Genomic DNA, 144,179 nt, shown 5'->3' on the forward strand with positions numbered 1-144,179 from the left:
CACTGCAACATGGTGTTGGGTGCCAGCACAGCCCGCACAGGGATATATAGAGCACAGCCCGCACAGTGGTATATCCAGCACAGCCCGCACAGTGGTATATCCAGCACAGCCCGCACAGTGGTATATACAGCACAGCCCGCACAGGGGTATATACAGCACAGCCCGCACAGGGGTATATACAGCACAGCCCGCACAGGGGTATATACAGCACAGCCCGCACAGGGGTATATACAGCAGAGCCCGCACAGGGGTATATACAGCAGAGCCCGCACAGGGGTATATAGAGCACAGCCCGCACAGGGGTATATACAGCAGAGCCCGCACAGGGGTATATACAGCAGAGCCCGCACAGGGGTATATACAGCACAGCCAGCACAGGGGTATATAGAGCACAGCCCGCACAGGGGTATATAGAGCACAGCCCGCACAGGGGTATATACAGCAGAGCCCGCACAGGGGTATATAGAGCACAGCCCGCACAGGGGTATATACAGCACAGCCCGCACAGGGGTATATACAGCAGAGCCCGCATCTCATCTCCCCCCCCCCCCGATAATGGCCCCACAGTCCGGTGAAAAAGAAAAAAAAAAACTCTCCTCACCTTTCCTTTTGCCCGCGCTGCTCCTGGCGGCTGCAGTCTGCCCAGGACACTGCAGGTGCGCGATGATATGACGTCATCGCGCACCCGCAGTGTACTGTCAGAGGCAGAGCGGGGAATGATGGGAGAGGGAGTGTCAGGTGACGCTCTCCTCCATCATTGCATTGAACTATACCGGTGTCATAGACGCCGGTATAGTTAAATGCGGCGGCGGCGGGGGGAGGAACAGTGCAGCGGCCCACTACTGGCATCGGCTCTTCTGGCATTTGCCAGAAGTGCCCGATGTCCAGCCCGGCCCTGCCCTGACCTGCCGGCCCGGGGCCCCTGACCTGCGGGGCCCGGTCGCAATGGCGACCGCTGCGACCGCGGTCGTTACGCCCCTGGGCAAGATCATTCACAAAGTGACTTGGAAAACCTTGAATACTGACACCACCTCTGATTCCTCTTTTACAGCAGTCTAGTAAGCTGTAAATAAGCCTCCAACCCCCTTTTCATAGCCCAAAAATACCTTTTATAATCCCCTCATACGGTGCAGTCCTTTCTGATGTTCGCTGATGGTCTTGCTTTGGCGCGTTCTACGTCATCCACACAGTGTCTCTCAGTTGCGATCGTTCACAGGCGCACTTTTCTCTGCTCTGCCGAGGTCAAAGCACAGTATTGTAATAAAAAAAAACAAAATCCAGCTCACCATATCGACATTCCCGGAGGCTCGGAGCACGGAACCGCTGTGTCAGGGCGTAGGCAAACATAAAAGGGAAAGAATCCAGCTCAACGATGCAGTGAAAATCCGTAGCTTTATTTCACTTCAAAAATAGCGTGTAAGGACAACACATCAGCACATTAAAACCAAGATCAACGCGTTTCCGGTGACTAAGCACCCTTAATCATGATTAAGGGTGCTTAGTCACCGGAAACGCGTTGATCTTGGTTTTAATGTGCTGATGTGTTGTCCTTACACGCTATTTTTGAAGTGAAATAAAGCTACGGATTTTCACTGCATCGTTGAGCTGGATTCTTTCCCTTTTACAGTATTGTAATGCACATGCATTGTAGTGCACATGTGTGTAGTGCAGGATTGAAAAATAGCGCCACACCTGTCTACAGTGTCACATCTTCTGGACCTGCTCCTGTGTCTTCTGCTTCTGTCCCCAGGCACCACTGTATTCATTCTGCAGGTGGCACTGGGGATGGAGGAGGCATCGGAACCAGAAGCTCTTGCAGCACAGGCTGGGACCTGCAAGAGGCTGTTTCCTATTTTGACATTGGCCTGTTCACAGACTACTCTTGCGTCTTCTGATTTTTGGCCTTCTGTGCCCTCCTGGTTCTGACTCAGTTACCTGACAACTGCTGCACCACCACCCAGCAGCTAACTTCGCGGCAAAAGTCCAGGGGTCTCTGTGACAGTCCAGAACATTTTTCAGGGTTTTACAACACATGGGATCAGGTAAACAGAGTGGATAGCACTAAGCCTGTCCTCAGTAGCCATTTTTAGATAAGCCAGTCAACCACTGACAGAGCTACACTACATTATATCTTGCCAAAAGCAAATTATAGATATCCTCTAAGCGGTGGTGGATCAAATGCAAGACCTGGTCAAAAATGTCCACGTGCAACTTGCGCTCCATCAATTTCAATATATTTTTTTATTTTTTTCTAGGACCATATAATAATGCACAACAAGTAAGAATGGTGGAACTAAATAGTCATACCTAAACGAGACACATTAGTTTCAAATAGGGAAATTAAGTAAACCATTTAAGTCTATTAATAGTGATGAGCGAATATACTCGTTGCTCGGGTTTTCCCGAGCACGCTCGGGTGGTCTCACTCAATTCACTTTGTATTAAGTGAGACCGAGCAAGTCTAGTCAATGTCGCTGGAAGTATGAAAATCTCATACTCCGTCACAAAACCGCTGGCTCACACCAGCAGTACCAGAGAATCCTAACTACATGCGAATGTGCATGCAGTAAGAATTTAGAAGTCTGCAGTCAAATAGAGTGACTGCAGACCAGAGGTGTATCTAGCCTTTCCTGTACCCAGGGCATAGGATCAGTTTGGTGCCCCCCCCCCAAAAAAAAAAAAAACCTCCCCCCCCAAACCTCCCCCATTTGAACCTTAACTCTATGGAAACTGTATGACCAAGCCAAGGTACATTCCTGAATCCCTAAATTGTTAAAATAGATACCAATAAAAGTAAAATTAATTGAGACATCAGTAGGTTAAGTGTCTTTGAATATCCATATTGAATCAAGAGTCCCATATAATGCTCCATAAAGGTTAATAATGGCCCCATAAGATGCTCCATAAAGATATTTGCGCCATATAGTGCTGCAGAAACGTTAATTATGGCCCCATAAGATGCTCCATACAGACACTTGCCCCATATAGTGCTGCACAAACGTTATAGCCCCATAAGATGCTCCATACTGACTCTTGCCCCATATAGTGCTGCACAAATGTTATGGCCCCATAAGATGCTCCATACAGACACTTGCCCCATATAGTACTGCACAAACGTTATGGCCCCATAAGATGCTCTATACAGACACTTTCCCCATTATAGTGCTGCACAAACGTTATGGTGCCATAAGATGCTCTATACAGACACTTTCCCCATTATAGTGCTGCACAAATGTTATGGTGCCATAAGATGCTCTATACAGACACTTTCCCCATTATAGTGCTGCACAAACGTTATGGCCCCATAAGATGCTCTATACAGACACTTGCCCCATATAGTGCTGCACAAATGTTATGGCCCCATAAGATGCTCCATACAGACACTTGCCCCATATAGTGCTGCACAAACGTTATGGCCCCATAAGATGCTCCATACAGACACTTGCCCCATATAGTACTGCACAAACGTTATGGCCCCATAAGATGCTCTATACAGACACTTTCCCCATTATAGTGCTGCACAAATGTTATGGTGCCATAAGATGCTCTATACAGACACTTTCCCCATTATAGAGCTGCACAAACGTTATGGCCCCATAAGATGCTCCATACAGACACTTTCCCCATTATAGTGCTGCACAAATGTTATGGCCCCATAAGATGCTCTATACAGACATTTGCCCCATATAGTACTGCACAAATGTTATGGTGCCATAAGATGCTCTATACAGACATTTGCCCCATATAGTGCTGCACAAACGTTATGGCCCCATAAGATGCTCTATACAGACACTTGCCACATATAGAACTGCACAAACATTATGGCCCCATAAGATGCTCTATACAGACACTTGCCCCATTATAGTGCTGCACAAATGATATGGCCCCATAAGATGCTCTATACAGACACTTGCCCCATATAATGCTGCACAAACGTTATGGCCCCATAAGATGCTCTATACAGACACTTGCCCCATTATAGTGCTGCACAAATGATATGGCCCCATAAGATGCTCCATACAGACATTTGCCCCATATAGTGCTGCACAAATGTTATGGCCCCATAAGGTGCTCCATACAGACACTTGCCCCATTATAGTGCTGCACAAATGTTATGGCCCCATGAGATGCTCTCTACAGACATTTGCCCCATATAGTGCTGCAAAAATGTTACGGCCCCATAAGATGCTCTATACAGACACTTGCCCCATATAGTGCTGCAGAAATGTTATGGCCCCAGAAGATGCTCTATACTGACACTTGCCCCATTATAGTGCTGCACAAACGTTATGGCCCCATAAGATGCTCTATACAGACATTTGCCCCATTATAGTGCTGCACAAATGTTATGGCCCATAAGATGCTCTATACAGACAGTTGCCCCATTATAGTGCTGCACAAATGTTATGGCCCCATAAGATGCTCTATACAGACACTTGCCCCATTATAATGCTGCACAAACGTTATGGCTCCATAAGATGCTCCATACAGACACTTGCCCCATTATAGTGCTGCACAAATGTTATGGCCCCATAAGATGCTCTATACAGACATTTGCCCCATTATAGTGCTGCACAAATGTTATGGCCCCATAAGATGCTCTATACAGACACTTGCCCCTTTATAGTGCTGCACAAATGTTATGGCCCCATAAGATGCTCCATACAGTCATTTGCCCCATATAGTGCTGCACAAATGTTATGGCCCCATAAGATGCTCCATACAGACACTTGCCCTATATAGTGCTGCACAAACGTTATGGCCCCATAATATGCCCCATACAGACACTTGCCCCATTTGCTATTGCTGCGATAAATAAAAAATATCACATACTCACCTCTCCGTCGCTCAGGCCCCCGGCACATTCAATATTCACCTGCTCCTCATTCCAGCCACCGCTCCATCTTCAGCACTGACGTTCAGGCAGAGGGCGCGCACTAACTACGTCACCGCACCCTCTGACCTCAGCGTCACTGCTGAAGAGGGAGAGGCGCCAGAACGAGGAGCAGGTGAATATCGCGCAGCGCTCCCCTCCCCGTTATACTCACCTGCTCCTGGCGCAGTGCAGTCCCTGCTTCCCCGGCGCCGGCAGCTTCTTCCTGTACTGAGCGGTCACCGTTACCGCTCATTACAGTAATGAATATGCTGCTCCACCCCTATGGGAGGTGGAGCCGCATATTCATTACTGTAATGAGCGGTACCATGTGACCGCTCAGTACAGGACGAGGAGCCTCCTTGGACCGCCGCATCATCAGGCGGCCCGCTGGCGCCCCCCTGTCGGCTGCGCCCGGGGCACATGCCCCGGCTGCCCCCCCCCCCCCCCTGGATACGCCACTGCTGCAGACTTTTATTTAGACTACCTATTTAACTGTTTATAGGAGTAATATTTCAATTAACGGTGCAGTGGTCACACATTCTTCATTCACTTGATTAATGGATGCCTCAATACCCGGATCCCCGGAAATTATGCACTCAGAATCTATCCTATATATAGGGTATAAATGTTGTTTATGGGACAACCCCTTCAAAAGGTTAAAGTAAGGTTTGAAATATGAAAATAATAGGTCAAAAAAGTAAAATAAGAAAAACTAAAACAATAGATGGAGATAAAGATTCAATCACTTGTCTCTAGTACCAAAGCTGCAACTTTTCTTTGCATTTTTGCATACGAGATACATTTACAATGGGGAAAATAAGTATTTTCTGACAAAGACATGAACAGTCTATAATTTATATGGGTAGGTTAAATAGAACATTGAGAGATGGAATATGACAAATAAAATCCAGAAAATCACATTTTATAAATTATATAATTATATTTGCATTTTGCAGTGAGAGATAAGTATTTGATCCCCTACCAACCATTAAGAGTTGTGGCTCCTACAGACCAGTTAATGCTCCTAATCAACTCATTACGTGCATTAAAGACAGCTGCCTTACATAGTCACCTTTATAAAAGACTCCTGCCCACAAACTTAATTAATCAGTTAGACTCTAACCTCTACAACATGGGCAAGATCAAAGAGCTTTATAAGGATGTGATGAACAAGATCATAGACCTGCACAAAGCTGGAATGGGCTACAAAACCATAAGCAAGATGCTGGGTGAGAAGGAGACAACTGTTGGTGCAATACTAAGAAAATGGAAGATATACAAAATGACTGTCGATCGACATCGATCTGGAGCACCATGCAAAATCTCACCTCGTGGGGTATCCTTGATCATGAGGAAGGTAAGAGATCAGCCTAAAACTACACGGGGGGAACTTGTTAATGATCTCAAGGCAGCTGGTACCACAGTCACCATGAAAACCATTGGTAACACATTATGCCATAAAATCCTGCAGTGCCCGCAAGGTCCCCCTGCTCAAGAAGGCCCATGTGCAGGCCCATCTGAAGTTTGCCAATGAACACCTGGATAATTCTGTGAGTGATTGGGAGAAGGTGCTGTGGTAAGATGATCCAAAAATTGAGGTCTTTAGCATTAACTCAACTCACCGTGTTTGGAGGAAGAGAAATGCTGCCTATGACCCAAATAACACCGTCCCCACTGTCAAGCATGGAGGTGGAAGCATTATGTTTTGGGGGTGTTTCTCTGCTAAGGGCACGGGACTGTTTCACCGCATCAATGGGAGAAAGGATGAGTGACAACCTCCTTACCTCCGCCAGGACATTAAAAATGGGCCATGGCTGGGTGTTCCAGCACAATAAAGACCCAAAACATACAGCCAAGGCAACAAAGAAGAGGCTCATAAAGAAGCACATTAAGGTGATGGAGTGGCCTAGCCAGTCCAGACCTTAATCCCATAGAAAACTTATGGAGGGAGTTGAAGCTCCAAGTTGCCAAGCAACAGCCTCAAAATCTTAATGATTTAGAGATGATCTACAAAGAGGAGTGGACCAAAATTCCTTCTGACTTTTGCGCAAACCACATCATCAAATACAAAAAAAGTCTGACTGCTGTGCTTGCCAACAAGGATTTTGCCACCAAGTATTAAGTCTTGTTTGCCAGAGGGATCAAATACTTATTTCTCACTGCAAAATGCAAATAAATTTATATAATTTATACAATGTGATTTTCTGTATTCTATTTTTGATATTCTATCTCTCAATGGTAAAATTAACCTATCCTTAAAATTATAGACTGCTCATGTCTATGTCAGTGGGCAAACTTACAAAATCAGCAAAGGATCAAATACTTATTTCCCCCACTTTATATACTGCATATGTATATTGTTAGTATAATTCTTAATATTATTATTATAAAATTTGCAAATATTCTTGTTACAATTTTTAGAATAAGAAGATTTCTATCCTGTTTAATGTTATATTGCTTTACTTATACAATTTAAATACACAGAGACAAGGAGCCCATTTATCAAGCAATTTATGCCAACTTTGTGGCATAAAAATTGGCAAAATGTCACAACATTTTTGAACAACTTGCAATTTCATCCAACTCAGGCAATGTTTTGATCGTGAACATAATTTGGCTGATAGGAGGAGAGGCTGATCAGGTCCGACAAATTCAACACAATTTATGCCACAAAGCTGGGGTAAATTTTGACAAAAATGTCTATCAGACTGGCAACCGTTTCTCATAGTGATGCATGGCAATTGAAAGATGCGCCAAATTAATTGATGAATTTGTCACAACTCACTCCAGCAACCACTTTATTAGGACTTGAGTGCAAACCCCGGTATAAATGAATCAGCACCAAAATTATTTGTTTTCTATGTATTTTTTAGCAAAAAGGAGGCAGGCGTAGAAAGAAAGTACTTGAGATCACAATCCTTTCTTTTTTATTTGCCTTCTATAAAACCCTATAAATTTGAGAACAGTGAAAATGAAGCATTTAAATGTAATAAAATATGTATTTTTATCGTTAAGATACTGTACCTATGCATAAATTATTTCTTGTAATAATTAATTTCTCTGTTCAGAGTTATACATAGAAAAGTCTGATAAAATAAATTAAAAGTGACGCTATTAAAACATTTGTGTTCTAAAAATATCATATATGACAGCATTAAAACAGTTATTAATTATATGTATATACGTGTATATATATACTGTATATATATATGTGTATGTATATACTATATAATTGTCTAAGGGTCACTTACGTCTTTCTGTCTGTCCTTCTGTCTGTCACGGAAATCCCAAGTCGCTGATTGGTCGCGGTAAAACAGCCACGACCAATCAGCGACGGGCACAGTCCGGCAGCAAAATGGCCGCTCCTTACTCCCCCCAGCCAGTGCCCACTCCATACTCCCCTCCAGTCAGCGCTCACACAGGGTTAATGGCTGCGTTACACCGCGTTATGCCGCGGTGTAACACACTCTGTTAACGCTGCTATTAACCCTGTGTGACCAACTTTTTACTATTGATGCTGCCTATGCAGCATCAATAGTAAAAACATCTAATGTTAAAAATAATAAAAAAAATAAAAAATCATTATACACTCACCGTCCGTCGGCCCCTCTGATCCAGAACAGGCCTTTCACGCTCCTCGCGACGCTCCGGTGACCGCTCCATGCATTGTGGTCTTGTGAGATGATGACATAGTGGTCTCGCGAGACCGCTACGTCATCACCTCGCGAGACCTCAATGCACTCTTGGGACCAGAGCACGCAAGGAGCATCGGTAAACGCTTCGCCTGGATCCGGGGGCCAATGGAAGGTGAGTATGTAACTTTTTTATTTTAATTCTTCATTTAACAGGGATATGATGCCCACATTGCTATATACTACGTGGGCTGTGCTATATACTATGTGGGCTGTGTTATATACTACATCTCTGTGCTATACACTATATGGGCTGTGCTATATACTACGTGGACTGTGCAATATACTATGTGGGCTGTGTTATATACTACATCTCTGTGCTATATACTATATGGGCTGTGCTATATACTACGTGGGCTGTGCAATATACTACGTGGGCTGTGCAATATATTACATGGGCTGTGCTATATACTACATCGGCTGTGCAATATACTATGTGGGCTGTGCAATATACTATGTAGGCTGTGCTATATACTACATGAGCTGTGCAATATACTACGTGGGCTGTGCTATATACTACGTGGGCTGTGCTATATACTACGTGGGCTGTGCAATATACTATGTGGCTGTGCAATATACTACGTGGCTGTGCTATATACTACGTGGGCTGTTGTGAATTCTGCTCTTGGGTTCCCTCCGGTGGTTGTTGGTGGTAATACAGTTGTCCCTGGGTTGCAATCTTGGGCAGGTGTCCCTGCTGATTGCAGTGCTGACTGGCCTTCTTGCCAGTTGTCCATTGTTCTTGGAAGGTTTGGATCTCAGTCTGGTTCCTCCTGCCCTGCTGCCAATTCAGCAAAGATAAGTGTCTGGTTTTCTTTTCTGTGGCACACATGCTGTGTGCTTTAAAGATCAGTGCTTTTCATTGTTTTTTCTTGTCCAGCTTAGACTGTGCCAGGATTTTTCCAGTCAAGTTGGATTCTCAGGAGATGCAGATATACGTTCCATGTCTTTAGTTAGATGGTGGAATTTTTGTATTATCTGCTGTGGATATTTTCAGGGTTTTATTACTGACCGCTTAGCATTCTGTCCTATCCTTTCCTGTTTAGCTAGAGTGGCCTCTTTTGCTAAACCTTGTTTTCTGCCTGCGTATGTCTTTCCTCTAATACTCACAGTCAATATTTGTGGGGGGCTGTCTATCCTTTGGGGTTCTGCTCTGAGGCAAGATAGGATTCCCATTTCCATCTATAGGGGTATTTAGTCCTCCGGCTGTGTCGAGGTGTCTAGGATTGTTAGGTACATCCCACGGCTACTTCTAGTTGCGGTGTCAGTTTAGGGATTGTGGTCAGTATAGGTTCCACATACTCCTGAGAAAGTCTCATGCGGCTCCACGGCCACCGGATCATAAGAGTACAACTGGCCAACAATGAGTTAAATGCATCTCAGAAGAAGGGAAGAAAGGTGTTGAGCCAATTTTTTTTTCTGTAGCCTGCTTTGTCTTTTCTTCCCTCTTTTTCTCTGGGTGGCTGAGGAGTCTGGTGCTAGCATGGATATTCAGGGATTAGCTTCTCGTGTAGACCAGCTTGCTGCTAGGGTACAGGGTATTTCTGATTATATAGTTCAGACTCCGGTTTTAGAGCCTAAGATTCCTATTCCTGATTTGTTTTTTGGTGACAGGTTCAAATTTCTGAGTTTTAAAAATAACTGTAAACTGTTTTTTGCTCTGAGACCTCAATCCTCTGGCGATTCCATTCAGCAGGTTAAAATTGTCATCTCCCTGCTGCGTGGCGATCCTCAGGATTGGGCATTTTCCCTGGAATCTGGGAATCCGGCCTTGCTTAATGTAGATTCCTTTTTTCAGGCTTTAGGATTAATATATGATGAACCGAATTCTGTGGATCAAGCAGAGAAAACCTTGTTGGCCCTGTCTCAGGGTCAAGAGGCGGCAGAATTGTATTGTCAGAAATTTAGAAAATGGTCTGTGTTGACTAAATGGAATGATGATGCTTTTCAGAAAGGGTCTTTCTGAATCCGTTAAAGATGTTATGGTGGGGTTTCCCATGCCTTCCGGTCTGAGTGATTCTATGTCTCTGGCCATTCAGATTGATCGGCGTTTGCGAGAGCGCAGAACTGTGCGTGCTGTGGCGTTGTCCTCAGAGCAGATGCCTGAGCCAATGCAATGTGATAGGATTCTGTCTAGAACGGAACAACGGGGATTCAGACGTCAGAATAGGTTGTGTTTTTATTGTGGCGATGCTTCTCATGTCATTTCAGTCTGCCCTAAGCGTACAAAGAGGATCGCTAGTTCATTTACCATCAGTACTGTACAATCTAAATTTCTGTTATCTGTGTCCTTGATCTGCTCATTGTCTTCATTTTCTGTCATGGCGTTTGTGGATTCAGGCGCCGCCTTGAGCTTAATGGACTTTGAGTTTGCCAGGCGTTGTGGTTTTCCCTTGCAGCCCTTGCAGAATCCTATTCCTTTAAGGGGGATTGATGCTACACCTTTGGCTAAAAATAAGCCTCAGTTTTGGATACAGGTGACCATGCACATGGTGCCAGCCCACCAGGAAGATTGTCAATTCCTGGTGTTGCATAATCTGCATGATGTTATCGTGCTGGGTTTTCCGTGGTTGCAGGTACATAATCCTGTGTTGGATTGGAAGTCTATGTCTGTGACTAGTTGGGGTTGTCAGGGGGTTCACAATGACGTTCCTTTGATGTCAATCTCCTCTTCATCCTCTTCGGAAATTCCAGAGTTTTTGTCTGATTTTCAGGATGTATTCGATGAGCCCAAGTCCAGTTCCCTTCCACCGCACAGGGACTGTGATTGTGCTATTGACTTGATTCCAGGCTGTAAGTTTCCGAAGGGCCGACTTTTCAACCTGTCTGTGCCTGAACATACCGCTATGCGGAATTATGTTAAGGAGTCTTTGGAGAAAGGGCACATTCGGCCATCTTCTTCACCGTTGGGAGCGGGATTTTTTTTTTGTTGCTAAGAAGGATGGCTCCTTGAGACCCTGTATTGATTATCGCCTCTTGAATAAGATCACGGTCAAGTTTCAATACCCTTTACCCCTGCTTTCTGATTTTTTTGCTAGGATTAGGGGGGCTAGTTGGTTTACTAAAATTGACCTTCGGGGGGCATATAATCTTGTTCGTATTAAGCAGGGTGATGAATGGAAAATCGCGTTTAATACGCCCGAAGGCCATTTTGAATACCTTGTGATGCCATTTGGGCTCTCTAATGCTCCATCTGTTTTTCAGTCCTTCATGCATGATATCTTCCGGACTTATCTTGATAAATTCTTGATTATATATTTGGATGACATTTTAATCTTTTCCGATGATTGGGAGTCTCATGTGAAGCAGGTCAGGATGGTATTTCAGATCCTTCGTGATAATGCTTTGTTTGTGAAGGGGTCTAAGTGTCTCTTTGGAGTGCAGAAGGTTTCTTTTTTGGGCTTCATTTTTTCTCCCTCATCTATCGAGATGGATCCGGTTAAGGTTCAGGCCATTCATGATTGGATTCAACCCACATCCATGAAGAGCCTTCAGAAATTTTTGGGCTTTGCTAATTTTTATCGCCGGTTCATTGCTAACTTCTCCAGCGTGGTTAAACCCTTGACCGATTTGACGAAGAAAGGCGCTGATGTGGCGAATTGGTCCTCTGCAGCTGTCTCTGCCTTTCAGGAGCTTAAACGCCGATTTACTTCTGCCCCGGTGTTGCGTCAACCGGATGTTTCTCTTCCATTTCAGGTTAAGGTTGACGCTTCTGAGATTGGCGCAGGGGCCGTTTTGTCTCAGAGGGATCCTGTTGGTTCCTTGATGAAACCATGTGCCTTCTTTTCCTGTAAGTTTTCGCCTGCCGAACGCAATTATGATGTCGGCAATCGGGAATTGTTGGCTATGAAGTGGGCGTTTGAGGAGTGGCGACATTGGCTTGAGGGAGCTAAGCACCGTATTGTGGTCTTGACCGATCATAAGAATCTGATTTACCTCGAGTCTGCCAGACGGCTGAATCCTAGAATCCTGTTTTTTTCCCGTTTTGATTTCGTGGTCTCGTATCTTCCGGGTTCTCAGAATATTAAGGCTGATGCCCTCTCTAGGAGTTTTTTGCCTGATTCTCCTGAGGTCCTTGAACCAGTCGGTATTCTGAAAGAAGGGGTGGTCCTCTCTGCCATTTCCCCTGATTTACGACGGGTTCTTCAGGAATTTCAGGCTGACAAACCTGACCGCTGTCCGGTAGGGAAACTGTTTGTTCCTGACAGATGGACTAGTAGAGTGATTTCTGAGGTTCATTGTTCTGTGTTGGCTGGCCATCCTGGTATTTTTGGTACCAGAGATTTGGTTGGTAGGTCATTTTGGTGGCCTTCTTTGTCATGTGATGTGCGTTCTTTTGTGCAGTCCTGTGGGACGTGTGCGCGGGCCAAGCCTTGTTGTTCCCGTGCTAGTGGGTTGCTTTTGCCATTGCCGGTCCCTGAGAGACCCTGGACGCATATTTCTATGGATTTTATTTCTGATCTTCCGTTTCCCAGAGGATGTCGGTTATTTGGGTGGTTTGTGACCGGTTCTCTAAGATGGTTCATTTGGTGCCTTTGCCTAAATTGCCTTCCTCTTCAGACTTGGTTCCGTTGTTTTTTCAGCATGTAGTTCATTTGCATGGTATTCTGGAGAATATTGTGTCCGACAGAGGTTTCCAGTTTGTTTCTAGGTTTTGGCGGGCCTTTTGTGCTAGGCTGGGCATTGATTTGCCTTTTTCTTCCGCATTTCATCCTCAGACAAATGGCCAAACCGAGCGAACTAATCAGACCCTGGAGACTTATTTGAGATGCTTTGTGTCTGCTTATCAGGATGATTGGGTGGCTTTCTTGCCATTGGCCGAGTTTGCCCTTAATAATCGGGCTAGTTCGGCTACTTTGGTTTCGCCCTTCTTTTGTAATTTTGGTTTTCATCCTCGTTTTTCTTCAGGGCAGGTTGAGCCTTCCGATTGTCCCGATGTGGATTCTGTGGTTGACAGGTTGCATCAGATTTGGGCTCATGTGGTGGACAATTTGGTGTTGTCTCAGGAGGAGGCTCAACGATTTGCTAACCGTCGTCGGTGTGTTGGTTCCCGGCTTCGGGTTGGGGATCTGGTTGGGTTGTCTTCCCGTCATGTTCCTATGAAGGTTTCTTCCCCTAAGTTTAAGCCTCAGTTTATTGGTCCTTATAGGATTTCTGAGATTATTAATCCGGTGTCTTTTCGATTGGCGCTTCCTGCCTCCTTTGCTATCCATAATGTCTTCCATAGATCTTTATTGCGGAAATATGTGGTGCCCGTTGTTCCCTCTGTTGATCCTCCGGCCCCTGTGTTGGTTGATGGGGAGTTGGAGTATGTGGTTGAGAAGATTTTGGATTCTCGCTTTTTGAGGCAGAGGCTTCAGTACCTTGTTAAATGGAAGGGTTATGGCCAGGAGGATAATTCTTGGGTTTTTGCCTCTGATGTCCATGCTGCTGATTTGGTTCGTGCCTTTCATCTGGCTCGTCCTGATCGGCCTGGGGGCTCTGGTGAGGGTTCGGTGACCCCTCCTCAAGGGGGGGGGTACTGTTGTGAATTCTGCTCTTGGGTTCCCTCCGGTGATTGTTGGTGGTAATACAGTTGTCCCTGGGTTGCAATCTTGGGCAGGTGTCCCTGCTGATTGCAGTGCTGACTGGGGTATTTAAGGTTGCAGGATTCATTAGTCCTTGCCAGTTGTCCATTGTTCTTGGAAGGTTTGGATCTCAGTCTGGTTCCTCCTGCCCTGCTGCCAATTCAGCAAAGATAAGTGTCTGGATTTCTTTTCTGCAGCACACATGCTGTGTGCTTTAAAGATCAGTGCTTTTCATTGTTTTTTCTTGTCCAGCTTAGACTGTGCCAGGATTTTTCCAGTCAAGTTGGATTCTCAGGAGATGCAGATATACGTTCCATGTCTTTAGTTAGATGGTGGAATTTTTGTATTACCTGCTGTGGATATTTTCAGGGTTTTATTACTGACCGCTTAGCATTCTGTCCTATCCTTTCCTGTTTAGCTAGAGTGGCCTCTTTTGCTAAACCTTGTTTTCTGCCTGCGTATGTCTTTCCTCTAATACTCACAGTCAATATTTGTGGGGGGCTGTCTATCCTTTGGGGTTCTGCTCTGAGGCAAGATAGGATTCCCATTTCCATCTATAGGGGTATTTAGTCCTCCGGCTGTGTCGAGGTGTCTAGGATTGTTAGATACATCCCACGGCTACTTCTAGTTGCGGTGTCAGTTTAGGGATTGCAGTCAGTATAGGTTCCACATACTCCTGAGAAAGTCTCATGCGGCTCCACGGCCACCGGATCATAACAGTGGGCTGTGCTATATACTACGTGGGTGAGTTATACACTATGTGGCTATAATATACTGCGTGGGCTGTGCTATATACTATGTGTGCTGTGCTATACATGATGTGGGCTGTGCTATATACTACGTGTGCTGTGTTATACACTACTTGGCCTGTGTTATACACTACGTGGGCTGTGTTATACACTACGTGGGCTGTGCTATATACTATGTGGGCTGTGTTATACACTATGTGGGCTGTTATACACTACGTGGGTGGTGTTATACACTGCGTGCGTCGGCTGTTATATACCAGGCGAGCTGTGTTATATGCTGCGTGGGCTGTTATAAACTACGTGGCTGTGTTATATGCTATGTGGGCTGTTATGCACTCCGTGGGCTGTGCTATATACTATCTGTCAGGACTCTGAACATTTTTTACCTTTTGTGCATTACTGCCCTTTTCCAAGATGGCGTCTTTGGTCTCATGTGCACTGTGTCTTCCTGCTATAAAACTCCACCCCAGCCTTCAGTCTGTGTTAGAGTATTCTGCCTTGCATCCAGCTCCTGACCTCTGATTACTCCCTGGCTATATACCTGCTTCTGTGAACCTGTGTGGTGATCCTGCTACTCTGCTCTGAGTTCCTGCTGCATACACCAGTTTCCAGTAATCCTTCATCTGCTGCTCGTGTTTACTTCCATCTGCATTTGCTGGACATGTAAGCTGTTTCTGCTCTGCAAAGACCTGAGACTGTTAACCAGGCCTCCCTGGTTGAGCTAAGATATGATTTGAACTGCCTTATAAGCTTATCTATCTGTGTTTGGACTAAGACAAGGATTTATTCGTGTCAAGTATCCTCAAGAATAACTGTGCTTCATAGACTTTCTGCTTGAGTGCATTTTCCTCTGAAGTTTCCTATAGACTGCTAAGCTGCATTTAATATTTACACCAAGTGTTGTGGACTTGAGTTTCTCTCTGCACCTGTTTGAATCACCATGTGATAATATAGACTTTACCACTTATAAAACTGTGTCCTGTAGTTGTCTTGTTCCACGCAAAGAGTCTCCTGAGTTATCCCCTATAATTATTACACTACGTGGCTGTGCTATATACTCCATGGGCTGTGTTATATACTACGTAGCTGTGCTATATACTCCGTGGGCTGTGCTATATACTACGTGGCTGTGCTATATACTACGTGGCTGTGCAATATACTACATGGCTGTGCTATGTACTATGTGGCTGTGCTATTTACCACGTGGGCTGTTATATACTACGTGGCTGTGCTATATATTACGTGGCTGGCCGCGAACAATCAGCGACTGGCGCAGTCTGGCCGTGAATTGGCACGGGATTTGAACCACGCTTTGCTAATTGGTCGCGGCCGGCCGAATCCTGTGTATTCAATGTATTATTCTAAAATCTTCATAAATAAACTACATACATACTGTATTCTAGAATACCCGATGCGTTAGAATTGGGCTACCATCTAGTATACATATTTATATATTACACTGCTCAAAAAAATAAAGGGAACACTAAAATACCACATCCTAGATATCTCTGAATAAAATACACCAGTTGCAAATTTTTATTCATTGCATAGTGGAATGTGTTCTGAACAATAAAACATAACAATTATCAATGTAAATCAAAATGAATATCCCATGGAGGTCTGGATTTGGAATGATACTAAAATCAGAGTGGAAAATCAAATTACAGGCTGATCCAACTTCAGTGGAAATGCCTCATGACAAGGAAAAGATGCCCAGTATTGTGTGTGGCCTCCACGTCCCTGTATGACCTCCCTACTGTACAACACCTGGGCATGCTCCTGATGAGGGGGCGGATGGTCTCCTGAGGGATTTCCTCCCAGACCAGGACTAAAGCATCCGCCAACTCCTGAACAGTCTGTGTTCCAACGTGACGTTGTTGGATAGAACGAGACATGATGTCTCAGACTTGCTCAATCGGATTCAGGTCTGGAGAATGGGCTTGCCAGTCCATAGCTTCAATGCCTTTATCTTGCAGGAACTGCTGACACACTCCAGCCACATGAGGTCAGGCATTGTCCTGCATTAGGAGAAACCCAGGGCCAACCGCACCAGCATATGGTCTCACAAGGGGTCTGAGGATCTCATCTCGGTACCTAATGGCAGTCAGGCTACCTCTGGCGAGCACATGGAGGGCTGTGCGGCCCTCCAAAGAAATGCCACCCAACACCATTACTGACCCACTGCCAAACCGGTCATGCTGAAGGATGTTGCAGGCAGCAGATCGCTGTCCACAGCATTTCCAGACTCTGTCACGTCTGTCACATGTGCTCAGTGTGAACCTGCTTTCATCTGTGAAGAGCACAGGGCGCCTGTGGCAAATTTGCCAATCCTGGTGTTCTGTGGCAAATTCCAAGCGTCCTGCATGGTGTTGGGTGGTGAGCACAACCCCATCTGTGGACGTCGAGCCCTCAGACCATCCTCATGGAGTCAGTTTCTAACCGTTTGTGCAGACACATGCACATTTGTGGCCTGCTGGAGGTCATTTTGCAGGGCTCTGGCAGTGCTCCTCCTGTTCTTCCTTGCACAAAGGCGGAGGTAGCGGTCATGCTGCTGGGTTGTTGCCCTCCTACGGCCCCCTCCATGTCTCCTGGTGTACTGGGCTGTCTCCTGGTAGTGCCTCCAGCCTCTGGACACCAAGCTGACAGACACAGCAAGCCTTCTTGCCACAGCTCGCATTGATGTGCCATCCTGGATGAGCTGCACTACCTGTGCCACTTGTGTGGGTTGTAGAGTCCGTCTCATGCTACCATGAGTGTGAAGGCACAACCAACATTCAAAAGTGACCAAAGCATCAGCCAGAAAGCATTTGTACTGAGATGTGGTGTGTGGACCCCACCTGCAGAATCACTCCTTTATTGAGTGTGTCTTGATAATTGCCAATAATTTCCATCTGTTGTCTATTCCATTTGCACAACGATATATATACTTTATATATATACATATATATATATATATATATATATATATATATATATATATATATATATATATATATATATAGTATATACACCAATACACCAATACATAAGAAGCTGTCTGTAGAGAAAAGAGAATGATACATGATTTTCATTTTAGGATAATTCTAGTTGGCCCGTGCAAACTTTTCACACATTGGTTGTTGAGGACACAGGCAATTTCAGGAAAATCAAGCTGGTCAAATGGAAATGTATTTAATGAGATGATGAACACAGAGAGGTATGTGTCTCAATGACGTATATATATATATATGTTTTCACGAATATTTGAGCCCATGGATCCATTATATGTCCATTTTGCAAGCCGGCGAGAAAATCTCGCCATACGGATGTCATACGGATGTTACACGGATGCTTACATGCGGAAAATCGCATCCTCGCACTGCACACGGATGACATACGGATCACTCTTCAGGGAACATTTCTGCGATTGTCGTCCGTGTAAAACGGACCGATTTTTTATACATTGTGTGTGACTCCAGCCTAAAGGAGATCCCCCAACATTAAACATAATAGTATTTTACTTACTGATCAGAAGGGGTCTGATTGTTAGGACCTTGCAAAAGAACAGGGGCAGCAGCATTTTCTTCCCCTCCTCAGAAGCACTGCCATCTATCTGCAGTGTAGGGAAGTGCAACACAGCCCTATGTATGTGAACGGAGCAGCTCCCTGTACAGCAGTGCCACTTTGACAGTAAAAATGATGAAGGAAAATTGACCCCATAACTGAGCGTATTTACATCATTGTATAATAATTGGGAATATCCCTTTAAAAAGTAATATCTGCAGATTATTTTACCTTTTTTCCCTACGGTTGGATTATTTTTTTTCAATTTTTGCAAGGTTGTTTCCACCAATCTCTCCCATCGGGAAACAATGTACAGTCTGAGTTATGTCAACGCTGCAGTTTTTTACTTGTAATCAGAAGTGACTCCAGATCACCAATAAGCTGCAACCTTAGAAGGAAGATAGACTTTTCAATGACTGTCTAATAATACAGAAAATCTGATGGTTCAGAACCTGTTCAGTCCCTTTTAGGCTGCATTCATTTATATCTTCAGTTTTAAAGCTGAAGTCTTAAACAAGTAAAGTTTTACTTTTATTCTACTTCCACATATGTAGCAAATATTTTATATGTACCTGCCTGAAATCGGCTGGGCAAGGAGTTCGGCAAGCTGGAAAGCCCCCAAGGCAAATATTAGGATTTGTTTCAGCTTTGTAATATTGTGCTTTGAGGTAGTGTGGTGCCACCTACAGGTCATTTTTCCTTGCTGCGGTTTTATGAAAATTAATGTTTAAAATGTATTTTGTGATCACATCGTGGATGTGTGGTTTGTTTGGCTATTTTCTTGCTGAAGGGGGCAAGTTTACCTTCCAAATGGTGTATCATTTGTGTGTGTGGGTGCAGTATGAACGGAGATACAAAGTAATCACCGAAAAACAGTGTTTTGAAATAATATAGAAGGATTTTATTATTATCATTCTAATTATTTTAAATTATGCTTTCACTAACTGATACGCGTAGGAAACCCCCGTCTTCAAAAAGTCACTAATTCCATGGTAAACTAAAGTACAATCCTTTATATAAAATTAAGTTATCTACAGGGGCAGACATACCATTGGTGCAACTTGTGCATCTGCAGGGGGCCCAAGAGGTAAGGGGGCTCTACTTCCATCTCCAAAGCAGCTTCTGCCACAGACACATAAAAGGGGGGCATTATTAGATTACAAAGGGCCCATATACTGGAACCCAATTCTGTGTGTGTGTTCACAACGGTTATTTAAATAGTATAGTTATATCTCAAAGGGAACCTGACAGTAGGTTAATGGTGTCCATACCAGGGGCAGCATGAATTAGACATTGGCTCTGTTATTCTCAGACATAGTTTTAGAAGCCATTCGGGACTATATGTCTTGGGTAACTAGTCCAAGAAGCCAGTGCTCTTGGCTTGGACCTACCATGATATGGCATCTGATGGAACACAAAACAATATTTTTTCATTTAGTAAATCCATAAAAACTCTGTCTTTTTAGTAAACCACAAGTACAGTATGAGTTTACAGATTTCTATTTGGCCATTAAAAGGCCATATACATAAAGTGTTTTCCAATACGGATCATCCCATTATGACATCTTTTGGACAATCTTCTTCATGGCTTCTTTCACCTCTTGATTCCTTAGAGTGTAGATAATAGGATTGAGAAGAGGAGTTACTATGGACGGGATGATAGATATGATTTTATTCATGTGCAGTAGGTCACCAGCGGTTGGTCGGATAAACATGAACATAGTTGTACCATAAAAAAGAATAACCACTACAAAGTGTGAGGCACACGTAGAGAATGCCTTACGTCTTCCGAAAGAAGTTGGAAATGTCATCGTTGTCTGAATAATGCAAATATAGGACATGGAAATGATCAGAAAACTACTAAAAATGATAAAACAGGCAAAGGCAAAAAATAACTTTTCAGCATTTGCTGTATCAGAGCAGGATAACTTGATCAAAGGAGCAAAATCACAGTAATAATGGTCAATTTTATTTTTAGAACAAAATGAAAGGTTTGAGACCTGTAAACATGGAACAAATACTATAGTGAAGCCCAAGAACCAACATCCTAAAAGAAGTTTGATGCACGTGTCAGGACTCATGATAACTGTATACCTTAAAGGTCTACAGATGGCTATGTACCGATCAACAGCCATGATGGCCAGAAGAAAATTCTCTACTACACCGAAAGAAAAATGGAAATAAAATTGGGTTATGCAACCGGCTGGAGATATGGATTGTTTCCATCTCATTAGAGCCCACAATAGTCTAGGAACAGTGACGGAAGGGTACCAGATCTCTAAGAAAGAGAGGCTGCCAATAAAGAAGTACATGGGTTTATGAAGACGTTGATCAATCCTTACTATGACAATGATGAACATATTGGTACTAATGGTAACAATATAAATAGTCAATATAACAGGGAAGAGGTAACGTCCCATTGCATTGAAGTTGGAAAAACCTGACAGAAGAAATTCTATAATTGTAGTTTTGTTGTATTGGAATATGTGCATGATAACAAAGTTCTGCAGCCAAATCGAATCAGAGATGAAAACAGCTGAACTTATAATAATAATAATATTTTTTATTTATATAGCGCCAACATATTCCGCAGCGCTTTAGATCTAGAGGAGGTTGTAATTACTTATTACACCTCTCATGCAGGCTTATAGAAATGTCTTTATTGTTTTATCATCATTATTGCATTGTTAGTCTATTGCATGATCTATTTAGTCTATTGAGCCCTTAGTATTCTATTATGTTAGGGTGAACAATTAAAAATCGCTAACTCAGCCCCGTAATCCTAATTACAAGTAATACTATTTACAGTTGCATCACCTACTTTATAAATCATCTCTGTGTAAGGTATACAGTTTTAGGATTTCTTAGCATATTGACATGTTTCTATATGTTTTTTCAGATTACCTCATTCTTGCATTAACAAAGCAGATAGTTTTTGCTACATATGTGAAGTCACTTTTGCATCACAAAAACGAAACTTGACTATCATGAGAAGGAAAGCCTACAACCTGTATATTAGCTGCAGAATAGGAAATCAGGACAAGAGTTGGGCTGCACACATATACTGCGATAGATGTACATCACACCTTACCCAGTGGTTGCATGGGAAGTGGCAATCTATGCCTTTTGCATTCCCAATAATCTAGAAAGAGACAATTGATCACACTACCAGTTGTTATTTCAGCATGATACCCCCTCATTAGATAAGGAGTTTCAAGGAAGAAGAAGTGGACTCTACACTTTCAAACATTCCATCTACAATTCGCCCAGTACCACATACAGAAGAGCTGCTGGTTCAAAAAGCACAAGAAACATTTTCGGAGCTTTGTGTCATCAAGCATCTTCCTCTCATGTCCCAAACTTTCTCTGTCAGCAACCTCAACTGAACTACACCTTATAACAGACAGTGAACTGAATGATCTTGATAGAGACTTGGATCTGCCGAAGAGTAAGGCTGAGCTCTTAGGTTCCAGGCAACAGCAGTGGAATCTCCTAGCGGGCGATGTTTGGATTTCTTTGTTCCGCAACCTTGATAAAGATCTTGTACAATACTTCTTCATGAAGGGCGACCTTGTGGCATGCAACAACATTAACAGTTTAGTGGAAGCTCTGAAGATAAATCATAATCCAGTGGAATGAGGCTCTTCATTGATTTGACCAAAACAAGCCTAAAAGCCGTCTTTCTGCATAATGGCAATGGACTACCTTGAATTCCAGTTGGTTATGCAGTCCTCATGAAAGAAACCTATGACAACATGAAACAGCTGTTGAGGTGCCTGAACTATGACCAACATTTGTGACCCCTCTGTGGTGACGTAAAGGTGGTTGCCCTCTTACTTGGTCTCCATGGTGGATACCAAAAGTACTGCTGCTTTGTGTGTGAGTGGGAAAGTCGTGTAAGAGAATATCACTGCAATAAAAGAGACTGGCCTCTCTGACATTCAATCCAGGGAGTAAAAATGTCTTGCATCCATTTCTGTAACTGTTTATAATTCACAATAGTGTTTAGACATGCTTTAGTTATTTGAATTTTTGCTAAGCTTTCTCTAAAAAAAAAAATCAGAAAATTGTCATAACAAAATATCCTGCATCTTTATATTTGCAAAAATAATAATGTTTTAAAATACTAAAACTTTTATTTATTAAAGGGGTTGTGTCACCATAAAGAATACATTTACCTAAGCAGAAAATAAGTGGAAATAAATGGTTTTGTAATTTACAGTTATTAAAAATTATGCTCCATGCAAAAAATAACAACCTTTCATTTGCTGAAGTTTTCTACCTGGCGTTGTTGCGTCTGCAAGCTTTATCCATTCTCTAAGTGGCCGATCAGCTGGCTGAACTTGTGCAGTTCCTGCCATCATAAGTGTCACCCCCAACTCCCCACCCTCAGAGTGTACAACGTATGCTCCCTGAGCTCACCTCACATGGGTCTGACAGCGAGCGCAGGGAGCATATGTTGTGCATTCTGGGGGTGGGGAGTTGGGGGGACGCTTATGATGACAAGAACTGCGCATGCTCGGCCAGCTGACCGGCCACTCAGAGGACGGATAAAGTTGGCAGACAGAATAATGCCAAGTGGCGCCAGGTGGCAAACTTCAGAAGATGCAAGGTTGTTATTTTTTGAATGGAGCATACTTTTTAATAATTGTAAATGCATCTATGTGTATACTTTGAATGATGTCTTTGAATCATGTAGTTCTTTTATTTATCATACATTAAAGGTGTTGTGCATTACTTGGACAATATTTCCCCACAGCTTGTACTCACTTCCGGTGGAAACCAAGGTCTCCTCAAGGGTTTGCGTGATGTTATGGCACATGAGCCCTGGAGCCAACCAGTGGCAACCAGTGGGAAGCTTCACTCTCACTTCCATTGGATGAAACTGACATCCAGAAGAAGAGCGCTCCCCTCTGTCTACCTCCGGATGTCTGCTACATCTGAAGGAGGTAAGAGTGAAGAAGCCCATTAGCGGCCGCTGATTGACTGCAGGGCTCATGTGATATGACATCATGCAAATCCTTGGATACCCGGAGCTGATGTCTCTCGAATGGCACCGACACTGGAGGAGAATACAGACTGTTTTTCTTATGCGGGGAAATATGGTAATTGAGAAGGGATTGTCAGAGTAGTGGACAACTTCCTTTAATATAAATACACTTGAGATTCCAGCGGACAACCCCTTACAGATTCTAAGTTTTATTGACCTTGTGAAAACATCTTCCTCATAAGTAAATGTTAAAAATAATCTTGTATACCTGGCCTTGTTCTTAGGATTGATGGGGGTCTCAGGAATAAGGATGCTATCCTATTAATAGGAGATAACTTCTAAACTTTGCACAAATCATTTAAAAGTATCCTGTTAGTTACCAAAGATCAGTCAAATCACCATAGAGTTAGATTGGCTTATCCATGAATTACTACACAGAGCTTGATGTCACACAAATGCTTCTGTACTGTACAAAACAACAACTTTTTTTGCTCCCTTAGTTATATGCTAATGAGCCAGAACTAGTCTGGCGGTGTATTGCTTTTCCCAGATTGTCTTTATTGTTTCTAATCACACCCGGGAAAAGGTGTGATTGGGATCCTTTATTGTAGCGACTGAGTGGAGTGGTGAGCAGTGATGCTTTGGTTAACACCGCTCTCCCAGGTTGTTCATCCTGGAGGACAATGGTAATAAGCAGATAGATTAGGATAGCTTTTTGGTCAGCACACAGAGAGCTGTAGACATTAGTGATGAGCGAGTGTACTCGTTGCTCGGGTTTTCCTGCACATGCTCGGGTGATCTCCGAGTATTTGCTAGTGTTTGGAGATTTAGTTTGCATTGCGGCAGCTGAATGATTTACAGCTACTACCCAGCCTGAGTACATGTGGGGGTTGCCTGGTTGCTGTAAATCATTCAGCTGAGGCGATGAAAACTAAATCTCCGAGCAGTCATAAATACTTGGAGACCACCTGAGCGTGCTAGGGAAAACCCGAGCAACGAGTACACTCGCTCATCACTAGTAGACATCTGATTACAGGACTTGAGGTAGGACTAAGGATATAACTAAACATTTCCAAACTTCAAAATTGGACTGATGTCTTCATCACCACGCAGCATATATGACTTTCTGATAATCAGTCTATTCGGACTAATGAAACATTGAATCTATTATAGAAAGGAGCATGTTACTGTATGTACAGTAGATCTCTTTGGGACCTGACAAATTTTAGAAAAGGAAAAAAGCAAAATTAATGTTAAATATGAAAAAAATGAATAGTAAAAATCACAAATACTAAGAAAACAGGTTTGAAGCTGAATGGAGTCAAAGAGCATAGAAGGGAAATGGGGCACAATATTTGGTGTAATATAGTGTGTACATATAGAGTTTTCATTACTAACAAGACATTTACAAAATCCGTGGAATGTTAGATTAAAAAAAGAAACGAAAAAAAAAGACAAAAATGTAAACACTTCCCAGAAATACTATTATATTGTATTTTCTCGATGGTCTACAACGTAAGTATGAACTTACCCTAATTTAACTTTCTGGCCGCCCACAGTAACACACATGGATTCTAAATTCTTGTCTTCTTTTATTTAAAAAATAACACCTTGCTTTAGCTTTAATTACTTGTTTCTTTGATCCTTTGATAGTTCCTGAGATTCACTTAAAGATAATTAATCCCTATGTGTTTGTCTGACTGAAAAGCATTTGGGAATTAACAAAAAAAGAGTTTGCATTATCTTATTTAGGAAATCTGTTTTTAAGATCATCTACGGCAAATTTATTTATCTAAAAAGAGGTATAGATAGAAACAAAGTACCTTTGTAATATTGGGACCTTCATTGTTTTGAAGTCTTATATAAAAAACTAAGTAATGGTTTAATTGAATTTAACTGTCATCTAAAAAACGTTTGATTTGTCAGAAGTAGAGATGAGCCAATAAATTCAATTGGAATCCAATTACCGTATACTGGAATCTTACAAAAATCCCAACTAAATACTAAAATGCAAAAAAAATGTTTATACTGTAATTCCCCATTTTTCTGAACAGTAAAGGGCCATCAAAAGGTTGCAAAACAAAAAAAATCCATAAACTCACATCACCGCTCACGTCTCCAGCCCCTCCACTCTTCGTCACCCATCCAGTCTTCCCCACATCTTCTGATTACCATTGCTCATGCTCTGTGCTGCGCATAATGTCACGGCTCAAATCGTGACATCAGAACGTCATGACCTCACATGCGTTTACGCAGAACCCTCCCAAGACTTATCAGCGCCAGAAGTCCTGCTCTAGCGTGAAAGGCCAGGTGATTTCAGCAGTGATCAAAAAATGCAACGAGGGCTGGATAGGTGACAATGGCGGGGAGCGGAAGGGCCAGAGCGGTGAACAGTGAGGTGAAACCAAGGTCTCCTCAAGGGTTTGCGTGATGTTATGGCACATGAGCCCTGGAGCCAACCAGTGGCAACCAGTGGGAAGCTTCACTCTCACTTCCATTGGATGAAACTGACATCCAGAAGAAGAGCGCTCCCCTCTGTCTACCTCCGGATGTCTGCTACATCTGAAGGAGGTAAGAGTGAAGAAGCCCATTAGCGGCCGCTGATTGACTGCAGGGCTCATGTGATATGACATCATGCAAATCCTTGGATACCCGGAGCTGATGTCTCTCGAATGGCACCGACACTGGAGGAGAATACAGACTGTTTTTCTTATGCGGGGAAATATGGTAATTGAGAAGGGATTGTCAGAGTAGTGGACAACTTCCTTTAATATAAATACACTTGAGATTCCAGCGGACAACCCCTTACAGATTCTAAGTTTTATTGACCTTGTGAAAACATCTTCCTCATAAGTAAATGTTAAAAATAATCTTGTATACCTGGCCTTGTTCTTAGGATTGATGGGGGTCTCAGGAATAAGGATGCTATCCTATTAATAGGAGATAACTTCTAAACTTTGCACAAATCATTTAAAAGTATCCTGTTAGTTACCAAAGATCAGTCAAATCACCATAGAGTTAGGTTGGCTTATCCATGAATTACTACACAGAGCTTGATGTCACACAAATGCTTCTGTACTGTACAAAACAACAACTTTTTTTGCTCCCTTAGTTATATGCTAATGAGCCAGAACTAGTCTGGCGGTGTATTGCTTTTCCCAGATTGTCTTTATTGTTTCTAATCACACCCGGGAAAAGGTGTGATTGGGATCCTTTATTGTAGCGACTGAGTGGAGTGGTGAGCAGTGATGCTTTGGTTAACACCGCTCTCCCAGGTTGTTCATCCTGGAGGACAATGGTAATAAGCAGATAGATTAGGATAGCTTTTTGGTCAGCACACAGAGAGCTGTAGACATTAGTGATGAGCGAGTGTACTCGTTGCTCGGGTTTTCCCGCACATGCTCGGGTGATCTCCGAGTATTTGCTAGTGTTTGGAGATTTAGTTTGCATTGCGGCAGCTGAATGATTTACAGCTACTACCCAGCCTGAGTACATGTGGGGGTTGCCTGGTTGCTGTAAATCATTCAGCTGAGGCGATGAAAACTAAATCTCCGAACAGTCATAAATACTTGGAGACCACCTGAGCGTGCTAGGGAAAACCCGAGCAACGAGTACACTCGCTCATCACTAGTAGACATCTGATTACAGGACTTGAGGTAGGACTAAGGATATAACTAAACATTTCCAAACTTCAAAATTGGACTGATGTCTTCATCACCACGCAGCATATATGACTTTCTGATAATCAGTCTATTCGGACTAATGAAACATTGAATCTATTATAGAAAGGAGCATGTTACTGTATGTACAGTAGATCTCTTTGGGACCTGACAAATTTTAGAAAAGGAAAAAAGCAAAATTAATGTTAAATATGAAAAAAATGAATAGTAAAAATCACAAATACTAAGAAAACAGGTTTGAAGCTGAATGGAGTCAAAGAGCATAGAAGGGAAATGGGGCACAATATTTGGTGTAATATAGTGTGTACATATAGAGTTTTCATTACTAACAAGACATTTACAAAATCCGTGGAATGTTAGATTAAAAAAAGAAACGAAAAAAAAAGACAAAAATGTAAACACTTCCCAGAAATACTATTATATTGTATTTTCTCGATGGTCTACAACGTAAGTATGAACTTACCCTAATTTAACTTTCTGGCCGCCCACAGTAACACACATGGATTCTAAATTCTTGTCTTCTTTTATTTAAAAAATAACACCTTGCTTTAGCTTTAATTACTTGTTTCTTTGATCCTTTGATAGTTCCTGAGATTCACTTAAAGATAATTAATCCCTATGTGTTTGTCTGACTGAAAAGCATTTGGGAATTAACAAAAAAAGAGTTTGCATTATCTTATTTAGGAAATCTGTTTTTAAGATCATCTACGGCAAATTTATTTATCTAAAAAGAGGTATAGATAGAAACAAAGTACCTTTGTAATATTGGGACCTTCATTGTTTTGAAGTCTTATATAAAAAACTAAGTAATGGTTTAATTGAATTTAACTGTCATCTAAAAAACGTTTGATTTGTCAGAAGTAGAGATGAGCCAATAAATTCAATTGGAATCCAATTACCGTATACTGGAATCTTACAAAAATCCCAACTAAATACTAAAATGCAAAAAAAATGTTTATACTGTAATTCCCCATTTTTCTGAACAGTAAAGGGCCATCAAAAGGTTGCAAAACAAAAAAAATCCATAAACTCACATCACCGCTCACGTCTCCAGCCCCTCCACTCTTCGTCACCCATCCAGTCTTCCCCACATCTTCTGATTACCATTGCTCATGCTCTGTGCTGCGCATAATGTCACGGCTCAAATCGTGACATCAGAACGTCATGACCTCACATGCGTTTACGCAGAACCCTCCCAAGACTTATCAGCGCCAGAAGTCCTGCTCTAGCGTGAAAGGCCAGGTGATTTCAGCAGTGATCAAAAAATGCAACGAGGGCTGGATAGGTGACAATGGCGGGGAGCGGAAGGGCCAGAGCGGTGAACAGTGAGGTGAGTATGTATTTTTATTTTTTTACATCTTATGTTTAATATGCTTTGGGGTCTGGAGATACCCCAGAGCATAATAAGGGACACTCAATTTTCAGACAATAACTTCTCTGTGACTCGAATTTCTTGAGAAAATCTGCATGAACAATTTAGAAGTTTGAATCAGTTGGAGACCTGAGACCTCACCCCATTGACAAAGCAAAAGCGGAGAAATGTTGGTTCAAGCACTGATCTCCTCAAACACTAAAGATAGGCTAAAAGAAAAAGATTGTCTTCAGTATCAAAGAAGAATAGCACTTTCCTTAATTTTACAATCGATGGAGGTCTCGTCATCACCCAATCTCTCACCAATTGAAACTTAAGACAAAGTTTATTTAATACATTGACAATCTTATTCTATTCAGCCCCTTAGAGTGACCTGATTAACGACATCCCTATCCAAAGTAACATGGCACAGTTGGAAAGCCTTCCCACAGCAAAGAAAATTCATAATTTTCTGTATCATTTGAGGAGGAGTAGTAGAGACACATCAAGCATCTTTAGTAAATAGTTATCATAAAATTATAAATAAATGCTATCATTACAAGTATTTGTCTTGTATTATTATTTTTTTTATTATTATACATTTTTATAACGCCATTTATTCCATAGCGCTTTACATGTGAAAAAGGGGGCAAATATAGACAAATACGTTAAATATGAGCAAAAAACAAGGCACACAGGTACATAAGGAGGGAGGACCCTGCCCGTAAGGGCTCACAGTCTGCAGATGGTGGGTGAGGATACACTAGGAGAGGGTAGAGTTGGTTGTGTGGCGGCTCAGTAGGTTGAGGATCACTGTAGGCTTGTCGGAGGAGGTGAGTCTTCAGGTTCTTTTTGAAGGTTTCTATGGTAGGCTAGAGTCTGATGTGTTAGGGTAGAGAGTTCCAGAGTATGGGGGAAGCACGGGAGAAGTCTTGGATGCGGTTGTGGGAAGAAGAGATGAGAGGGGAGTAGAGAAGGAGGTCTTGAGAGGATCGGAGGTTGCATGTAGGTAAGTACCGGGAGACCATGTCACAGATGTAAGGAGGAGACTGGTTGTGGATGGCTTTGTATGTCATAGTAAGGGTTTTGAACTGGAGTCTCTGGGCGATAGGAAGCCAGTGAAGGGCTTGGCATAGGAGAGAGGCTGGGGATTAGCGGGGAGACAGGTAGATTAGTTGGGCAGCAGAGTGTAGGATGGATTGGAGTGGTGCCAGAGTGCTACAGGGGAGGCCAGAGAATAGGAGGATGCAGTAGTCAAGGCGGGAGATGATAAGGGCATGCACTAGTGTTTTTGTGGTGTCGCAGTCAAGAAATGCGTGGATCGGGGAAATATTTTTGAGTTTGAGATGGTAGGAGGAGGCCATTGACATTGATGGATAGGTATGGTGGAGGGGTAGAGTGAGATGGGGGAAAGATGATAAAAATCTGTTTTGTCCATATTCAGTTTTAGAAAGCGAGTAGAAAAGAAAGCCAAGATAGCAGACAGACAGTGTGGGATTTTGGTAAGTAAGGAGGTCAGGTCAGGTTCGGATAGGTAGATAACTCCTTTATTGGCTTGAATACTGGTTACTTCATTATTACATACTACACTGCTCAAAAAAGGGAACACTTAAACAACAAAATATAACTCCAAGTAAATCAAACTTCTGTGAAATCAAACTGTCCACTTAGGAAGCAACACTGATTGACAATCAATTTCACATGCTGCTGTGAAAATGGAATAGACAACAGATGGAAATTATTGGCAATTATCAAAACACACTCAATTAAAGGAGTGGTTCTGCAGGGGGGACCACAGACCACAGCACATCTCAGTACCAATGCTTTCTGTCTGATGTTTTGGTCACTTTTGAATGTTGGTTGTGCTCTAACACTCATGGTAGCATGAGACAGACTCTACAACCCACACAAGTGGCTCAGGTAGTGCAGCTTATCCAGGATGGCACATCAATGCGAGCTGTGGCAAGAAGCTTTGCTCTGTCTGTCAGCGTAGTGTCCAGAGGCTGGAGGCGCTACCAGGAGAAAGGCCAGTACACCAGGAGACGTGGAGGGGGCCGTAGGAGCCTCTGACAGAGACAGACATAGCAAACCTTCTTGCCACAGCTCGCATTGATGTGCCATCCTGGATGAGCTGCACTACCTGAGCCATTTGTGTGGGTTGTAGAGTCCGTCTCGTGCTACCACGAGTGTGAAAGCACAACCAACATTCAAAAGTGACCAAAACATCAGCCAGAAAGCATTGGTACTGAGAGGTGGTCTGTGGTCCCCCCTGCAGAACCACTCCTTTATTGAGTGTGTCTTGATAATTGCCAATAATTTCCATCTGTTGTCTATATTCCATTTGCACAACAGCATGTGAAATTGATTGTCAAACAGTGTTGCTTCCTAAGTGGACAGATTTCACAGAAGTTTGATTTACTTGGAGTTATATTCTGTTGTTTAAGTGTTCCCTTTATTTTTTTGAGCAGTGTTTATATGCACATGTAAATAAAAACAAATGAACATATTTGGAACCACTGCATCCACAATTATTAAAAAAAATATCAGAATATTTATCTCCAACAGTGTATGCCGAAAAGAAAAAAGAAATGAAAGGGCACTTTGCCTTGCAAAGAAAGAAATAAAAAGAGATCCAAGAGTTGTGCATATCCCCAAATGTTACCAATAAAAGCTACAGCTTGACCCAAACAAGCAAACAAACAAACAAACAAACCCTCAAACAACTCTTTAGGAGAAAATAAAAAAGTCATCATTCTCAAAATGAACAAAAAGAGAGATGAGACATGACATAAATGTGTGCACACCTATATATATATATAATAAATCAAAACTTTATTGTAAGACAAAAACGTACAAAATGTAAAAACATTAAAAACATATCCCATAAGGATCAAACGACGAACACACCATTCTACTAAATACGTGACCGACAACAGCCTGAGATGATGAGGCAAAATATTAATACAATCCCATGCATAAATATATAAACAATATAAATATATTAAGGTTGGGCACTTATGGCTGGTATAGTTATAGCACCACAGATACCAATAACCAGTGGGCGTCCCCACTCATTATCACACCATAAACAAGGTCCCCTATATGCAATGCACACTGTATGAATGAAACCCTGTGACTAAAATGTACCCTATATACCTGGAAGAAATAATGGAACACAAGATGTGCAAATATAATCAGCAGTGGGGTACCTAAGGGCAACGAAATGATAATATGGACAAGAATCACCGTTGTAAATACAAGGTGCTGCAGATGTAGCTGAGCAATAGTACAACCAAAAGGTTTTGGTTGTACTATTGCTCAGCTACATCTGCAGCACCTTGTATTTACAACGGTGATTCTTGTCCATATTATCATTTCGTTGCCCTTAGGTACCCCACTGCTGATTATATTTGCACATCTTGTGTTCCATTATTTCTTCCAGGTATATAGGGTACATTTTAGTCACAGGGTTTCATTCATACAGTGTGCATTGCATATAGGGGACCTTGTTTATGGTGTGATAATGAGTGGGGACGCCCACTGGTTATTGGTATCTGTGGTGCTATAACTATACCAGCCATAAGTGCCCAACCTTAATATATTTATATTGTTTATATATTTATGCATGGGATTGTATTAATATTTTGCCTCATCATCTCAGGCTGTTGTCGGTCACGTATTTAGTAGAATGGTGTGTTCGTCGTTTGATCCTTATGGGATATGTTTTTAATGTTTTTACATTTTGTACGTTTTTGTCTTACAATAAAGTTGTGATTTATTATATATATATATAGGTGTGCACACATTTATGTCATGTCTCTTCTCTCTTTTTGTTCAACATTGCATTTTTCATGCTTTGTGTAGCACCCTAGTGTTTATAGTCATACAATTGTTGTGCTCCGGACACATTTCTTTATCTCATTCTCAAAATGAGGCAACCGACTCCGTTTTTTAAATTATTTGTTTGTTTAAAAAAACACATAAACTAATGTAATAAATTTGCTATTACAGCCATGTGGACTCATAGAACAAAGTTAACAAGGTTGTCCAGGCTTGGAACTCAAGTCTGTAGTCGCTCTATGTGACTGTAGACTCATGAATTCTCACAGCGCGCAGTGTGTTTGCTGTCATGATTCACCTTTGCTAGGAACGGCCAGTCCTATGGCCCCAAGTGTGTCATCTGCATACTCCCAGCCAAATTCCGACAGTGTCCAACCTCACTCAATTCACTTGTATTGAGCAAGATCGCGGCATGTGATCATAAATATGTAAATTGCATACTTGCAGTTTCCGGAACCATAGGAATCCTGACAGCGTGCACACTTTGCGCTGTGCGGATTCACAAGTGTGCAGTCACATAGAGTGAGTGCAGTCTTGTACCCCAAGCCTGTGCAACCCTTTTAACATATCATTTTTACTGAAAAGAAAACTCTGTCAAAAGAAGTAAAAAAACTAGAATGGTGACATGTAGGGTTTTTTCCATTCCATCTTGTTTGAAAACTATTATATTGGAAAATATATAGGGTCATTCTAAACTATGACTCGTAAAAAAAAAAAGTTATGGTTCTTGTCTTTCTACCCAGATAATTCTCTTTTTTCTGCTCTATGCAGAAACTGAAAGTCTCTTTTTCCTGCATGAGTCATCCCTCTTTTCAACTTCTGACCCAGCTGCTCCCTTCTCCCCCTGCCAGGGACTTTTGCAGTGACATGTTTCACACACTAAGGCCCCCTACACACGTTCAGGAATTCATGCAGAAAATGACTATGAAAATCCGGACATTTCTGCCAGATTTCCGCATGAAAACCGCATGCGTTTTTTAGCGCGTTTTTTGCGCGGTTTTGACGCGTTTTTGACGCGGTTTTCCCAGGCATTTCCCAATGCATTAGACAGTGGGAAAACCGCAAAAAACCCACAAAATTAATGAGCATGTTCATTATTTTTCCGCAATGCGTTTTTCATGCGGAAAAACGCACATCATGTGCACAGAAATTGCGGATTTCATAAAAAATGATGGGATGCTTAATGTATGCAGCTTATTTGCGGTTTTATAGCGTTTTTATATCGCAAAAACGCTAAAAAACCGCAAATAATGTGCAACGTGTGCACATAGCCTTAAACTGACCTCCTGTTTCTACATAGAGTTTAGGGTATGTGCACACGTTGCAGATTTCCTGTGGATCCGCAGCGTTTTTTGCGGTGTAGAAACGCTGCAGATCCGCAAGTGATTTACAGTACAATGTAAATCAATGATTAAAAAAAAAAAAAAAACCGCTGTGCAGATGGTGCGGAAAATTTTCTGCGGAAACGCTGCGGATTAAAAGAAGTAGCATGTCACTTCTTTTTTGCGGATCTGCGTTGTTTTTGTACCCATTCCATTATAGAAATCCGCAGGGGTAAAAAACGCAGTAAATCCGCAAAAAAACTCACAAAAAACGCGACAAATCCGCACCTGCGTTTTCTGCCAAGAGATGCAGAATCCACACCAGAAATTCCTAAGCTCAATCCACAATGTTTGTGGAGCGCCCCCAGACGCAGGGCCGCGGGGTACTCGGTACCGGGCCTCTCTGTCTCGGTCCTGGGGTTGTCACGGTGGCTAGACCCGGTCCGTGGCCCTGCTAAGGGGCTTCCAATGAAAGATGTGATGGTGATGCATGGTGCAAGTCGCGATGAATAACGAGGACACAGGGTTGCAGTCTCTTTACCTCTTTACTGAAGGCTTCGGGATCCGCAATCCAGAGTACTGCTAACAGGGCTGGCTGAGACCGGCCGGTCCGAAGGCACATCCAGAGTTTCCTTTGCAGGTGGAAATCTGTGCCTACCTTCTAGCGCCTGTGTGTTGTAGTACCTCCCTGCTGAGCACCACGGGATAGTCCTCACAACTGTTGTGTCTGTTTCTGATGTTCTTCTCTCACAACTCGTATCTATTCTGATGTTCTTTCTCCGTCCCCCAGATGATATGGATAGAACGCACCCGTATGACGGCTAGGCCTGGAGTTCTTCCGGGACCCTAACGTCGCCCCTCTCCCACAATCGCCCCCTATGTCTGCTTATGAGATTTAGGTGAGACAGCCAACCTAAAATTAACTGTCCTGCCGCTGTTTGAAGTAATGCTTGGAGCCTAATACTTCCTCGGCGTTCCGGCCACCGGCTACGCGCCTCAGTAGGATGTTGCCTCGATCTTACGGCACGACTCCTACTGGCTTTATCTCCTTTTTGCTGCGATCTCGTTTCTCACTTCTCCACAATAAACTTCTCTTCGTTTCCTTTCTTAGGATGCCGCCGCAACGGGTGCAGGCGCGGCTCCGTAACGTTCTGTTCTGTTCTCTAGGTCACTGTCAGGATCCCACCCCTGACAGAGACCCCCCGGAATCTTCCCCTGCAAAACCCTCTGCCACAGGATGTTGCCTGGATCCAACCCAGTCAGCTTCTGACTAACTTCCTATCCAGCCCCCAGTTTTACCAGATTGTGAGGAGTGGCCTAATACATAGAACCCTTTGCTCCCCATGGTGGCCAGAGTGTGAAATGTAGTGTGTGACTGTGATACCTGGTCAGGTGAACTCCTTAAGTGCCATCACTCCCCTTAGTGGCTGAGCGTCAGTACTGCAACGACCAGGACTCTGGGGCGCTGCATTTGCACATAGCCTTAGAAGGATTCAGCTAGTCAGTTTTTAATAATGTGATGTCATAGACCTAATAGAGAGGAGTGCAGGGTCCAGGAGATAGAGGGGTGCAGGGTGCAGGAGATAGAGGGGTGCAGGGTGCAGGAGAGAGAGTGGTGCAGGGTGCAGGAGATAGAGGGGTGCAGGAGATAAAGGGGTGCAGGGTGCAGGAGATAGAAGGGTGCAGGGTGCAGGAGAGAGAGGGATGCAGGAGATAGAGGGGTGCAGGGTGCAGGAGATAGAGGGGTGCAGGGTGCAGGAGAGAGTGGTGCAGGGCGCAGGAGAGAGAGTGGTGCAGGAGAGAGAGGGGTGCAGGGCGCAGGAGAGAGAGGGGCGCAGGGTGCAGGAGAGAGAGAGGTGCAGGAAAGAGAGGGGTGCAGGAGATAGAGGGGTGCAGGAGATAGAGGGGTGCAGGGTGTGTGCAGTTCCAGCCACCAACGACAGTTGATTGATGGGAGTGGCAGAAGTTGCACCGCCACCAATTAGACATTGATGACCTATGCTAAGGATAGGTCATCCCCTTAGGACAGGGGCTGTCCTGAGTTTAGGTCATCAATGTTAAAGTAGTGACCTCTTTAAACAATCTTATCACTTATTTCACTCAATGGACAAACATTTTGCTCGTGCGTTGTGTGAGTGACCGTCTATTCTGTGTAAATGCATTCGGTGGCTCTCTCGGGCTTAGATTTGAACCTCCACAAAACAGCGTTCAGTGATATGCGCTGCTGGGGTCATTGATGCAGAGTCAGCACGTGCTCTGTCATCATTTTTGGCTGTACACGCCTAGTTCACGCAGGTGGCAAGGAGGCATCTGGCTCCAAATTTAGCAGCAGGGCAACGAACCCAAACATATAGCCAATACCATTTAAAGGGGCAGTCCAGACTTAGAAAAAGAATCTGTATTCACACCATTATGATTCCCTGATGCAAGCAAGCGATCCCGTGACCTTATGCATGTGATTTGCATACCTGGGGTCACATGCCAATTTGATGTATTCGGCTTCTCTCAATAAAAGTGAATTGATTGCATTTGTTTCTTAGTGATAAACTTGAATAAAAACGTGACCTTCCAAGGGTTTTGTATTGGCTGGAAGTGAGCGCCTCTTCAGTGAAACAAAATGGGTGAAAAAAATTTAAGCAACCTAAATGACCACTGAGAAAAAAATCATTCAGCGTCTCTCAGAATGTAACACACGGATGTGTTAATCTAGGATCAGATTGTCGGCCGAGCACATTGATATCTGCGTGTTTGGCTGACCTTAATCTAATGTGTGTGAGTACATTAACTACTATTTAATGGTAATGGGCACTATTCAGCATCTTTCACTCGTCTGTGTTTACACACGTACGTGTAAAATGGTTCCGGTGTCATTAGTGTACGGTCCATGTGTCATCAGTGTACGGTCCGAGCGTCATCAGTGAACAGTCCGTGCATCATCAGTGTATGGTCTGTGTCAGGACTCTGAACATTTTTATTACCTTTTTTGCATTCCTGCCCTTTTCCAAGATGGCGTCTTTGGTCTCATGTGCACTGTGTCTTCCTGCTATATAACTCCACCCCAGCCTTTAGTCTGTGCTAGAGTATTCTGCCTTGCATCCAGCTCCTGATGACTCCCTGGCTATATACCTGCTCCTGCACCTTCTCCTGTGAACCTGTGTGGCGATCCTGCTACTCAGCTCTGAATTTCTGCTGCATACATCGGTTTCCAGTAATCCTCCATCTGGCTGCTTGTGTTTGTGTAGCGCCCCCACTACCGCAGGGCCGAGGGGTACCCGGTACCGGGCCTCTGAGTCTCTGCTCTGGGGTTGTCACGGTGGCTAGACCCGGGCCGTGACCCTGCTGAGGGGCCAACAAAGCAAGAAAAAGGAGCAAAGACATCCATAACATCATAATTTAAGAAATGTATATAACGTTTATTTGGAAGTTTAAATCAGTACAAAATATCCACACCATAAATAGGTGCTGTATGCATAGTGCACAACAAGGAGGGCAATAAAGAGAGGATATGACAGTAACCAGGTTAACAGCGGTGAAACACAAGGTAAATCACATCAGTTACATAGGTTTGTAAGCAGGTGATCCCTATATACTATGGTCCAACTGGTATCCAAGCATTAATTATCATCAACAGCGTACACTATATATGCCATGACACAGGTCACGCTTACCCATTACTGTGTATTCAAAAGGAGTGTTCCCGGCTGGCCTGGTTGCCCCTGGACGCGCGTTTCGCGTGATCGCTTCCTCAACAGGGTTAATCATTAATCAGTCTCATGCCATTTTATATACTTTAAAAACCGGAAATGGCGCCGAGACCGCGGCGCATGCGCAGTGGCGCCCGGGGCGCGTCACCGCTACAGCCGTCATAGTGGACTATGCTGAGGGGCGTACAATGAAGGTGAAGGGATGGTGACGATGTTATGATGTGGTGACGGTCGCAGTAAATAGCAAGGACACCAGGTTGCAGTCTCTTTACCTTTTTACTGAAGGTTTGGAGGTACCCAATCCAGAGCACTGTTAACAGGGCTGGCTGAGACCGGCCGGTCCAACGGCACATCCAGAGTTCCCTTTTCAGGTGGGAATCAGTGTCTACCTTCTAGCGCCTGTGTGTTGTAGTCCTTCCCTGCTGTGCTTACGGGATAGTCCTCACAACTTATTCTGTCTGTCTCTGATGTTCGTTCTCTCCGTCCCCCAGATGATATGGCTAGGACGCACCCGTATGACGGGGTAGGCCTGGAGTTCTTCCGGGACTCTAGAGTCGCCCCTCTCCCACAGCTGCCTCCGTTGTCTGCTTAGGTGTTTGAGTGAGACAGCCAACCTATAATTGGCTGTCCTGCCGTGGTTTGAAGTAATACTTAAAGTCTCTTACTTTCTCGGCGTTCCGGCCACCGACTGTTTGCGCCTCAGAAGGATGTTGCCTCGATCTTACAGCGCGACTCCTTCTGGTCCTATCGCCTCTTTGCTGTATTCCCCTTTTCTCACTTTTTGTCCTTTCTTAGGAATCTGTCAGGATCCCATCCCTGACAGGTCCTCTCTCTAGCTCTTCCCAGTTACTTCTCCCTGTCTTCCTGTCCAACCCCCAGTTTTACCAGAGTGTGAGGAGTGGCCTACTAAATAGAACCACTCCCCCTGGTGGCCGGAGTGTGAAGTGTAGTGTGAGTGTTATCTGGTCAGGTGAACTCCTTTAGTGCAGTCAGACGTAACATCACTCCCCTTGGGGGCAGAGCGACATTACTGCAACAACCAGGACTCTGGGGCGCTGCACTCCCCCCCGGTTAAATCCAGTACTCCCGGACTGGGAAAACAAGGACAACAATACATGTTAACAGGAAACACACAAAATTTTGAAATATCATAAACAATTAAACATAACAGTGCTTCCCTTTATGGGAGGTGAGGACTCTTGAACGTTGCGAAAGTTAGGTCATGCACAGTTAATGATTCTCAGTTCAGTGGTTGAAACAGCGGGGACCCCGGGTAAACAAAGGGTTCCCCTTTTAGAAGTTTTTGGAGCAATTCACTGTCCATTACTCCGTTGTCCATTTTTAAAACCTGTAACAAAAGATATGCACACAAACATTTTCAACTAAATAGCAGCCCTCATTAATACCTCCAAGTTTTGTAGCGGAGTGGAGTTTGATTCTTGGTGCTGCGTGTCGATCTCCGCAGCACAGGGGTTGCTATTGGTCTAACAGGGCCCGCTATGCTTGCTACCGCTGGTGTAGTGCACTGTCTTCTGGATACACTTCTAGTGAGTCTGGGTAGCGCTGGCAGGCTAGAGCTCTCAGGGCTGCTGCTACCAACAGTGGGTACGACAGATTCGCCGATAGCAGAGGGAGGACTTGCCGGTTCAACGGTTGGCATGGCATCTTCAGGTAGGATCTGCTGAGCTTGCGGACCGGGATGATCCGGCACCACAATTAGTTCTGGTGGGTTCGGTTGACAGAACGTTAGGACAGGTACCACGATGGCCTGATTTATCTGAGTCCAGGACTGGGGAAAATCACCAAGAACAGTGTGTATCATCTTCTCCTCTTCTGCAGGCGGGGAGATTCCTGGAGCCGTTTCCCTCTCTCTCAACTTATCAGGGCAGACCTTAAGGTGATCCTAGGATATCGCCATCGAGGTCTCCCCTCCGTCCTTGCTGATGAGACAGACCTTCGTGTTGTCGAAATCGGATGGCAGGATGGTATACGGTTCCGCTTCCCATTGGTCATCGAGCTTGTGTAGTCTCCTCTTTCGTTTGAGTACTTGCTCACCAGGTGACAGGGGAATCGCAGGAGCGTGCTGGTTGTAGTCCCTTTCTTGTTTTTGCCTAGCCTGGGCGAGACTTCTTTCCACGCACTCCTGTACTTTGCGGTACCTTCGCTGCCTTTCTGCATCCCAATCTGCATCCGGCGAGGTATCTTCGGGGACTAGGACCCCCATGTCCAGATCAACGGGTAACTGGCTAGACCTTCCTCGCATCAGGTGCGCTGGAGTGCAGTTGGTGGAATTTACTGGGATGTGATTGTACATATCCACCAAGTCGGGCAACTTTGTCGGCCACAGGTTCCGTTGCTCTACGGGCAAGGTCTTCAATAAGTCGATCACCACTTGGTTCATCTTTTCGCACATCCCATTGGTTTGAGGATGGTACGGTGTGGTTCTGATCTTCTTACAATTGTACAGTTGGCAGAACTCTTGGAACACTTCTGCTTCGAATGCTGGTCCCTGATCGGTCAGTACCTTCTCTGGGTAGCCATGGGGCCTACAAAAGTACTGCTGGAAGGCCTTGGGGATGGAATGCAGGCAACTCTACCTCTTCAAGTGCCTCCAGGTCCTCCCCCGTTTCTGGCAAATTGGGCATTCGAGACAAGGCATCGGGAATTGAATGTGGGCACTGACTCCACCCCATCCCATCAGAAACAGGGGCCTACAGGGTGGTTCACGAGTACGAGCGGGTATTTAGCAAACACCCCTTAGATTTTGGACAGGTGAAGGGGATTCAACATCATATCCCCACGGGAGATCACCGGCCCATAAAAGAGAGATACCGCCCTGTACCCCCAGCTCATTACCAGTGTGCCAAGAACATGTTGCGAGAAATGAAGGAGGCTGGGGTGGTGAGAGACAGTTGTAGCCCCTGGGCAGCTCCATTAGTCCTTGTTAAAAAGAAAGATGGCACAATGAGGATGTGCGTTGATTACAGGCAGTTGAATCGCATTACACATAAGGATGCATACCCACTGCCCAGGATAGAGGAGTCTCTGGCTGCTTTAAAATCTGCTAACTACTTCTCTACCTTAGATCTCACCAGTGGGTACTGGCAGGTTCCCGTGGCGGAGGCGGACAAAGAGAAGACGGCCTTCACGACACTGATGGGTCTCTGCGAATTCAACTACATGCCCTTAGGATTGTGCAATGCCCCGGGGACGTTCCAGAGGATGATGGAGTGCTGTCTGGGGCACAAGAACTTTGAAACCGTACAGCTGTATTTGGATGATGTCATTGTCTTCTCTAAGACCTACGAAGACCATCTGAAACACCTGGCTGAGGTGTTTGAAGCCCTGTCCAACTTTGGCTTAAAAGTGAAACCGTCCAAATGTCATCTGCTGAAACCCAAAGTGCAGTACCTGGGCCATGTGGTGAGCGCTGAAGGAGTGGCCCCAGACCCCGAGAAGGTCACGGTGATCCAGGACTGGCCGAAGCCCAGCAACCTCCACGAAGTCCGGCAGTTCCTCGGGCTGGTAGGCTACTACCGGAGGTTCATTAAGGACTTCACCAAGAAGGCAGCGCCCTTGCAAGACCTGTTGGTGGGCCAATCAAAGAAGACCAAGGGGAAGAACACCCCATTTGATTGGAACAAGGGGCTGGAAGGATCCTTCACTTGCTTGAAGTCGGCACTGACGGGAGAAGAGGTACTGGCCTACCCTAAATACGACCAACCGTTTGTGCTGTATACAGATGCCAGCAATGTAGGATTGGGGGCCGTGCTGTCCCAGGTCCAGAAAGGCAAGGAGAGGGTAATCGCTTATGCCAGCAGGAAGCTCCGTCCCACGGAAAGGAACCCTGACAACTACAGTTCCTTTAAGCTGGAATTCCTTGCCATCGTCTGGGCAGTGACAGAGAGGTTCAAACACTACCTGGCCTCGGCGAAATTCACCGTTTTCACGGATAACAATCCGCTGACGCACTTGGATACCGCCAAACTCGGGGCCTTGGAACAGCGGTGGATGGCCCGGCTGTCCAACTACGACTTCACCATCAAGTACCGGGCAGGACACAAGAATGCGAATGCCGATGCCTTGTCTCGAATGAGGCCCTGGCGGAAAGGGGCGGTCCTGCAACAGAACGAGAGGCAGTAGGCCTGGGGCAGATAGACAGGCGGTCCTGCAGATGTAAAGATGGAAAATGAAGGAAAAGTTGATTAGCCTTATAGTGTTTTATAAGAAGGTCTTTAGTGGATTCAGTGTGTATGTCCTTAAAGGCAACGTTAAATTATTGTTCAAAAATTTGCACTTAGTAGAATACCCGGTTGGGTAAGAAAAAGTTATTTATAGTATGTTATTTAAAGTATTTAACCATGTTTGTAACGTTCAAGTGTCCTCACCTCCCATAAAGGGAAGCTGTGTTCAAATTTGCTTATTGTTATTGCATTTCAAAATTGTATGTCTTTTTGCTGACATGTATTGTTGTTTTCTTCCCAGGCCAGGAGTACTGGATTTAACCGGGGGGGGAGTGCAGCGCCACAGAGTCCTGGTCATTGCAGTACTGATGCTCCGCCGCTAAGGGGTGCTATGGTACGTCTGATGGCACTGAAGGAGTTCACCTGACCAGGTATCACAGACACCAATACACTTTACAGTCTGGCCTCCAGGGGGAGCTAAGGGTACTATGTATTAGGCCACTCCTCACAGTCTGGTAAAACTGGGGGTTAGATAGGAAGTTAGTGAGAAGCTGACTGGGTTGGAACCAGGCAACATCCTGTGGCAGAGGGTGTTGCAGGGGAAGATTCAGGGGGGTCCCTGTCAGGGGTGGGATCCTGACAGAGGCCTAGCGAACTGAGAGACCGTGCCTGCACCTGATCGCGGCGGTGCCCTAAGAAAGGACAAGAAGCGAGGTTTATTGTGCTGAGTGAGAAATGAGATCAACGCAACAAGGAGAAACACCAGTAGGAGTCGTGCTGTAAGATGAGGCAACATCCTACTGAGGCGCGCAGCCGGTGGCCGGAACGCCGAGGAAGTATAGAGCTCCAGGCCTAACTTCAAACCTACAGCAGGACAGTCAGTTATAGGCGAGCTGTCTCACTCAAATCACCTAAGCAGACATAGGGGCGACACTAGGGTCCAGGAAGAGCTCCGAGCCTACCCGTCATACGGGTGCGTCCTAGCCATATCATCTGGGGGACGAAGAAGAACATCATAATCGAGTTGTGAGGGAACTTCAGAAACAGACACAACAGTTGTGGGGACTATCCCGTAAGCACAGCAGGGGAGGACCACAACACACAAGCGCTAGAAGGTAGGCACAGATTTCCACCTGCAAAGGGAACTCTGGAGGTGCCATCGGACCGGCCGGACTTGCGCAGCCTGGTTAACCGTATTCCGGACTGAGGATCCTGAAGCCTTCAGTAAAGAGGTAAAGAGACTGCAACCTGGTGTCCTCGTTATTTACTGCGGCCTGCACCACATCATAACATCGTCACCATACCTCCACCTTCATTATACGCCCCTCAGCAGGGTCACGGACCGGGTCTAGCCACCGTGACAACCCCAGAGCAGAGACTCAGAGGCCCGGTACTGGGAACCCCTCGGTCCTGCGGCAGTGGGGGCGCTACAACTTGCCAGGACTCTGGGGCACTGCACTCCCCCTGGTTAAATCCAGTACTCCCGGACTGGGAAAACAAGAACAACAATACATGTTAACAGGAAACACACAAAATTTTGAAATATCATAAACAACTAAACATAACAGCAACGCTCTTGGTCAGCTCCTGCATCTGGAGGCGGAGTCCTGCAGGGGAGTCATCCTCTAGGCTCTGGGCGTCGGCCTCGGCGGCGACTGGGATACCGACGCCACCTCCTGGTGGTATGTGAGAGCGGGACGCCTGGGTGGTATTGTGCGGCTGGGTTGTCGCTCCTGCAGCGCCTGGATAGCTTTATCCTTGAATTGCGCAAAAGTCAAGTCTGGATTCTGCATGGCCAGGAAGTGTAATTGGCCCCTTTGGTGACTGCACAGGAGCCCCTCAATGAACCGCTCTTTCAGGAGTTTATCCTCATCTTGCATGCTGCCGGGGTCACTCTGCTTAATGGCCCGCAGCGCCTCCTGGAGATTAAGGGCTGTTGTGAATTCCGCTCTTGGGCTCCCTCCGGTGGTTGTAAGTAGCACTTTTGTGAATTCTGCTCTTGGGCTTCCTCCTGTGGTTTTGAGTGGTATAGCTGCTTCTTGGATTTAGCATCAGCAGCTGCTTCCACTGATCGTCTTTCTGGCTCGGCTATTTTAGTCTGGCCTTATTCCTCAATCAATGCCAGTTGTCAATTGTTCCTGCTTGGAGCCACTGCTCTTTTGGATGTCCCTGACACTCTGTCCAGTTCAGCAAAGATAAGTCCTTGCTTGTCCTTTTGCAGTCCACTTGTTGTGGACTTATTTGTTCAGCACATTCTATGTTTTGCTCATTTGTCCAGCTTATCAGTATGGATCTATTCAGCTAAGCTGGAAGCTCTGGGCTGCAGATTTTGCCCTCCACACCTTTAGTCAGGTGTGGAGATTTTTGCATATCTCTGCGGTGGACTTTTTCTAGTTTTTATTACTGACCGCACAGTGTTCTTTCCTGTACTATCTATCTAGCTAGAAGTGGCCTCCTTTGCTAAATCTTGTTTTATACTACGTATGTCATTTCCTTCTCCTCTCACAGTCAATATTTGTGGGGGGCTGTCCTATCCTTTGGGGATCTTCTCTGAGGCAAGATAGCTTTCCTATTCCTACCTTTAGGGGTAGCTAGTTCTCCGGCTGTGACGAGGTGTCCAGGGAGTGACAGGAACATCCCACGGCTACTACTAGTGTTGTGTTAAGATCAGGAACTGCGGTCTGTATAGTTACCACCTGCTCCGAGCTAGTCGCATGTCGCTCCTAAATTACCAGTCCATAACAGTACAACTGGCCAAAAATGAGTTGAATGCATCTCAAAAGAAGGAATAGAAAAAGAGTCTTTTTTTTTTTCTTTAGTCTGTTTTGTCTTTTTCCTTCCTCTTAATCTCTGGGTGGATTTGGGCATGGACATGGATGTTCAGGGTTTGTTTTCTCGTGTGGATCAGCTTGCTGCAAGAGTTCAGAGTATCCAAGATTATGTTGTTCAGACTCCAGCCTTAGAGCCTAGAATTCCTACTCCAGATTTGTTTTACGGGGATAGATCTAAGTTTTTGAACTTTAAAAATAACTTCAAATTGTTTTTTGCTCTGAAACCCCGTTCCTCTGGTGACCCCACTCAGCAAGTTAAAATAGTTATTTCTCTGCTGCGTGGTGACCCTCAGGACTGGGCATTCTCCCTTGAGTCAGGGGATTCGGCATTGCTTAATGTAGATGCATTTTTTCAATTGCTCGGATTATTGTATGACGAACCTAACTCTGTGGATCATGCGGAAAAAACCTTGTTGGCCCTGTGCCAGGGTTAGGAAGCGGCAGAATTATACTGCCAGAAATTTAGAAAATGGTCTGTGCTCACTAAATGAAATGAGGATGCTCTGGCAGCAATTTTCAGAAAGGGTCTTTCTGAAGCCCTTAAAGATGTTATGGTGGGGTTCCCCACGCCTGTTGGTCTGAGCGAATCTATGTCTCTAGCCATTCAGATTGATCGGCGCCTGCGCGAGCGCAAAGTATATGGCAGCATCCTCTGAACAGAGTCCTGAGCCTATGCAATGTGATAGGATTCTGACCAGAGCGGAACAGAGGGCATACAGACGTCAGAATGGGCTGTGTTTTTACTGTGGTGATTCAGCTCATACTATCTCTGATTGCCCTAAGCGTATTAAGAGGGTTGCTAGATCTGTTACCATTAGTACTGCACAGCCTAAGTTTCTCCTGTCTGTGACCCTGATTTGTTCATTGTCATCTTTCTCTGTCATGGCATTTGTGGATTCAGGCGCTGCCCTGAACTTAATGGACTTAGAATTCGCCAGGTGCTGTGATTTTTCTTTGCAGCCTTTGCAGAGCCCTATTCCTTTGAGGGGTATTGATGCTACACCGTTGGCCAAGAATAAACCTCAGTATTGGACTCAGCTGACTATGTGCATGGCTCCAGCACATCAGGAAGATTGTCGTTTTCTGGTGTTGCATAATTTACATGATGTTGTTGTACTGGGTTTTCCATGGTTACAAGTACACAATCCAGTGTTGGATTGGAAATCTATGTCTGTGACTAGTTGGGGTTGTCAAGGGGTACATAGTGACGTTCCTTTAATGTCAATTTCCTCTTCCCCCTCTTCTGATGTTCCTGAATTTTTGTCAGATTTTCAGGATGTATTCGATGAGCCCAAGTCCAGTTCCCTTCCTCCACATAGGGACTGTGATTGTGCTATTGACTTGATTCCAGGCTCTAAGTTCCGTAAGGGCCGACTTTTCAACCTGTCTGTGCCAGAACATACCGCTATGCGGAGCTATGTTAAGGAGTCCTTGGAGAAGGGGCATATTCGGCCGTCTTCGTCACCATTGGGAGCGGGATTTTTTTTTGTTGCCAAGAAGGATGGCTCCTTGAGACCCTGTATTGATTATCGCCTTCTTAATAAGATCACGGTCAAATTCCAATACCCTTTACCTTTGCTCTCTGATTTGTTTGCTCGGATTAAGGGGGCTAGTTGGTTTACCAAGATTGACCTTCGAGGGGCATATAATCTTGTTCGTATTAAACAGGGTGATGAATGGAAAACTGCATTTAATACGCCCGAAGGCCATTTTGAATACCTGGTGATGCCTTTCGGGCTTTCTAATACTCCTTCTGTATTTCAGTCCTTCATGCATGACATTTTTCGCAATTATCTTGATAAATTCTTGATTGTGTATTTGGATGATATTTTGATTTTTTCCAATGATTGGGAGTCTCATGTGAAGCAGGTCAGGATGGTATTCCAGATCCTTCGTGATAATGCTCTATTTGTGAAGGGGTCTAAGTGCCTATTTGGAGTTCAGAAGGTCTCTTTTTGGGGGTTTATTTTTTCTCCTTCGTCTATAGAAATGGATCCTGTTAAGGTCCAAGCCATTCATGACTGGATTCAACCCACATCTGTGAAGAGCCTTCAGAAATTTTTGGGCTTTGCGAATTTTTATCGCCGTTTCATTGCCAACTTCTCTAGTGTGGTTAAGCCCCTGACCGATTTGACGAAGAAAGGCGCTGATGTGACAAATTGGTCCTCTGAGGCTGTTGAGGCCTTTCAGGAACTTAAGCGCCGATTTACTTCTGCCCCTGTCTTGCGTCAGCCGGATGTGTCTCTTCCTTTTCAGGTTGAGGTTGACGCTTCTGAGATTGGGGCAGGGGCCGTTTTGTCACAGAGGAATTCTGATGGTTCCTTGATGAAACCATGTGCCTTCTTTTCCCGAAAGTTTTCACCTGCGGAACGCAATTATGATGTCGGCAATCGGGAGTTGTTGGCTATGAAGTGGGCATTTGAGGAGTGGTGACATTGGCTTGAGGGAGCCAAGCACCGCGTTGTGGTCTTGACCGATCATAAGAATTTGATTTACCTCGAGTCGGCCAAGCGGCTGAACCCTAGACAGGCTCGATGGTCCCTGTTTTTCTCCCGTTTCGATTTTGTGGTTTCATATCTTCCGGGATCTAAGAATGTTAAAGCGGATGCCTTCTCTAGGAGTTTTTTGCCTGATTCTCCTAGAGTTCTTGAGCCGGTTGGCATTCTTAGGGAAGGGGTGGTTCTTTCTGCCATCTCCCCTGATTTACGGCGGGTGCTTCAGGAATTTCAGGCTGATAAACCTGACCGCTGTCCTGTGGGGAAGCTTTTTGTTCCTGATAGATGGACAAGTAAGGTAATTTCTGAGGTCCATTGTTCGATGTTGGCCGGTCATCCTGGGATTTTTGGTACCAGAGATTTGGTGGCTAGGTCCTTTTGGTGGCCTTCCTTGTTGTGGGATGTGCGTTCTTTTGTGCAGTCCTGTGGGACTTGTGCCCGGGCTAAGCCTTGCTGTTCCCGCGCTAGTGGGTTGCTTTTGCCTTTGCCTGTCCCTGAGAGGCCCTGGACGCATATTTCCATGGATTTTATTTCGGATCTTCCTGTTTCCCAGAGGATGTCTGTTATCTGGGTGGTTTGTGACCGGTTCTCTAAAATGGTCCATTTGGTACCTTTGCCTAAATTGCCTTCCTCCTCTGATTTGGTTCCATTGTTTTTTCAGCATGTGGTTCGTTTGCATGGCATTCCGGAAAATATTGTGTCTGACAGAGGTTCCCAGTTTGTTTCCAGGTTTTGGTGGGCCTTTTGTGCTAGGATGGGCATTAATTTGTCTTTTTCTTCGGCGTTCCATCCTCAGACAAATGGCCAAACTAAGCGAACTAATCAAACCTTGGAAACCTATTTGAGATGCTTTGTGTCTGCTGATCAGGATGATTGGGTGGCTTTCTTGCCGTTGGCCGAGTTTGCCCTTAATAATCGGGCCAGTTCGGCTACTTTGGTTTCGCCTTTTTTTTGTAATTTTGGTTTCCATCCTCGTTTTTCTTTAGGGCAGGTTGAGCCTTCTGATTGTCCTGGTGTAGATTCTGTGATGGACAGGTTACAGCAGATTTGGACTCATGTGGTAGATAATTTGACGTTGTCTCAGGAAAATGCTCAGCGTTTTGCTAACCGCCGTCTGTGTGTTGGTCCTCGGCTTCGTGTGGGGGATTTAGTCTGGTTATCTTCTCGTCATGTTCCTATGAAGGTGTCTTCCCCTAAGTTCAAGCCTCGGTTTATTGGTCCTTATAAGATTTCTGAGATTTTCAATCCAGTGTCTTTTCGTTTGGCCCTTCCAGCCTCTTTTGCCATCCACAATGTTTTCCATAGATCTTTGTTGCGGAGATATGTGGTACCCGTTGTTCCCTCTGTTGATCCTCCTGCCCCGGTGTTGGTTGAGGGGGAGTTGGAATATGTAGTTGAGAAAATTTTGGATTCTCGTCTTTCGAGGCGGAGGCTTCAGTATCTTGTTAAGTGGAAGGGTTATGGCCAGGAGGATAATTCTTGGGTGGTTGCCTCCGATGTCCATGCTGCCGATTTGGTTCGTGCTTTTCTCTTGGCTCGTCCTGATCGGCCTGGGGGCTCTGGTGAGGGTTCGGTGACCCCTCCTCAAGGGGGGGGTACTGTTGTGAATTCCGCTCTTGGGCTCCCTCCGGTGGTTGTAAGTAGCACTTTTGTGAATTCTGCTCTTGGGCTCCCTCCTGTGGTTTTGAGTGGTATAGCTGCTTCTTGGATTTAGCATCAGCAGCTGCTTCCACTGATCGTCTTTCTGGCTCGGCTATTTTAGTCTGGCCTTATTCCTCAATCAATGCCAGTTGTCAATTGTTCCTGCTTGGAGCCACTGCTCTTTTGGATGTCCCTGACACTCTGTCCAGTTCAGCAAAGATAAGTCCTTGCTTGTCCTTTTGCAGTCCACTTGTTGTGGACTTATTTGTTCAGCACATTCTATGTTTTGCTCATTTGTCCAGCTTATCAGTATGGATCTATTCAGCTAAGCTGGAAGCTCTGGGCTGCAGATTTTGCCCTCCACACTTTTAGTCAGGTGTGGAGATTTTTGCATATCTCTGTGGTGGACTTTTTCTAGTTTTTATTACTGACCGCACAGTGTTCTTTCCTGTACTATCTATCTAGCTAGAAGTGGCCTCCTTTGCTAAATCTTGTTTCATACTACGTATGTCATTTCCTTCTCCTCTCACAGTCAATATTTGTGGGGGCTGTCCTATCCTTTGGGGATCTTCTCTGAGGCAAGATAGCTTTCCTATTCCTACCTTTAGGGGTAGCTAGTTCTCCGGCTGTGACGAGGTGTCCAGGGAGTGACAGGAACATCCCACGGCTACTGCTAGTGTTGGGTTAAGATCAGGAACTGCGGTCTGTATAGTTACCACCTGCTCAGAGCTAGTCGCATGTCGCTCCTAAATTACCAGTCCATAACAAAGGGCATAGTCCCGTAAGCTATCCTGCGGTCTCTGTTTGCATCCATAGAAAGTCAATTTAATTTCTGTAGCAGTACGGGTATCGAAGGTGGCTTTAAGCTTTGCAAAAACCTGCTGTGCCGTTCCCTTATCCGTGGCGGGCCAGGACTTCACTTCTCTCAGAGCCACCCCAAAGAGTTGGCCGATTATCATATGAACCTTTTGAGGCTCTGTCAGGGGATAGAACTCGAGCAAGCTGCAGATCCCTTCTTTAAAGTCAGTGAATGTATGCGACTCCACGGAGTATCGTGGGAGCTAGGCCGCTCCGGGCAGGTATGGCATAGAGAAGGGCATTATGGCCTTTGTGGTAGCGGCAGCATCCGAATGGCTGAGGGGGGCAGCGGGTTCTGCGGCAACTGGTGGTGGTATTAGGGCCGCGGCTTCGCCCGCTGCGGGGACCGGAGCTGCCCCTGCGTCCACGGCTGCGACCGCCGCCTCCGCTCCTCCCGACTCGGACATGGCTGTCCCTTCCTCCCACTAACCTGCTGGAGGTTGAAGTTTCTCTTCCGGGGTTGGCACTTTACCGCGCTTTCTCGTTCCGCGCTTCTTTTGACCGGTTCCGCCCACGAAGCTAAGGCTTCTCCCTCCGTGCGCGGCAATGGAGAATTGTGGCGGGAACTCTTGGCGGTAATTGGCAATACACAGTCTTTGCAATAAGTCACAGTCCAAGCACAAGAAATCACAGTTCCAAGGCACACATGACCTGATTCTTCAGGCTTAAGTAGATCCTGTTCGTGACGCCAAGTTGTAGCGCCCCTACTACCGCAGGGCCGAGGGGTACCCGGTACTGGGCCTCTGAGTCTCTGCTCTGGGGTTGTCATGGTGGCTAGACCCGGGCCGTGACCCTGCTGAGGGGCGTACAATGAAGGTGGAGGGATGGTGACGATGTTATGATGTGGTGACGGTCGCAGTAAATAGCAAGGACACCAGGTTGCAGTCTCTTTACCTTTTTACTGAAGGTTTGGAGGTACCCAATCCAGAGCACTGTTAACAGGGCTGGCTGAGACCGGCCGGTCCAACGGCACATCCAGAGTTCCCTTTTCAGGTGGGAATCAGTGTCTACCTTCTAGCGCCTGTGTGTTGTAGTCCTTCCCTGCTGTGCTTACGGGATAGTCCTCACAACTTATTCTGTCTGTCTCTGATGTTCGTTCTCTCCGTCCCCCAGATGATATGGCTAGGACGCACCCGTATGACGGGGTAGGCCTGGAGTTCTTCCGGGACTCGAGTCGCCCCTCTCCCACAGCTGCCTCCGTTGTCTGCTTAGGTGTTTGAGTGAGACAGCCAACCTATAATTGGCTGTCCTGCCGTGGTTTGAAGTAATGCTTAAAGTCTCTTACTTTCTCGGCGTTCCGGCCACCGACTGTTTGCGCCTCAGAAGGATGTTGCCTCGATCTTACAGCGCGACTCCTTCTGGTCCTATCGCCTCTTTGCTGTATTCCCCTTTTCTCACTTTTTGTCCTTTCTTAGGAATCTGTCAGGATCCCATCCTTGACAGGTCCTCTCTCTAGCTCTTCCCAGTTACTTCTCCCTGTCTTCCTGTCCAACCCCCAGTTTTACCAGAGTGTGAGGAGTGGCCTACTAAATAGAACCACTCCCCCTGGTGGCCGGAGTGTGAAGTGTAGTGTGAGTGTTACCTGGTCAGGTGAACTCCTTTAGTGCAGTCAGACGTAACATCACTCCCCTTGGTGGCAGAGCGACATTACTGCAACGACCAGGACTCTGGGGCGCTGCATTTGTTTCCATCTGCATTTGCTGGATATGTAAGCTGTTGCTGCTCTGCTTTATCCTGAGACTTTTACCCAGGCCTCCCTGGTTGTGCTAAGATATTATTTGAACTGCCTTATAAGCATATCTTTCAGTGTTTGGACTACTTATTCGTGTCAAGTATCCTCAAGAATAATTGTGCTTCATAGACTTTCTGTGTGATTGCATTTTCCTCTGAAGTTTCCTATAGACTGCTAAGCTGCGTTTAATATTTACTCCAAGTGTTGTGGACTTGAGTTTCTCTCTGCACCTGTTTGAATCACCGTGTGATAATATAGACTTTACCACTTATAAAACTGTCCTGTAGTTGTCTTGTTCCACGCAAAGAGTCTCCTGAGTTAACCCCTATAATTATTACAGGATACTATAGCCTCAAAAGAAGAGACTTCTGGAACAATGACTGCAGAAAGCAGACTAGAGCAGGTGTTCTCCATAATTAGTTCACTGCAGAAAGATGTGGAAGGCCTGCAAAAGAAGTTTGGAAACTTTGAACACAATCATCAAGTGTTTGGACAAACTTTGCAGGACTTAAGCACCCGCATGGCAGCCCAGGAAAACAAACTTGCTGGCATAGAGTCCCAGTATGGACGGGCTTTTCAGGACATAAGCACGCAAATGGCTGCACAAGCGACTTTACCATCTGGGCAACCGCCACCAGCTAGCCCACCTAAGTTGCCCCCATTCAGATTTAATGGTGATCGAGACAAATTTTGTGGCTTTGTTAATCAATGTATGCTATATTTTGATGTGCATGCTGACCGATTTCCTAATGATAGATCCAAAGTATTGTGTGTAATAATGCTGCTGACCGCACGAGCGCTCGCCTGGGCGAATCCGATGATTGAGTATCGTGACCCACAGTTAAATAATTTGGACGATTTTTTGGCCGCTATGGCATTAATGTTTGATGACCCTAATCGCCGTGCAACCGCTGAATCTGCTTTATTGTCTTTACGCCAGGCTAAACGTTCTGTTATTGAGTATGCTACTGAATTCAGGAGATTAGCGGTAGATACTAATTGGGACAGTTATGCACAATTACCTATTTTTAAAAGTGGTCTGTCTAGCATTGTAAAGGATGAATTAGCTCGCTCTGAATCACCACAAGAAATAGAAACATTTATACAGCATTGTGTGCGCATTGACATTCGCCTTACTGAGCGTAGGCAAGAGAAGTTTGCTGCATATAACCGTATTTCTAACTTTTCCCTTCCTTCCAAAGAGCCTGCAGGTAAAACATCTCGAGAGGTAGAGGTGCCCATGCAAATTGATTCTGTTCAGAGGCACGAGAGTAATGAGCGCCGGTAGCATCGCCTTCGAGAAAGTCTATGTTTCTACTGCGGCCAGTCTGACCACTTTCTAATCAACTGTCCCAAGTGTCCCAAGCAGCCTAACAAGGTGCTAGCAGCAGCAGGGGAGTATGACAACTATGATGATGAATATGACAACTATGATGATGAATCTGACATCTCTGAATGTAGCCTGCCTTTAAACGCTGTATTCCATTCACTTTCTATGACTTCACCAGCCAATGAGCTAAATGAAAAGAACTCTCACTGTTCTCTCCCAATTAAGATCCTGTGTACAGGACAGTGGATTTCCAGTGCAGCTATGATTGACTCTGGTGCAGGTGGCAATTTTATGGATATCGCATTTGCCAAGGAACATGGTATTGAAATTCATCAAAGAGCCTCTCCAATTACCATGGAAACAGTGGATGGGTCACCTTTAATCTCCGGGCCTGTGGATCAGGAGACCGCACCCCTTGAGATTTTGTTGGAGACTAATCATCAAGAGCAACTCTCTTTCTTGTTAATTTCTTTTCCTCATTTTCCTGTGATTTTAGGCATCCCTTGGCTGCGTTCTCAGAATCCAACTATCAACTGGGAGACCAAGGAGATTATCTTTCCAACAAGGAGCAACTCAGCATTAACTGAAGCTGTCCCCGAGTCCACAGCTACGGAACCACCGGTACAGGTATTTACTTTACCTTCAGCATATAAAGAGTTCTCTGACATCTGTGACAAGAAGAATGCAGATCAGCTTCCTCCACACAGGCATTATGACTGTCCCATTGAGTTGCTTCCTGGGGCAGCTATTCCTTTTGGTAACGTATATCCTTTGGCGGCACCTGAGCTTCAAGCCTTAAAGGAGTATATTGATGAAAATCTGGCCAAAGGCTTCATACGTCCTTCTTCTTCACCAGCAGGGGCACCTATATTTTTGTAAAGAAGAAGGATGGGTCTCTGAGGCCCTGTGTGGACTATCGAGAGCTCAATAAGGTAACCATACGGAATCGTTACCCTTTGCCTCTGATTCTCGAATTACTGGAAAGAGTCCGCCATGCTAAGGTGTTCTCTAAACTGGGTCTTCGTGGGGCTTATAATTTGGTGCGTATTTGTCCAGGGGATGAGTGGAAGACAGCATTCCGATGCCGATATGGACACTTTGAATATCTTGTGATGCCCTTCGGGCTTTGTAATGCCCCTGCAACGTTTCAACACCTTGCTAATGACATTTTCAGAGATTTGTTGGACCAGTTTGTGGTGATCTATTTGGACGATATTCTAATCTTTTCTGACTCTCTGCAGGAACATGAAGAACATGTCAAAGCTGTTTTAAGACGTCTGAAAGAGAACCATCTGTATATCAAGCTGGAGAAATGCGAGTTCCATCGTTCTGAGATACAGTTCTTAGGTTATATCATCTCTCCCCAGGGGCTGAACATGGAATCTGGTAAGATTCAGGCTACCCTTGACTGGCCGGTACCCAAGAACGTTAAGGAGGTCCAACGTTTTATTGGTTTTGCAAATTTCTACAGACGCTTCATTCGAAAATTTTCTGATATTGTCCATCCCATTACTTCATTGACAAAGAAGGAAAAGCCCTTTAAGTGGTCATCACAGGCTCAAGAAGCTTTTGATCAGCGTAAGATCTGTTTCACCTCAGCACCGCTGTTGATACACCCAGATCCAACACTTTCTTTAATTGCGGAGGTGGACGCTTCTGATAATGCCTTGGGGGCTATTCTCTCCCAAAGAACTGGAGAGAAGGGTCTGCTACATCCTTGTGCTTTCTTTTCCCGTAGTCTAACCTCAGCAGAGAAGAATTACGATGTGGGAGACAAGGAATTGCTGGCTATTATTGTGGCTTTCAAGGAATGGAGGTGCAGCGCCCCAGAGTCCTGGTCGTTGCAGTACTGTGGCTCCGCCGCTAAGGGGGGCTATGGTACGTCTGATGGCACTGAAGGAGTTCATCTGACCAGGTATCACATACACCAATACATTTCACAGTCGGGCCTCCAGGGGGAGCTAAGGGTACTATTCATTAGGCCACTCCTCACATACTGGTAAAACTGGGGGTCAGGCAGGAAGTTAGAGAGAATGCTGACTGGGTTGGAACCAGGCAACACCTTGTGGCAGAGGGTGTTGTAGGGGAAGATTCGGTAGGGTCCCTGTCAGGGGTGGGATCCTGACAGAGGCCTGGCAAACAGAGAGAAAGCTACAGGACCGCGCCTGCACTTCATAGCGGCGGTGCCCTAAGAAAGGACAAGAAGCGAGATTTATTGTGCTGAGTGAGAAACGAGATCAAAGCAAGAAGGAGAATACCAGTAGGAGTCGTGCTGTAAGATCGAGGCAACATCCTACTGAGGCGTAAACAACCGGCGGCCGGAACGCCGAGGAGGTACAGAGCTCTAAGCCATACTTCAAACCAACGGCAGGACAGTCAGTCACAGGCGGGCTGTCTCATCTAAATCACCTACGCAGACATAGGGGGCAACCTTTGGAGAGGGGCGACTCTAGGGTCCCGGAAGAGCTCCGAGCCTACCCGTCATACGGGTGCGTCCCAACCATAACACCTGGGAGGGACGGAAGATTAGAAGAAGATCATCTAATCGAGTTGTGAGGGAACACGAGAAACAGACACAACAGTTGTGGGGACTATCCCGTAAGCACAGCAGGGGAGGACCACAACACATAGCGCTAGCAGGAAGGCACAGATTTCCACCTGCAAGGAGAACTCTGGAGGTGCCATTGGACCGGCCGGACTTGCGCAGCCTGGTGAACCGTATTTCGGACTGAGGACTGTGAGACCTTCAGTAAAGAGGTAAAGAGACTGCAACCTGGTGTCCTCGTTATTGACTGCGACCGGCACTACACTACCACCATCATCCACATCTATCACTGTACGCCCCTCAGCAGGGTCACGGACCGGGTCTAGCCACCGTGACAACCCCAGAGCAGAGACTCGGAGGCCCGGTACCGGGTACCCCTCGGCCCTGCGGCAGTGGGGGCGCTACAGAGGCATCATCTGCAAGGAGCTGCACAACAGATCGTAGTGCTTACTGACCATCGCAATTTAGAGTTCCTCAGATCCGCTAGATGTCTTTCTCCTCGTCAGGCTCATTGGAATTTATTTTTAAATCAATTTCATTTTGTTATCTCGTACCATCCAGGTTCTCGTAATGGGAAGGCTGATGCTTTATCCCGAATCCATGCTGCGGATTCCGTACCTGGAGCCCCGTCCAAGACCATTCTATCTGATGCCAATTTCATCGGAGTTATCCACGATCAGGACTTGTGGAAGGAGTGCACGGAGGCTTATGACGGTGATGCATTTCTGGCCAACCCACCTGTTGATATTAATCTTGTATTTAAGGGTGGCTTGTGGTTCAGAGATCGACGTATCTACATCCCTGAGGTCATCCGTCTGCAGATCCTCAAGTTGGTACATGACTCCAAGTTGGCTGGTCACAGGGGGGTAGAGAAGACACAAGAGTTCCTAAGCCGATTTTTCTGGTGGCTAACTTGCCTGAAGGATACTAAGGACTATGTTCTCTCTTGCGAGGTATGTGCTCGTTACAAGACTCCTCGTGTGGCACCTAAGGGTCTCCTGCAACCATTACCTGTTCCGTCCCGACCTTGGGGGTCTATATCAATGGACTTTATTGTGGAGCTGCCTACATCGGGGGGCATGAATATGATCATGGTAGTAGTTGATCGCCTGACTAAAGCCACTCACTTTGTTCCATGCACCGGCCTCCCCTCAGCTAAGGATACAGTGAACTTGGTTATTCAGAATGTCTTCCGGCTGCATGGGGTCCTGATGAGATCATCTCTGACCATGGCGTACAGTTCACTTCAAGATTCTGGAAGGGGTTTTGCTCTGCACTCAATATTAATGTCTGTCTCTCTTCCGCTTACCATCCCCAGACAAATGGTCAGACTGAGCGTATCAACCAGATGTTGGAACAATATCTAAGATTCTATGTTAGCCATCTCCAAGATGATTGGTTGGAATTACTGCCGTTAACCGAATTTTCATACAACAATTCTCAGAGCGCCTCCAAGTTCACTCCTTTCTTTGCCAATCTGGGTTATCATCCATGTATCTTACCTAGGTCTCCGATTAATTCTCCGGTTCCAGCAGTTGAGGAAAGGCTGACTGAGATGAGGCAAAATCTGGAGGTTCTGAAGGAATCCCTGACCACGGCTCAAGAACGTTATAAGAGATCGGCTGATAGATTCCGTAAACCTGCACCCATGTTGAAGGTAGGGGTTTCCGTGTGGTTATCAACTAAGAATCTGAAGTTAAATGTTCCTTCACAAAAACTTGGACAGAAATTCATTAGCCCTTTCAAGATCAACGGTATTGTGAGCTTTGTGGCCTGCCGTCTGAAGCGGCCTAGGACTATGAAGGTATACCCAGTTTTTCATGTATCTTTACTAAAGCCTGTATCTCCTAATACCTTCCAGGGACGTGTTGTGCCACCTCCGCAGCCTGTGGTGATTGATGGGCATGAACAATTTGTGGTGGAGGAAATTATTGATTCCAGGATTCGCAGGAATTGGCTCCAATATCTTATAAGATGGCAGGGATATCCCCCTGAGGAAGACTCTTGGGAACCTGTGGAAAACATCAATGCCCAACAGAAGATCTCTCGTTTTCATCAAAGATTCCCTGAGAAACCAGGTCCAGGATCGTCCTGAGGCCACTTCTAAGGAGGGAGTAATGTCAGGACTCTGAACATTTTTATTACCGTTTGTGCATTACTGCCATTTTCCAAGATGGCGTCTTTGGTCTCATGTGCACTGTGTCTTCCTGCTATATAACTCCACCCCAGCCTTTAGTCTGTGCTAGAGTATTCTGCCTTGCATCCAGCTCCTGATGACTCCCTGGCTTTGCACCTGCACCTGCACCTGCTCCTGTGAACCTGTGTGGCGATCCTGCTACTCAGCTCTGAGTTTCTGCTGCATACATTGGTTTCCAGTAATCCTCCATCTTGCTGCTTGTGTTTGTTTCCATCTACATTTGCTGGACATGTAAGCTGTTGCTGCTCTGCTTTAACCTGAGACTTTTACCCAGGCCTCCCTGGTTGTGCTAAGATATTATTTGAACTGCCTTATAAGCATATCTTTCAGTGTTTGGACTACCAAGGACTAATTCGTGTCAAGTATCCTCAAGAATAATTGTGCTTCATAGACTTTCTGTGTGATTGCATTTTCCTCTGAAGTTTCCTATAGACTGCTAAGCTGCGTTTAATATTTACTCCAAGTGTTGTGGACTTGAGTTTCTCTCTGCACCTGTTTGAATCACCGTGTGATAATATAGACTTTACCACTTATAAAACTGTGTCCTGTAGTTGTCTTGTTCCATGCAAAGAGTCTCCTGAGTTATCCCTTATAATCATTACAGTCTGTGTCATCAGTGTACGGTCCGTGTATCATCAGTGTACGGTCTGTATGTTATCAGTGTACCGTCCGTGTATCATCGGTGTATGGTCTGTATGTCATCAGTGTACGGTCCATATATCATCAGTGTACGGTCTGTATGTCATCAGTGTACGGTCCGTGCATCATCAGTGTACGGTCTGTGTGTCATCAGTGTACGGTCCGTATGTCATCAGTGTACAATCTGTGTATCATCAGTGTACGATCTGTATGTCATCAGTGTACGGACGGTCCGTGCATCATCAGTGTACGTACGGTCTGTGCATCATCAGTGTATGTAGAGTCCGTGTATCATCAGTATACAGTCTTTATGTCATCAGTATACGGTCCGTGTGTCATCAGTGTACGGTCCGTGTGTCATCAGTGTTCAGTCCGTGTGTTATCAGTTTATGGTTCGTGGGTCATCAGTACACAGTCCGTGTGTCATCAGTGTTCAGTCCGTGTGTTATCAGTTTATGGTTCGTGGGTCATCAGTACACAGTCCGTGTGTCATCAGTGTTCAGTCCGTGCATCATCAGTTTATGGTTAGTGTGTCATCAGTACACAGTCCATGTGTAATCAGTGTTCAGTCCGTGTGTTATCAGTTTATGGTTTGTGTGTCATCAGTACACAGTCTGGGTGTCATCAGTGTTCAGTCCGTGCGTTATCAGTTTATGGTTTGTGTGTCAACAGTACACAGTCCGTGTGTCATCAGTGTTTAGTCCGTGCATCATCAGTTTATGGTTTGTGTGTCATCAGTACACAGTCCGTGTGTCATCAGTGTTCAGTCCGTGTGTTATCAGTTTATGGTTCGTGTGTCATCACTACACAGTCCGTGTGTCATCAGTGTGCAGTCCGTGCGTTATCAGTTTATGGTTTGTGTGTCAACAGTACACAGTCCGTGTGTCATCAGTGTTCAGTCCATGTGTCATCAGTTTATGGTTTGTGTGTCATCACTACACAGTCCGTGTGTCATCAGTGTTCAGTCCGTGCGTTATCAGTTTATGGTTTGTGTGTCATCAGTACACAGTCCGTGTGTCATCAGTGTTCAGTCCGTGCATCATCAGTTTATGGTGTGTGTGTCATCAGTACACAGTCCGTGTGTCATCAGTGTTCAGTCCGTATGTTATCAGTTTATGGTTCATGTGTCATCATCACTACACAGTCCGTGTGTCATCAGTGTGCAGTCCGTGCGTTATCAGTTTATGGTTTGTGTGTCATCAGTACACAGTCCGTGTGTCATCAGTGTTCAGTCCGTGTGTCATCAGTTTATGGTTCGTGTGTCATCACTACACAGTCTGTGTGTGTCATCAGTGTTCAGTCCGTGCGTCATCAGTTTATGGTTTGTGTGTCATCAGTACACACAGGGCCGGACTGGCCATCGGGCACTTCTGGCAAATGCCAGAAGGGCCGGTGCCAGTAGTGGGCCGCTCGATCCGCCTCCCCCTGCCCTCGCTGACTCCCCCCCTCGCCGTCGCATTCAACAATACCGGCGTACAGACGCCGGTACAGTTGAATGCAACGATGGAGGAGAGAGCGTCTACAGACGATCCCTCTCCCATCATTCCCCGCTCTGCCTCTGACACTGCAGGTGCGCGATGACGTCATATCATTGCGCACCTGCTGTGTCCCGGGCAGACTGCAGCTGCTGAGACAGGAGCAGGAAGCAACGCGGGGCACGAGGAAAGGTGAGGAGAGTGGTTTTTTTTTTGTTTTTTTTTTTACTGGACTGTAAGGCCATTCTCGGGGGGGGGTTGTGGAGGAAGAGAAGAGATGCGGGCGGTGCTCTTTGCTGTATACTACTGTGTGAGCTGTGCTATATACAGTATGGTACTCTGTGGGCTGTGCTATATATAGTTCTCTGTGGGCTGTGCAGTATATAGTACTCTGTGGGCTGTGCTATATATAGTTCTCTGTGGGCTGTGCTGTATATAGTACTCTGTGGGCTGTACTGTATATAGTTCTCTGTGGGCTGTGCTGTATATAGTACTCTGTGGGCTGTGCTATATATAGTGCTCTGTGGGCTGTGCTGTATATAGTACTCTGTGGGCTGTGCTGTATATAGTACTGTGTGGGCTGTGCTATATATAGTACTCTGTGGGCTGTGCTATATATAGTACTCTGTGGGCTGTGCTGTATATAGTACTCTGTGGGCTCTGCTGTATATAGTACTCTGTGGGCTGTGCTCTATATAGTACTCTGTGGGCTGTGCTGTATACTACTGTGTGGGCTGTGCTGTATATAATACTCTGTGGGCTGTGCTATATATAGTACTCTGTGGGCTGTGCTGTATATAGTACTCTGTGGGCTGTGCTGTATATAGTACTCTGTGGGCTGTGCTGTATATAGTACTCTGTGGGCTGTGCTGTATACTACTGTGTGGGCTGTGCTATATATAGTACTCTGTGGGCTGTGCTGTATATAGTACTCTGTGGGCTGTGCTGTATATAGTACTCTGTGGGCTGTGCTGTATATAGTACTCTGTGGGCTGTGCTGTATACTACTGTGTGGGCTGTGCTGTTTATAATACTCTGTGGGCTGTGCTATATATAGTACTCTGGGCTGTGCTATATATAGTACTCTGTGGGCTGTGCTGTATATAGTACTCTGTGGGCTGTGCTGTATATAGTACTCTGTGGGCTGTGCTGTATACTACTGTGTGGGCTGTGCTATATATAGTACTCTGTGGGCTGTGCTGTATATAGTACTCTGTGGGCTGTGCTGTATATAGTACTCTGTGGGCTGTGCTGTATATAGTGCTCTGTGGGCTGTACTGTATATAGTACTCTGTGGGCTGTGCTGTATATAGTACTGTGTGGGCTGTGCTGTATACTACTGTGTGGGCTGTGCTATATATAGTACTATGTGGGCTGTGCTGTATATAGTACTCTGTGGCTGTGCTGTATATAGTACTCTGTGGGCTGTGCTGTATATAGTACTCTGTGGGCTGTGCTGTATATAGTACTCTGTGGGCTGTGCTGTATATAGTACTCTATGGGCTGTGCTGTATACTACTGTGTGGGCTGTGCTATATATAGTACTCTGTGGGCTGTGCTGTATATAGTACTCTGTGGGCTGTGCTATATATAGTACTCTGTGGGCTGTGCTGTATATAGTACTCTGTGGGCTGTGCTGTATATAGTACTCTGTGGGCTGTGCTATATATAGTACTCTGTGGGCTGTGCTGTAAATAGTACTCTGTGGGCTGTGCTGTATACTACTGTGTGCGCTGTGCTATATATAGTACTCTGTGGGCTGTGCTGTATATAGTACTCTGTGGCCTGTGCTGAATATAGTACTCTGTGGGCTGTGCTGTATATAGTACTCTGTGGGCTGTGCTATATATAGTACTCTGTGGGCTGTGCTGTATATAGTAATCTGTGGGCTGTGCTCTTTGCTGTATACTACTGTGTGAGCTGTGCTATATATAGTACTCTGTGGGCTGTGCTATATATAGTACTCTGTGGGCTCTGCTGTATATAGTACTCTGTGGGCTCTGCTGTATATAGTACTCTGTGGGCTGTGCTGTATACTACTGTGTGGGCTGTGCTGTATATCATACTCTGTGGGCTCTGCTATATATAGTACTCTGTGGGCTGTGCTGTATATAGTACTCTGTGGGCTGTGCTGTATATAGTACTCTGTGGGCTGTGCTGTATATAGTACTCTGTGGGCTGTGCTGTATACTACTGTGTGGGCTGTGCTATATATAGTACTCTGTGGGCTGTGCTGTATATAGTACTCTGTGGGCTGTGCTGTATATAGTACTCTGTGGGCTGTGCTGTATATAGTACTCTGTGGGCTGTGCTGTATACTACTGTGTGGGCTGTGCTGTTTATAATACTCTGTGGGCTGTGCTATATATAGTACTCTGTGGGCTGTGCTATATATAGTACTCTGTGGGCTGTGCTGTATATAGTACTCTGTGGGCTGTGCTGTATATAGTACTCTGTGGGCTGTGCTGTATATAGTACTGTGTGGGCTGTGCTGTATACTACTGTGTGGGCTGTGCTATATATAGTACTCTGTGGGCTGTGCTGTATATAGTACTCTGTGGGCTGTGCTGTATATAGTACTCTGTGGGCTGTGCTGTATATAGTGCTCTGTGGGCTGTACTGTATATAGTACTCTGTGGGCTGTGCTGTATATAGTACTGTGTGGGCTGTGCTGTATACTACTGTGTGGGCTGTGCTATATATAGTACTATGTGGGCTGTGCTGTATATAGTACTCTGTGGCTGTGCTGTATATAGTACTCTGTGGGCTGTGCTGTATATAGTACTCTGTGGGCTGTGCTGTATATAGTAATCTGTGGGCTGTGCTCTTTGCTGTATACTACTGTGTGAGCTGTGCTATATATAGTGCTCTGCGGGCTGTGCTATATATAGTACTCTGTGGGCTGTGCTGTATATAGTACTCTGTGGGCTGTGCTGTATATAGTACTCTGTGGGCTGTGCTGTATATAGTACTCTGTGGGCTGTGCTGTATACTACTGTGTGGGCTGTGCTGTATATAATACTCTGTGGGCTGTGCTATATATAGTACTCTGTGGGCTGTGCTGTATATAGTACTCTGTGGGCTGTGCTGTATATAGTACTCTGTGGGCTGTGCTGTATATAGTACTCTGTGGGCTGTGCTGTATATAGTACTCTGTGGGCTGTGCTGTATATAGTACTCTGTGGGCTGTGCTGTATACTACTGTGTGGGCTGTGCTATATATAGTACTCTGTGGGCTGTGCTGTATATAGTACTCTGTGGGCTGTGCTGTATATAGTACTCTGTGGGCTGTGCTGTATATAGTACTCTGTGGGCTGTGCTGTATACTACTGTGTGGGCTGTGCTGTTTATAATACTCTGTGGGCTGTGCTATATATAGTACTCTGTGGGCTGTGCTATATATAGTACTCTGTGGGCTGTGCTGTATATAGTACTCTGTGGGCTGTGCTGTATATAGTACTCTGTGGGCTGTGCTGTATACTACTGTGTGGGCTGTGCTATATATAGTACTCTGTGGGCTGTGCTGTATATAGTACTGTGTGGGCTGTGCTGTATATAGTACTCTGTGGGCTGTGCTGTATATAGTACTCTGTGGGCTGTGCTATATATAGTACTCTGTGGGCTGTGCTGTATATAGTACTCTGTGGGCTGTGCTGTATACTACTGTGTGGGCTGTGCTATATATAGTACTCTGTGGGCTGTGCTGTATATAGTACTCTGTGGGCTGTGCTGTATATAGTACTCTGTGGGCTGTGCTGTATATAGTACTCTGTGGGCTGTGCTATATATATTACTCTGTGGGCTGTGCTGTATATAGTACTCTGTGGGCTGTGCTGTATACTACTGTGTGGGCTGTGCTATATATAGTACTCTGTGGGATGTGCTGTATATAGTACTCTGTGGGCTGTGCTATATATAGTACTCTGTGGGCTGTGCTGTATATAGTACTCTGTGGGCTGTGCTGTATACTACTGTGTGGGCTGTGCTATATATAGTACTCTGTGGGCTGTGCTGTATATAGTACTCTGTGGGCTGTGCTATATATAGTACTCTGTGGGCTGTGCTGTATATAGTACTCTGTGGGCTGTGCTGTATATAGTACTCTGTGGGCTGTGCTGTATATAGTACTGTGTGGGCTGTGCTATATATAGTACTCTGTGGGCTGTGCTGTATATAGTACTCTGTGGGCTGTGCTGTATACTACTGTGTGGGCTGTGCTATATATAGTACTCTGTGGGCTGTGCTGTATATAGTACTCTGTGGGCTGTGCTGTATATAGTACTCTGTGGGCTGTGCTGTATATAGTACTCTGTGGGCTGTGCTATATATATTACTCTGTGGGCTGTGCTGTATATAGTACTCTGTGGGCTGTGCTGTATACTACTGTGTGGGCTGTGCTATATATAGTACTCTGTGGGCTGTGCTGTATATAGAACTCTGTGGGCTGTGCTATATATAGTACTCTGTGGGCTGTGCTGTATATAGTACTCTGTGGGCTGTGATGTATATAGTACTCTGTGGGCTGTGCTGTATATAGTACTCTGTGGGCTGTGCTGTATATAGTACTCTGTGGGCTGTGCTGTATATACTACTCTGTGGGCTGTGCTGTATATAGTATTCTGTGGGCTGTGCTGTATATAGTACTCTGTGGGCTGTGCTGCATACTACTGTGTGTTCTGTGCTGTATACTTCTACGTGGGCTGTGCTGTATACTTCTGTGTGGGCTGTGTTATCTACTACGCGGGCTGTGCTATATTATGCAGGCTGTGCTACATACTATGCGGTTTGTGCTATATAATATGTGCACTTTGCTATATACTATGGGGAGTATATTATATTCTATGGGGGAGGCGATGTTATGTACTATGTGGCTGTTATATACTATTGTGAGGGTATATTATATTCTATGGGGGAGGCTGTGTTATATACTATGGGGGGCTGCATTATATTCTATGGGGGGGCTACATTATATATTATGAGGAGGTGGGCTGTATTATATTCTATGGGGGGTTACATTATACTCTGGGGTGGCTGCATTATACTCTGTGGGGTGGCTGCATTATACTCTGGGGTGGCTGCATTATACTCTGGGGTGGCTGCATTATACTATATGTGGGCTGCATTATACTGTATGGAGGACTATGGGGAATACGTTATACTATATGAAGAACTATGGGGTGCAGTATACTATGGGAAGTGAATTGTACTACATGGATGACTATGGTGGTGCATTATACTATATGGAGCACTATGAGGAGTGTATTATGCTATATGGAGGACTATGAGGAGTGTATTATACTATGTGGAGGACTGAGCAGTGTATTTTAATATATGGAGGACTATAGGGAGTGTATTATACTATATGGCGGACTGTGGAGCACATTATAATATATGGAGGACTATGGGGTGTATTTTACTAAACAAGTAAAATGCTGCATATTCAGATTGTTTTTGCTGGAACAAAAATCATTGTTCTCAGCAGCACATCGCCGGTGTAAACTGTAGATGTGCTGCTCATAACATGATACTGTATGCTGATCTGTTAGTGATCTATTAGTGATCGTTCTGTCCCATCATTATTCCTCAGCTGGTGGAAAGAGGCCGGGAAACAAGCGTTGAACAACTTCAGTATTGACGATCAAACTCATTTAGCGGCCTGAACTCAGCGCACGTAAATACTACAGAAATGCTTTTGTGTGATGTGCAATATGTTAGCATTTGGGGCCCCATTTTAAACTTTGCCTAGGGCCCCACTTTGCCTAAAACCGGCCCTGCCAACAAGTGTACAAAGATATTATACAGTCACCATGTGACAAGTGGGCCTGTGTACCTTCAAATGCCAGGGCTGAATTTTAGACCCATTCCAGCCCTGAGTACACAGTCCGTGTGTCATCAATGTTCAGTCCGTGCCTTATCAGTTTATGGTTCGTGTGTCACCAGTGTACAGTCTGTGTGTCATCAGTGTACGGTCCATGTGTCATCAGAGTACAGTTCGTGTATCATCATCAGTGTACGGTCCGTGTGCCCGTTTTTACCATCAGTTATCGTTGGTGGTTTTCACAGATGGATAAATAAATGACGAAGTCTCTGCTATATTTTGCAATGTTAATCACAGTCAGCACACGGATGGCGCACAGACTGTATACTAATACTACCCGTGTGACATGTTTTTTTTCTGGACCCATAGACTTGTATTAGCACTTTTCATATGTTGTACTGTAAAAAAAAAAGGACAAATCTCCGTAAGTTTTGCACAGGCTCATAGTCCGTGAAAAATCACGGATATGTGGACTGCCTCATAGACTATAATGGTTACATGTAGTTGTGAAAATACGGATAGAATTTGTATGTGTAAACTGACGGCTGCATGAGCCTGTTATCTGACTAACCAATAGGGGGAGTGACCACTTACAGTGCCTAGGGCAGCATGAATGCCAAATACGGCACTGTGGGTAACACAATTATGAACATCTCTGAATTTCTAGGGATACATGCTACATACAAATCCTGTGTATGTGTTTCCTGCAGCCATACTCTTTCATCTGTTCCGTACGTTTAGTTAATGAATTAAATAGGAAACAGGATGCAATCTGAAGGAAGTATGACTGCAGAGTCAGACTACACACAGGGTCTTCTTTTTCTTTATTTAATCTGTAACCAAAGAGACTACTATTGGATATTTCTAATATTTAATATTGCAAAGTTACTTTTTAAATGTAAAATTAATTTCATACCCTTTAAACCCTCATCTGAAATTTAAAAAAAAGCATCAAAAAGCAACTGACCCAAACTCTGAAAATCAGATTCATTTAAGACATTTGTACAGCACTCTAATATAAAGTTATCTCTGCTGCAGCACAAAAGTGTATAAAGGTTAGCGGCCACGTGGATGAACATAATAATAACAGATGATCAAATATTTTTTTAAAAATTGGGTTTAAAAATATTACGGTCTTTAAACTCTTTTCTGGGAAACAACACAACTTGCTAATACAGGTCCTTCTCAAAAAATTAGCATATAGTGTTAAATTTCATTATTTACCATAATGTAATGATTACAATTAAACTTTCATATATTATAGATTCATTATCCACCAACTGAAATTTGTCAGGTCTTTTATTGTTTTAATACTGATGATTTTGGCATACAACTCCTGATAACCCAAAAAACCTGTCTCAATAAATTAGCATATTTCACCCGTCCAATCAAATAAAAGTGTTTTTGAATAACAAACAAAAAAACCATCAAATAATAATGTTCAGTTATGCACTCAATACTTGGTCGGGAATCCTTTGGCAGAAATGACTGCTTCAATGCGGCGTGGCATGGAGGCAATCAGCCTGTGACACTGCTGAGATGTTATGGAGGCCCAGGATGCTTCAATAGCGGCCTTAAGCTCATCCAGAGTGTTGGGTCTTGCGTCTCTCAACTTTCTCTTCACAATATCCCACAGATTCTCTATGGGGTTCAGGTCAGGAGAGTTGGCAGGCCAATTGAGCACAGTAATACCATGGTCAGTAAACCATTTACCAGTGGTTTTGGCACTGTGAGCAGGTGCCAGGTCGTGCTGAAAAATGAAATCATCTCCATAAAGCATTTCAGCCGATGGAAGCATGAAGTGCTCCAAAATCTCCTGATAGCTAGCTGCATTGACCCTGCCCTTGATGAAACACAGTGGACCAACACCAGCAGCTGACATGGCACCCCACACCATCACTGACTGTGGGTACTTGACACTGGACTTCAGGCATTTTGGCATTTCCTTCTCCCCAGTCTTCCTCCAGACTCTGGCACCTTGATTTCCGAATGACATGCAAAATTTGCTTTCATCAGAAAAAAGTACTTGGGACCACTTAGCAACAGTCCAGTGCTGCTTCTCTGTAGCCCAGGTCAGGCGCTTCTGCCGCTGTTTATGGTTCAAAAGTGGCTTTACCTGGGGAATGCGGCACCTGTAGCCCATTTCCTGCACACGCCTGTGCACGGTGGCTCTGGATGTTTCCACACCAGACTCAGTCCACTGCTTCCTCAGGTTCCCCAAGGTCTGGAATCAGTCCTTCTCCACAATCTTCCTCAAGGTCCGGTCACCTCTTCTCGTTGTACAGCGTTTTCTGCCACATTTTTGCCTTCCAACAGACTTACCATTGAGGTGCCTTGATACAGCACTCTGGGAACAGCCTAATTGTTGAGAAATTTCTTTCTGGGTCTTACCCTCTTGCTTGAGGGTGTCAATGATGGCCTTCTTGACATCTGTCAGGTCGCTAGTCTTACCCATGATGGGGGTTTTGAGTAATGAACCAGGCAGGGAGTTTTTAAAAGCCTCAGGTATCTTTTGCATGTGTTTAGAGTTAATTAGTTGATTCAGAAGATTAGGGTAATAGGTCGTTTAGAGAACCTTTTCTTGATATGCTAATTTATTGAGACAGGTTTTTTGGGTTATCAGGAGTTGTATGCCAAAATCATCAGTATTAAAACAATAAAAGACCTGACAAATTTCAGTTGGTGGATAATGAATCTATAATATATGAAAGTTTAATTGTAATCATTACATTATGGTAAATAATGAAATTTAACACTATATGCTAATTTTTTTAGAAGGACCTGTATTTTCACAGTTTCTAATTTCACAGTAAAATATTTAGAATTGAGAGTCCTCAGTGGTTGATACCTTTTTAATGGCTAACTGAAAAGATGGTAACAAATTGCAAGCTTTCAAGACTACATTCGTCTCTTCATCAGGCAAAGACTAAAACAAATTCTGAAGAATCACATATTTATGCACAACATAGTATAGAAAAAAAAAAAAGAGGGGAAAAAACCATGGATAAGCCAGGTGACATGAAGCAGAATTACCATGGGTGATAAACAGTTATGTCCATAAATATAGGGCCAATTCTTAGATAAGGATTGTTTTATTGTCCTGTGATTAGGGTCTCTGTTGTGATGACCCCACATGGCCTGATGGGCAAGTTCCTTAGTTGATGTAAGAAGACATTAAATCCATGTGACACATTCATTCCTGCAGTTAGAGTGTCAAAGGTCGTCATCAGTTTATATTCCCTGACTCTCCTGTCTTTCTGCGATTTGAAGTTACCTTTTAGTACAAGTAATTTCATGTCCATAATGTTATGATTTGGGAGACAGAAATGTATTGCCACAGGTAGATCCATTCTTTTTTCTCTTATTGTATGGCGGTGAGAGTTCATCCTTGTTCTCAGTTTCTGCCCTGTCTCCCCCACATACAGACCCCCAGTTGGACATTTAGTACAAATAATTAGGTACACCACATTAGAAGTGACGCAGCTGAAAGTACCTGGTATCTTGTAGTCCTGATGTGAGTTGGGAATCTTTATCTTGTCCGTGGTCATTATACAGTGCCTACAAGTAGTATTCAACCCCCTGCAGATTTAGCAGGTTTACACATTTGGAATTAACTTGGCATTGTGACATTTGGACTGTAGATCAGCCTGGAAGTGTGAAATGCACTGCAGCAAAAAAGAATGTTATTTCTTTGTTTATTTTTTTTTTTAAATTGGGAAAAGTTTTTTCAGAGGGTCAATTTATTATTCAACCCCTCAACCCACCAGAATTCTGTTTGGTTCCCCTAAAGTATTAAGAAGTAGTTCAGGCACAAAGAACAATGAGCTTCACATGTTTGGATTAATTATCTCTTTTTCCAGCCTTTTCTGACTATTTAAGACCCTCCCCAAACTTGTGAACAGCACTCAAACATGGTCAACATGGGAAAGACAAAGGAGCATTCCAAGGCCATCAGAGACAAGATCGTGGAGGATCACAAGGCTGGCAAGGGGTACAAACCCTTTCCAAGAAGTTGGGCCTACCTGTCTCCACTGTTGGGAGCATCATCCGGAAGTGGAAGGCTTATGGAACTACTGTTAGCCTTCCACGGCCTGGACAGCCTTTAAAAGTTTCCTCCCGTGCCAAGGCCAGGCTTGTCCGAAGAGTCAAGGCTAACCCAAGGACAACAAGGAAGGAGCTCCAGGAAGATCTCATGGCAGTGGGGACATTGGTTTCAGTCAATACCATAAGTAACGTACTCCACCGCAATGGTCTCCGATCCAGACGAGCCCGTAAGGTACCTTTACTTTCAAAGCGTCATGTCAAGGCTCGTCTACAGTTTGCTCATGATCACTTGGAGGACTCTGAGACTGACTGGTTCAAGGTTCTCTTGTCTGATGAGACCAAGATCGAGATCTTTGGTGCCAACCACACACGTGACGTTTGGAGACTGGATGGCACTGCATACGACCCCAAGAATACCATCCCTACAGTCAAGCATGGTGGTGGCAGCATCATGCTGTGGGGCTGTTTCTCAACCAAGGGGCCTGGTGATCTGGTCCGCATCCATGGGAAGATGGATAGCATGGCCTACCTGGAGATTTTGGCCAAGAACCTCTGCTCCTCCATCAAGGATCTTAAGATGGGTCGTCATTTCATCTTCCAACAAGACAACGACCCAAAGCACACAGCCAAGAAAACCAAGGCCTGGTTCAAGAGGCAAAAAATCAAGGTGTTGCAGTGGCCTAGTCAGTCTCCTGACCTTAACCCAATTGAAAACTTGTGGAAGGAGCTCAAGATTAAAGTCCACATGAGACACCCAAAGAACCTAGATAACTTGGAGAAGATCTGCATGGAGGGCCAAGATAACTCCAGAGACCTGTGCCGGCCTGATCAGGTCTTATAAAAGACGATTATTAGCTGTAATTGCAAACAAAGGTTATTCCACAAAATATTAAACCTAGGGGTTGAATAATAATTGACCCACACTTTTATGTTTAAAATTTATAAAAATTTAACTGAGCAACAAAACTTTTTGGTTTGTAAGATTTATGCATCTGTTAATAAATCCTGCTCTTGTTTGAAGTTTGAAGGCTCTAACTTATTTGCATCTTATTAAACCTGGTAAATCTGCAGGGGGTTGAATACTACTTTTAGGCACTGTAAATGGACAGGTTTTACATTTTTTCTGGTTGCAAGTAGTGTTAAGCGATACCTTCCGATATTTGAAAGTATCGGTATCGGATGGTATCGGCCGATATCCGAAAAATATCAGATATCGCCGATACCCGATACCAATACAAGTCAATGGGACACAAGTATCGGAAGGTGTCCTGGATGGTTCCCAGGGTCTGAAGGAGAGGAAACTCTCCTTCAGGCCCTGGGATCCATATTCATGTGTAAAATAAAGAATAAAAATAAAAAATAGGGATATACTCACCCTCTGACGCGCCCTGGTAGTAACCGCTGTAACCGGCAGCCTCCGTTCCTAAGAATGAGCGAGTGAAAGACCTGCGATGACGTCGCGGCTTGTGATTGGTCGCGTGACTGCTCATGTGACCGCTCACGCGACCAATCACAAGCCACGACGTCATCGCAGGTCCTTCACTCGCTCATTCTTAGGAACGGAGGCTGCCGGTTGCACATCTGAGGTCCAGGCTCCGTCGGAGGGGTGAGTATATCCATATTTTTTATTTTTATTCTTTATTTTTTACATGAATATGGATCCCAGGGCCTGAAGGAGAGTCTCCTCTCCTCCAGACCCTGGGAACCATACACTGGGAACTTCCGATTCACAAAAATATCGGAACTCGGTATCGGAATTCCGATACCGCAAATATCAGCCGATACCCGATACTTGCGGTATCGGAATGCTCAACACTAGTTGCAAGGAAAGGTTCCTGCAGCTGTTGGAGAGGACAGGGAGCTCTTGACAATGATGCTTCTTAGATTTGGGGGCTGCCTAAAACACAGTAGTGGGGGGTCTGGAAAAATGGACTGTAATCGGGCATCTTTTTGCAGTAAAGGTTGTAATTTCCGTGCAGCTCCCCTTAGTGCCTCCAGATTTGGATTGTAGGTAACTACTAGAGGTACCCGGTTATTTTCTTCTTTAGCTTTGTAATGTAGCAGGTGATTCCTTGATATTCTGGTGGCTCTTGTAATCTGATTTTCAATTGTTCTTGGATGGTAGCCCTGATTCAAAAAGATCTTTCTGAGGCGACCCAGGTGTTCATCTCTATCCATTGGGTTGGAACATATACGATTGCATCTGATGGCTTGGCTGTAGACAATAGAGTTTTTTTATGTGTTTTGGATGGAAACTGTCCCATTTAAGGTATGTTGGAAGGTCGATTGACTTCTGATACAGGGATGTCTCTATTTTATTGTTCTGCAGCTTAATGATGGTGTCCAAAAAGTTAATTTCAGTGCAGGAGTAGTTGAGTGTCAAGTTGATGGTAGGATGAAATTGATTAAACTGTTCATGGAACGACTTTAGCTGTGGCTCAGACTCCGTCCAGTTTATTAAAATGTCATCAATGTAGCGGTAGTACGCCAGAGGCCTGATGGGACATGAGGACAAAAAGTCGCTTTCAAGCTTGGCCATGAAAAGATTTGCATACTGTGGGGCCATTTTACTTCCCATTGCTGTGCCAGTCTCCTGTAGATAGATCTTCTTATCAAACTCAAAGTAATTGTGGGTGAGGATGAATTTTATAAGTTTCACCACAGAATTTGCATCAGTCCCTGTGTTTTCCAGGAACAATTTGCAGGCATTTAATCCATCCTGGTGTGGGATATTGGAGTACAAAGATTCCACATCCATGGTGGCCAGGATGGTTCCTTCTGGTAGAGGACCTATTGCTGATAGTTTATTCAATAGGTCAGTTGTGCCCTGAATGAAGCTGGGTGTATCTTTTACCAGGGGTTTAAGAATACCCTCTACCCATCCAGATACCTACTCAGTAAGGGTGCCCACACATGAAATAATTGGTCTTCCTGGGTTTCCAGATTTGTGGATTTTGGGAAGCATGTAGAATGTCCCTGTTCTTGGACTTTCTGGTATCAGGTCATTGGCTCTTATGGATACGTCAGGCAGACAAGATACCAACTTGTTTAGTTCCTTGTAATAATCCTGTGTAGGATCCGACTCCAATTTTTTGTAGTAGCGTGTGTCCATATGTTGTCTGTTTGCTTCCCTCATATAGTCTGATGTGTTCATCTTGACTATTGCACCTCCCTTGTCAGCAGGTTTGATGATGATTTCTTTGTTGGTTTTCAGAGACTGTATGGCCTTTCTCTCCTGGGCACTGATGTTGGATGCTTGTCTCCTGTTAGTGTCTATGATGGTGGATTTTATCAAATGTCTGAAGGAGTCTATATAGTTATCCAAATGAGGGTTGCGTCCCGGTGGAGGTGTCCAGTCTGACCTCTTCTTTGTTGTTAGGATCCCTTTTCCTTCAGTCCAGTTGGGTTCTGAATCTTCTGTATCATTGAAATATTCCCTCAGACGCAGTCTCCTGAAAAAATGTTCCATATCACTGCAGAGTTCAGTTTTATCCAGGGCCTTAGTAGGACAAAATGAGAGTCCTCTGGAAAGCACGGCCAGCTCCACTTTGTTGGGTTTATAATCTGAGAGATTAATGACACAGTTATTTGTGCCTGGAATGGAGTGGTTGTCCAAGTTGTCAGGTTTAAGCTTTGTTTTGTATCTGTTTGCATTGAGTCCTGAATTTAGGCGCAATCTGTGCAGTTTCTTTTCCTTGTTATGAATTAGATGGGCCGTAGTTTGTTGTAATATTGTTGTAATTTTTGCTCTGTGTCTTCTGTAAGTGTTTTCTTCAGGGTTTCAGTTTCGCAGTGTGAGCTGTCATTACGATACCAGTGGTGATATTTATGATCTTCTTTGTAGCTGTATTTTACTATATCTCAACTTTACATTTACAGTTTCATCTTAACTACATTGACTTCTGTCATAAATTATTGGGAAGCAGCCTTGAAATGAAAGATGTAAAACAGATGTTCTTCGCTGCTGTCTCAAACAGCCAAGTATACCACATCTTCTGTTTTGAAACCATACTGCTTCTTGAATGTTTTAAATAATTAATAAAATCTTCAAGCATCATTCAGTCAATATTTAACACTTAAAAGAATTTATTTGTGCATAATTCTTTCCAATATTCTAGCTGTGTAATTTGCTTATAACCCAGCTCAGTTGAATCCACACATTTCCCCCTTCATTATGGGCAGCTTTCTCATGTAATAGTTTGTCTGACCATCAGCCCAGTAAATGCTTGGATATGTGAAAAAGAGGTCCGTCTCTGACTTCCTGTGAAGGAATACGGTCAGTCTCTGACATCCTGTGAAGGAATACATTAACACCTATCAAATCCCTCTGGGCAGGTCTCAGGTATATCCCTTCCCTCCCTGCTTCATTTTTATATGGAAGCCCACTATGCTGCTAAAGATATCAGTTCTGCCTTATATAGGAAAGCAGAGATGTAGAAGCTAAGTACATACAAATTTTAGTTGCAGAGTTGTAAAATACCCATCGCTCATACTGCTTGTCTATACTCGCTATGCTTTGCGTAGAATCTCCCATGTATCCTATGACATGCAGCTTCGTACTGCTCCCCCTGGCTCCTGCTTGAAAAAGCTGACAGGGAGAAACCCATCACAAGCAGAAAAGAAAGACTGAAACTGCATTACATAAAATACACTGAGCTTCTGCTGTGTGAGTTAGGGGACAGCTGGTTCATGTCACATATGTATCACTGCTGTCTTTAGGTAGGTCTGGAAGCAGAGAAAGTGGAGTGTGATGAGACTCTGTCTCCACTGTCACTGCTAATCTTAAGACATAATGAACAATGTAGACTGCATTTGAGGGACCATGTCAGAAAGGAAGAAGGAAACAAGATGGTAGACAATGTAGTAATGGTACATTAGCTAAAACAGGTATAAACAACTTACAGTTGCAGTAGGAAATGGAAAGCAGCAGCCTAATCCCATGATGAGACCAGAGGTGTGACTTAGACTACCTCAGACTCTGTACACACTGCAGCTAAACGGTAATCACACATCACAGCTGCTTCCATATGGAGCTGAGATAAATAGCGCTTTGGAAGTGAGCACTGGGAAAGATAAGTAGACAGTAATCATCACTTGCATGTATGGAATCACATATAATTTTGTAGTGGAGCCTCGCTAGGGCCGTGGGGTACTCGGGCTGGGTCTGACGGTTCTTAAAGGGGTGGTCACAGCAGCAGTAACCTGATCAGTGGCCCTGGGCGTCCAATAAAATGACAAAATGAGGGGAAGGTGAATAAAGTTTTTGGGGAGATTGTTCATGACGCCACCCGTGGTGTTTGGCAATGAGTGGCCGACGCTGCTTAAAGAGACCACTGGGGCTGATGGTGATGTAGCAGAGTTGTTACAGCTCTTCATGGGTAGAGCTAGGCCCCAGGGCAGTTATAGTGATAAAGTCAATGATGGTGATGGTGGATGTTGCAGTGCAGGGCCAGTGATGCAGGAAATAAATCTGAGGACACAGCAGGGTGCAGTTTCCACACTTTTACTCACAGTTCTGATGTTATTCCCCAACCGGGGTGCTGTATCCTCCAGCTCAGTGGTCCAGTCAGCTCTCAAGTAGTTTGGGATGCACTTTACCAGGACCCCCTTGTTATGCTCCTTTCCTGGCCATCTCTCTGCGCTGACTCTCAACTCTCCTGTCCTGCCCCTTTACACACAGTGTCCCAAGCCAGCAGCCTCAGGTCTTGTCGGACGACCTACTCCTGGTCCCCTGGATCCTATGTGGCTGCCTTTTTAGCAATTGTGTGTGGCATTGGCTACAGCACATGCAGATACTATAGCCCCTGGTTGGCTAGCTGAGTCTTGCAGTCCTCCACTAGTTTGAGGGCCAGTTCCCTCACTGCGACCTTGTCTCTCCACCCAACTATGGTCGGCGTGATGCAGATGGTGGATTCCTCACTTCCCGTGCCCCTAGGACCCTTTCTTTCTCTTCTCTCTGTAGCTTCTCCTTTCTCTAGCTCCCTCTCTCTGGGAGCTCCTTTCTGCACATCTCACACCATCTACTTCCTCTCACACACTGCCCACTTTCACTCCAACTGTCACTACTCTTCATGCCTGAGTGAGATCCCGCCCCTTTCTCTAGGGTCTGCCCATCTTGCCAGGCTAAAGTGATGTCATGTTGGATGCAACTGTGTGGGACCCAGGTAGTGTCCCCTCCTTACCAGAGAGCGGAGTACCACAACTCTGGCTGAGGTGCAGTACCTCTGTGGCGACTGGACCCTCAGGGGCGCCACAGTAGCTCATGACTATACATTTGTTTTAAGTGTGAAATGCAAATAATACCATGCTGAAAAGAAAGCCACACTCTGCTATCGCCTCCAGGTCACATTTGACTCGGACCTTTAAACAATTCAAAAAGAGCAAGAAGACATGCAATGCGGACCAGATCTTCAAAATAATTGTAAAACATCTTCTAAACAGCATTCTTATATACACAATCTCTCACCCCTTATACAAGAAATGGAAAACGTTCAGTTTCATAGCAGTTTTTTTCATGGCCTGAATCACTTCCTGATTCCGCAGAGTATAAATCATGGGATTCAAAAGAGGAGTCACAATGGATGGGATGACGGAAACTATTTTATTCAAGTGCAAGAGGCCACCGGTACTGGGTCGGACAAACATGAATATAATGGTACCGTAAAATAGTAATACAACAATCAGGTGTGAGGCAAAGGTTGAAAATGTTTTCTTTCTCCCACTTGCGGTTGGAAGCATCATCGTTGTTCGGATTATACATATATACGAGACAATGATTAAGAAAAAGCACCCTAAAATTATAAACAGACTGAGACAGAAAAAAAGTTTTTCAATACTTGATGTGTCCGAGCAGGAGAGCTTGAGTAAGGGACCGAGATCACAATAGTAATGATCGATTTGTTTTCCTCTACAAAATGAAAGGTTCGAAATCTGTAGACATGGAACCACCACTGCCACAAAGCCACTAACCCAGGATCCACCGATGAGGAGGGTGCAAAGTTTAGGACTCATGATGCTGAAGTAGCGCAGTGGATTACATATGGCCACATATCGGTCGTAGGCCATTACAGTCAAGAGAATAATTTCTGTTGCGCCAAGAGAAAAGTGGAAATAAAACTGCGTCATGCAACCAGCAGGAGAAATGGACTCTTCTCTGGTTTTTAGAGACCAAAGGAGTCGAGGGACAGTGACCGAAGGATACCATATTTCTAGAAATGAGAGCCCACCAATAAAATAGTACATTGGTTTATGTAGACGTTGCTCAGTTTTTACAATAATGATAATTAATATATTGGCAGTTATGGTGACAATATAAATAATAGATATAATAATGAAGAGGTAGAATCCTGTGTCTTCTAACAGAGAAAAACCCAAAAGAAGAAATTCGGACACAACTGTCTCATTTTTCTGTTTCACTGTCAACATTTTGAGCTTAAGAAAAAAATGTTAAACATGAAATAAAATAAATTGTTGCTCTAGTCTAAAAAACATATTAAATCCTAAAAAAAAATGATGTAATTGAAAAAACAACTTCTCAAATCATTGTCCTAAGACATGGACTCTAGGAATAATGTATTTTAAAAATTTCACGCAAATGAGTGTAGTTTTTAATAAACTCCTTGACCTTATTAGTAAGTTATTTCCACTGACCAATTTACAGCAACTCTAGTTAGGGCATTATTTTCACAGTGCTATATTTCTTAGATGTCTCCATTCATAGATCTAGTGAAATTAAAGACTTTCCATGTCAATCTGTTCCCAATAGATGAAATGGAGTGAAGCCATAGAGTGGAAATAGGTGAGTTAAAAATAAAAGGTGCAACCACCTGTGCAGAAGCCATCAGACCCCTGAAAGTCAGAACGGTCCATCGTCCACTACCAATGTTCATGGTGTGATATATCCAGCACTGACTTTGTGACTGCTACTGAAGTGACCAGAGACCCTTTGATTATTTTTTTTCATTCCCCATAAGGAACAATCCTTGGATGGAAGAATAAAAATGCAATTCCGGAAGTTACAGACTTTCTCCCAATTCTCAGTTTAACCCTTTTGTTTAATTAAAAAGGTATTTCAGATTAGATAGGCAACTTGATTAGACTAAACTATTTGTCTAACCCAGCTAAAATGAAGAGAAACATCATAAGGGTCCTCTACACCCCAGAGAGAAGAGTGGCTAAGCATTACTGATTCTTCTGTATTGTATGGACTACCATTTACCTTCTAATACAACCTTAGGCCTTATTCAGATGTCAATGATTTTATTTCTACACAAAGATATGAGTGATTTCCATCAGTGTTTTGGATCAATTTTTTAACAGTGTTTGGATAATGGTCAGTTTTTACCATCCGTTTGTCTCTTATGCAATATTAAAGTGATGAAGGTTTCTTAAAGGGACTCTGTTAGTGCAGAAATACTTCTAAGATACAGGAGCATGACCAATCATATAGTTGTACCTGCCCACCTACTTATTTTCCTTTTATGTCCACCCTTCTCTGGCTCTATGAAGTCAGAGCTGTCAATCAAAGAAATGGGGGGATAGAGGGAAAAACAAGTAGGTGGGTAGGTGCACCTAAATGATTGGCCATGGTACACAAGTAGTGTTGAGCGATACCTTCCGATATCGGAAAGTATCGGTATCGGAAAGTATCGGCCGATACCGTCAAAGTATCGGATCTAATCCGATACCGATACCCGATCCCAATGCAAGTCAATGGGACGAAAATATCGGAATTAAAATAAACCCTTTATTAACTTGTAGGTTCATTCTACATGAAGGAAAACAACTAAGAATAATGTAGGATGTATTGGGGGAGGTGGCGGAGACATTAAAGGCACAGAGGTTTAGCCCAATCAAATAGAATAGCAGGATTTTTATTTTTTTTTATGACGTTCGGCGTTAGAAAGATTTTGACTGTTATTTTTTTTTATTTTATTTTGTCAGATATTGATGTTTCACTACTTCCACGCCCTTCACCTTCTTTTTTACCTCTCCCACACTTGACCCTGGTATTGTCGAAGTCTCTAGGGAAAGAGGGAGATACATCCCCCTGACACTCTTACAGTCCCTTACCTTTTTTCCCCCAGCGCGACCACCCGAACCCATTCTCCCAATTAAGACAGAGACAAAGTTTCTTTGGAATTATGAAGGCCACAGCAGCCTGTTTATTAAACAAAATAACAGTTAACAATTAATGTAAAAGCATACATTTCAAAACTAGGGGAAGTCCTTGGAGCCCAAAAGAATCTGGTGATTTTTTAACCATACCGCGAACATAACTCAGACCATATTTTACTCCCAGCCGTAGGGTTGAGCGACTTTCATTTTTTTAAGATCGAGTAGGGTTTTGGGAAACCCGATTTTGTCCAGAGTCGAGTCGAGTGCAGTCGGCCGATTATCGCTAAAAGTCGGGGATCGACCGAAACACGAAACCCAATGCAAGTCAATGGGGAAGCATAGTCGGCAGTGAGTGGAGGCCAGGAAAACACCTACAGTGCCCATTTTAATGCCAAAAACATCCATTCTTGTTTCTGAAGCTTGCCAATCTTAATTAACTGTATAATAATAGTTGGGCATAGGGAATTGGGTGAAAGTTGTGGGGGGAGTAGGGCTGGCTCAAGTTTTTCGTGGGCCCAGGAAATGCGGACTACGTCACGGCGGTGTTGCAGGGAAAGGTAAGTATTTAAAAGTTGCAAGTGCTGTGATCCTGAGCAAGCAGGGGGGGGGCCCACTCGTTCGCATTGCCACTGGCACAGGGCCCCTCAAAGTACGGCGGTGTGTTTGCATGGCGGGGGCGCCTCCCACCAGCAGCGACACTTTTGCGTACTCTGAGGGGCCCTGTGCCAGTGACGTCGCCAACGAGTATGCCCCCCCACCTGATGAAGGAACCTGCACTTTCATCTGCACCTTCCTCTTTGTCCCTGTGTAAGGTGGTATAACATGCGGGAAGGGGAACCTTACTTTCAGCAGGGACAGATTCTGGCTGTGTAGAGTACAAGGGGAATGTAGTGGTCTAGGTCAATGTACCAGCAGACTCATTTAGCAGTGGCTGGGCAATGGGCAGGATGAGGAGGAAACAGATATAGGGCCAAAGAATAAAGTAGGCTACATGCAGTTCAAAATTGGTAACAGGACTAAACAGGCGGCATTGCTTTGTTCAGTGGAGTAGCAAACCCAAGAGCAGCAGACACTGTTTCAAGGGCCTAACCACACTAGTAGGCCAAATGCAGTTTAATATCTGATAGTATAGGGCGAAAGCCAGAATGTGGAAGCTCAGCTTTGTTCAGTTGAGGACAACACCAGGGAGGGGCAGACACCTTTAGTAGGCCGGAAAAGCCTATTGCATTTTTTAAAATGGTAATTTGGAGCAGAAGGTTGAAGCTCAGCTTTATTTACTTGAGGGCAACACCAGGGAGGGGCAGAAGCCGTTAGTAGGCCCTAACCACCATTTTTTTTTTTTAAACCACATAATGAGAGCCGGAAGGTTGAAGCTCAGCTTTATTTAGTTGAGGACAACACCAGGGAGGGGCACACAGACAGACACCTTTAGTAGGCCTGAAAAGCCTATTGCATTTTTCAAAATGGTAATTTGGAGCAGAAGGTTGAAGCTCAGCTTTATTTAGTTGAGGGCAACACCAGGGAGGGGCAGAAGCCGTTAGTAGGCCCTAACCACCATTTTTTTTTTAAAACCACATAATGAGAGCCGGAAGGTTGAAGCTCAGCTTTGTTCAGTTGAGGACAACACCAGGGAGGGGCAGACACCTTTAGTAGGCCGGAAAAGCCTATTGCATTTTTTAAAATGGTAATTTGGAGCAGAAGGTTGAAGCTCAGCTTTATTTAGTTGAGGGCAACACCAGGGAGGGGCAGAAGCCGTTAGTAGGCCCTAACCACCATTTTTTTTTTTTAAACCACATAATGAGAGCCGGAAGGTTGAAGCTCAGCTTTATTTAGTTGAGGACAACACCAGGGAGGGGCACACAGACAGACACCTTTAGTAGGCCTGAAAAGCCTATTGCATTTTTTAAAATGGTAATTTGGAGCAGAAGGTTGAAGCTCAGCTTTATTTAGTTGAGGGCAACACCAGGGAGGGGCAGAAGCCGTTAGTAGGCCCTAACCACCATTTTTTTTTTTAAAACCACATAATGAGAGCCGGAAGGTTGAAGCTCAGCTTTATTTAGTTGAGGACAACACCAGGGAGGGGCACACAGACAGACACCTTTAGTAGGCCTGAAAAGCCTATTGCATTTTTTAAAATGGTAATTTGGAGCAGAAGGTTGAAGCTCAGCTTTATTTACTTGAGGGCAACACCAGGGAGGGGCAGAAGCCGTTAGTAGGCCCTAACCACCATTTTTTTTTTTTAAACCACATAATGAGAGCCGGAAGGTTGAAGCTCAGCTTTATTTAGTTGAGGACAACACCAGGGAGGGGCACACAGACAGACACCTTTAGTAGGCCTGAAAAGCCTATTGCATTTTTCAAAATGGTAATTTGGAGCAGAAGGTTGAAGCTCAGCTTTATTTAGTTGAGGGCAACACCAGGGAGGGGCAGAAGCCGTTAGTAGGCCCTAACCACCATTTTTTTTTTAAAACCACATAATGAGAGCCGGAAGGTTGAAGCTCAGCTTTGTTCAGTTGAGGACAACACCAGGGAGGGGCAGACACCTTTAGTAGGCCTGAAAAGCCTATTGCATTTTTCAAAATGGTAATTTGGAGCAGAAGGTTGAAGCTCAGCTTTATTTAGTTGAGGGCAACACCAGGGAGGGGCAGAAGCCGTTAGTAGGCCCTAACCACCATTTTTTTTTTAAAACCACATAATGAGAGCCGGAAGGTTGAAGCTCAGCTTTGTTCAGTTGAGGACAACACCAGGGAGGGGCAGACACCTTTAGTAGGCCGGAAAAGCCTATTGCATTTTTTAAAATGGTAATTTGGAGCAGAAGGTTGAAGCTCAGCTTTATTTAGTTGAGGGCAACACCAGGGAGGGGCAGAAGCCGTTAGTAGGCCCTAACCACCATTTTTTTTTTAAAACCACATAATGAGAGCCGGAAGGTTGAAGCTCAGCTTTATTTAGTTGAGGACAACACCAGGGAGGGGCAGAAGCCGTTAGTAGGCCCTAACCACCATTTTTTTTTTTAAAACCACATAATGAGAGCCGGAAGGTTGAAGCTCAGCTTTATTTAGTTGAGGACAACACCAGGGAGGGGCACACAGACAGACACCTTTAGTAGGCCTGAAAAGCCTATTGCATTTTTTAAAATGGTAATTTGGAGCAGAAGGTTGAAGCTCAGCTTTATTTAGTTGAGGGCAACACCAGGGAGGGGCAGAAGCCGTTAGTAGGCCCTAACCACCATTTTTTTTTTTTAAACCACATAATGAGAGCCGGAAGGTTGAAGCTCAGCTTTATTTAGTTGAGGGCAACACCAGGGAGGGGCAGAAGCCGTTAGTAGGCCCTAACCAAAGTTGAAGGCCAAATGCAGTTTAATTTCTGATACTATAGGCCGAAAGCCAGAAGGTGGAAGTTCCGATTTAGACAGTGGAGGACAATTTGAATTAGGGACTGCAGACAGACTTAGTAGGCTGTCCCCTGTGGACCATGCATCCACCACATTAACCCATTGCGCCGTAATGGACACGTAATCTTCCGTGGCCATGCCTACAGGTCCATGCGTCTGTTGTCAGGTGCACCTTTGTACTCACAGATTGCCAGAGTGCATGGACAATGCGGTCTTCTACATGCTGGTGGAGGGTTGGGATGGCTTTTCTCGCAAAAGAAGTGTCGACTGGTTAGCTTGTAGCGTGGTACAGCGTAGTCCATCATGGCCTTATTAATAGTAAATAAAATATATAACTAGGCTCTATGAACTTTTAAATAGGTTCCAGGGGTACACGGGCAGCATTGGTGTGGTCAGTGGAGGAGTATTGCAAGTAGGGGCTGCAGACAGGCTATCAAAGGCCTAAAATAACAAACAGTAGGCAGTCATGGCAGTTTTACATCGGTTACATGGATACACAGGCAGGCACTCCAGGCAGCATTGTGGTCAGTGGAGGAGTATTGCAAGTAGGGGCCGCAGACAGGCTATCAAAGGCCTAAAATAACAAACAATAGGCTCATGGCAGTTTTACAGCGGTTACATGGATACACGGGCAGGCAGCTTGGTGGTCAGTGGAGGAGTATTTAAAGTAGGGACCGCAGACAGGCTTCAAAGGCCTAACATAAGAAAATGGGCTGGCTGTAGGCACTTTATAATTGGTTCCAGGGGTACACGGGCAGCAGTGGTCTGGTCAGTGGAGGAGTATTTAAAGTAGGGACCGCAGACAGGCTATCAAAGGCCTAACATAACAAACAATAGGCTCATGGCAGTTTCACAGCGGTTACATGGATACACGGGCAGGCAGCTTGGTGGTCAGTGGAGGAGTATTGCAAGTAGGGGCTGCAGACAGGCTATCAAAGGCCTAAAATAACAAACAGTAGGCAGTCATGGCAGTTTTACATCGGTTACATGGATACACAGGCAGGCACTCCAGGCAGCATTGTGGTCAGTGGAGGAGTATTGCAAGTAGGGGCCGCAGACAGGCTATCAAAGGCCTAAAATAACAAACAATAGGCTCATGGCAGTTTTACAGCGGTTACATGGATACACGGGCAGGCAGCTTGGTGGTCAGTGGAGGAGTATTTAAAGTAGGGACCGCAGACAGGCTTCAAAGGCCTAACATAAGAAAATGGGCTGGCTGTAGGCACTTTATAATTGGTTCCAGGGGTACACGGGCAGCAGTGGTCTGGTCAGTGGAGGAGTATTTAAAGTAGGGACCGCAGACAGGCTATCAAAGGCCTAACATAACAAACAATAGGCTCATGGCAGTTTCACAGCGGTTACATGGATACACGGGCAGGCAGCTTGGTGGTCAGTGGAGGAGTATTGCAAGTAGGGGCTGCAGACAGGCTATCAAAGGCCTAAAATAACAAACAGTAGGCAGTCATGGCAGTTTTACATCGGTTACATGGATACACAGGCAGGCACTCCAGGCAGCATTGTGGTCAGTGGAGGAGTATTGCAAGTAGGGGCCGCAGACAGGCTATCAAAGGCCTAAAATAACAAACAATAGGCTCATGGCAGTTTTACAGCGGTTACATGGATACACGGGCAGGCAGCTTGGTGGTCAGTGGAGGAGTATTTAAAGTAGGGACCGCAGACAGGCTTCAAAGGCCTAACATAAGAAAATGGGCTGGCTGTAGGCACTTTATAATTGGTTCCAGGGGTACACGGGCAGCAGTGGTCTGGTCAGTGGAGGAGTATTTAAAGTAGGGACCGCAGACAGGCTATCAAAGGCCTAACATAACAAACAATAGGCTCATGGCAGTTTCACAGCGGTTACATGGATACACGGGCAGGCAGCTTGGTGGTCAGTGGAGGAGTATTGCAAGTAGGGGCCGCAGACAGGCTATCAAAGGCCTAAAATAACAAACAATAGGCTCATGGCAGTTTTACAGCGGTTACATGGATACACAGGCAGCTTGGTGGTGAGTGGAGGAGTAGTGCAAGGAGTGTCTGTCCCAGTACTCCCAAAATATAAATAGATGTTAATGTCTCGCAAAACAACCAAAACAAAAAAAAAAGGTGGCATACTTAGGTACAGGGGTGGGCTCATCTACTGAGTTTCTGACATAGTAATTTGGCAGTAACTATTTAATGGTGCCAATATAGGACACAGACACAGACTACTTTAAGTTGCATCATAGATGTCTACAAATTTGTATTGTCAGTGCCAGACATTGAATGATGTCAGCGAATAGACTAAAGATTGGTGGAGCTGTGCGACATAATTTTGCACGTGGTAGAGCACATTTTGAGCTGGGGTAGGGGGGAACTCTCTTGAGGCCGGCGGGACCGCCCCAGGGCCCCTCATGTTACAACGGTGTGTCTGACGTTGGGTGCGCACCACCACCGCCAGAGACACTACATTGTACTATGAGGGACCCAGTAGCAATGCCGTCAACCAAAAGCGAGCACACCCACCTCTTCAGACAAACAGCAGTCTCACGGGTGCTTGCGCCAAGTCGCGATACCACGGCCCCGTGTGGGGAGTTTTGCCATTTAGGGAGGTGTAAACATGTCGTATGCTGTACAATCAGCTGCAGCAAATTAGACATTAGAAAAGTAATTCACAGGCAAGAGCTTTTCATAGGAAAGCTAGGTGTCGGCCGGGCAAGGTGGGGCAAAAGATTTCGAAATCCAGTTGTGGTTCATTTTAATGAATGTTAGATCGTCAACATTTTGGGTAGCCAGACGAGTCCTTTTTTCGGTTAATATTGAACCTGCAGCACTGAATACTCTTTCTGATAGGACACTTGCTGCCGGGCAAGCAAGCTCCTGCAATGCATATTCTGCCAATTCTGGCCAGGTGTCTAATTTGGAGGCCCAGTAATCAAATGGGAATGACGGTTGAGGGAGAACATCGATAAGGGATGAAAAATAGTTAGTAACCATACTGGACAAATGTTGTCTCCTGTCACTTTCAATTGATGCAGCAGTACCTGTCCTGTCTGCGGTCATAGCAAAATCACTCCACAACCTGGTCAGAAAACCCCTCTGTCCAATGCCACTTCTGATGTGTGCACCCCTAACACTCCTAGTCTGCTGCCCCCTGGAGCTCGTGTGAGAACGATCACGTGCGCTGTGTGCTGGGAATGCCTGAAGCAAACGGTCAACAAGAGTTGATTGTTTGGTTGCTAATATTAGTTCCAAGTTCTCATGTGGCATAATATTTTGCAATTTGCCTTTATAGCGTGGATCAAGGAGGCAGGCCAACCAGTAATCGTCATCGTTCATCATTTTCGTAATGCGTGTGTCCCTTTTTAGGATACGTAAGGCATAATCCGCCATGTGGGCCAAAGTTCCAGTTGTCAAATCTCCGGTTGTGATTGGTTGAGGGGCAGTTGCAGGCAAATCTACGTCACTTGTGTCCCTCAAAAAACCAGAACCCGGCCGTGACACGCAACCAAATTCCTGTGCCCCCGGGAAAGGTTCGGCATTAAAAATATACTCATCCCCATCATCCTCCTCGTCCTCCACCTCCTCTTCGCCCGCTACCTCGTCCTGTACACTGCCCTGACCAGACAATGGCTGACTGTCATCAAGGCTTTCCTCTTCCTCTGGTGCAGACGCCTGCTCCTTTATGTGCGTCAAACTTTGCATCAGCAGACGCATTAGGGGGATGCTCATGCTTATTACGGCGTTGTCTGCACTAACCAGCCGTGTGCATTCCTCAAAGCACTGAAGGACTTGACACATGTCTTGTATCTTAGACCACTGCACACCTGACAACTCCATGTCTGCCATCCTACTGCCTGCCCGTGTATCCTCCCACAAATAAATAACAGCACGCCTCTGTTCGCACAGTCTCTGAAGCATGTGCAGTGTTGAGTTCCACCTTGTTGCAACGTCTATGATTAGGCGATGCTGGGGAAGGTTCAAAGACCGCTGATAGGTCTGCATACGGCTGGCGTGTACAGGCGAACGTCGGATATGTGAGCAAAGTGCACGCACTTTGAGGAGCAGGTCGGAGAACCCAGGATAAGTTTTCAATAAGCACTGCACCACCAGGTTTAAGGTGTGAGCCAGGCAAGGAATGTGTTTCAGTTGGGAAAGGGAGATGGCAGCCATGAAATTCCTTCCGTTATCACTCACTACCTTGCCTGCCTCAAGATCTACTGTGCCCAGCCACGACTGCGTTTCTTGTTGCAAGAACTCGGACAGAACTTCCGCGGTGTGTCTATTGTCGCCCAAGCACTTCATAGCCAATACAGCCTGCTGACGCTTGGCAGTAGCTGGCCCATAATGGGACAACTGGTGTGCAACAGTGTCATCTGCCGATGGAGTGGTTGGCAGACTGCGTTCTGTGGAAGAGCTGTAGCTTCTGCAGGAGGACGAGGAGGAGGAGGAGGAGGGGGTGCGAACGCCTACAGCCAACTGTTTCCTAGACCGTGGGCTAGGCACAACTGTCCCTAAATTGATGTCGCCTGTGGACCCTGCATCCACCACATTCACCCAGTGTGCCGTGATGGACACATAACGTCCCTGGCCATGCCTACTGGTCCATGCATCTGTAGTCAGGTGCACCTTTGTACTCACAGATTGCCTGAGTGCATGGACGATGCGCTGTTTAACATGCTGGTGCAGGGCTGGGATGGCTTTTCTGGAAAAAAAGTGTCGACTGGGTAGCTCGTATCGTGGTTCAGCGTACTCCATCAGGGCTTTGAAAGCTTCGCTTTCAACTAACCGGTAGGGCATCATCTCTAACGAGATTAGTCTAGCTATGTGGGCGTTAAAACCCTGTGTACGCGGATGCGAGGATAAGTACTTCCTTTTTCTAACCAGAGTCTCATGTAGGGTGAGCTGGACTGGAGAGCTGGAGATCGTGGAACTTTCGGGTGTGCCGGTGTACATGGCAGACTGAGAGACGGTTGGAGACGGTATTGTTTCCGCCGGTGCCCTAGATGCAATATTTCCTCCTACAAAACTGGTGATTCCCTGACCCTGACTGCTTTTGGCTGGCAAAGAAACCTGCACAGATACTGCCTGTGGTGCGGAAAATGGTGGCCTTACAGTGACGGAAGGGATGTTGCGTTGCTGACTAGCTTCATTGGCCGAGGGTGCTACAACCTTGAGGGACGTTTGGTAGTTAGTCCAGGCTTGAAAATGCATGGTGGTTAAGTGTCTATGCATGCAACTAGTATTTAGACTTTTCAGATTCTGACCTCTGCTTAAGCTAGTTGAACATTTTTGACAGATGACTTTGCGCTGATCAGTTGGATGTTGTTTAAAAAAATGCCAGACTGCACTCTTCCTAGACTCGGATCCCTTTTCAGGGATTGCAGACTGAGCTTTAACCGGATGGCAACGCTGTGCTCCAACAGGTTTTGGCTTTGACACGCGTTTTGGGCCAGATACGGGCCCGGCAGATGTAACCTGTTGCGATGTTGATGCCTGCTGCGGCCCCTCCTCCACCTCCGCTTCTGAACTACTGCCGCCTGCACCCTGTTCCCCCAATGGCTGCCAATCGGGGTCAATAACTGGGTCATCTATTACCTCCTCTTCGAGCTCGTGTGCAACTTCGTCTGTGTCACTGTGTCGGTCGGTGGTATAGCGTTCGTGGCGGGGCAACATAGTCTCATCAGGGTCTGATTGTGGATCTGTACCCTGAGAGGGCAATGTGGTGGTCTGAGTCAAAGGAGCAGCATAGTACTCTGGCTGTGGCTGTGCATCAGTGCACTCCATGTCAGAATATACTTGTAATGGGCATGGCCTGTTAAATGTTTCACTTTCTAAGCCAGGGACGGTATGTGTAAAGAGCTCCATGGAGTGACCCGTTGTGTCGCCTGCTGCATCCTTCTCTCTTGTTGTAGTTTTTGCTGAGGAGGACAAGGAAGCGACTTGTCCCTGACCGTGAACATCCACAAGCGACGCGCTGCTTTTACATTTACCAGTTTCGGAAGAGGAGGCAAAAGAGCTAGAGGCTGAGTCTGCAATGTAAGCCAAAACTTGCTGTTGCTGCTCCGCCTTTAAAAGCGGTTTTCCTACTCCCAGAAAAGAGAGCGTTCGAGGCCTTGTGTAGCCTGACGACGAAACTGGCTCCACAGCTCCAGACTTAGGTGGAATATTTTTATCCCCACGACCACCTGATGCTCCTCTACCACTACCATCATTACCAGCTGACAATGAACGCCCACGACGACCTCTTGCACCAGACTTCCTCATTGTTTTAAAATCTTAACCAAAGTAACTTTATTTGTTGCTGTCAAACAACTTACACGGTGAGCTATAACTTCAGTATGATTTCAATATCCCTTAACAGGTTGGTGAGACCACAAGGAAAATCAGGCACAATGTTACACACTCTGTTTTCTGTGGCACAAAATCACAGAGATGACACACACGCAGGACTGTCACTCAAGCACTAATGTCAATATTAATCTCCCACCTAATTTATTTTTTTTTTTTTCTCAGGGAGACTTTAGAAACCAAATAATATTAAAAAAAAAAAAAAAAAAGGCTTTCTATGGCCCACAATTAGAGAGAGAGAGGTGGCACACCCAGGAGTCAAGACTGGCACACAAGCTGAGAGGGCAATATTACTCTCCCACTGTTTTTTTATGTATTTTTTGTTTTTTCAGGGAGACTTTAGAAACCCAATAATATTTAAAAAAAAAAATAAATAGGCTTTCTATGGCCCACTGAATGAGAGGGAGAGAGGTGGCACACCCAGGAGTCAAGACTGGCACACAAGCTGAAAGGGCAATATTACTCTCCCACTGTTTTTTTAGGTTTTTTTTTTTTTTTCAGGGAGACTTTAGAAACCAAATAATATATAAAAAAAAAAAAAAAAATAGGCTTGCTATAGCCCACTGAATGAGAGATAGCACACACAGCAGTGGCACACAAGCCCTGACTGAGGCCAATATTTTTCTCCCACTGATTGATGTAGTGTTTTTGTGTTGAGGTAGAATTTAGAACACAAATCACGGAAAAAATAAATAGGCTTTCTATGGCCCACTGAATGAAAGGGAGAGAGGTGGCACACCCAGGAGTCAAGACTGGCACACAAGCTGAAAGGGCAATATTACTCTCCCACTGTTTTTTTATGTATTTTTTGTTTTTTCAGGGAGACTTTAGAAACCCAATAATATTTAAAAAAAAAAATAAATAGGCTTTCTATGGCCCACTGAATGAGAGGGAGAGAGGTGGCACACCCAGGAGTCAAGACTGGCACACAAGCTGAAAGGGCAATATTACTCTCCCACTGTTTTTTTAGGTTTTTTTTTTTTTTTTCAGGGAGACTTTAGAAACCCAATAATATTTTAAAAAAAAAATAAATAGGCTTTCTATGGCCCACTGAATGAGAGGGAGAGAGGTGGCACACCCAGGAGTCAAGACTGGCACACAAGCTGAAAGGGCAATATTACTCTCCCACTGTTTTTTTAGGTTTTTTTTTTTTTTTCAGGGAGACTTTAGAAACCCAATAATATTTAAAAAAAAAAATAAATAGGCTTTCTATGGCCCACTGAATGAAAGGGAGAGAGGTGGCACACCCAGGAGTCAAGACTGGCACACAAGCTGAAAGGGCAATATTACTCTCCCACTGTTTTTTTATGTATTTTTTGTTTTTTCAGGGAGACTTTAGAAACCCAATAATATTTTTAAAAAAAAATAAATAGGCTTTCTATGGCCCGCTGAATGAGAGGGAGAGAGGTGGCACACCCAGGAGTCAAGACTGGCACACAAGCTGAAAGGGCAATATTATTCTCCCACTGTTTTTTTAGGTTTTTTTTTTTTTTTCAGGGAGAATTAGAAACCAAATAATATTAAAAAAAAAAAATAAATAGGCTTTCTATGGCCCACTGAATGAGAGGGAGAGAGGTGGCACACCCAGGAGTCAAGACTGGCACACAAGCTGAAAGGGCAATATTACTCTCCCACTGTTTTTTTAGGTTTTTTTTTTTTTTTCAGGGAGACTTTAGAAACCAAATAATATTAAAAAAAAAAAAAAAAAAAAAAAAAATAGGCTTGCTATAGCCCACTGAATGAGAGATAGCACACACAGCAGTGGCACACAAGCCCTGACTGAGGCCAATATTTTTCTCCCACTGATTGATGTAGTGTTTTTGTGTTGAGGTAGAATTTAGAACACAAATCACGGAAAAAATAAATAGGCTTTCTATGGCCCACTGAATGAAAGGGAGAGAGGTGGCACACCCAGGAGTCAAGACTGGCACACAAGCTGAAAGGGCAATATTACTCTCCCACTGTTTTTTTATGTATTTTTTGTTTTTTCAGGGAGACTTTAGAAACCCAATAATATTTTTTAAAAAAAATAAATAGGCTTTCTATGGCCCACTGAATGAGAGGGAGAGAGGTGGCACACCCAGGAGTCAAGACTGGCACACAAGCTGAAAGGGCAATATTACTCTCCCACTGTTTTTTTAGGTTTTTTTTTTTTTTCAGGGAGACTTTAGAAACCAAATAATATTAAAAAAAAAAAAAAAAAATAGGCTTGCTATAGCCCACTGAATGAGAGATAGCACACACAGCAGTGGCACACAAGCCCTGACTGAGGCCAATATTTTTCTCCCACTGATTGATGTAGTGTTTTTGTGTTGAGGTAGATTTTAGAACACAAATCACGGAAAAAATAAATAGGCTTTCTATGGCCCACTCAGTGAGAGATGGCACACACAGGGATGGCACTGTAGCAGAAATGCCAATCTTAATCTCCCACAAAAAAAAAAAAAAAAAAAAAAAAAAACTGTCCTACAATTACTATCTCCCTGCAGTAATGTAAGCCAGGTATGGCAGGCAGCAATAGGAGTGGACTGATGCACAAATTAAATAAAAAGTGTGGACAAACAAAAAAGATAGCTGTGCAGAAAGGAAGGAACAAGAGGATATGTGCTTTGAAAAAAGCAGTTGGTTTCCACAGTGGCGTACACACAGCAATACAGCTATCACGGAGCCTTCTAGGGCAGCCCAATGAGCTACAGCGCTGAGGGGAAAAAAAAAAAAAAATAGCTTCCACAGTCCCTGCACACCGAAGGTGGTGTTGGACAGTGGAAATCGCTGCAGCACAAGCGGTTTGGTGGTTAGTGGACCCTGCCTAACGCTCTCCCTGCTTCTGACGAAGCGGCAGCAACCTCTCCCTAAGCTCAGATCAGCAGCAGTAAGATGGCGGTCGGCGGGAACGCCCCTTTATAGCCCCTGTGACGCCGCAGACAGCAAGCCAATCACTGCAATGCCCTTCTCTAAGATGGTGGGGACCAGGATCTATGTCATCACGCTGCCCACACTCTGCGTTCACCTTCATTGGCTGAGAAATGGCGCTTTTCGCGTCATTGAAACGCGACTTTGGCGCGAAAGTCGCGTACCGCATGGCCGACAAGCACAGGGGTCGGATCGGGTTTCATGAGACGCCGACTTAGCCAAAAGTCGGCGACTTTTGAAAATGATCGACCCGTTTCGCTCAACCCTACCCAGCCGTTGTAAGCCTGGCTCGGAAGCACCAAAAACCCCACAAGAGGGTTCACTGTTCGCGGTAAAAACGTGAGATCCGACCACCCCTGCCGGAACTCCCCACCACCAATCACCAGATCCGAAACCTAATAAACTTCAAAACAGAGGAGCCATATACCTATGGACCCCCCAAACCAATTTCAACCAACTCCAAGGACTCCCCCCAACCGCCCCGGCCGCAATGACCCGAAAAGGACCATATGAATACTATAACTACCCGCTCACCGCGAGTAATGTAACCCCACAGAACCACAAATCAAAAACAGGGCGGGAGGGAGGGATGCTTTCAGTGCTGGAGAGCGGGAACTGACCGGCCCCCGCCCCCTGACACTTCCCTAACCCTCTCTTCACCTAGCCCCCCGCCCCCTAATCTGTTAACCCTTTTGGCCCCCGCCCCCTCCTCTCCAACCCATTGTCATGCTGGCCTCCGCTTAGCCGTGGGGGGGAGGGGGCGGCTCGCTCCGGCCTGTCCTTGACCCTGGTATTGTCGAAGTCTCTAGGGAAAGAGGGAGATACATCCCCCTGACACTCTTACAGTCCCTTACCTTTTTTCCCCCAGCGCGACCACCCGAACCCATTCTCCCAATTAAGACAGAGACAAAGTTTCTTTGGAATTATGAAGGCCACAGCAGCCTGTTTATTAAACAAAATAACAGTTAACAATTAATGTAAAAGCATACATTTCAAAACTAGGGGAAGTCCTTGGAGCCCAAAAGAATCTGGTGATTTTTTAACCATACCGCGAACATAACTCAGACCATATTTTACTCCCAGCCGTTGTAAGCCTGGCTCGGGAGCACCAAAAACCCCACAAGAGGGTTCACTGTTCGCGGTAAAAACGTGAGATCCGACCACCCCTGCCGGAACTCCCCACCACCAATCACCAGATCCGAAACCTAATAAACTTCAAAACAGAGGAGCCATATACCTATGGACCCCCCAAACCAATTTCAACCAACTCCAAGGACTCCCCCCAACCGCCACAACGAAAGGCCTTTGAATACCTTAAAGGCCCGAGACCCCACCCGACCGAAGAGCTATGGCCTTCTCGATGCCCTCCTGCAACCCGAGAGCCCAAAAATCAATTCCGACAGCATTCAAATGAACGCCGTCCGCCAACCAATACTCCCCCCGTCCTGATTCTAGTTCAAAATGTCTGACCACCGCGCCCCCATTCCTAACCACAAAGGCAGACACCGCCCTGTTCACCTTTATGCGGGCTTTATCAATTTTTTGCAAAGACCGCATGTGCTTCCACCGTTTCCGCGGCACAATTTCGGACCAGACAATAGTCAAACCCGAGTACAAAACCCACAGACGCAAACAGTCCTGTTTTATGTCTCTAATCAACTCCCGAAAAGGTCGGACCCTGAGATCGTTACCCCCCACGTGCAGAACCAAAACATCAGGGGCTCTGTCCAGTCTCGCGCTGTTCTGGATCTCCCGCAACACGCGATTCCAGGCCATACCCCGAAAACCGAGCCACCGGATGACTGCAACACTCCGATCAAAGCCCAGTTGCCTGCCCTCCGTCCGAACGTCGGCTCGCAGAGCTCCCCAGTGCACGTACGAGTGTCCAAGAATCCATACCAATAAACCTTGGTGACCTGGAAAACAAAATACAAACTTAACAACTATCACCTACTGCAGCAAGAAAAAACTCCCTCAAGCCTATAAAACCCCATCTACCACCCCTTGTGGCCGCACGTAACTCCTAAAGCGGTTGGAGCGCCACCTACCGATCCTACGAATGTCGGAATCCCCCAATCCCCCAATCGCAGCTTCAGTTGCAGCTCCTATCCGGAAGGAGTGAGGGGCGAAGCAAGCCCCGTCCAAACCCACCGAGGAAATTGCCTTTTTGAAAACCGCCGTGAACTGGTATCGAGACAAACAGGAACCGTCCTGGTGACATAACAAAACCCCATCCCGCCTAGGCCGCAGGCCCCAAAAGATGCTAACGCAAGAGACAGGACACATAACGGACCCCACAACTGAGCCCACCACAATCCTGCTGCCCCGCCCCTCCTGATCCGACTTTGACCGTCGCAACCATAACTCCACCTGGCCCTCCGCCAAGAATACGTCCCTGGCCAATAAACCCCCCGGCCCTTTTTTGTTTGGTGCCACCAACTCTCCTACTCTAAAGGCCCCAAAAAAGGCCAAAGAAAACGCCAGCCGAAATAAACAAAGCTCAAAAAACGAAGAACACAGCGAAGACAATGCTACGCCCAATTTTTCCAAAACATTAAAAGACACCGGCCGCCTTGAATCTGTTCCTCTGGGCCGCCGCCTAAAACCTTTTACGGCCCTCTGCACCAAAAAGGACTTGGTGATATCTTCCTGACACCGCAATTTGCAACCAAAGGCCAGAGCCGCCATGACTCTTGACACTTTCGCAGGAGACCAACCCTCTAATGCCCCCAGGCTCAACCATGACAACAGGATCCCGATCTGATCCTGGTGGCTCCGCCCACCCGATGCCGCCGCCAGCAAAACCTCCCACTCCCGCCAAATTGCCTGATAGGCCTCCCAGGTTCTGGGAGCCAACGACGCCTTAATCAATGCCTGAGCGTCCCGGACACCGCTAGCCAAAGTTCTGGAGGGCACTCCAAACCGACCATCTCCGCCTCCGGGGCCAATGACCGAAAGCGATCGAACTGTAAACGAGAAAGAGAGTCAGCGATAGAGTTATGAACTCCAGGCACATGCGACGCTGTAACGTGCGCGTTCAAAGTCAAACACAACAGCACCAAACGCCGTAACACGCAAACCACTGGCGGCGATGATGCAGACAAACTATTAATCGCGCACACCACCCCCATGTTATCGCAGCGAAAATGAACACGCCTATTCCGAAAATTATCTTGCCACAAGTGCACAGATACCAAAATAGGGAAAATCTCCAGGAGAGCAATGTTACGAACTAGACCAGTAGAAATCCAACTCGCAGGCCACTTTGCCGCGCACCATTGCCCTTGAAAATAAGCTCCGAAACCCGAACCTCCAGCTGCGTCAGTGAATAACTCCAACGACTCGTTATCAATCACGCCCGACATAAACAACGACCTGCCGTTATATGACTCCAGGAACTCACTCCACACTGCCAAATCCTCCTTATGCTCAGCTGATAACCGCACGAAATGGTGAGGAGCCTTAACTCCAGCCGTAGCGCTAGCCATCCTTCTAGAAAAAACTCGCCCCATTGGCATGACTCGACAAGCGAAATTAAGTTTCCCGAGCAACGATTGCAGGTCCCGCAACGGCAACTTACGCAGACGACCAGTCCGCACAACATCTTCCCGCAGGCCCATCAATTTGTCCTCAGGCAAACGAAACTCCCACCTCACGGTATCAATGACTATGCCTAAAAAACACAAGCACGTACTCGGGCCTTCCGTCTTGCCCGGGGCCAGCGGGACCCCGAACCGCAAAGCCACCCATTCAATCGCACTCAAAATCCTTGCACAGCAATCGGACCCCGCCGGGCCGATGCACAAAAAATCATCTAGGTAGTGTAGGACCGCATCACAACCAGACACGTCCCGTACCACCCATTCCAAAAAAGAACTAAACGCCTCGAACAGTGCACAAGACAGCGAACAACCCATGGGTAAACATCTGTCAACAAAAAATTTATCCTCCCAAAAACATCCAAGAAGTCTAACGCTAGACGGATGAACCGGCAACAAACGAAAAGCGGATTCTGTCAGTCTTTGCAAGCAGGGCGCCCTTTCCGCATCTCTGCACCCAAACAACCGCTTCGTCAAACGATGCGTAAACAACCGAGCACAACTCAGGATCGATGCCGTCATTTACCGACCTACCCTTAGGATACGACAGGTGTTGAATAAGGCGAAATTTACCCGCTTCCCTCTTAGGGACCACCCCCAGAGGGGAAACAACTAAGTCCTCAAACGGAGCGTGGTCAAAAGGGCCAGCCATGCGGCCTAAAGCCACCTCCTTACGTAACTTCTCTGAAACCACCCCAGAGTTTAACAAGGCTGAACGCAAATTTTTTCTAACAACGGGAACCGCAAAAGGAGGTGCCGGAATAACAAAACCTTCCGTAAAACCAGACAATAACAGTGCCGCCTTCTCCTTATCCGGGTACCTACTTAGATAAGGGACCATCCTTTCCACCCTCACCGGAGTCTCCCCCATGGGAATTACCTGAACCTGATTTTGCCTTGCCCTTCTTAAAGCATTTTGCGGCACCATGGGAGGAACCACTACAGTGGGAACACAAATGTTTAAATCTACAATTGCTTCCAAATTTGCACTGTCCCTCATTAAATTGCCAGCAGACGCCCAACTTCTGTCCGCCTGCCTGACCGGCGTTGCCTGAGGAGCTCCCTGCACTGGACTGAGATCCATGGCCGGACCCACCGGCCCCCCCTTGAAAGGGATGGCCGAACTTGTACTGCGCCATCACGCGCAACCAGAGACCAATATCTTTCTGGTCCCACCTAATGGCCGGCCGAACAGCTTTTCTCTGCCTAAACTGCTCATCGTACCTCAGCCACGCCTGACCGCCATACACCCTATGAGCCTCGCCGATGGAGTCCATGTAGCAAAATAGCCCCGAGCAATTCTCCGGAGCCTTCTCGCCAATAACACTGGCCAAAATGGCAAACGCCTGAAGCCAATTAGCAAAAGTCTGGGGAATCAAACGCCAACGCCGTTTTTCTTCCTCCTCCTTTTTTAAATCCTCCTTCTTCCCCTTGTCAATGTTAAATTTCTCTAGGGGGAGCAGTGAAAAAATTTCAACGTACTCGTCCCTGCTAATCTTCTCCCTGACCTCTTTTTTAAGATGCGCCCCCAACGGGCCCTCAAAACACACGTAAACTTCACCGTGCGCCCTATCATCCAAATGAACCCTACACTCCTTCTCCTTCTCAGTCTGCACAGAAACTGAAACTGGCTCCGCAACCTCAGCCTGCACTGCTGCTGCACTAACCGGACTCCGTGATACACCAGACCACGCACCTAGAAAACCCTGCGAAGCCACATCACGATCCAATCTAGCTAGCAAGTTCTGCATATTAACCAAAAGCTCCCGAACCCCTGCCGTTTCACAGCCGCCTGCTACCCCCGCCGCAGCTACACCGCTAAGCGCTCCCTGACCCCCACTAAGCGCAGGCGCACTAGCATCAGAAGAACACACACGAGACACAGACGCATACTCACCGGGCTGCAAGGGATCTGTGGTCCCTCCAGCCGGAGTGCTGGTATCCGGACGTCCACGGACGGCCCAGTCCGCCACCGACCCGTCCAAAGGTGTGCCTTGTGGGTGTCCGTCAGACCCGTTGCTCCGGGACGCCGCTGGCCCGTGGGACCCCGGATTCGGACTCCACGCGATAGGGGGAGACGCCGCTTGGACCGGCGAGGGCACATCCAGCTGACCGGCGCCAGCCGCACTCCAGGCCGCTGCAGGAGGCTGTCCGCTCCAAAGCCCTGGAGCAGGGGGACCCCCTGCCGCTGCTGTAGGGGCCGACCCGGCGCCGTCCTGCCTCGGGCCGCCCGCCCCGGTTCCATCCACGGCTCCTCTAGGCCCCGCTCGCACCGCCGAGGCAGGCCGCGCGGCGGTACCGGCACCGCCGCGGCTTCCCGCTGCTCTAGGCCCCAAGCGCTGTCCGGCGCGTCTAGGCTCCGCCCCCACCGCACCACGAGGTGAGGGCCTTCCAACCGCCGCTGCGCCCCGCCTGGCAGTCGGATTCCTCCCAGGCCGGGGCCTGCTCGCCATCGCTCTTACCGGCGCCCGGCCTGGAGGGTCCCGGGAGGGGCTCCTACGCCTGCGGGGGGCGCTAGGCCCAGGATCCGGCGATAGGCGCTCGGGGGGCCGTGTCCGCCGAGCCCGCCGATCAAGGTGGGGGACCGCCGGCGGGGATCCGCTGCCGCCGGCGCCGCCATCCAGCAAGTGGGCCACCTGTGCCTCCAGCCATCCAGGAGGCCGGGAGGCTGCAGCCGCCCTCAGGCTCAGCAGCACCGCATCCACACCGGACATGCTGATGCTTTCAGTGCTGGTGAGCGGGAACTGACCGGCCCCCGCCCCCTGACACTTCCCTAACCCTCTCTTCACCTAGCCCCCCGCCCCCTAATCTGTTAACCCTTTTGGCCCCCGCCCCCTCCTCTCCAACCCATTGTCATGCTGGCCTCCGCTTAGCCATGGGGGGGAGGGGGCGGCTCGCTCCGGCCTGTCCTTTCTTCTTCATTATCCTCATCATCAGCTTCTTTGACATCAACTTCTTCACCTTATTCATCTTCTTCTTCATCTTCTACCTATTATTTTTTTTGTTACATTGTTCATATTCTTTTTATTTTACTATTATCTTCTTCATATTCAACTTCTTCATCATATTCTTATTTGTGACAGGCATTCCCGTAGTTGTTATCTATAAAAGTTTGAAGATTACACCTTCCGTTCTGCCTGTCACAAAAGAGTTACATTTGTCCGCGTTCAGTTTGGCCTGCAGCATCAGGCTTTATCCAGGGGCACCACGAGGAGGAACGGACTCACCCCCATACACTGCTTAGTCTTCTACTGCTTATAATTTAGATAATATCTTTTGCTCTGATATTTAGTCTTATGCTTAATGTTCTTCTGCTCTTTGTTCTGCAGCCTCTTGTTCTTCTGCTTCTCGGTCTTCCAGGTCGTCGTCGTCTCCAGGGTCGTCGTCTCCGGGGTCGTCGTCATCGGGGTGGTCTTCAGGGTCATCGTCTCCAGGGTCGTCGTCATCACGGTGGTTGTCGTCTCCGGGGTCGTCGTCATCGGGGTGGTCTTCAGGGTCATCGTCTCCAGGGTCGTCGTCATCACGGTGGTTGTCGTCTCTGGTGTCGTCGTCATCTTAGGGGTGGTCTTCCGGGTCATCGTGTTTAGTCTCTTGAACTTGGAAATGTAGCAGAAGGTACAAGAAGGCTGAGAAAATGCCGAGAAACAGCTGATGGAACTGGAACTCGGATGACTACCCGAAGGTCCAAGAGCCAATGGAACTACCGAGGACCAGCTGACGTTACTGGAACCCGGTTACTAAGCAGGAGGTACCCGTGCCTGAAAGCACTACCAAGGACCACCTGACGTTGGTGGAACTCGGATACCCAGAGGGAGGCACCTAAGCCAAAGGCTCTGCCCGGAACCAGCTGACGGTACTGGAACCAGGATGGGGAGCAGAAGGTACAAGAGCAAAAGACACTGCCGAGAACCAGCTGACGGTGCTGGAACTTGGATGGGTAGCCGAAGGTCCAAGAGCCAATGGAACTACCGAGGACCAGCTGATGCTACTGGAACCCGGTTAATAAGCAGGAGGTACCCGTGCCTGAAAGCACTACCAAGGACCACCTGACGTTGGTGGAACTCGGATACCCAGAGGGAGGCACCTAAGCCAAAGGCTCTGCCCGGAACCAGCTGATGGTACTGGAACCAGGATGGGGAGCAGAAGGTATAAGAGCAAAAGACACTGCCGAGAACCAGCTGACGGTGCTGGAACCCGGATGGGTAGCCTAAGGTCCAAGAGCCAATGGAACTACCGAGGACCAGCTGACGTTACTGGAACCCGGTTACTAAGCAGGAGGTACCCGTGCCTGAAAGCACTACCAAGGACCACCTGACGTTGGTGGAACTCGGATACCCAGAGGGAGGCACCTAAGCCAAAGGCTCTGCCCGGAACCAGCTGACAGTGCTGGAACCAGGATGGGGACCTATTCAAGCTTGTCTTCCTAGAGCCCCAACTGGCGGTGTTGGAGCCCAGGGTCAGCAGGAGGAGGAGATGGAGCAGAGTGTAGGCCAAAGCCTGCACTGGCGGCAGCTTTGGGTCTGTTGTGCCTGCGTGGCTGTTGCAGGACACGTTGCCGGCTGCACAGCAGGGGAACAGCTGGCGGTGCTGAACCCCACTGACACATTGGCTGGTGTTTTTCTCTGTGCAGCTAGCAGTACCGGGCCCCAACTGGCGGTGTTGGAGCCCGGGCTCTGCAGGGGGAGCAGAGTGTAGGCCGAAGCCTAATAGAACCAATTTCAAAGGTAACCTTTAACCCCCCCTCAGGGGTTACAAAGTAGAAGAGCCACAGCTTATGCAGCAGTAGTGCTGCACAAGTCAAAGGTTGCTCTTTTAATTTTTCTCCTTGCACACGCTGAATGAAACACGTATAACATTTAGCCCTTTATACAGTCAAACTGTGTTGGAGGCGCGAGTTCCCTTCGTAATGAGACGCAGCACAGATGTCAAGAATCCCACCTTGGTGCTGGGTGCAGCCTCCTGAGCGTTGTTATTTGCTGTACAGGAGTCTGCGCTGTCGTGTTATCCCCTGGCCTAGCGCTGTTAGCGCTGCCCATCTTCTGACATCATTTAATGTCGCCGGTGCGGTTCGCGATGACCATGAATCCCAGCCCCGCAGTGTCTTAACATTGTTAAAACACTGGGGGTCTGGGATTCATGGCCTGGCGCAGCACATATGTTCGCCTCTCACACTCGGGTCCTTACACCCGCTTCAGACTGTGCGGCGTCAGCTGATCCCTTATCGCATGCCACGGCCATGAAGCCGCACAGTCTGAAAAAGGCGGAAGGAGATGAGGGACAGGCGAACTGATGCACTGCTCATGCCCATCAATCACACCCTCGCAGTCCCAATAAATAAGACACCGAGGGGCGTTGTGTGGGTCAGGGCGGCCGCAGAGGCGCAGGCAGCCAAACCATGATGCCAGAAGACGGGCAGCGCTACCAAGGGGGTTGCAGCGTGTCATTACAAAGGAAAGTCACACCACCGGGACGGTTAAATGGTCACACAGAGGACACATTTTAGACGTGTTTTCAGTTCCACATGTGCGAGGAGAATACGTCTATGAGCCACCTTGCACACATGCAGCATTACCGCTGTACAAGGTGGCTGTAAAACGTACAAACGCCTGGGGGAGGGGGGACAGGTTCCCTTCAATTTCAGTTCTTGTGTCTGCGTGGCTTTTGCAGGACACGATGCCGGCTACACAGCAGGGGAACAGCTGGCGGTGCTGAACCCCACTGACACATTGGCTGGTGTTTTTCTCTGTGCAGCTAGCAGTACCGGGCCCCAACTGGCGGTGTTGGAGCCCAGGGTCAGCAGGAGGAGGAGATGGAGCAGAGTGTAGGCCGAAGCCTGCACTGGCGGCAGCTTTGGGTCTGTTGTGCCTGCGTGGCTGTTGCAGGACACGTTGCCGGCTGCACAGCAGGGGAACAGCTGGCGGTGCTGAACCCCACTGACACATTGGCTGGTGTTTGGCTCTGTGCAGCTAGCAGTACCGGGCCCCAACTGGCGGTGTTGGAGCCCGGGCTCTGCAGGGGGAGCAGAGTGTAGGCCGAAGCCTAATAGAACCAATTTCAAAGGTAACCTTTAACCCCCCCTCAGGGGTTACAAAGTAGAAGAGCCACAGCTTATGCAGCAGTAATGCTGCACAAGTCAAAGGTTGCTCTTTTAATTTTGCTCCTTGCACACGCTGAAAGGAACATGTATAACATTTAGGCCCTTACACAGTCAAACTGATTTTGAGTCGTGAGTTCCCTTCGTAAAGAGACGCAGTACAGCTGGCAAAAATGCCACCTTGGTGCTTTGCGCGGCCTCCTGAGCATCGTTATTTGTTGCACAGGAGTCTGCGCTTTTGTGTTATCCCTTGGCCTTGCGCTGTTAGCGCTGCCCATCCTCTGACATCATGTTATGTCGGCCGTTGCGGTTTGCGATGACCATGAATCCCAGCCCCCCAGTGTCTTAACATTGTTAAAACACTGCGGGGCTGGGATTCATGGCCTGGCGCAATACATATGTTCGCCTCTCGCTTGGGTTCTTACACCCGCTTCAGACTATGCGGCGTCAGCTGATCCCTTATCGCATGCCACGGCCATGAAGACGCACAGTCCGAAGAAGGCGGAAGGAGATGAGGGACAGGCAAAGAAATGCACCGTTCATGCCCATCAATCACACCCTCGCAGTCCCAATAAATAAGACACCGAGGGGCGTTGTGTGGGGCAAGGCGGCCGCAGAGGCGCAGGCAGCCAAACAATGATGCCAGAAGACGGGCAGCGCTACCAAGGAGCTTGTTGCGTGTCAATACAAAGGAAAATCACACCTGAGGGACGTTTTAATGGTCGCAGAGGACTCATTTTTAGACGTGTTCACTTCAACATGGGCAAGGAGAATAAGTTTCTGAGCCACCTTGCACACATGCAGCATTACTGTCGTACAAGGTGGCTGTAAAACGTAAAAACGCCTGGGGGAGGGGGGACAGGTTTCCTTGAATTTCAGTTCTTGTGTCTGCGTGGCTGTTGCAGGACACGTTGCCGGCTACACAGCAGGGGAACAGCTGGCGGTGCTGAACCCCACTGACACATTGGCTGGTGTTTGGCTCTGTGCAGCTAGCACATCTGGGCCCCAACTGGTGGTGTTAGAGCCCAGGGTCAGCAGGAGGAGGAGAGGGAGCAGAGTGTAGGCCGAAGCCTGCACTGGAGCAAGTTGAAAGGGAAACTTTAACCCCCCCACAGGCGTTTGTAGCTGAAAGAGCCATCGTGTACAGCACTAATGCTGGAAAAGGTAAACTTAGCTCTTTTAATTATGGTCCTTGCACATGCTGAACCTAACACTTCTGAAAAGTGTCCCCTCCTACCGTGATACCGTCCGGTAGGTGGAACTTTCCTTTGTGATGTGACGCAGCACAGCCGTCATTCTTACCCCCTTGGCGCCGTGTGCCGCCTCCTCAGCGTTGTTTGAATCAGTCCCGGAGCCTGCGCTGTTAGGTTAGCCCTTGGCCATGCACACATTTTGCGCTGCCCGTCTTCTGACATCATTTGGTGTCAGGCTGGCTGTGCCTGTGCGGCCGCGCTGGCCGAGATCCCGCCTCGTACTGTCTTCTGATTTAATCCCACTGGGGGCCTGAGATCCGTGGCCATGCGCAGTGCATATCCTCGCCTCTCACTCCCCTCCCTACGGCTTCTTCAGACTGTGCGGTGTCACGGCCGTGGCATGCTATTAGGGACCAGCTGACACCGCACAGTTTGAAGAAGCCATAGGGAGATGAGTGAGAGGTGGAGGTTCAGATATGCACTGCGCATGTTCATGGATCTCAGGCCCCCAGTGGGATTAAATCAGAAGACAGTACGAGGCGGGATCTCGGCCAGCGCGGCCGCACAGGCGCAGCCAGCCTGACACCAAATGATGTCAGAAGACGGGCAGCGCAAAATGTGTGCATGGCCAAGGGCTAACCTAACAGCGCAGGCTCCGGGACTGATTCAAACAACGCTGAGGAGGCGGCGCACGGCGCCAAGGGGGTAAGAATGACGGCTGTGTTGCATCACATCACAAAGGAAAGTTCCACCAACCGGACGGTATCACGGTAGGAGGGGACACTTTTCATAAGTGTTAGGTTCAGCATGTGCAAGGAGCACCACGAAAAGAGGCACTTTTTCCCTTTGCATCATTACTGCTGCACAAGGTGGCTCCTTCAGTAACAAACGCCTGGGGGGGGGGACAGGTTCCCTTAAATTTAACTTGTTGTGCCTGCGTGGCGGTCGCAGTACACGTTGCCGTATACACAGCAGGGGAACAGCTGGCGGTGCTGAACCCCACTAACACATTGGCGAGGTGTTTGGCTCTGTGCGTACAGCACTTCTGGACGGCAACTAGCGGTGTTGGAGCCCAGGGACAGGTGGAGGAGGAGGAAGTGGAGGAGGTAGGAGGAGGTAGGAGGGATTGCCACACACACAGCAGGGGAACAGCTGACGTTACTGAACCCCAATAACAGAGGAGGGACTGTTGACTGTGCGTACAGCACTACTGGACGGCAACTAGCGGTGTTGGAGCCCAGGGACAGGTGGAGGAGGAGGAGGTGGAGGAGGTAGGAGGAGGTAGGAGGGATTGCCACACACACAGCAGGGGAACAGCTGACGTTACTGAACCCCAATAACAGAGGAGGGACTGTTGACTGTGCGTACAGCACTTCTGGACGGCAACTAGCGGTGTTGGAGCCCAGGGACAGGTGGAGGAGGAGGAGGTGGAGGAGGTAGGAGGAGGTAGGAGGGATTGCCACACACACAGCAGGGGAACAGCTGACGTTACTGAACCCCAATAACAGAGGAGGGACTGTTGACTGTGCGTACAGCACTACTGGACGGCAACTAGCGGTGTTGGAGCCCAGGGACAGGTGGAGGAGGAGGAGGTGGAGGAGGTAGGAGGAGGTAGGAGGGATTGCCACACACACAGCAGGGGAACAGCTGATGTTACTGAACCCCAATAACAGAGGAGGGACTGTTGACTGTGCGTACAGCACTACTGGACGGCAACTAGCGGTGTTGGAGCCCAGGGACAGGAGGGGGAGGTGGAGGTGGAGGAGATAGGAGGGATTGCCACACACACAGCAGGGGAACAGCTGACGTTACTGAACCCCAATAACAGAGGAGGGACTGTTGACTGTGCGTACAGCACTTCTGGACGGCAACTAGCGGTGTTGGAGCCCAGGGACAGGTGGAGGAGGAGGAGGTGGAGGAGGTAGGAGGAGGTAGGAGGGATTGCCACACACACAGCAGGGGAACAGCTGACGTTACTGAACCCCAATAACAGAGGAGGGACTGTTGACTGTGCGTACAGCACTACTGGACGGCAACTAGCGGTGTTGGAGCCCAGGGACAGGAGGGGGAGGTGGAGGTGGAGGAGATAGGAGGGATTGCCACACACACAGCAGGGGAACAGCTGACGTTACTGAACCCCAATAACAGAGGAGGGACTGTTGACTGTGCGGACAGCACTACCAGGCAACAACTAGCGGTGTTGGAGCCCAGGGACAGGAGGAGAAGCAGAGGAACACAATGTAGGCCGAAGCCTGATTGGAGAAAGTCGAAAGGGAACCTTTAACCCCCCCCCCCCCCCAAGGCGTTTGTAGCTGAAAGAGCCAGCTTGTGCAGCCAAAAAGATGCAAAAGGAAAAGGTGGCTCTTTTCATGATGCTCCTTGCAAACACAGAACTAAACACTTATAAAATGTGTCCCCTGATACCGTGTCACCGTCCCGGAGGTGGGACTTTCCTTCGTAATATGACGCAGCACAGCCGTCATTCCTACCTCCTTGGCGCCGTTCCCCGGCTCCTCAGCGTTGTTTGATTCCGTCCCGGAGCCTGCGCTGTTATGTTATCCCTTGGCCAGGCACACTTAGCGCTGCCCATCTTCTGACATCATTTGATGTCAGGCTGGCTGCGCCTGTGCGGCCGCGCTGGCCGAGAGCCCGCCTCGCAGTGTCGTCTAATGTAATCCCACCGCGGGCCTGGGATCCGTGGCCATGCGCAGTGCATATCCTCGCCTCTCACTCCCCTCCCTACGGCTTCTTAAGACTGTGCGGTGTCACGGCCATGGCATGCTATTAGGGACCAGCTGACACCACACAGTCTGAAGAAGCCGTAGGGAGATGAGTGAGAGGTGGAGGTTCAGATATGCACTGCGCATGTCCATGGATCTCAGGCCCCCAGTGGGATTAAATCAGAAGACACTGCGAGGCGGGCTCTCGGCCAGCGCGGCCGCACAGGCGCAGCCATCCTGACACCAAATGATGTCAGAAGACGGGCAGCGCTAAGTGTGCCTGGCCAAGGGATAACATAACAGCGCAGGCTCCGGGACGGAATCAAACAACGCTGAGGAGCCGGGGCACGGCGCCAAGGGGGTAGGAATGACGACTGTGCTGCGTCATATTACGAAGGAAAGTCCCACCTCCGGGACGGTCACACGGTATCAGTGGACACATTTTATAAGTGTTAAGTTCTGCGTGTGCAAGGAGCTAAACAAAAATAGCTACCTTTTCCTTGTGCAGCATTACTGCTGTACAAGGTGGCTCTTTCAGTAACAAACGCCTTGGGAGGGGGGACAGGTTCCCTTACATTTCAGTTGTTGTGTCAGCGTGGCGGTCGCAGGACACATTGCCGGCTACACAGCTGGGGATCAGCTGACGTTACTGAAACCCAATAACACTGGGTCGTATGTTTTGACTGTGCAGACGGCACTTCTGAGCCTCAACTGGCGGTGTTGGAGCCCAGGAATTTAAGTTCAGGTGGTAGAAAGATGAACACAACAGGAGACCTGGATACTGTAGACAGTCACCTAATTATTTAATCAGGAAGAGGAGTGGCAAATTCCTGCGAGATCCAGGCCTTGTTCATTTTCAGGAAAGTAAGCCGGTCAACGTTATCGGAGGATAGTCGCATGCGACGGTTAGTTAGTACACCACCTGCAGCACTAAAGACACGTTCCGATAATACACTGGCCGCAGGGCAAGACAGCACCTCCAATGCATACTGGCTTAGCTCTGGCCATGTATCCAGCTTTGAGACCCAAAACTTGAAAGGGGAAGAGCCGTCTGGGAGTACAGCAAGAGGGCAAGACATGTAGTCTGTCACCATCTGACGGAACCGTTGCCTCCTGCTGACTGGAGCCGTCTGTGATGGTGTAGACTTTTGTGGCGGGCACAGAAAACTGTGCCACAGTTGGGCCATACTGGTCTTGCCTTGGGCAGAGGCACTGCTTCTGCTCCCTCTTTGTGCAGAGCCTCCACCACTGCCTGGACGCACTGAGCTGCTTTGGAATGCACTAGCAGCACTTCTCTCAGTTGGAATGGAGAAGATGATGGAATTCACCAGTGTGTCTTGGTACTCCCACATTTTTCGCTCCCGGTTCAACGGTGTGATGAGGCTTTCTACGTTGTCCCGGTAGCGAGGATCGAGGAGGGTGAACACCCAATAATCAGACATGTTGAGAATGTGGGCGATGCGGCGGTCGTTTCTCAGGCACTGCAGCATGTAATCCGCCATGTGCTGCAGACTGCCAACTGCCCAAGAAACGCTGTCCCCTGCTGGAGGCGTGATCTCTGCCCGCTCGTCATCACCCCACCCTCGCTGTACACACTGAGTACTGGACAATTGTGTAACTCCCTCCTCTGGACGGATGTCTTCCTCCTCCATTGACTCCTCCTCATCCTCCTCACACACTGTCCCCTGCCTACGCGTTTGTGAGGAACCACGTGGCGCTGACTGTCCAGAAGATGATGGAAATGCTGAATCCTCATCCTCCACCTCTTCCACAACATCATCCCTTAGCGCTTGCAGTGATTTTTCAAGCAGGCAGATAAGGGGGACAGTCATGCTGACTAGTGCATCATCTGCACTCGCCATCCGCGTGGAATAATCGAAGGGACGCAAAACCTGGCAGACGTCATTCATAGTGGCCCACTCTGTGGTTGTGAAGTCTGTACGGTGCTGACTGCGACTTCTTTGCGCCTGAAGCAGCTGGTACTCCATTACAGCTTGCTGCTGCTCACACAACCGCTCCAACATATGTAACGTGGAATTCCACCTGGTAGGTAGGTCACATATGATGCGATGTTCCGGCAGGCGGTGTCGGCGCTGCAGAGCCGCAATGCGCGCTTTTGCCGTGCTGGAACCCGCAAGTGAGCACACTCTAGGCGGACCTTGTGCAGCAGTGCATCAAGATCCGGATAGTCCCTCAGAAAACTCTGCACGACCAAATTGAGCACATGTGCCAGACATGGGATGTGAGTGAGGTTGCCGAGGCCCAGAGCTGCCACCAGATTTCGGCCATTATCACACACTACCATGCCTGGCTGGAGATTCGCTGGCACAAACCACACATCGCTCTCCTGCTTGATGGCATTCCAGAGCTCCTGCGCTGTGTGGCTACGATTCCCCAAATAAATTAATTTCAAGACGGCCTGTTGACGTTTGGCCACGGCTGTGCTCATGTCGGTCGTAACAGGTACACGTTCATCATGGGTCCATGTGGAGGTGGACTGTCATGTTTCCCAATGGCAGGGAAACATCAGAACACAAAAATAACGGACGAGCTCTGGGTGATGGAATCTCGAGCTGACCGTGAGCTAAATCTACCACACAACTAATAGTAGCCAGGGAGCATACCTACGACTTCCTAAATGCCACGCGCCAGCCGGAGGACTAACTACGCCTGGTAGAGGAAGGAACAGACCTGGCTTACCTCTAGGGAAATACCCCAAAAGATGATAGCAGCCCCCCACATGTAATAACGGTGAGTTAAGAGGAAAATACATACACAGTATGAAAGTAGATTTAGCAAAGAGAGGTCCACTTACTAGATAGCAGAAGGATACAAAAGAGGACTTCACGGTCAACTGAAAACCCTTTCAAAAAACCATCCTGAAATTACTTTAAGACTCCTGTGTCAACTCATGACACAGGAGTGGCAATTTCAGCCCGCAAGAGCTTCCAGCTACAGAGAATAACAAAAACTGCAAACTGGACAAAAGATACAAAACAAAAGGACAAAGTCCACTTAGCTGATCAGCAGACTAGTAGCAGGAACATGCAACCGAAGGCTCTGGTTACAATGATGACCGGCAAGGAAATGACTGGAGAGCAAGGCTAAATAGGAAACTCCCAAACACTGATGGGAGCAGGTGAACTGAGACAGCAAAGCACACACAAGTCACCAGTACCACCAGCAACCACCAGGGGAGCCCAAAAAGCGGATTCACAACAGTACCCCCCCCTTAAGGAGGGGGCACCGAACCCTCACGAGAACCGCCAGGGCGATCTGGATGAGCCCTATGAAAGGCACGAACCAAATCCGAGGCATGAACATCAGAGGCAGTTACCCAAGAATTATCTTCCTGACCATAGCCCTTCCATTTAACCAGATATTGAAGTCTCCGTCTGGAAATACGGGAATCCAAGATCTTCTCTACAACGTACTCCAATTCACCCTCCACCAGCACAGGAGCAGGAGGTTCAGTAGAAGGAACCACCGGTACCTCATATCTCCGCAACAACGACCGATGGAATACATTATGGATAGCGAAAGATGCCGGGAGGTCCAAACGAAAGGACACAGGGTTAAGTATCTCCAAAATCCTATAAGGACCGATGAACCGAGGCTTAAACTTAGGAGAAGAAACCCTCATAGGGACAAAACGGGAAGACAACCACACCAAGTCCCCAACACGAAGGCGAGGACCAACACGACGACGGCGGTTAGCAAACTGCTGAGTCCTCTCCTGGGACAACTTCAAATTGTCCACCACTTGTCCCCAAATCTGATGCAACCGATCCACCACCGCATCCACTCCAGGACAATCCGAAGATTCCACCTGACCAGATGAAAAACGAGGATGAAACCCTGAATTGCAAAAGAAAGGAGAAACCAAAGTGGCAGAACTAGCCCGATTATTAAGAGCAAATTCTGCCAACGGCAAAAAGGCAACCCAGTCATCCTGATCCGCAGACACAAAACACCTCAAATAAGTCTCCAAAGTTTGATTAGTTCGCTCCGTCTGGCCATTAGTCTGAGGATGGAATGCAGACGAAAAAGACAAATCAATGCCCAACCTGGCACAGAATGCCCGCCAAAATCTAGACACGAACTGGGTTCCCCTGTCAGAAACGATGTTTTCCGGAACACCATGCAAGCGAACCACATTTTGAAAAAATAGAGGAACCAACTCAGATGAGGAAGGCAACTTAGGCAATGGTACCAAATGAACCATTTTAGAAAAACGGTCACACACCACCCAGATGACAGACATCTTCTGAGAAACAGGGAGATCAGAAATAAAGTCCATAGAGATGTGCGTCCAAGGCCTCTTCGGAACAGGCAAGGGCAACAATAACCCACTAGCCCTAGAACAACAAGGCTTGGCCCGAGCACACACATCACAAGACTGCACAAAAACACGCACATCCCGAGACAGGGAAGGCCACCAGAAGGATCTAGCCACCAAATCTCTGGTACCAAAAATTCCAGGATGACCTGCCAGCGAAGAAGAATGAACTTCCGAGATGACTCTACTGGTCCAATCATCAGGAACAAACAGTCTACCAGGCGGACAACGATCAGGTCTATCCGCCTGAAATTCTTGCAAAGCACGTCGCAGATCTGGGGAGACAGCAGACAAAACAACCCCATCCTTAAGGACACCAGCAGGTTCAGAATCCCCAGGAGAGTCAGGCTCAAAACTCCTAGAAAGAGCATCTGCCTTAACATTTTTAGAACCCGGTAAGTATGAAACCACAAAATTAAACCGAGAAAAAAAAAAACAACGACCATCGTGCCTGTCTAGGATTCAGGCGCCTGGCAGACTCTAGATAAATCAGATTCTTGTGATCAGTCAAAACTACCACCTGATGTCTGGCACCCTCAAGCCAATGACGCCACTCCTCAAATGCCCACTTGATGGCCAAAAGCTCCCGATTACCAACATCATAGTTTCGCTCGGCGGCCGAAAATTTTCGAGAAAAGAACGCACAAGGTCTCATCACTGAGCAGTCGGAACTTTTCTGCGACAAAACCGCCCCCGCTCCGATCTCGGAAGCATCGACCTCAACCTGAAAGGGAAGAGAAACATTAGGCTGGCGCAACACAGGGGCAGACAAAAAGCGGCGCTTAAGCTCCCGAAAGGCCTCCACAGCAGCATGTTCAGGTACAGATAAGTTAAACAAACGACCCTTTGGAAATTTACTGCCAGGAATCAGATCTATGGCGCAATCACAATCTCTGTGGGGAGGGAGTGAACCAATTTTTGGCTCCTCAAAAATATCACGATAATCAGACAAAAATGCCGGGATCTCAGAGGGGATAGATGACGAAATGGAAACCAAAGGTATGTCCCCATGAGCCCCCCGACATCCCCAGCTTAACACAGACATTGTTTTCCAGTCAAGGACTGGGTTATGAGATTGTAACCATGGTAATCCAAGCACCAAAACATCATGCAAATTGTACAACACAAGGAAGCGAATCACCTCCTGATGGTCTGGAGTCATACGCATAGTCACTTGCGTCCAGAATTGTGGTTTATTACAAGCCAAAGGCGTAGAATCAATACCCTTCAGAGGTATAGGGACTTCCAGAGGCTCTAAATCAAACCCACAGCGCCTGGCAAAGGACCAATCCATAAGACTCAGAGCGGCGCCAGAGTCCACATAGGCATCCACAGTAATAACTGATAATGAACAAATCAAGGTTACAGACAGAATAAATTTAGACTGTAAAGTGCCAATTGAAATAGACTTGTCAACCTTCCTAGTACGTTTAGAGCATGCTGATATAACATGAGCAGAATCACCACAATAGAAGCATAACCCATTTTTACGCCTATAATTCTGCCGCTCGCTTCTGGACAGAATTCTGTCACATTGCATTTTCTCTGGCGTCTCTTCAAAAGATACCGCCAAATGGTGCACGGGTTTGCGCTCCCGCAAACGCCGATCAATCTGAATAGCCATTGTCATGGACTCATTCAGACCTGTGGGCGCAGGGAACCCGAACATAACATCTTTAACGGCATCAGAAAGGCCCTCTCTGAAATTTGCCGCTAGGGCGCACTCATTCCACTGAGTAAGCACAGACCATCTACGAAATTTTTGGCAGTATATCTCAGCTTCATCTTGCCCTTGAGATAGGGCTATTAAAGCTTTTTCAGCTTGAATCTCCAAATTAGGTTCCTCATAAAGCAACCCTAAAGCCAGAAAAAACGCATCCACATTGAGCAACGCAGGATCCCCTGGTGTCAATGAAAATGCCCAATTTTGAGGGTCACCTCGCAGCAAAGAGATTACAATCTTAACCTGCTGGACAGGATCTCCAGAGGAGTGAGGTCTGAGAGAAAGGAACAATTTACAATTATATTTGAAATTCAGGAACCGAGATCTATCTCCGGAAAACACCTCTGGTGTAGGAATTTTAGGTTCAGACATCGGAGTATGTATAACAAAATCTTGTAAATTTTGAACCTTGGTAGCAAGATTATTTGAACCTACAGCCAAACTCTGAGGGTCCATCTTTAAACAGGTGAGATCAGAGCCATTCAAGGATTAGAAGGAGAGAAAGGCAAAGGCTGTAATTAGAGCTGAAATGCAACTGATCCAACTATGGAGCAAGCATAAGGGAGAAAAAAAAAAAAATTCTACAGACTTCTTTTTTCTCTCCTTTCTTCTGTCAATCACTTTAACATTGGCCGGTCATACTGTCATGTTTCCCAATGGCAGGGAAACATCAGAACACAAAAATAACGGACGAGCTCTGGGTGATGGAATCTCGAGCTGACCGTGAGCTAAATCTACCACACAACTAATTGTGCAGCAGTGCATCAAGATCCGGATAGTCCCTCAGAAAACTCTGCACGACCAAATTGAGCACATGTGCCAGACATGGGATGTGAGTGAGGTTGCCGAGGCCCAGAGCTGCCACCAGATTTCGGCCATTATCACACACTACCATGCCTGGCTGGAGATTCGCTGGCACAAACCACACATCGCTCTCCTGCTTGATGGCATTCCAGAGCTCCTGCGCTGTGTGGCTTCGATTCCCCAAATAAATTAATTTCAAGACGGCCTGTTGACGTTTGGCCACGGCTGTGCTCATGTCGGTCGTAACAGGTACACGTTCATCATGGGTCCATGTGGAGGTGGACTGTCATGTTTCCCAATGGCAGGGAAACATCAGAACACAAAAATAACGGACGAGCTCTGGGTGATGGAATCTCGAGCTGACCGTGAGCTAAATCTACCACACAACTAATAGTAGCCAGGGAGCATACCTACGACTTCCTAAATGCCACGCGCCAGCCGGAGGACTAACTACGCCTGGTAGAGGAAGGAACAGACCTGGCTTACCTCTAGGGAAATACCCCAAAAGATGATAGCAGCCCCCCACATGTAATAACGGTGAGTTAAGAGGAAAATACATACACAGTATGAAAGTAGATTTAGCAAAGAGAGGTCCACTTACTAGATAGCAGAAGGATACAAAAGAGGACTTCACGGTCAACTGAAAATCCTTTCAAAAAACCATCCTGAAATTACTTTAAGACTCCTGTGTCAACTCATGACACAGGAGTGGCAATTTCAGCCCGCAAGAGCTTCCAGCTACAGAGAATAACAAAAACTGCAAACTGGACAAAAGATACAAAACAAAAGGACAAAGTCCACTTAGCTGATCAGCAGACTAGTAGCAGGAACATGCAACCGAAGGCTCTGGTTACAATGATGACCGGCAAGGAAATGACTGGAGAGCAAGGCTAAATAGGAAACTCCCAAACACTGATGGGAGCAGGTGAACTGAGACAGCAAAGCACACACAAGTCACCAGTACCACCAGCAACCACCAGGGGAGCCCAAAAAGCGGATTCACAACAGTGGACTGTGACGGCTCCTGCAGCGATGATTCTGAGGAACTGGTGTAGGAGGAGGAGTCAATGCGTACAGAATGGATTCCTGCAATCCTTGGAGTGGGCAGGACACGTCCTGCGCCACTCGCACGGTCTGTACCCGGCTCAACGACATTAACCCAATGGGCAGTGAGGGAAAGGTATCGCCCCTGTCCATGTTGACTGGTCCACGCATCGGTGGTGAGGTGGACCTTGCTACTGACGGCGTTCAGTAGCGCGTGTTTTATGTGTCCCTCCACATGCTTGTGCAGGGCAGGGATGGCTTGCCTGCTGAAGTAAAAGCGGCTGGGCACATTGTACTGTGGGACTGCCAATGACATCAAGTCATGGAAGCTGTCAGTCTCCACCAGCCTGAATGACAGCATTTCCAGTGACAGAAGTTTGGCAATGCCTGCAGTCAGAGCCTGTGCTCGTGGGTGGTTTGACGAGAAAGGCCGCCTTTTCTCCCATGCCTGTACTACCGATGGCTGTAGACTGGGCTGGGAGTGTGTGGATGACTGGGAAAGTGGTGCTGCGGGTGGAATTACAGCAGGTCTCTGGACAACAGGGCCAGAGGTTCTTCCACGGTGATCCTGGGAGGAAGCCGAACCAGCTGCGTGTGAGCTGGAGGAAGAGGCAACACGAGCTGAAGAGGTGGTAGCTGCCGCTGTTGGTTGGCCTAGCTCTTCAGTGTGTTTTTCTAACTCCGCCGGGTGCCTGGTGCGCACATATTTCCACATGTTGGAGGTATTGAGGTTGCTGACATTTTTCCCTCTTTTTACTTTGTGATGACACACCTTGCATTTGACATAGCAAATGTCATCTGCAACTGTGTCAAAAAAGGACCAGGCACTGCAAGTCTTGGGAGCGCCCTTTTTGGCTTTTGGAAGAGACATGCTCCTAACGGGTGCCAAAGCGGAGGCTGCAGGATCCGCAGTCTTCCCCCTCCCTCTCCCTCTTTGGGCCGTACGGGGAATCTCTTCCTCAGAGCTGCTCCCACCACCTTCCTGTCCCTCACGCCAAGATGGGTCAAGGACCTCATCATCTACACTACCCTCTGCCCCCAACTGCTCCTCCTGGGTAGTCTCAGCAGCAGAGCACGCACCAGTAAGTGGCACCTGAGTGTCATCATCAGCTGATGCGGCCTGCGATGTGGTGACCGGAGCCACTGGCCCACCCGCCTCTTCAGAGGAAGAGAGAAAAAGCTGTTGGGCATCACTGCACCCTGCCTCTTCTTCCATTTCTCCAATGCTGCTTGGCTGGCCCCCTGTTTCCAAGCCAAGAGATTCAGAGAACAGAAGTAGAGACGGCTCCTGTCCTGGGCTCTCTGTCTGCCTGGGCAGTTTGGCAGGTGGTGAAGAGACAGATGGCTGCTCTCCAGTGCTCTGTGTCTGAGAGGATGTGGCACTAATTGAAGTTGATGCATTAGCTGCCATCCATCCGACAACGGCTTCAATTTGTTCTTCACGCAGCAGCGGTGTACGGCGCTCTGCGACAAAGCTGCGCATGAATGACTGTTCCCTTGTGAAAGTGGGTGCTGATGAGTCACCGGTGCCCGCAGCAGGCACAGAATCCCCACGTCCCCTCCCTGCTCCGCGCCCACGCCCACGCCCACGTGCCTTACTCACTGCCTTCTTCATCTTGGTTGACTGATAAAGATAAGCAGAAAAGTACTAACGGATTTGTGTGCTTATTCCTGAACAACTCCTCCTAACAGGTATAAGAAACACTAATTTTCTAAAGTGTGGACTAGACTTTAATATGAGCTAATGTGGCCTACACAAATGTAAAGTGGTGTCACTGGTGTGTTTGGTGAACTTTATTATTTATTTATTTTTTGGGGGCTGAACTGACAACAGATAGAGCTGCAGTCACACGGAGACCGTGCAGACAGACGTAAACGGCGCTGCAAGGCCCAAAAACCCTCCTCTACATTATCCTATGTAGTGTTTTTCCACAAGTTAGCTGGAGACGGGTGGAAAGACACTAATAGGAATTTTTTGAAAAAATGTGCAGCAGCCTGCACTACTTAAAACAAAATGAAAATTGATTTGGCGGTATGACGCAGTGAAGAACCCTGAGCTGGAGACAACCAGGCTATGGCTGCTCACAGACTACAGGGCGAGCTGCAGTCACACGGAGACCGTGCAGACAGCCGTAAACGGCGCTGCAAGGCCCAAAAACCCTCCTCTACGTTATCCTATGTAGTGTTTTTCCACAAATTAGCTGGAGACGGGTGGAAAGACACTAATAGGAATTTTTTGAAAAAATGTGCAGCAGCCTGCACTACTTAAAACAAAATGAAAATTGATTTTGCGGTATGACGCAGTGAAGAACCCTGAGCTGGAGACAACCAGGCTATGGCTGCTCACAGACTACAGGGCGAGCTGCAGTCACACGGAGACCGTGCAGACAGCCGTAAACGGCGCTGCAAGGCCCAAAAACCCTCCTCTACGTTATCCTATGTAGTGTTTTTCCACAAATTAGCTGGAGACGGGTGGAAAGACACTAATAGGATTTTTTGTTAAAAATTAGCAGCAGACTACACTACTTGGAAAAAAAAAAAAAAAAAAAGAACAGTATGAGGCAATGAACCACCCTCCCTGAACTGAATACAACCAGCTATGGATGGCCTATGTGGCTGCACTCAGACTAGAGAGTGGGCTGCACTCACACACACACACACACACACACACAGACCTTGCAGATCGCTGTGAAAACAGCGCTACAAGGCAAAAGCAAGGTGAATAATAGGTGAACACAGCGGTTGCTAAATTAGCCTTTGGAAAGCACAAAGAAGCAAATCGCTATCTCTAAACTGGCCCTCAGTCAGCAAACAGCGTCCTGTCACTAACTGAATTCACAGCAGAGTGATCGCAAAATGGCGCCAGCGACTTTTAAACTGCATCATGACATCATTTCAGCAGCCAATCACAGCCTTGCCAGTAGTTTCATGCCCTCCATGCTGAACAGGATGTGCCCACACTTGGAATCATTCTCATTGGATGAATTTGTGCATTTTGAATCTGGGAACTTCCGATTCCGGTATCCGATACGCGGCAAGTATCGGAATACCGGTATCGGAATTCCGATACCGCAAGTATCGGCCGATACCCGATACTTGCGGTATCGGAATGCTCAACACTATACACAAGTGGATGTACTTGGTTTGAACAGTCATTATGTCCCTTTAAATTAAAGAGGATCTGTCATCAGACTATGCTGCCATCTATGTCCGCCTTTTTACTGGCTCTATGAAGCCTGGGTTGTCAATCAAAGGAGGGGTACCTAGAAAACAAGTAGGTGGAAAAGCGCACTTAACTTTTTAGCAGCATCATAATACACCAAGCTCCTGAACTTGGTTTGAACAGTCACTCTGTGCTGACAGACTCCCTTTAACCCCTTTCCGACATCAGGCGTAGTAATATGTCGATGTTGGACATCCTCCCTTTGATGTGGGCTCCATCGGTGAGCCCATATCTTTTTCCAGCACATGTCAGCTGTTTTAAACAGCTGACATTTGCCGCTAACAGCTGCGTGAGGAATCACGATCCTCCCGCTGCTGTTAACCCATTAAATGTCGCTGTCAAACTCTGACAGTGGAATTTAACATGCGCTTCTGGCAAGTGCGCGGGAAAACCTGCCCGTGTCACATGACCGCGGGTCACCGATGGGCTGGCATGACAACCAGTGGTCTCCAGCAGATCTCTATGGTTGTCACTGCTGGATTGCTATGAACGCCGCCCAGTGGTCGGCACTCATAACAAGTCAGCAGAGCTACTGTGTGTAGCAGAGCCGATACAGAGCCGATCAGGCTATGCCGGCTTCTAGCCTCCCATGGAGACTATTGAAGCATGCCAAACATAAAAAAAATGTTTTTAAAAATATTTAAAAATTTAAAAAAATAAAAAAGTTCAAATCACCCCCCTTTTGCCTCATTCAAAATAAAACATAAAAAAAAATCAAACATACACATATTTGGTATCACCGCGTTCAGAATCGCCCGATATATCAATATAAAAAAAGAATTAACCAGATCGCTAAACGGTGTAACGAGAAAAAAAGTCATAACGCCAGAATTACGTAATTACATTAAAATGCAATAACAGGCGATCAAAAGATCGTATCTGCACCAAAATGGTATCTTTAAAAATCTAAGCTCGGTACGCAAAAAATAAGCCCTCACACAACTCAAGATCACGAAAAATGGAGATGCTACAGGCATCAGAAAATGGCGCAATTTTTTTTTTTACAAACTTTGACTTTTTTTTACCGCTTAGATAAAAAAGAACCTAGACATGTTTGGTGTCTATGAACTCCTAATGACCTGGAGAATTATAATGACTGGTCAGTTTTAGAATTTAGTGAACATAGTGAAAAAGCAAAACAAAAAACAATTGCGGAATTGCACTTTTTTTTTGCAATTCACGGCACTTTGAATTCTTTTCCCATTTTCTAGTACATGACATGGTAGAACCAATGGTGTCATTCAAAAGTACAACTCGTCTTGCAAAAAACAAGCCCTCACATGGCCATATTGACAACCAAAATAAAAAAGTTATGGCTCTGGGAAGAAGGGGAGCAAAAAATGAAAAGGCAAAAACGAAAATACCACCAGTCATGAAGGGGTTAAGCTTCTCTAATCAATAAAAGCAGACAGCACTTAGGTGTACCTGGATTGGCATCCAAGTGCTGTCTAAAGTTTTTATGGACTTGAATGGTTGAGTTTGATCAGTTAGTAGGATCAAAAACGTGTCACTGGACATGTCTCCAGTTTTATTTTGTACTGCCACTCAGTCGGCAAAAAAAATATCTACTATATAATTGTCTAAGGGTCAGTTCCGTCTGTCCTTCTTTCTGTCTTTCTGTCACGGATATTCATTGGTCGCGGCCTCTCTCTGTCATGGAATCCAAGTCGCTGATTGGTCGTGGCAAAATGCCCACGACCATTGCCACGACCAATCAGCGACACGCTCCTTAGCCTAGTGACGTCACACGCTGTTAGCTGCCGTTCCCCCTCCCCGCCCTTTCTTTCCGAGCATCCAGCGGCGCTGCCAGCCGGGGCGTCTCTGGCTCTGCACGGCTCATGCACCCACTATATGCACCCTTGAGGGAGGTATCAGCAGCGCACTACTTGCGGTTTGAACAAAGACTGTAGGATCCTAAACCGGACCCACCAATTACCAAGGAGGTGCACTAATAAGCTTATGTGTTATGTGTTATTGACAGTGACAGTAGGGGTACAGTCACTATTAGCGGCTAATTGGGATAACCACGTTATTAATTGAAGTGATCATCCAACTACATTTACCACTAGTTACTGGATGCATTTTGTTTATCATTGACCTGAGAACTTTCTATGCACATTAGCGGCAATTAGAGTCTGCTTTGTTTAGAAGAATCATTATGGAATCATGACCTAGTAGCCTTTATGTGGACATAGCATCATAAGGGCCAGGAATAATTTATAATTGGCCATTACTTTTAGCGCGATACCATTCTGTTTCTTTTAAATTATAAAATCTTATTTGCTAGAAGCTAAAGATTAGGCGTCCCCAAAAAAGGACATTGGTAGATAATGGGTTAAGTCACTAAGCAATTGCATGTTCAATTCCATGCATGGGACTAATAAATATTGTATATAAAAGTTCAATAAAATATATTTTAAAAAATCCCAAATAGAAAGAAAATAAATCCTTCTTTAATGCTTCAAAATACTTAATGATCCTGAAAAAAAGAAGGAAAATGACTTGTGCTCTGAAGTATAACATTATTTACATAGCCAGAAATAAATGATTAAAACGAATGCCAGAATTGCTGTTTTTTTGTTCCTCTAGCCTCCAAAAGATAAAACGATAGGTCATCAAAAAGTCATATGCTCCCTAAAATGGTACCAAAAAAAAACCAATTCGCCCAATGAAAAATAAATGTACAGCTAAAGCAGAAACATTAAAAATGTTATGATTCCTGGAATTACACAAATACACAAATTAGTTTCTAAAAAAGTATTTATATTAGGCAAATATAGTTTAAAAAATCTACTGTCTGTTGGCATAGGTATTATTAATATATATCAACTTATAAAATATATAAAAGTGCAACTCACCCTCACAAAACTATGATGAAATAATGGAAAAAATGCTACGTCCTTATAGAGCACCCATCTTACCTGACGCTATTTGTTTTAAATCGAAAGCTGATTTCCTTTGGTATAAATAGTTTTCTTGACTTTAATGATAAACACATAATGCAGAAATTCCCATTTGGTGCAATTATGCCCCAGAGTGAAAGAAAAGAAAAGTTTCCTAAGTGAGAAAAAGTAACTGACAATGAAAAGTAACTGATATCTCAAAGGACTTTTAGCTGCACAAAGTTTTATATGAGGTTTTCCAAAAGCATTTTCAGCAAGAGGTTTACACATAAAGGAGTTGTCAACTATTCGGACAACTAGTAAACCTACGAAAAAAGGGGCTTAAACAAAGGCGCTTCTTAAAGCAACACAAAATCCAAACAGAAAAAAGAAGCCAAATGCCAAAAATAAAATTCAATCAATTTTATTATCAACAAGTCTAAAATAGAGTAAAAAATTAAGATACAATTGCAGAATTCAACCGCCTAACTGGGTAGTACACCCCTGTATATCATATCAATATCTCTATACCTAGCCAGTCCCTCAGCTCTAAATAGCAGGTAGAAAAATGCCATCAGTGTATGAAATAACCCTAGTACATGGAGGTAAATAATGTGAACTTCCTACTCAAAGCAGCCTGAATCATATTAACGCACATAAACGGCTATATAAATCCTGCTAAGAATTACTATTTACCACGGCTTGTGGCTCTGTGGAATATCTATTTGCTAAATATGCAGATAAGTGCTGTCAAAAAATGCCAGTCAAATAAGGAGCACAGTGCTAGTCTAAAATCATTAGGTACTGGCACCCTGATGACAGCATTACCGGCACATTCTCTAACATAGGGCTGCTAACGCCTCTAATACATCAACAGGCATGGCAATCATAAAGCAAACAGCACATAAATATATAGGTAGATAAAGGGTATACGACCTAGTCAGGCAGTGCAGATCCACGATGCGCGTTTCGCACACAGCTTCTTCCTGGGGGGGTTCCTATTCAGACAACTACTTCTCAATTACTATATTGCTCCTTGTGAAGAAACCAGATTGTATCTTAATTTCCCAGACAACCGTGTTTTGCAAAAACAAAAGAACTGGCTTTTTATCTGTATATTGGCTTGTGAATTTAAGTGTTTATGTCTGGTGGGTCAAGAAGACAGACTTGCCCACTGATATACTATCTAACATACTGTGTAAGGGTACCGTCACACAGTGCAATTTTGATCGCTACAACGGCACGATTCTTGACGTTCCAGCGATGCATTTACGATATCGCTGTGTCTGACACGCTACTGCGATCCGGATCCCCGCTGAGAATCGTACGTCGTAGCAGATCGTTTGAAACTTTCTTTCGTCGTCTAGTGTCCCGCTGTGGCGGCACGATTGCATTGTGTGACACAGGTTGTATACGATGTGCGCACAGTAACCAACGGCTTCTACATCGCAAATACGTCATGAAATTATCGCTCCAGCGCTGTGTATTGCAGCGTGTGACCGCAGTATACGACGCTGGAGCGATACTTATACGACGCTGCAACGTCACGAATCGTGCCGTCGTAGCGATGAAAATGGCACTGTGTGACGGTACCCTAAGTCTGTAATAGTGACTGTACATTGAGTGGGTTAAGCTTTGTTTATTGATGTGTGCTTATATGCTAATAGTGCTACTTAATCCCATCACCATTGTTTACCTTATCTTGATGTTGGACTGAAAGACCCTGGGTAATTCTAAAAATAGCTTAGGGTACCGTCACACATTGAAATTTCCATCGCTACGACGTTACGATTCGTGACGTTCTAGCGATATCGTTACGATATCGCAGTGTCTGACACGCAGCAGCGATCAGGGATCCTGCTGAGAATCGTACGTCGTAGCAGATCGTATGGAACTTTCTTCGCTTGATCTCCCGCTGACATCGCTGGATCGTTGTGTGTGACAGCGATCCAGCGATGTCTTCGCTTGTAACCAGGGTAAACATCGGGTAACTAAGCGCAGGGCCGCGCTTAGTAACCCGATGTTTACCCTGGTTACAAGCGTAAACGTGAAAAAACAAACAGTACATACTCACCCGTCGGTGTCCTTCAGGTCCCTTGCAGTCTGCTTCCTGCTCTGAGTGCCGGCCGGAAAGTGAGAGCAGATCACAGCGGTGCTGCGATCTGCTCTCACTGTACGGCTGCACTCAGAGCAGGAAGCAGATGGCAAGGGACCTGAAGGACACCGACGGGTGAGTATGTACTGTTTGTTTTTTTACGTTTACGCTGGTAACCAGGGTAAACATCGGGTTACTAAGCGCGGCCCTGCGCTTAGTTACCCGATGTTTACCCTGGTTACCCGGGGACTTCGGCATCGCTCCAGCGCCGTGATTGCAACGTGTGACCGCAGTCTACGACGCTGGAGCGATATTCATACGATCGCTGCGACGTCACGGATCGTGCCGTCGCAGCGATGAAAATTTCAATGTGTGACGGTACCCTTACATGCCTTGGGTATAAAATGACCCAGATATCACCTCCTGGGAGTCTGAAGTAAAGGTACCGTCACATTAAGCGACGCTGCAGAGATATAGACAACGATGGCGATCGCTGCAGCGTCGCTGTTTCGTCGTTGTGTGGTCGCTGGAGAGCTGTCACACAGACAGCTCTCCAGCGACCAACGATGCCGAAGTCCCCGGGTAACCAGGGTAAACATCGGGTTACTAAGCGCAGGGCCGCGCTTAGTAACCTGATGTTTACCCTGGTTACCATTGTAAATGTAAAAAAAAAAAAACACTACATACTTACATTCCGGTGTCTGTCACGTCCCCGGCGTCCGCTTCCCTGCACTGTGTAAGCGCCGGCCGTAAAGCAGAGCGGTGACTGTTATGATCCTTAGTGGCTGAGGATCACGAATAGACCAGCAAGTGAATAAACTAAGGACAAGCTCTAGGGAGATGGTAACTGGACTGATCGCAAATCTGAACCTATCCAAAACAACTAGAGGTAGCCGGTGAACGTGCCTAAAAAATTCCTAGACGTTTCGAGCCAGCCTGAGGAACTAGCTACCCCTAAAGAGAAAGAAAGACCTCGCTTGCCTCCAGAGAAATAATCCCCAAAAATATAGAAGCCCCCAACAAATATTAACGGTGAAGTAAGAAGAAGGCACATACGTAGGGATGAAATCAGATTCAGCAAAAGAGGCCCACTAGTACTAGAAAGCAGAAAATAGAGCAGGGGTCTATGCGATCAATAAAAAACCCTTACAAAATATCCATCCTGAGATTACAAGAACCCACGCACCAACTAATGGTGTGTGGGGAGAAACTCAGTCCACTAGAGCATCCAGCAAGCAAGGAAATCACATTTTAGCAAGCTGGACAAGAAAACATGATAAACACTGCTGATCAAAAAAATGAGCAAACAAAACTTAGCTTTGTCCTGGATGGACTGGGAGCAAGGTAGTTAGAAGGAATCTGAGTAGCACTGATTACATCGACAGCCGGCAACAAGAGAAAATAAAACAGAGCTATATAGGAACCTCCCAGAGGATAACGAACCAGCTGATAGCCAGAGACCAGCAGGATAACAAACAAAGCCACCAGGGGGAGCCCAAAGCAAAAGTCACACCATACCACCAGTGACCACAAGAAGGAGCCCGAAAACAGAGTTCACAACAGTACCCCCCCTTAAGGAGGGGTCACCGAACCCTCATGAAAACCCCCAGGGCGATCAGGATGAGCCACATGGAAGGCACGAACCAAATCGGCCGCATGAACATCAGAGGCGACAACCCAAGAATTATCCTCCTGACCATAGCCCTTCCACTTGACCAAATACTGGAGCCTCCGTCTAGAAACACGAGAATCCAAGATCTTCTCCACCACGTATTCCAATTCTCCCTCAACCAGCACCGGGGCAGGAGGCTCAACCGGAGGAACCACAGGTACCACATACCTCCGCAACAACGAGCGATGGAACACATTATGAATAGCAAATGATGCCGGGAGGTCCAGACGGAATGACACAGGGCCAAGGACTTCCAGAATTTTATAAGGACCGATAAACCGAGGCTTGAACTTAGGAGAGGAGACCTTCATAGGAACGAAGCGAGAAGACAACCACACCAAGTCCCCAACGCGAAGTCGGGGACCCACACAGCGACGGCGGTTGGCAAAGAGCTGAGCCTTCTCTTGTGACAACTTCAAATTGTCCACCACATGATTCCAAATCTGATGCAACCTATCCACCACAACATCCACTCCAGGACAGTCAGAAGGCTCCACCTGACCCGAGGAAAAACGAGGATGAAACCCCGAATTACAAAAAAAAGGAGAAACCAAAGTAGCAGAACTAGCCCGATTATTAAGGGCAAACTCGGCCAACGGTAAAAAAGTAACCCAGTCGTCCTGGTCAGCAGAAACAAAACATCTTAAATAAGTCTCCAAGGTCTGATTAGTTCGCTCGGTTTGGCCATTCGTCTGAGGATGGAAGGCCGACGAAAAAGACAATTCAATGTCCAACTTAGCACAAAAGGTCCGCCAAAATCTAGACACAAACTGGGATCCTCTGTCAGAAACAATGTTCTCAGGAATCCCGTGCAAACGAACCACATTTTGAAAAAAGAGTGGAACCAACTCGGAGGAGGAAGGCAACTTAGGCAAGGGCACCAAATGGACCATCTTAGAAAAACGATCACACACCACCCAGATGACAGACATTCTCTGAGAGACAGGGAGATCCGAAATAAAATCCATGGAAATGTGCGTCCAAGGCCTCTTCGGGACAGGCAAAGGTAACAACAAACCACTGGCACGAGAACAGCAAGGCTTCGCCCGAGCACAAATTCCACAAGACTGCACAAAGGAATGCACATCCCGCGACAAGGAAGGCCACCAAAAAGACCTGGCCACCAAGTCTCTGGTACCAAATATTTCAGGATGGCCCGCCAACACCGAAGAATGAACCTCGGAGATTACTTTGTTGGTCCATCTATCCGGGACAAAGAGTCTCTCCGGTGGACAGCGGTCAGGTCTATCCGCCTGAAACTCTTGCAGCACACGTCGCAAATCTGGGGAGATGGCAGACAAAATCACTCCTTCTCTAAGGATACCAGCCGGCTCTGAATCTCCAGGAGAGTCAGGCACAAAACTCCTAGAAAGAGCATCAGCCTTCACATTCTTCGAACCCGGCAGGTACGAGACCATGAAATCAAAATGAGAGAAAAACAACGACCAACGAGCCTGTCTGGGATTCAGCCGCTTGGCCGACTCGAGATAAATCAAATTCTTGTGGTCAGTCAAGACCACCACACGATGTTTAGCTCCCTCGAGCCAATGTCGCCACTCCTCAAATGCCCACTTTATAGCCAACAGCTCCCGATTACCGACATCATAATTCCGCTCGGCAGGCGAAAACTTTCTTGAAAAGAAAGCACATGGCTTCATCACAGAGCCATCGGGGCTTGTCTGCGACAAAACAGCCCCCGCTCCAATCTCTGAAGCATCAACCTCCACCTGGAAGGGAAGTGAGACATCTGGCTGACATAAGACCGGAGCCGAAGAAAACTGACGCTTCAGCTCCCGAAAGGCCTCCACAGCCGCAGAAGACCAATTAGTCACATCAGAACCCTTCTTGGTCAAATCCGTCAAAGGCTTAACAACGCCAGAAAAATTAGCTATGAAGCGACGGTAAAAATTAGCAAAACCCAAGAACTTCTGAAGACTCTTAACAGATGTAGGCTGCGTCCAGTCATGAATAGCCTGAACCTTGACTGGGTCCATCTCAATAGTAGAAGGAGAAAAAATGAAACCCAAAAAAGAAATCTTCTGGACTCCAAAAAGACATTTTGAGCCCTTCACAAATAAAGCATTGTCACGTAGGACCTGAAAGACCATCCTGACCTGCTTAACATGAGACTCCCAATCATCCGAAAAAAACAGAATATCATCCAGATACACAATCATAAACTTATCCAGATATTCACGGAAGATGTCGTGCATAAAGGACTGAAAGACTGAAGGAGCATTAGAAAGTCCAAAAGGCATCACCAAGTACTCAAAATGGCCTTCAGGCATATTAAATGCAGTTTTCCATTCATCACCCTGTTTTATACGCACAAGGTTATACGCACCACGAAGATCTATCTTGGTGAGCCAACTAGACCCCCTAATGCGAGCAAACAAATCAGTTAACAATGGCAAAGGATACTGAAATTTGACCGTGATTTTATTCAAAAGGCGATAATCAATACAGGGTCTCAGGGAACCATCCTTTTTAGCCACAAAAAAGAATCCTGCACCAAGAGGGGATGAGGACGGACGAATATGTCCCTTCTCTAAAGACTCCTTTATATAACTCCGCATGGCAGCATGCTCCGGCACAGATAAATTGAAAAGTCGTCCCTTAGGAAACTTACTACCAGGAATCAAATTTATAGCACAATCACAGTCCCTATGAGGAGGTAGAAAATTGAGTTTGGGCTCCTCAAATACATCCTGGTAGTCTGACAAAAACGTAGGGACTTCAGAAGGAGTGGACGAAGCAATAGACACCACAGGAGCATCACCATGAATTCCCTGACAACCCCAACTTGACACCGACATAGCTTTCCAATCCAGGACTGGATTATGAGTCTGCAACCATGGTAGACCCAACACGACGACATCATGCAAATTATGCAGTACAAGAAAGCGAATCACCTCCTGATGAACAGGAGTCATGCACATGGTCACTTGTGTCCAGTACTGAGGTCTATTCGTAGCCAATGGTGTAGAATCAATTCCCCTTAGTGGAATAGGGAATTTTAAAGGCTCCAAATCAAAACCACAGCGCCTGGCAAATGACCAATCCATCAGACTCAGGGCGGCACCTGAATCTACAAAAGCATTAACCGGGTAAGATGACAGGGAACAAATCAGGGTAACAGACAAAATGAACTTAGGCTGTAAAGTACCAATGGTGACAGATTTATCAACCTTTTTTTTGCGCTTAGAGCATGCTGAGATAACATGAGCTGAGTCACCACAGTAAAAGCACAACCCATTTTGCCGTCTATAATTTTGCCGTTCACTTCTGGTCAGAATTCTGTCACATTGCATAGATTCAGGTGTCTGTTCAGAAGACACCGCCAAATGGTGCACAGGTTTGCGCTCCCGCAAACGCCGATCAATCTGAATGGCCAGAGTCATTTACTCATTCAGACCTGCAGGCGTAGGGAACCCCACCATGACATTCTTAATGGCTTCAGAAAGACCTTCTCTGAAATTTGCAGCCAGGGCACACTCATGCCACTGAGTAAGCACCGACCATTTCCGAAATTTCTGGCAGTACACCTCTGCTTCATCTTGCCCCTGCGAGAGGGCCAATAACGTTTTTTCAGCCTGGTTCTCAAGATTAGGTTCCTCATAGAGCAATCCAAGGGCTAGAAAAAACGCATCTACACAAAGCAATGCAGGATCCCCTGGCGCCAATGCGAAGGCCCAATCTTGGGGGTCACCACGCAAAAAGGAAATGATAATCTTAACTTGCTGAACGGCATCACCAGAGGAACGAGGTTTCAAAGAAAGAAACAACTTACAATTGTTCCTAAAATTCAGGAACCTAGATCTATCTCCAGAAAACAACTCCGGAATAGGTATTCTAGGCTCTGACATAGGACTGTGAACAACAAAATCCTGAATACTTTGAACCCTAGCAGCAAGATGATCCAGACTGGAAGCCAAGCTCTGGACATCCATGTCAGCAGCTGAACTCAGAGCCACACCAAGATTAAGAGGAGGAGAGAAGCTAGCCACAGCAGCTAGACACACGGCAAAAAAAAAGTGGCTGAGGATCACGAATAGACCAGCAAGTGAATAAACTAAGGACAAGCTCTAGGGAGATGGTAACTGGACTGATCGCAAATCTGAACCTATCCAAAACAACTAGAGGTAGCCGGTGAACGTGCCTAAAAAATTCCTAGATGTTTCGAGCCAGCCTGAGGAACTAGCTACCCCTAAAGAGAAAGAAAGACCTCGCTTGCCTCCAGAGAAATAATCCCCAAAGATATAGAAGCCCCCAACAAATATTAACGGTGAAGTAAGAAGAAGGCACATACGTAGAGATGAAATCAGATGCAGCAAAAGAGGCCCACTAGTACTAGAAAGCAGAAAATAGAGCAGGGGTCTATGCGATCAATAAAAAACCCTTACAAAATATCCATCCTGAGATTACAAGAACCCACGCACCAACTAATGGTGTGTGGGGAGAAACTCAGTCCACTAGAGCATCCAGCAAGCAAGGAAATCACATTTTAGCAAGCTGGACAAGAAAACATGATAACCACTGCTGATCAAAAAAATGAGCAAACAAAACTTAGCTTTGTCCTGGATGGACTGGGAGCAAGGTATTCAGAAGGAATCTGAGTAGCACTGATTATATCGACAGCCGGCAACAAGAGGAAATAAAACAGAGCTATATAGGAACCTCCCAGAGGATAACGAACCAGCTGATAGCCAGAGACCAGCAGGATAACAAACAAAGCCACCAGGGGGAGCCCAAAGCAAAAGTCACACCATACCACCAGTGACCACAAGAGGGAGCCCGAAAACAGAGTTCACAACAGGTGACGTCACCGCTGTGCTCTGCTTTACGGCCGGCCGGCACTGACACAGTGCAGGCAAGCGGACGCCGGGGGACGCGACAGACACCGGAATGTAAGTATGTAGTGTTTGGGTTTTTTTACATTTACAATGGTAACCAGGGTAAATATCGGGTTACTAAGCGCGGCCCTGCGCTTAGTAACCCGATGTTTACCCTGGTTACCAGTGAAGACATCGCTGAATCAGCGTCACACACGCCGACTCAGCGATGTCAGCGGGTGAGCCAGCGACGAAATAAGGTGCTGGCCTTCTAGCTCCGACCAACGATGTCACAGCAGGATCCTGATCGCTGCTGCGTGTCAAACACAACGATATCGCTATCCAGGACGCTGCAACGTCACGGATCGCTATCGTTATCATTGTTAAGTTGTTCAGTGTGAAGGTACCTTTATACAGAGCTACCAGCCAGACATTCTGAAAACCACCCAACAGACAAGAGAAATGACTGCAGCCAATTCATCATGGCACCATCACGAGGGACACTGATCTAGGATTCTATAGGATACAACCTAGGGGTTTTCGGCTCCGGTTGGATGGACACCGATCTGATCCAGTGACCATCTCTGCACCATGGATATGTTTGGAGAAAGCCAGGTTTGGGACCCACTGGTCGCCTGGTTCCATGGAGATGGTCAGATAAGCCAGGTGGTGACTCTCATGTCAACTGGCTTTGGACCTTGTATGGACTCTATGCACAGTTCTTGGTCATCTCCCTATGCTTGTCGTTACCCCTTCTCTGTGCGTTCATCCACAGATGGAGTAGCGACCCTGGGAGCTCTGACATCATGTCAACTGGCTTTGGACCTTGTATGGACTCTATGGACAGTTCTTGGTCATCTCCCTATGCTTACCCCTTCTCTGTGCGTTCATCCACAGATGGAGTAGCGACCCTGGGAGCTCTGACATCATGTCATACTGGAAATACATGGAGACGCAGTGATCTTTTATATGCACCCATATGACCCTAGGAGCTCTGACATCGTGTCATACTGGAAATACGTGGAGACGCAGTGATATTTTATATGCGCCCATGTAACCAAACAATTCCAGCCATGGTGAGATTGTTCTGTTTGCTATTGTGTGTTGTGGTTCAATAAAGTATTGCCACACTGTTTTACCTTAACCCTGTGTTGTCTGTGTAGTGTATGGTCCACGGGGAGATAGAGCGGGCGTTCAGTGGTATGAGCCGTGGTCCATGCAGTCTTGCTAAAGACAGCTGGGCCAGCGGACGAGAGCACCCACTGACCCTGTTTCTCCACACTCCTTATAAAATATCAGCACCTTTCCCTCACCTCCAGGGTTGAAGGCACTGAGGATTAAATCTGGATGACTACAATCCGGCATTTGTCCGTCTGATTAAACCTGCATAAAAGTGCTGTCGGCCACAGTTTTGTGCACTTCTGAAAAAAAGACACTGATGAAAAGAAGGCAGACGGAGTCAAAAGTGACTTTGCTGCCTCATTATAGCGAATGGCTCCCTCAGGGGTTTCATCTAAATGACGTCACTTGGAGATGTAGATGGAAACCCTGATTTAAGTGCTCTGAGTAGAGTGCCGGATAAATGTGATCCCAAACATTATGTAAAATTCTCCTAACAAAAGCTTCAAATCAATCCACAAAAAAAGCCCCTAATCAGGTCTGTCATCTGCTAATGGAAATATAAGGAACTTCCACGTTACTGGTAGTATAAAGGCTCTGGAAAAGCAAAATGGCTCATCGCCACCACAAAAGAAATCCAGCGAATTCTGAGCTCAAAAATCCAAATGCCCCACTCCATTCTGAACCCCAGCATGCCTAAACAACATTTAGCGTCCAAATGTTTGGTATTTCTGTAGCGATGACAGTCCACCTAATTTACAGGTGCGTGTCTCCAGAAGCATGAGCTGGGAACAATGTACTGGTTACTACAACGTACTGATCACTACAATGTACTGGTCACTACAAAGACAGTTTGCAATTTTCACTCAGCAACATCTACTGCTGCTTGCAGTACTGCTGAGGAGGTACATAGTGCTAAGCAGTATTGTACAGCCACATATGGGGTATTTCAACATTCAGCAGAAAATGTGGGACAAGTTTTGGTGCCATTTTTACTCATTTGTCTGTGTGAAAATGTAAAACCTGGGAACTTAAGCAAACTTTTGGTGGTAAAAATGTAATTATTTTGTCTTCACTACCCAATGGTATAAAATTCTGAAAACCACCTATAGTGTCAATATGATCACTGCACCCCTCGATTAATTCATTGAGAGGTGTAGTTTGTAAAATGGGGTCACTTATGAGGGGTTTCTACTGTTCTGGCAATGTGACATGGCACCCTCAAACCATTCAATCAAAATCTGAACTTCAATATGGCTCTTCTTACCTTCTGTAAGGATTCCAGACTTTCCTTGTGCCTGTTCGCTCTGATCCGAGATGGAGTCTTGGATCTCGCCCTGTCATGGAACTTCCTGTCTGTCCTGATTATTTAAGTCCGGTGTAACAGGCCAGATTAACCCCCCCCCCGCCCAGAATATACCCGGGGTTAAAGTGGCCTAGGCCATATTATACCCCTCCAGGTCAGAATATACCCCAGCTGCTGTAGATCAGCTTTTTCAGCCTTTTGAGAACCATTGAGTGATATAATCAATAACGGAGCCCCAGACAGCAAATGGGGCCCAAGGCAGCGCACAGGGCCCAAGGCAGCGCACAAGGTCCCAGACAGCGCACAGGGCCCCAGGCAGCACACAGGCACCCCAGGCAGCGCACAGAGCCCCAGGCAGCACACAGGGGCCCCAGGGAGCGCATGGGGACCCAGGCAGTGCACGGGGCCCCAGGAAGCACAGGGCCCCAGGCAGCCCACAGGGCTCCAGGCAGAGCACAGGGGCGTCAGGCAGCACACGGGGCCCCTGGCAGAACACAGGGCCCCAGGCAGCGCACAGGGCCCCAGGCAGTGCACAGGGCCCCAGGCAGCACACAGGGACCCCAGGCAGCGCACGGAGCCCCAAACAGCGCACAGTGCCCCAGGCAGTGCACAGGACCCCAGGCAGCCCACAGGGGCCCCAAGCAGCCCACAGGACCCCAGGCAGCGCACAGGGCTCCAGGCAGCACACAGGGGCCTCAGGCAGAACACGGGGCCCATGGCAGAACACAGGGCCCCAGGCAGCGCACAGGGCCCCAGGCAGCGCACAGGGCCCCAGGCAGCACACAGGGGCCCCAGGCAGCACACAGGGACCACAGGCAGCGCATGGAGCCCCAAACAGCGCACAGTGCCCCAGGCAGTGCACAGGACCCCAGACAGCCCACAGGGGCCCCAGGCAGCGCACAGGGGCCTCAGGCAGCCCACAGGGGCCCCAGGCAGCCCAAAGAGCTCCAGGCAGCACACAGGGGCCTCAGGCAGCCCACAGGGGCCCCAGGCAGCCCACAGGGCTCCAGGCAGCACACAGGGGCCTCAGGCAGCACACGGGGCCCCTGGCAGAACACTGGGCCCCAGGCAGTGCACAGGGCCCCAGGCAGCACACAGGGGGCCCAGGCAGCACACAGGGTCCCAGGCAGCACAGAGGGGTGCCAGGAAGAGCACAGGGGCCCCAGGCAGAGCGCAGGGCAACAGGCAGAACAGAGGTGCCCCAGGCAGCACAGAGGGGCCCCAGGCAGCACAGAGGGGCCCCAGGAAGAGCACAGGAAGCGCAAGGGGCCCCAGGCAGCGCACAGGGCAACAGGCAGCACAGAGGGGCCCCAGGCAGCACAGAGGGGCCCCAGGCAGCACAGTGGTGCCCCAGGAAGAGCACAGGGGCCACAGGAAGTGCACGGGGCCCCAAACAGCGTACGGGGCCCCAGGCAGCACACAGGACTCCAGGCAGCCCACAGGGGCCCCAGGCAGTGCACAGGGCCTTAGGCAGCACTCGAGGTCCCAGGCAGCGCACGAGGCCCCAGGCAGCACACTGAGCTCCAGGCAGTACATGGGGCCCCAGGCAGAGCACAAGGCCCCATACAGCGCACAGGGCCCCAGGCAGCGCACAGGACCCCAGGCAGCCCACAGGGGCCCCAGGCAGCCTGCAGGGCCCCAGGCAGCGCACAGGGACCCCAGGTAGCACACAGGGCCCCAGGCAGCACACAGGGCCCTAGGCAGCGCACAGGGCCCCAGGCAGCACACAGGGGCCTCAGGCAGCACACGGGGCCCCTAGCAGAACACAGGGCCCCAGGAAGCCTACAAGAGCCCCAGGAAGCCCACAGGACCCCAGGAAGCCCACAGGGGGTCCCAGATAGCGCACAGGGGGCAGAGACAATGAGCAAGGGGGTAAGAGATAGCGCACAAGGGGGGAAATAGACAGAGCACATGTCCCCTGTGCGCTGTCTGGGACCCCCTGTGCACTATCTGGGACCCACTGTACGCTGTCTGGGACCCCCTTTGCGATGTCTGGGGCCCTGCTCTTGAGTATATCACTCAATCCTGTAAGGCTAGTTTCACATTTGCGTACAGCCGTGCGCATGCGTACGCTCTCAGTGAAGCCTTGACCACTGCTGCGCCCCGCCGGTTAAGCTCCGCCCACATTCTTTTGACGGTGCTGCAACCCGCGGCGAAGGCAACAAGTTGGATTTTCTTGCGTTCACCGAATCGTCAAAACAACGCATGCGGACGCAAATGCAAACATCCGCAGGGCCTGCGTACCCAATGATAAAGATAGGGTACACAGGCTTCATGCGTACCTGGGCGGAGCTGAACTGGTGGGTGTGGCAGTGGGCGTGGCTTCACTAAAAGCGTACACAGCCATGCGCAAATGTGAAACTAGCCTAAGATGTCTAGGGCCCCTGTGCGATGTACGATGTCTGGGGCCCCTGTGCGATGTCTGGGGCCCCGTTCTTGAGTACATCACTCAATGGTTCTCATAAGCGTGAAAAATCTGATCTACAGCAGCAGGGGTATATTCTGGGCCAGAGGAGTATAATCTGGCCCAGGTATAATAAACCCATGGTCTATACTCCTATAGGGCAGAATATTAGTGTGTTTTTGCTGCTGTAGTGCTACAGTATATATAGATGCACATACACAAACCATATACCATTTCATTCGGCATTTGTCAGATTTTCATGCAGTCTGCAGCAGATTTCCCTCTTCCACGTGACACGGAGAAATCTGCTGTGCTTCTGCACAAAAAAATCCACATCGTTGGGATGCGGATTTTGATGCAGATTGACTGCTGATTTTTTTCCTGTGGTATAAGGCAGACCCCCATAGACAGAACCTGCAGTACAAGGCAGCACCCCATAGGCAGACTCTGCAGTATAAGGCAGCCCCCAATAGGCAGACTCTGCAGTATAAGACAGCACCCCATAGGCAGACCCTGTAGTATAAGGCAGCACCCCCATAGGTAGACTCTGTAGTATAAGGCAGCACCCCATAGGCAGACTCTACAGTATAAGGTAGCAATCCCCCTGGCAGACTCTGTAGTATAAGGCAGCACCCCCCACAGGCAGACTCTGTAGTATAAGGCAGCAGCCCCCCACAGGCAGACTCTGTAGTATAAGACAGCACCCCCCCACAGGCAGACTCTGTAGTATAAGGCAGCACCCCCGGTAGACTCTGTAGTATAAGGCAGCACCCCCCACAGGCAGAATCTGTAGAATAAGGCAGCACTCCCACAGGCAGACTCTGTAGTATAAGGCAGCACCCCCAGTAGACTCTGTAGTATAAGGCAGCACCCCGCACAGGCAGACTCTGTAGTATAAGGCAGCCCCCTCACCATAGGCAGACTCTGTAGTATAAGGCAGAACCCCCCTATAGGCAGACTCTGTAGTATAAGGGAGCACCCCCCCAGAGACAGACTCTGTAGTATAAGGCAGCACCCCGTCCCACAGGCAGAATCTGTAGTGTAAGGCAGGCACCCCCCCCACAGGCAGACTCTGTAGTATAAGGCAGCACCCCCCTTCTCTAGGAAGACTCTGTAGTATAAGGCAGCCCCCTCCCCACAGGCAGACTCTGTAGTATAAGGCAGCCCCCCACAGGCAGACTCTGTAGCATAAGGCAGCACCCCCCTTCTCTAGGCAGACTCTGTAGTATAAGGCAGCCCCCTCCCCACAGGCAGACTCTGTAAGGCAGCACCCCCCACAGGCAGACTCTGTAGTATAAGGCAGCACCCCCCTTCCCCAGGCAGACTTTATAGTATAAGGCAGCACCCCCCCACAGGCAGACTCTGTAGTATAAGGCAGCACCCCCATAAAGAAAAACAATAAATACTCACCTCTCTTCTTCCTGGTTCCTGCGCTGCTTCCTGCTCCGGCTCACCTCTGGACCGCGGGCGCCAGGCAGTGACATCATCGCGCCCTCTGTCAGTGTCGGCATCGGTGACGTCAGACGCTGACAGAGGGATGATGAGAGAAGGAGCTAAATGCCGATAGAGCTGACCCTGCGATGACGGGCGGGGGACCCACTGCTGGCATCGGGCACCCCCGCCTCGTCTGGGGCCCCATAGCGGCTGGGGGCAGAGCAGGGAGATTGGTTCTCCCTGCTCTGCCGCAGAATGTAACTGTATTGGCGCGCTGTGCACACCGATGCATTTACAGTAGCGTAGCTCCGGCTGGGCCCCCTCTGAGCACCTGGCCTGGGGTGCCCGCACCCTCTGCCCCCCCGGTAGCTACGCTACTGGTGCTGCTGGCTCCTGAGCTTCTGCCTGTTTGCTGGTGAACTCCCTGCTCCTGCTGCTCACTACTCGGAGGTCTGCCTTCCCCCATTCAGCTACCTCTCGCCTCTGGAAGGGCAGCACACCAGTGGAAGGATCTCCTTTGTTTGCAAAACTTTTCCCAGTGTTGTGCCTCTTTGCACAACCACACCATGTAAGCAAGATTCAAGTTGTGCTTTTCTCTCCAAGAAAGATTTACTCATCTACTATGCTTAGATAGCGCTCTCCCTCTTTTTCCCCTCATCCTCTCTTTCCCAGGACTTCATTTACACAACGCACCATCTGCGAATTATTGGACTCCTACTAACAAGTACTACGCGCACGTGTGATCAAGTTTTGCTGGACTTCCTCACTTAAGTACTGTGTGCATTCGCACTAATAACCTTATTGGACTTTCTCGTTTAAGTGTCTGTTCGCTACTCAGTTTGCTGTGATTTACTATATTGTGCTGAGCACCTCATTACTATTGCAGGAATATCTGTATTATGTTCTGTTCGCCATCCTGTTTGCTATTATTTACTATATAGAGCTGAGGACCTCAATACAATTGCAGAAATATCTGTGTTAGTTCTGTTCACATTTCTGTTTTGAGTAAATACATCTTTTGCCGCAACTTGGCAGACTGGCTTTATCCCAAGCTATCAAATTCCATAGCACCCATATAATTATTACACCTTCTAAGTTTTGCACTGTGCCTCAAAAGTAGTTTCTGACCACATATGCGGTATCGGTGTACTCAGGAGAAATTGCACAACAAATTTTAGGGTCCAATTTCTCCTGTTATCATTGCAAAACTGAAAAAATTAGGGGCTAAAACAACATTTTTGTGGGAAAAGTTTTTCTCTTTTCATTTTAACTGATCAATGTTTTAAATTCGGTGAAGCACCTGTGGGTTCAAGATGCTCACCACACATCTAGATAAGTTCTTTGAGGGGTCTAGTTTACAAAAGAGAGAGTCATTTGTGGGGAGTTTCCACTGTTTAGGGACATCAGGGGCTCTCCGTGGCATCCACTAATTATTGCAGAAAATTTTACAATCCAAAAGAAAAAAAGAGAGCTTCTTCCCTTCCGAGTTCTGTTGTGCGCCCAAACAGTAGTTTTCCCACACATATGGGGTATCGGCATACTAAGGAGAAATTGCACAACAAATTTTGGGTTTCATTTTGTCCTGTTACCCTTACAAAAATTAAAAAAATTGGGTCTAAAGTAACATTTTGGTGAAAAAAGTTAAATGTTCATTTTTTTCCTTCCACATTCCATTAATTCCTGTGAAGCACGTAAAGGGTTAATACACTTTTTGAATGTGGTTTTGAATACCTTGAGGGGTGCAGCTTTTAGAACAGTGTCACTTTTGGGTATTTTCTGACATATAGGACCTTTAAAAGTCACTTGAAATGTGATGTGGTCCGTAAAAAAAATTGTAGATTTTGGTGGAAATATGAGAAATCGCTGGTCAACTTTTAACCCTTATATCTTCGTAACAAAAAAAAATAATGTTTCCAAAATTGTGCTTAAAATTTTTAAAAAAAAAAAGTTTGAAAATTGCAAATTTTAAAAATTTTTAGCCAAATTTCCGTTTTTTTTTTTTTTTAAATAAACGCAAGTTCTGTCAAAGAAATGTTACTACTACCATGAAGTACAGTATGTCACAAAAAAACTATGTCAGAATCAGTGGGATCGATTGAAGTGTTCCAGAGTTATTACCACATAAAGGGACAGTGGTCAGAATTGTAAAAACTGGAAGGGTGATGAAAGGCTTGGGGGGTGAAGTCGGTAAACCGCCTCTTTTGAATGAAGTGCTGCCATCACATGCATGCCACTGCTTCATATTTTGTCTATTGTACAGCCGGAGAGAGCCGAGTACAGTGCTTTTTTATCTCAGTGGTATGGATACGCGTGGAGCAGTGACATGCATGCATTGCCTCCTGTTTAGTTATTTTTTATGTACTCTAACTTAGCAAAGGCAGATTATAACTGAAAGAAATCATCATGAACGTCTGGGCAAAATAGAGAAGGAAACTGAATTATTCCAACCTCAGAAATCATGTGTGAGATATCAGATCGAATTGTTGATTATTTTGGCTTTGCATAATGGGGTCCCGATTAACACTTGGAATACAAAACACATAAAAGGAGCAAATCATGGTAATAATTATACAATGTAATTTTTTACTTTATTGGCACAGGTCAGTATTAAGTAGTGCTCAGGGCAGCATAAGCTGTAAATGAAGCTCTGGCCAGAAGCTTCTTAATCTTGTGGAGCAACCTAAATTAGGAGGCTTATTTTTCACCCCTTCTTGATTGGGCAATTTTGGGGTTTTGTGTTATAGCCAAAGAAGGCTTGATTTTTCTGGAAGAGTCCTAGATTTGAATGACCCTATTCATTTTACCATTCAACATACTAGAAAATGGGAAACAATTCCAAGTGTAGTGATATTCCACAAAAAAACAATTCTGCAATTGTTATTTGGATTTTGTTTTTACAGAGTTAATTTTGTTATAAAGAAGAACTGTCGATACGATTCTTCAGGACAATGTTATTACAGCAGTGACAAACTTGTATACATATTTTTTAATTTTCCTGTTGGAAAAAAAATAGGAATTTAAAAATTTGCTTGTGTCACCATTTTTCTCAAACTCAAACCAGTTCAATTTTTTGATTGATGAAGCTCTGTGAAGCCTTTCTTTTTGTGCCCTGATCTGACATTTTTACAGTGGGGGAAATAAGTATTTGATCCCTTGCTGATTTTGTAAGTTTGCCCACTAACAAAGTACTAGGAAAAATACCTTGTGCACAACCACACAAGAGAGGGTGCCTGGGTAGGTTCCCACACCATAAGTATATATAGAATAAACCTGGCAGTCAACTTAAAGTGATCAAATGAAATTTTAATATAGTTCACTGTAAACATTTCGGTCTTATCCTCAGACGTCATCAGTAACAGTGTACCTCGCTGGTGAAGGAGTAGTTGATCACAAAACACAGAGAATTCGGTATTCATTTGTAAACTGGAGAGATGGCGTAATAGAGTTAGTTAGTGGAGTGAAGATAGTGCGGTTAGCCGCCGTGGCAACCTGGACGTGGTATCCGCCGCTAGTCCAGTGAGCTGGACCGAAATGTTTACAGTGAACTATATTAAAATTTCATTTGATCACTTTAAGTTGAGTGCCAGGTTTATTCTATATATGCCCACTGACAAAGACATGAACAGTCTATAATTTTAAGGGTAGGTTAATTTTAACATTGAGAGATAGAATATCAAAACTAAAATCCAGAAAGTCACATTGTATAAATTAATTAAATTTATTTGCATTTTGCAGTGAGAAATAAGTATTTGATCCCTCCAGCAAACAAGACTTAATACTTGGTGGCAAAACCCTTGTTGGCAAGCACAGCAGTCAGACTTTTTGTAGATGATGATGAGGTTTGCACACATCAGGAGGAATTTTGGTCCACTCCTCTTTGCAAATCATCTCTAAATCCTTAAGATTTTGAGGCTGTCAACTCACAATCCAGAAATGTCAGTGGCTGGATGAAAGAAGCAAGAGTCTGTCTGGATCCCAGAAACTCACTCAGCTTTTATGCGCACACACTGATTACAAGCAAACAGGTCACAGGTGAGGATGTTACCTTTAGTAGCCAGTCAAACCCATTTGTGTCAACTTCTGTGCATGTTATCATTTGGATGTTTTGGGTTATCATTAACAATAATTGGCTTCACCCAACCACTAACCATGAATGGAGGAAAAGTTTTGGTGTTATCATTCATATTCTCTGAAAAAGAGGCCAAGAAAGCAAAAATTCTGCTGGGGTATGTAAACTTTTGAGCACAACTGTATGTAGGTAGTTCATCAGGGAATTCCTTTAATCAGGACAAGAAGACCATAAGCTGTACTGCAATGAGTATAACCGCTCACAGGCCCAGGTAATATGCCCCCACATAGCCCACACACACAGCCCCTGCATACAGTATGAGTTCACACACAGTATGTACCCCCACATAGCCTCCAAAATACAGTATGAGTCCCCCATAAGGCCTTTTATATACAGTATGAGCCCACAAGCATAGCTTTCTGTATACACAGTAAGAACTTGCACACAGCTCCCTAAATACAGCATGAGCCCCCACATAGCCTCCAATATAGAATATGCGCCCCCACATAGCCTCCTATACACAGTATGAGCCTCCACATAGGCTCATATATACAGTATCAGCCTGCATATAGGTCCCTATATACAATATGAGACCCCAAATAGCTTCCTATATACAATGTGAGCCTGAACATAGGCTCCTAAAAATAATGCAAGCCCACAAAGCTCCCTATATAAAGTATGAGCCCCACAAAGGCTCCTATACGCAGTACAAGCCCGCACCTAGCTTCCTATATAGAGTATGAGCCCCCACATAGTCCCCTATATACAGTATGAGCCATCACATAGCCCACTATATACAGTACGAGCTCTCACAATGCCCTCTATATACAGGATGAGCTGTCACATAGCCCCCTATAGACAGCATGAGCCATGACATAACTCCCTATATACACATAATACACACAAAGGAAATAAACATGTATATAACAAAACATGTAATTGCAATAATTTTCTGGGAGAAATACTTCATTTTCTGGAACAATTTCATGGATGCCAACGCTTTCAGCCATAAACTATAACTAGGCTAGCTGTTCTCCTTAGGCAGTCAGCTCAGGGGAACTGACCAGTGTAGATTTGTGTTTGTGCTGAAGAGAGGGACAAGCCAGAATCTCTCTCTGTGAAGAGACTGCACAGGCCGTGTACGCCAAACTGCAAGCATAACTGGTTGCTATGGACGATGGCTGTTTTGTCTGACCGGATTGGGGTTAGCTCAGCCATGTATGAGTAGTCTGGGCCTGTGTTGTTTAGTTAGTGCCTGGACAACGGTAGGTATTTGTTTATGGTTTTGTTTAGTGCTGTGCAACTCGTGAAAAATCAACTTCACATTGTTATGATGCAAGAATCCAGTGCCTATATGAATGCTCCCTACTGCCTACCTGAGCGTGTGAAACCATATAATATACACTGCTCCAAAAAATAAAGGGAACACATCCTAGATATCACTGATTGAAATATTCCAGTTGTAAATCTTTATTCATTATATAGTGGAATGCGTTGAGAACAGTAAAACCTAAAAATGATCAATGTAAATCACAACTAATATCCCACGGAGGTCTGGAGTTGGAATGATGCTCAAAATCAAAGTGGAAAATCAAATTGCAGGTTGATCCAACTTCAGTGGAAATGCCTCAAGACAAAAAAAATGATGCTCAGTAGTGTGTGTGGCCTGCACATGCCTGTATGATCTCCCTACAATGCCTGGGCATGCTCCTGATGATGCGGCAGATGGTCTCTTGAGGGATCTCAGACCTGGACTAAAGCATCCACCAACTCCTGGACAGTCTGTGGTGCAACGTGACGTTTGTGGATGGAGCAAGACATGATGTCTCACATGTGTTCAATCAGATTCGGGTCTGGGGAACAAGCGGGCCAGTCGATAGCTTCAATGCCTTCATCTTGCAGGAACTGCTGACACACTCCAGCCACATGAGGTCTGGCATTGACCTGCATTAGGAGGAACCCAGGGCCAACCGCACCAGCATATTGTCTCACAAGGGGTCTGAGGATCTCATCTCGGTACCTAATGGCAGTCAAGCTACCTCTGGCGAGCACATGGAGGGCTGTGCGGCCCTCCAAAGAAATGCCACTCCACACCATTACTGACCCACTGCCAAACCGGTTATGTTGAAGGAGGTTGCAGGCAGCAGATCACTCTCCACGGCGTCACCAGACTCTGCAAGTCTGTCACATGTGCTCAGTGTGAACCTGCTTTCATCTGTGAAGAGCCCAGGGCACCATTGGCAAATTTGCCAATCCTAGTGTTCTGTGGCAAATGCCAAGTGTCCTGCACGGTGTTGGGCTGTGAGCACAACCCCCATCTGTGGACGTCGGGCACTCAGACCATCCTCATGGAGTCGGTTTCTAACCGTTTGTGCAGACACATGCTTATTGGTGGCCTGCTGAAGGTCATTTTGCAGGGCTCTGGCAGTGCTCCTCCTGTTCCTCCTTGCACAAAGGCTGAGGTAGCGGTCCTGCTGCTGGGTTGTTGCCCTGCTACAGCCCCCTTCACGTCTCCTGGTAGCGCCTCCAGCCTCTGGACACTATGCTGACAGACAGAGCAAACCTTCTTGCCACAGCTCGCATTGATGTGTGTCATGATCTCAATGGCAAGAGAACATAGCATAAGCATATATAGGAACTAGCTCTTGGAAGATGGGAACTGAGCTGACCATGAACTAAACCTAACGCACAACTAGCAGTGGCCGGGTAGCATGCCTACGTTGATTCTAGATGCCCAGCACCAGCCGGAGGACTAAATAATGCTAGCAGAGGAAAATATCAGTCCTAGCTCACCTCTAGAGAAATACCCCGAAAGGAGACAGAGGCCCCCCACATGTATTGGCGGTGAATAAAGATGAAATAACAAACGTAGTATGAAAATAGGTTTAGCAAATTTGAGGTCCACTTACTACATAGCAGAAGACAGAAAGGACACTTTCATGGTCAGCTGAAAACCCTATCAAAACACCATCCAGAAATTACTTTAAAACTCTGGCATTAACTCATAACACCAGAGTGGCAATTCCTGTTCACAAGAGCTTTCCAGACACAGTAACGAAACTACAGCTGTGAACTGGAACAAAAATGCAAAAACAAACATGGACAAGAGTCCAACTTATCTAGTAGTTGTCTAGGAGCAGGAACAAGCACAGAGAGGCTTCTGATAACATTGTTGACCGGCAAGCAACTAACAGAGCAGCAAGGTTATATAGCGACTCCCACATCTTGATGGGAACAGGTGAACAGAGAAGATGAAGACACCAGTTCAATTCCACCAGTAGCCACCGGGGGAGCCCAGAATCCAAATTCACAACAGTACCCCCCCCTCAAGGAGGGGGCACCGAACCCTCACCAGAACCACCAGGGCGATCAGGATGGGCCCTATGAAAGGCACGAACCAGATCAGAGGCATGAACATCAGATGCATTCACCCAAGAATTATCCTCCTGGCCGTATCCCTTCCACTTGACCAGATACTGGAGTCTCCGTCTGGAAACACGAGAGTCCAAGATTTTCTCCACAATGTACTCCAACTCACCCTCAACCAACACCGGAGCAGGAGGCTCAACGGAAGGCACAACCGGTACCTCATACCTGCGCAATAATGACCGATGAAAAACGTTATGAATAGAAAAGGATGCAGGGAGGTCCAAACGGAAGGAAACAGGGTTAAGAATCTCCAATATCTTATACGGGCCGATGAACCGAGGCTTAAACTTAGGAGAAGAGACCCTCATAGGGACAAAACGAGAAGACAACCACACCAAATCCCCAACACAAAGCCGAGGACCAACACGACGGTGGCGGTTGGCAAAAAGCTGAGTCTTCTCCTGGGACAACCTCAAATTGTCCACCACCTGCCCCCAGATCTGATGCAATCTCTCCACCACAGCATCCACTCCAGGACAATCCGAAGATTCCACCTGACCAGAGGAAAATCGAGGATGAAACCCCGAATTACAGAAAAACGGGGACACCAAAGTGGCAGAGCTGGCCCGATTATTGAGAGCGAACTCCGCCAATGGCAAAAAAGCAACCCAATCATCCTGGTCAGCAGACACAAAACACCTCAGATATGTCTCCAGGGTCTGATTAATCCGCTCGGTCTGGCCATTCGTCTGAGGATGGAAAGCGGACGAAAAAGATAAATCTATGCCCATCCTAGCACAGAATGCCCGCCAAAATCTAGACACGAATTGGGTCCCTCTGTCAGAAACGATATTCTCAGGAATACCATGCAAACGAACAACATTTTGAAAAAACAGAGGAACCAACTCGGAAGAAGAAGGCAACTTGGGCAGAGGAACCAAATGGACCATCTTAGAGAAACGGTCACACACCACCCAGATGACAGACATCTTCTGAGAAACAGGCAGATCTGAAATAAAATCCATCGAGATGTGCGTCCAAGGCCTCTTAGGAATAGGCAAGGGCAACAATAATCCACTAGCCCGAGAACAACAAGGCTTGGCCCGAGCACAAACGTCACAAGACTGCACAAAGCCTCGCACATCTCGTGACAGGGAAGGCCACCAGAAGGACCTTGCCACCAAATCCCTGGTACCAAAAATGCCAGGATGACCTGCCAACGCAGAAGAATGAACCTCAGAGATGACTCTACTGGTCCAATCATCAGGAACAAACAGTTTATCAGGTGGGCAACGATCAGGTCTATCCGCCTGAAACTCCTGCAAGGCCCGCCGCAGGTCTGGAGAAACGGCTGACAATACCACTCCATCCTTAAGGATACCTGTGGGCTCAGAGTTACCAGGCGAGTCAGGCTCAAAATTCCTAGAAAGGGCATCCGCCTTAACATTCTTAGAACCCGGTAGGTATGACACCACAAAATTAAACCGAGAGAAAAATAATGACCAGCGCGCCTGTCTAGGATTCAGGCGCCTGGCGGTCTCAAGATAAATCAAATTTTTGTGGTCAGTCAATACCACCACCTGATGTCTGGCCCCCTCAAGCCAATGGCGCCACTCCTCAAAAGCCCACTTCATGGCCAAAAGCTCCCGATTCCCAACATCATAATCCCGCTCAGCGGGCGAAAATTTACGGGAAAAGAAGGCACAAGGCCTCATCACGGAGCAGTCAGAACTTTTCTGCGACAACACTGCCCCAGCTCCGATCTCAGAAGCGTCGACCTCAACCTGAAAAGGTAGAGCAACATCAGGCTGACGCAACACAGGGGCAGAGGAAAAACGGCGCTTAAGCTCCCGAAAGGCCTCCACAGCATCAGGGGACCAATCAGCAACATCAGCACCCTTCTTAGTCAAATCGGTCAATGGCTTAGCAATATCCGAAAAACCAGCAATAAATCGACGATAAAAGTTAGCAAAGCCCAAAAATTTCTGAAGACTCTTAAGAGAAGAGGGCTGCGTCCAATCACAAATATCTTGAACCTTGACAGGATCCATTTCCATGGAAGAGGGGGAAAAAATATATCCCAAAAAGGAAATCCTCTGTACCCCAAAAACACACTTAGAACCCTTCACACACAAAGAATTAGACCGCAAAACCTGAAAAACCCTCCTGACTTGCTGGACATGAGAGTCCCAGTCATCCGAAAAAATCAGAATATCATCCAGATACACAATCATAAATTTATCCAAATAATCACGAAAAATATCATGCATAAAGGACTGGAAAACTGACGGAGCATTTGAAAGACCAAAAGGCATCACTAAGTACTCAAAGTGGCCCTCGGGCGTATTAAATGCGGTTTTCCACTCATCCCCCTGCCTGATTCGCACCAAATTATACGCCCCACGAAGGTCAATCTTAGAGAACCACTTGGCCCCCTTTATGCGAGCAAACAAATCAGTCAGCAACGGCAATGGGTATTGGTATTTAACAGTGATTTTATTCAAAAGCCGATAATCAATACATGGTCTCAAAGAGCCGTCTTTTTTTGACACAAAGAAAAAACCGGCTCCTAAGGGAGATGACGATGGACGAATATGTCCCTTTTCCAAGGACTCCTTTATATATTCTCGCATAGCAGCATGTTCAGGCACAGACAGATTAAATAAACGACCCTTTGGGTATTTACTACCCGGGATTAAATCTATGGCACAATCGCACTCTCGGTGCGGAGGTAACGAACCAAGCTTGGATTCTTCAAAGACGTCACGATAGTCAGACAGGAACTCAGGAATTTCAGAGGGAATAGATGATGAAATGGAAACCACAGGTACATCCCCATGAGCCCCCTTACATCCCCAGCTCAACACAGACATAGCTCTCCAGTCGAGGACTGGGTTGTGAGATTGCAGCCAAGGCAATCCTAGCACCAAATCATCATGTAGATTATACAGCACCAGAAAGCGAATAATCTCCTGGTGATCCGGATTAATACGCATAGTTACTTGTGTCCAGTATTGTGGTTTTTTATTAGCCAATGGGGTGGAGTCAATCCCCTTCAGAGGAATAGGAGTCTCCAAAGGCTCTAAATCATACCCACAGCGTTTGGCAAAGGACCAATCCATAAGACTCAAAGCGGCGCCAGAGTCGACATAGGCGTCCGTGGTAATAGATGACAAAGAGCAAATCAGGGTCACAGATAGAATAAACTTAGACGGTAAGGTGCAAATGGAAACAGATTTACCAAGCTTTTTAGTGCGCTTAGAGAATGCTGATATAACATGAGTAGAATCACCACAATAGAAACACAACCCATTTTTCCGTCTAAAATTCTGCCGCTCGCTTCGGGACAGAATTCTATCACACTGCATACTCTCTGGCGACTTCTCAGTGGACACCGCCAGATGGTG

Source organism: Ranitomeya variabilis, chromosome 2, assembly GCF_051348905.1.
Source record: "Ranitomeya variabilis isolate aRanVar5 chromosome 2, aRanVar5.hap1, whole genome shotgun sequence".
NCBI classification, from domain to species: Eukaryota; Metazoa; Chordata; class Amphibia; order Anura; family Dendrobatidae; genus Ranitomeya; species Ranitomeya variabilis.